Genomic DNA, 121,896 nt, shown 5'->3' with positions numbered 1-121,896 from the left:
TGTGAGGTGGCGCGTATAAACGATCCTTTACTGATAATCAGAACGAGTTGCCCATGTAGTGGCAGTCATAAGCGTACCACACGTGATGGGGCTGGGGGCAATTGTCCCCCTAGTGCTGGAACAAATTCTCAATTCCGGGTAAAACAATAGAGATATTCAGCAAAATGTTCTAACCTGATACCTTTTTTGCCATGTATTTTTTCATCATTCTACCCGCTAATTTAATTGTAATCCATTTAAATATGCATAGTTATTTGTTTACATCCCTATAGCTATTTGGCAGTAATACTAATATGAATAAATGTTGTTATCCAGAATGGGGTATTTTCGATTAATTCGGGCAAAAACCAGTCTGAAAAATGGGAACCTAAACGCCTATGGCAGAAATGGCGGGTTACATCTCTAATGGTCTTTAATCCTATGTTCAACCCCATATAATCGAAATAAAAATGTGTTGAGTGCATTATTAAGTAACACTCTTTTTTTCTTTCTATATAACCGTATTTCTTTCTTTCGTTTCCATGTTAGTGTTGGAATGGAGAGGGAGCGACTTGTCCTGACTGAAAAATAACTTTATGCTTGTTCAGTGGGAAAAAAACACACAAGTTAAGGAGAAGATGTTTCATGAATTTTTCTAAATTGAAAACCATTACAACCTCCACCACACATTGATTTATACTCCAGACTCGTAAATCTATATGTTGAAGTACATGAAAGAAAACTGATAAGAATATAGGTCACTGGTTATGACATTCAACAACCAAGAAGTAAATGAAAACTAGATCGATGGTGGCAAGTTATATCTATGATTTCATAAAAGAAGAAAACAACAGAAGTCTATTTTATTTACAACAAACATGCGTCATACTATAGTTTTGTGGATGTACCTCTTAATTTTGACACCAAGTATATCAGGTAAGTAATTTCATATTTAACACAGCAACATAAATCTACGTCTATATATTTACTGCTACCCAAATAGACAGTGGAATGCACTTTCTAAGTGTACGACGGTACACCACAGTCTTGTGGAAGTAAAGTTTGTAAAGTTTGTTTTATTTAACGACACAACTAGAGCACATTGATTTTTTTTTATCTTATCATCGGCTATTGGACGTCAAATATATGGTCATTCTGAACTGTTTTTTAGAAGAAACCCGCTGTCGCCACATAGGCTACTCTTTTATGATAGGGTGTCAAACTAAGGTAAATACAAGCATGAACTGATGAATAATATCAGTATAAAAATTCAACAGTTAAATTAAAACACGGTGTAAAAAACTGTAAATACAAATATCACTGACAATTAAAATTAAAATTTAGAATAAAATTCAGTGTCACGAAGAAATTGCAACAAACATCACATTTTTTCTACCAAATATTTTCCAACAGATGGTTGCACTGCACCAGACTGAACCGGCCTCGGTGGCGTCGTGGTTAGGCCATCGGTCTACAGGCTGGTAGGTACTGGGTTCGGATGACAGTCGAGGCATGGGATTTTTAATCCTGATACCGACTCCAAACCCTGAGTGAGTGCTCCGCAAGGCTCAGTGGGTAGGTGTAAACCACTTGCACCGACCAGTGATCCATAACTGGTTCAACAAAGGCCATGGTTTGTGCTATCCTGCCTGAGGGAAGCACAAATAAAAGATCCCTTGCTGCCTGTCGTAAAAGAGTAGCCTCTGTGGCGATAGCGGGTTTCCTCTAAAACAACAGTGTCAGAATGACCATATGTTTGACGTCCAATAGCCGATGGTAAGATAAAAATCAATGTGCTCTAGTGGCGTCGTTAAATAAAAGAATCTTTACTTTTTTTTAATTGTAACGACAAGTTACATGCTACTACCACTATATAATATAATAATTTACAATAGAGCTATTTATCGATTCAGTAGATACATAACAAATTCACAGTTTTTTTTTTTTTACTAATTCTCTTGGCAGGATCGAAGTCATAAATGTTTGGCGTTCATATGAAATGGCCGCAGATGAAACAATGTAGTGGACGTAGTGAAACGATTGATTGAATGGATTTTTAAAGGGACATTCCTGAGTTTTCTGCATTTTAAGATGTTTCCGAAAAATAAAATATTTCTACGATTAAACTTACATATTAAATATATTTTCTTGTTTAGAATATCAGTGTCTGTATATTCAATGTCTTTCTGGTCGTCTTACTATTTGTAAGAAACCCAAACTGGATTGTGTCTTCAAATAATTTCGTACGTACGAAAAAACATATTTTAGAAAATAAAATGAAATTTAACCTAGTACAAATAGTAAAACGATCAGAAACACGTTTAATACAAAGTCACTAATATTTTATGCCAAATTTTTTATTTGATATGTAATTACAATAGTTGGAAAGTCTCTGTTAGTCGATAACATCTTAAAAATTGCAGCAAACTCAGGAATGTCCCTTTAACGACCCCCAGCACAAAAAACCCCACATTGGCCACTGTGTCAAAGGAAAGTACATGAATATGATTATCAAATAAATGTTATTATATAATTATGTAGTTCATAGTGTAAAGAGCTGTAGGGAAAGTACAATACAATACTACTAATAATAATAAATAAGATAAGTATATTTTAAAACTGTATAGAAATCAAAATGTTTTATAAAGTATTAAATTATTTCTAGGTGGAATTTAAAAGATTCTAAAACATTACACTCCACCAAAATGTGGCGCACATTCAGGTTACACAAACAGTGTTCACAATGGGGAAGAGGATCCTTCTTTAAAAAAAAATGAACGAGTCAAATGTGTGTGGCTCATGCGCTACGTCATCCTTCCTGCATTGCCTGTAGCAGGAATGCCATTAAGCACTGTTTAGCGACAACCCAGCGCAAAAATACACATCGACTATTAGTTGTATAAATATTATTACCACCACTATTGAAATTAAAAACATTAAAAAAAAACTATTTAGAAAAACTGCATAAAATACAGTGTCCAAACCCATCATTACCTAATAAAAGCACTTGTGGTCTGTTTTTTAAATTACGTATCTTCAAATTTCGGTGGGCCCTTTTGACTATGTCTCATTCCAGCCGGTGCACCATAATTGGTACAATAAAAGCTGTGGTATGTACTATCCTGTCTATGAGATCCTGCATATAAAAGATCCCTTGTTTCTAATCGAAAAGTAGAAAGAAAGAAATATTTTATTTAACGACGCACTCAACACATTTTGTTTACGATTATATGGCGTCAGATACATGGTGAAGGACCACACAGATTTTGAGAGGAAACCTGCTGTCGCCACTACATGGGCTACTCTTTCCGATTGGCAGCAAGGGATCTTTTATTTGGGCTTCCCACAGGCAGGATAGCACAAACCATGGCCTTTGTTGAAGCAGTTATGGATCACTGGTCGGTACAAGTGGTTTACACCTACCCATTGAGCCTTGCGGAGCACTTACTCAGGGTTTGGAGTCGGTATCTGGATTAAAAATCCCATGCCTCGACTGAGATCTGAACCCAGTACCTACCAACCTGTAGACCGATGGCCTAACCACTACGCCACTGAGGCCGGTCGAAAATAGTAGCCCATGTAGCTGCAGGAGCGGGTTTCCTCTCTTATTATCAGTGTGGTCCTTAACCATATGTCTGGCGTCATATAACCACAATCTGAAATGTGGGTGCATCATTAAGTGAACTATTTATTTATTTTATTTTATTTTTTTCCTTTCTTTTTTTTCTGTACTGCAATAACTTTATACATCAACTTACAAATGTGTGCTTTACAGTTGACTAAATGCCTCATGTGGAAATCTCCCCACTCGACCCTTATCTCTACCCGTGCCTCATAAATCTATATGTCAATCTCCCCACTCGACCCTTGTCCGTACCTGTGCCTCATAAATCTATATGTCCATGTACATAAAAGAGAGCTAAGTGCACCGTAGAAACAAAAATAGTAGATAAGTTACATTACGGTATACCGGCATCGTGGTTAAGCCATCGGACATAAGGATGGTAGGTATTGGGTTCGCCACCCAGTACCAGCTTCAACCCAGAGCGAGTTTTAATGACTCAATGGGCATGTGTAAGACCACTGTACCGACTTCTCTGTCACTAACCATTAACAATTAACCAGTTTGTTTTGTTTAATGACACCACTAGAGCACATTATGTAATCATCGGCAACAACTAACCACTAACTCACTGTCCTGGACAGAGAGCCCAGATAGCTGAGGTATGTACCCAGGACAGCGTGCTTGAAACTGAATTGGCTATAAACACACAAAAAAGCTGAAATAAAATAAAATGTTACAATATTTTCTTTTTGAGTTAACGGCATAGTGGAAAAGAAAATTTTAGAGACATAAAGCTATGTACTCACTGGGCCTAGAAACAATTACTAAATAACACAAGTTTGAATCAGTGGTTTAGGAAATTATTTTCAATAAGCAGAGTGTTCGGGACAAGACAGAAGGGAGACCTTTATATGAAATGACCCAATACAAAAGTCGAAGCCAATGTTAAAGGTGAAAAAGCTGGTATATAATTATATTTTATGCAAAACCAAAGTTTTATCGTATACCTGTATGTGATGATATATATTTTACAGGTGAAGCAAATACAGCTGTTAATTGCATGGATGGTGGATATACTGGACAACGTACAACGTTAACCTGTACAATAACTGGAACTATAGTCTCTGGAATCCGTTGGTGGCGACCAAATGGTGGATCACAACAGGCGGTGGTAATGTGTAACACAGCTAACACGATATGTGAACCGTCTGGAGGTATAACTGGTTACAGTGCTGTTATTGACTCACGCTGGCAGATTACTCTCACCATAGAGTCTTTCAACACTGCAGTAGATGCTGGAGAGTGGATTTGTCGTGATGGAGAAGCAGGTGTTCCTTCTACATGTACCAAGACTTTATTAAGTAAGTTTAATATTTTAATATATACTCTACAGGTGAAATAACAGGTACTATAATCACTGGAATCATTTGGATGCAAACAAACGGTGGATCACCACAGGAGGTGGTAATGTGTAACACAGCTAACACGATATGTCTTCCGTCTGGAGGTTTGACTGGTTACAGTGCTGTTATTGACTCACGGACACAAATTACTCTCACGGTAGAATCTTTCAATACTTATGTAGATGCTGGAGAGTGGATTTGTCGTGATGGATCACGTAGTATTCGGTCGACGTGCACAAAAACAGTATTGTGTACTTAACCCTTTTCTATGTCTTTTTGTATAATATAGGAATCAATGTTTTTCTCCATACATTGGCGCATATGGTCAGTAGGTTTTAAAACGTATTGATACAATACAGATATTTACCAAAATCATTATAATAAAATTAAATTTTGGCAAGTATACATCAGTGATTCTTTGCAAAAACATATGCAAAAAACCCATCCCAAAACCCTCAAAACAACCACACACAAACACCCCCCCAAAAAAAACCCCACCCCAACAACAACAACAAAACAAAACAAAAAACAACAACAACAACAACAACAAAAGTAAGCCTGCTTGCATGTTTTATAAATCCTATGTTGAATATTGGAACACTGTGAATTTGCTTTGTACGAATCAGATGTTTAATGTTATATAAGTATTTTACAATTTTAAATTGCTAGGATATGTAATTATTTTGAACATCAATATTATTAAAATGATTATTCAGGATTCATATGTGCATTTTAATTGAGGATTGTCTGTTATTTCTTTTACGTTCATCGGAGAAGCCATTTTTACAAAAGTTTGTAAATGATTTTTTGTATGTTTATAGCTCGATGAACGTAAAAGAAATAACAGACAATACTTATAATTAAATTTCAAACATACTTACGAATAATAACACTAATAGTTTATATTTTATTTTGAATTATTTTTTGGTTCATAAATAATAACGCTCCGTAAGACAAACTACCAATATAGTAACATCATCCTATATAAAAGTTATTTTTTCGTTCATAGAGAACTATACACTTTACGGCAATCTGATTGGTCCAGAGGTTCTTACTTTTTTCCGTTCATATCTCGATGAACCGAAAACATTTAAGCCACGCCCACTACCCCCCCCCACTACCCCCCCCCCCGACTACCACTACTTTTGTGTAACAAGCCGGATTATTCAGGCAACCATATTTAGATATTTTGAAGAAAACACACGTGAAATATACAAAAGCAATGTTAGACACGTTCCCTTCATTCACTTTTGTAGATAATAAACTAAACACAATGGGACAATTGGTTCCAATATAATTAAATGATTCGTAAAAATGCACAGAGCAGCTAGAGGAAATGGCGTCGTCTATCAAAATTACGTCATTTACCAAATGATGTCATTTTTTTTTAATAATACAAATATAGTGAATGAATGTTTGCATTCTTACGCAACATAAGTATCAATGAAGTTTACACAAACAATACTAGTGGCATATTTAAAGCTAAACAAATTAAATGCAGTTATGTATTGTTAAAGTAGGCCTATGCATATAAATTTAATTGTAAAATTTAACCACAATTATTTTTTGGTTCATGCAAGTATGAAACGAAAAAAAAAGACGACGCGCACACTTTTGTATGACCCCATCACGGCCAATTATCACATGAACAAACTCGCGTTGCCACGGCATTTCACGTGCATTGCATGCAGCATGATTGGGCATGTAGTGAACGCATTTCACACCATTTTGTGTGTTTCTGCTATTGTATGTGTAACGAAAACAAAACCAGGATTAAAACCCAGACAAAAGTACCAATCAATGGCTTCCTCTCATAAATTGTTATTTTAAGTCCAATAAATATATTTTTCATTAATCACAACAAAATATTGAAAAATATCTATTTTGCGTTTTCATTGTGTGTCAGTATATATATATATATATATATATATATATATATATATGTGTGTGTGTATATATATATTTTAGATGGTCCAGATTCTGTTACATTTATTCCACCACTACCTGGGTCTATAACAGAAGGACAGAGTCTGACTGTGACGTGTGCTGCTAGTTGTAATCCACCATGTTCCTATTCCTGGACTCTGGGAAATCAGCATATCTCATCAACCTCTCAGTTAACACTGACAAACATCAACAGGAGTCAGACAGGGAATGTGTACACGTGTAATGTGACCAACTCTCTTATACCGAAATCTAAAACTAAACAGTTCACGCTGACAGTATACTGTGAGTATGGCATTTTAACTGACCTTAATGTTGATCATACATGAAGCAACATGTACAACATTAAATTCATAGTAGATACTATGTCTGCAAGTATTATGATGATTATTATAAAACACGTGTAGTGTAAAATCTTAACAAGGACTTATTAGTGTCTACACCTCTAATTAAAAGTGTAATAAAGGTTAACATTTTATATTGTTGTTAAAAATAAATAAGACACTATCATCATAGACAAGATATCTGAGTAGTTATTGCATATTTATATCCTCAAATCCTTGAAAAGAAGTAACCATTTACTATGATTATTATATGGTTAGCTCCAACAATAGGATCATTACTATCATATTTGTTCTCGACTATCCCATTGCTATTCTATCTACTCTCTACCTTTTATTACTATATATTAAAACATATTAATTATGTTAAATATTTTATGCCATTGGACATTGTTATTGTTTTATATATATGATTATGAATATTGTCTGATGTCCATCTTGTTTAGGAGAGCACTTATATAGGCTCTGCCTGTTGTGCAATCCTTTTGATTCTTTTTTGATCAATAAAATATCTCAAAACAAAAACTATGATTATTCTGTTTCATATTTTCAGAAGTATTAATAGGACAAATATCGGCAGTAGTAATACATAAATCAATTAGAACATACATGTTTTAAAAATAGTTCACTATTCTTTTAATTTATATCTAGATGGTCCAGACAGTGTCCAGCTAAACTCGAGCTCTCCACTAACAATCCAGGAAGGTGACGAAGTAGCTGTGTCATGTGAACCAACTAACTGTTCTCCATCCTGTTCTTTCACGTGGAAGTTTAAATCTCAGATAAAGTCAACCAGTTCTATTATCTCCTTAAAAAACACACAGAGGTCAGCAGCTGGTGACTACACGTGTACTACGGTCAACACAAATACACGAAAATCAGCAGACAAGACCATTTCACTGGCTGTACAGTGTGAGTGAAATATCTTCTATCTCGTCAGTTTAAAAAAAAATGTATCATTATTATTATTATTATGTTTTGTTTTGTAAATTAGGTATATAACATTATGTGGGTAGAAATTCATATCTAGTGTGATACTTTGAATCAAAAACTTCCTCTTAATCCATTTTTGTCATTTTAAATAGCATATATAATTAATATAATTTGCATGCAATGTCAGTGTTTATATGGTAATATAAAAAATTGTGTATATACTTATATTTTATAATGTTTGTAATATATATCCCGTAATTAATTAAATCATTGTCATTTACTTGTAATAATTGTATTTTATTATGTTTGTAATATGTTTCTTCTGACTAATTAGATCATTATCACTTAGAGCTAACAGACAAAATCTTCTGTAATTAATTTAATCATTTAAGTTTAAAGGGACATTCCTGAGTTTGCTGCATTGTAAGATGTTTCCGACTAATAAAATATTTCTACGATTAAACTTGCATATTAAATATACTTTCTTGTCTAGACTGTCAGTGTCTGTATATTTAATGTGTGTCTGGTCGTTTTAATATTTGTAAGACGCCCAAAATGGATTTTGTCTTCAAATAATTTCGTACGTACGAAAAATTTGTTTCTTTTAGGAAATACAATGAAATTTAACCTAGTACAAATATTAGAACGATCAGAAACACGTTTAATATACAGCCACTAATATTTTATGCAGAAAAATATATTTGATATGTAATTACATTAGTTAAAAAGTATCTGTTAGTCGATAACATCTTAAAACTGCAGGAAACTCAGGAATGTCCCTTTAATAATGAATTACATGCAGCTTCTTTACTCCAGGTGTTTAATGGGAAGACAGCGTATTAATGAATGACTCATTGATTAAATCACAATCATCATATTTTTTGTTTTGCACAAACACTTAACAATATCAATAGCACATGCATTCTTGCTCAGCATCTATCCTTTGTTGTAAACTTACATGCTTTGGTCTACTGTATAGGCAAAGTCACACGATACGAGCGCATCGTACGAGAATAGTTTTGAGAACAGCCGTTTGTTACAAGACAACATTACTATTTAATTAGTTGCTATGCAACCAGCTATTCTCGTACAAGGCATTCGTATCGTGTGACGTCGCCTTTAGTTGATACTCTGCCTTGGTGTTTCTGTTCAGCGTCTAGTTATGTAAGTCTTAGAATAGATATTTAAGGTTCTTGGCGTCAGTGTGGATATGACTTAAATAACTAATTAAGATATAAAAAATATTACATACAATTTAAAAATAATATGATTAAATGTATCATCGTTTAGTCTGTTAATTAAATTACTGTATTTTAAAAATGAAGTTTTCAGTTCTTTTAGGATATGTTACATACAATTTAAAAATAATATGATTAAATGTATCATCGTGTAGTCTGTTAATTAAATTACTGTTTTATAAAACGTTTTTAATTCTTTTAGGCTGTTTTAGCTTTTTTGTTTTATATGTTGGTAATGGATTGTATGAGAACGTGAATAAAATGCGTATGTACGCTGATTGTACTTTAGCTCGTTTAGATTGTTTGAGGATTTTATAGATACATTTTGCAATGATATAACAAAAGTGTCATTTTCTCGTACCATTTTCACCATTTTGTTACAAACTTAATGCTTTTTTAATATATTTTACAGCAAACCGATCTTCAATCACTTTTGTGACCTTGAACTCGCAGTTAACAAAGGTTACGGTTGATGAACTGACTCCTATGACATGTGATGTTGACAGTAATCCAGGATATGACATCAAACTGTTGAACATCTCATAGACTCTGCATGAAGTGACAAACTTTGAACAGGCTGAGTACACGTGAATTGGATTGGATAACATATTAACGTGCCTATATCTAAGGTTCAAGCACGTCTCTCCCGGGCACGATATCTGACTTCGTCATTGACTGGGTCCTTGACAGAAGGTTAGGGGAGGGGGTAGACAGAGTTTGAAATGGGCAGAATTTTGAAAATAGCAATCAGTAAAAAAGTGTAGTATGGGTCGACCCCGTTTCCTATTTTTTCTTAGAGTAGGGTGGTCAATCTTCCAGTGCTGCTAGGACAATCATTTATTGTGTACAATGTAAATAAACCCAGATTGTTGAATAGCCGAGTCGAGAATGCACTAGAACCCATTGTTATTTTTATACAGACTTTACTAACGACAAGTTGCATGCTACTACCACTATATAATATTATAATTTACAATAGATTCAGTAGATCCACAACAAATACACAGGTTTTTATTTATTTTTTTATTTTTATTTTTATTTTATTTTTACTAATTCTCTTGGCAGGATCGGAGACATAAATGTTTGGCGTTCCTATGAAATGGCCGCAGATGAAACAATATAGTGGACGTAGTGAAACGGATGACTGAATGGATTTTTAACGACCCCCAGCACAAAAATACACATAGGCCATTGTGTATCAAAGGCAAGTACATGAATATGATTATCAAATAAAAGTTATTATATAATTATGTAGTTCATAATGTAAAGAGCTGTAGGAAAAGTACAATACAATAAAAATAAAAATACAAACAAAATACGATAAGTATATTTTAAAACTGTATAGAAATCAAAATATTTTATAAAGTATTAAATTATTTCTGGGTGGAATTAAAAAGATTCTAAAACATTACACACCACCAAAATGTGGCGCACATTCAGGTTACACAAACAGTGTTCACATTGGGGAGGAGGATCCTTCTTTAAAAAAAATAACGAGTCAAATTGTGGCTCATGTTAGCAAGCCACAAGTCTACGTCATCCTTCCTGAATTGCCTGTAGCAGGACTGCCATTAATGACTGTTTAGCGACAACCCAGCACAAAAATACACATCGACTATTAGTTGTATAAATATTACCACCATCATTAAAACTAAAAACATTATAAAAAAAACTATTTAGAAAAACTGCATAAAATGCAGTGTCCAAACCCATTATTACCTAATAAAAACACATGTGGTCTGTTTTTTAAATTACGTATCTTCAAATTTCGGTGGGCCCTTTTGACTATGTCTCATTCCAGCCGGTGCACCATAATTGGTACAATAAAAGCTGTGGTATGTACTATCTTGTGTATGAGATCCTGCATATAAAAGATCCCTTGTTTCTAATAAAAAAAATATAGTAGCCCATGTAGCCGCAGGAGCGGGTTTCATCTCTCATTATCAGTGTGGTCCTTAACCATATGTCCGACGTCATATAACCACAAACTGAAATATGAGTGCATCATTAAGTGAACTATTTCTTTTTTTCTTTCTTTTTTTCTTTCTTTTTCTTTCTTTCTTTTCTTTTTTTTCCTTCTTCGTTTTCCGTGTCTGATTAAAAAATAACTTTATTCGTCAACTTAGAAATTTGTGCTTTACAGTTGACTAAATGCCCCATTTGTAGCTTGTGAAGACATTCTTTAAATTTTTTCTATGTGGAAATCTCCCCACTCGACCCGTATCTGTACCCGTGCCTCATAAATCTATATGTCAATCTCCCCACTCGACCCTTATCTCTACCCGTGCCTCATAAATCTATATGTCCATGTACATAAAAGAGAGCTAAGTTATACAGCTACCTTTATGTACGGCTTCATTGAAGTGTTGTAAGAAACTAGGTCAGTGGTTATTGCAATGGCGATCACAAACAAGGAAGTAAGGGAGGATCGGACGGGTGGTGTTAACAGAAGAAAACAGTAACGGCCTAGATATTTTATTGAAAACAAATATGCGTCATACTATATATTTGTGGATATATATCTTAATTCTGACTTCATGTGTATCAAGTAAGTAATTTAGTAGCACTATGATACAAACTAAATTTGCATGTTTACTGTTACCCCGAGTGACACTAAGTGCACTGTAGAAAGTAAAGTTTGTTTTATTTAACGACGCAACTAGAACACATTGATTTTGAATCTTATCATCGGCTATTGGACGTCAAACATATGGTCGTTATGACACTGTTTTTTAAGAGGAAACCCGCTGCCGCCACATAGGCTACTCTTTTACGATATGCAGCAAGGGATCTGTTATTTGCTCTTACCACAGGCAGGATAGCACAAACCAGGGCCTTTGTTGAACCAGTTATGGATCACTGGTCGGTGCAAGTGGTTTACACCTACCCACTGAGCCTTGTGGAGCACTCACTCAGGGTTTGGAGTCGGTATCTGGATTAAAAACCCCATGCCTCGACTGGGATCTGAACCCAGTACCTACCAGCCTGTAGTCCGATGGTTTAACCACTGTGCACCATAGAAACAAAAATAGTAGATAAGTAGATAAGCTTACATTACGGTATACCAGCATATCGGGGGTGTCGTGGTTAAGCCATCGGACATAAGGATGGTAGGTATTGGGTTCACCACCCAGTGCCAGCTCCAACCCAGAGCGTGTTTTAATAACTCAATGGGCATGTGTAAGATCACTGCACCGACTTCTCTGTCACTAACCAATAACAATTAACCAGTTTGTTTTGTTTAACATTTTGACTTCTATACAAAGTTTTAAGGTTTACTTACCTCGATTTTATGTATTATACTTTTCCCCACAGCTCCTTACACTGTGGTTTTACATAAATATATATAAATAATATTTTCATATACTTACCATTTGTGACACCCAATAGCCGATGTGTATTTTTGTGCTGGGGTGTCGTTAAACATTCATTCATTCATTCATTTATTCAGTCATTGTTTAATGACACCACTAAAGCACATTGATTAATTAATCATCGGCAACAACTAACCACTAACTCACTGTCCTGGACAGACAGCCCAGATAGCCGAGGTGTGTACCCAGGACAGAGTGCTCGAAACTTAATTGGATATAAATACAAACATAAGTTGAAATAAAATGTTACAATATTTTCGTTTTGAGTTAACGGCGTAGTGAAAAAGAATCTAAATTTTAGAGACATAAAGCTATGTACATACATCACTGGGGCTAGGAATAATTACTAAATCACACAAGTCTGTATCAATGGTTTAGGAAATTATTTTCAATAAACAGAGTGTTCGGGACAAGGCAAAAGGGAGACCTTTATATGAAATGGCCTAATACAAAAGTCGAGCGCCAATGTTAAAGGTGAAAAAGCTGATATATAATATATTTTATGCAAAACCAAAGTTTTATCGTATACCTGTATGTGATGATATATATTTTACAGGTGAATCAAATACAGCTGTTGATTGCATGGATGGTGGATATCCTGGACAAAGTACAAAGTTAACCTGTACAATAACTGGAACTATAGTCTCTGGAATCATTTGGTTGCGACCAAATGGTGGATCACCACAAGAGGTGGTAGTGTGTAACACAGCTAACACGATTTGTGAACCGTCTGGAGGTATAACTGGTTACAGTGCTGTTATTGACTCGCGCTCGCAGATTACTCTCACCGTAGAGTCTTTCAACACTGCAGTAGATGCTGGAGAATGGATTTGTCGTGATGGACCAGTAGGTGTTCCTTCTACATGTACCAAGACTTTATTAAGTAAGTTTAATATTTTAATATATACTTTACAGGTGAAATAACAGGTACTATAATCACTGGAATCACTTGGATGCAACCAAACGGTGGATCATTACTGGAGATGGTAGTGTGTAACACAGCAACACGACATGTCTTCTGTCTGGATGTTTGACTGGTTACAGTGCTGTTATTGACTTACTTGCTCAGATTACTCTCACCGTAGAATCATTCAACACTGCTGTAGATGCCGGAGAATGGAATTGTCGTGATGGACTTCGTGGTATTCGGCCGACGTGCACCAAAACAGTATTTTGTACCCTTTTCTATGTCTTTTTGTATTATACAGGAATTAATGTTTTTCTCCATACATTGGCGCAGATGGTCAGTACATTTTCAAACGTACAGGTATAATAAAGTTAAATTTTGGCAGGTATACATCAGTGATTATTTGTAAACACATGCAAAAAACAACAACAAAACAAACAAACACAAAACAAACAAAACAACTCGCACACAAGTACGCACATTTGTTTATTTTATTTTATCTATTTATTGCTTTTAATAATTGTTTTCTATAAATAAGCCTGCTTCCTTGTTAAATCGTATTATGAATATTGGAACACTGTGTGAATTTGCTTTGTACGAATCAGATGTTTAATGTTATAAAAGTATTTTACAATTTAAAATTGCTAGGATATGTAATTATTTTGAACATCAATATTATTAAAATAAATATTCAGAATGCAAATGTGCATTTCAATTAAGGATTGTTTGTTATTTCTTTTACGTTCATCGGGGTATAAAGAACAACAACAAAAAAGCATCCGCAAACTGTGTGAATCGGCGAAGCCATTCTTACAAAAGTTTGCAAATGATTTTTTCATATTCATACCTCTATGAACGTAAAAGAAATAACAGACAATACTTATAATTAAATTTCAAACAACACTAAAAGTTTATATTGTATTTTGAAATACATTTTGGTTGTTAAACTAACACTCAGTAAGACAAATTACCAATATAAAGTGACGTCATCAGATATGAACGTTATTAAATTTTCTTTGCATCTATACACTTTACGGCAATCTGATTGGTCCAAATATGACTATTTGTTTTCGTTCATTTAAGAATTGACTGCAATGATTTTTGGTTCATGCAAGTATGAACCGAAAAAAACGATGTGCATACTGTATGACTCCGCGCAAGGGGGCATTACAAAAGTGTGCACATCGTTTTTTCGGTTCATGCTTGCATGAACCAAAAAATAATTGCGGTCAAATCTTATAATTAAATTTATATGCATACTTTAACAATACATAACTGAATTTATTTTGTTTAGATTAGCTTTAAATACGCCTGTAGTATTGTTTGTGTAAACTTCATTGATACGTATGTCGCGTAAGAATGCAAACTTTCATTCACTATTATGTGAATAAGGTAAAAAAAAATTGTAAATTTGAATAAGTGATGACATTTCCTCTAGCTGTTTTGTGCATATTTAGTTATGTATTGTTAAAGAATGCATATAAATGTAATTATAAGATTTGATCATAATTATCTTTTGGTTCATGCAAGAATGAACTGAAAAAAACGATGTGCATACTGTATGACTCCGCGCAAGGGGGCATTACAAAAGTGTGCACATCGTTTTTTCGGTTCATGCTTGCATGAACCAAAAAATAATTGCGGTCAAATCTTATAATTAAATTTATATGCATACTTTAACAATACATAACTGAATTTATTTTGTTTAGATTAGCTTTAAATACGCCTGTAGTATTGTTTGTGTAAACTTCATTGATACGTATGTCGCGTAAGAATGCAAACTTTCATTCACTATTATGTGAATAAGGTAAAAAAAAATTGTAAATTTGAATAAGTGATGACATTTCCTCTAGCTGTTTTGTGCATATTTAGTTATGTATTGTTAAAGTATGCATATAAATGTAATTATAAGATTTGATCATAATTATCTTTTGGTTCATGCAAGAATGAACCGAAAAAACCCCGACGTGCACACTTTTGTATATATATTCAACTACGCGGAGTCGTACAGTGTGCACATCGTTTTTTCGGTTCATACTTGCATCAACCAAAACATAACTGCGGTCAATTCTCACATGAACAAACTCGCGTTGCTACGGCTGGACCAATGGGGTGACGTTAAATTGTAATGAATGTACATGGTGCAATACATTTTGTATTAGTCTAGATGGTCAAGAATCTTTAAAGGGACATTCCTGAGTTTGCTGCAATTTTTAAGATGTTATCGACTAACAGAGACTTTTTCACGATTGTAATTACATATTAATTATATTTTTCTGCATAAAATATTAGCGGCTGTATATTAAACGTGTTTGTGATTGTTCTAATATTTTGTATTAGATTAAATTTCATTTTATTTCCTAATTTTTTATTTTTTTTCCGTACGTACGAAATTACTGAAGACAAAATCCAGTTTGGGCTTCTTACAAATATTAAGACGACGAGAAACGCATTAAATATACAGAAACTGATATTCTAAGCAAGAAAATATAGTCAGAAACATCTTACAATGCGGCAAACTCAGGAATGCCCCTTTTAGACATAGACGCGTGGTGCGTTTTGCATTTGTTTAGACGGGTCAGGTCCAGTAACTCATGTATAATATATATATATCTATCTATATATATAAAAATTTTTTATTATTATTATTTTTTTTTTTTAGACGGTCCGGATTCTGTTACATTCAATCCACCACCACCTCGGTATGTAACAGAAGGACACAGTCTGACTGTGATGTGTGCTGCTAGTTGCAATCCACCTTGTTCCTATTCCTGGACTCTGGAAAATCGGCTGATCTCATCAACTTCTCAGTTAACACTGACAAACATCAACAGGAGTCAGACAGGGAATGTGTACACGTGTAATGTGACCAACTCTCTTATACCGAAATCTAAAACTAAACAGTTCACACTGACAGTATACTGTGAGTATGGCATTTTAAGTGTTATCAATGTATTATGTTGATCACACGTAAAGTGCCAAATCTACAACATTAAATACATATCTGAACCTAATTCTATAAGTGGTGCATGGTGTATTACGAAACATGTAATGTAAAATCTAAATTAAAATGTACTAATCACAGTGTATAAACATTATTGTTGAAATGTCATTATGGGCTAAAAATATACTTTTAACAATACCACTTCTTGAGAGAAAAAAAACAATAAAAATTAATATAAACTTTCACATTGTTAATAGTAATAAACATCAAACAATCTAACAGTATCTTAGTAGTTATTATATATATATATATATATATATATATATATATATATATATATATATATATATATATATATATATATATATATATCTTAGTAGTTGTTTTATATTTATACCCACCAATCCCTAAGTAGAAATAATTATTTACTATGATTATCATGTTTAATATGCTTGAGTAATGTTCATGTGAGAACTACTAGCAATAATAATATAGAAACCTTTGTTTAGGACAGACTTACTTTTTGAGATTTCTAGTTATATTTTAGATGGCCCAGACAGTGTCCAGCTAAACTCGAGCTCTCCACTGACGATCCAGGAAGATAACAATGTAGCTGTGTCATGTGAAGCGACTGACTGTTCTCCATCCTGTTCTTTCACGTGGAAGTTTAACTCTCGGATAAAGTCAACTAGATCTGTGTTGTCCTTAATTAACATACAGATATCATCAGCTGGTGACTACACGTGTACTGCTGTGAACACAAACGCAATGAAAGCAGCAGACAAGATAATTACTCTAGATGTTCAATGTGAGTAAAATCATTTTCTGTTTCATCTCGTTTTTTGTTTTGTTTTGTTTTGTTTTGTTTTGTTTGTTGTTGTTTTTTTTGTGTTTTTTTGTTGTTGTTGTTTTTTTTTGGGTGGGGGGAGGGGGGTTGAGGAAGGTCGGGGCTTAGTTTGTTTTGATTTTTTTTAGTTCATTCTATTGTAAATTACGTATATAACATGTGGGTAGACATTCATATCATGTAAGCGGCAAGACATTAAAATATATTCCAAAACAATTCCAGTGACATGAATAAAATTGTCCAGGTCAATTTTCTTTTGTCATTTAACTAGCATACATGTACATGTTTCATTCTATATAACATAACTTTCCTACAAAATTAATGTATATGTTATTACAGACCAATCTTCCATCACTTCTCTGACCATGAACTCGCTGTCTACCAAGGTTACAGTTGATGAGCTAACTCCTATGACTCTGAGATGTGATGTTACCAGTAATCCAAGATCTGACATCAAACTGTTGAACAACTCACAGACTCTGCATGAAGTGACAAACTCTAAACAGGTTGAGTACACGTGGAACGAGGCTGGATGTCTGGATACAGGACACTACACGTGTGAAGCGGGAAACAAGATCCAGTCATCTGTCAGAGAAAGTTTGCAGCTTGTTGTTAGATGTGAGTTTGTTAATTGTGGTCCAAATACATACACCAGATCCGTGTCATATTATTGATTGTATGAGACGATTAACAATCATGTTATTTGAATGATACAAAAAGTCAGCTACTGATTATATAAGTCATTGGATATTTTACGTATGTAAGTAGATGGTTATGGATTTATGGTATAATAATGTTCAAAAGTGCAAACTGAGCATAGAAACATTCTATTCTAAAATATCACCGTCTAACTTTGGGTCATCAATTTTAATAAATCTGCTGCATTTCATGAACGATTTACATCCAATAGCCGATATGTATTTCTATGCTGGGTGTCGTTAAAGTCGTTAAACATTAATTCATTCATTCATTCCACGAATGATTTGATATCTCCAAGCATAACAATCCTAATCCTGAACTGGTATACATGTGTAGACAACATGGTAATTATAACGAATCTTTTATCTGTTGGACACCATGTATTAAGAAACAAATTAACACTCAAATGTTTTATAATATATAATATTGTGATGTCCTGTTACTCACTAATTTAAATATGTTTTACTGAACTAATAAACAATATCAATATTCACTGAAATATTTCAGGTTCACCACGACTAGATCATCGAGTTCCATTCAAGGACAGATTTGTTACAGCTGTGGGTGGCGATGTAACACTCACAATATCCGTGATTGCAAATCCTACACCCACATTTACCTGGTATAGACCGAGTGATGGGAAGAAAATGATTCTTACATTTGGAAGTTCAAGTACAACTGATGTATCTGCTGCTGTTGGAAATCTCACACTAACAAATGTTCAACAGGGAGATTTTGGAATCTATGTAGTTGTTGTGTCTAATGGATCTCCACAACCAGATTTGGTGGTGAACATTACACTTGTTGAAGAAGGTATCATACCAGCATTTTATTTATATACATGTACTTACGCATTATATAAGGTAAAAGGAATACATACTAGTTTTAAAGATATGCTTGTATTACTCTTTGTCAGTAGTTTACAGATAACAGATTTTATACAATACCCGAAAAACATAAATGATATATGTTCAGAAGTGCATTTTAAGGAAGATCTTCTAATGGCTATGCATGTTTACTGAACTTGTACCCAGTTTGGAATAAGACAGAAGTCACCTAAATAATTCAGTATTATTTAGAAATATGTGGACACGATATGTAACACTAAATATGGAAATAATGGTTTTGATGAGGTATAGAATATGTGACCTCATGAAGAATATTAAAATATTTGAGTATATGTTTAAAAACCATCAGCAAATGAACTGTTCCTTTATATGTTTTATTTTGCCCCATTGGTTAGATAACCCTTTAAATAGCTAGTGAATACCCAATATACATACTATTTGTCTTCTGCGTTTTCGTCTACTTTAAATATAAAACCAATCGATTCTGCTGTATAGGTCCTCCAAGTATTCCTTCCAACGTTATTGTATGGAGTGACGTTCCATCTACATTCTCTGTGGCTTGGACGGAGGAATTCAATGGAGGATTACCTCAGACATTCCTAATACAGTATCAAGCAGACGAAATGTTAGAATGGAAAAACACCACCAAAATATTCAAAGAAACAGGTTTGAAGAAAAACCATGGAGCTTCGATATCAAATCTTCAGCCAAGGACGAGATATCTTGTGCGAGTTTTGGCTTATAACAGAGAAGGATACAAAGGATTTACACCCGAGCAGGAGGTTCTAACAGACGGTAATAACAACAATGTCATCGTTTTTATAAATTTATATTCTATATGATGTTTAAGACGTGATTGAGATTACACGTGGTAACGTGTAATGATCATCTCAATATTGGATATCATCTATTCACAACTGAAGCAAAGATCTCTCTGTTGCTGGATAATGGAATATTTGTCAATAGTTTCCAAGATTTCCTGAGGCTTAAGTTTACAATCAGTCGTTTCTGATTTGTTTGGTTTGAAAACTAAACAAAAACAACAGCTGATGTGCTGTGAAAGTAATATGCTAGTTTGTAGAGTACATATGAATTAATGTGGTCATCAAATCTGTAATAAATATCAATACCGTTTTGCACATGTGAAACTAAAGATGTATATGTTAGGACGGTGGACATGATATATTTACAGATTTGAAACTATCAATATAAAAACACAGACTGGCAAGGCATTCTTATGTATTTACGCTCAACAATGCACATTCCTACTCGAGACAGCGAAGAATGCTGTTGTGTTCAGCGGACGAGGTTTCTCTCTACCCCCCCCCCCCCCCCCCCCCCCCCCCCCCCCGACTCTTGGGGCTGTGTTGCGCGAGCTTGGCCCTTTGGCCAAGTTTCGCGTTGAACACAATGGGAGTTCAGCTATTGTTACCTTGTAGTATGGTGACAATAGACCGACGAGAATAAGCAGTAGGAGGAGAAGGCGTCCCAAGGCGGCTCAGGGGGGACCAAACCTGGCGGCGTGTTCGAAACCCTAGTGGTATATGGGCACGTTAAACTAGTTATCTATCTATCAACAATGCAAATTTCAGAGATCACTATTCAATTCTAAAACGTTTTTTAACTAATAAGCAACTGTCACTAATCAAAATTTTGAAAACCAAATAATTATTAAAATATTTTATATTGTTTTAAGTTTACCTCCACAACTACACATTGTTTACATACATGTTCAATTCCAGGAAGTGTTATCCTGTCTGTGGGATGGTGCATATAAAAGATCCCTTGCTGTTAATTGAAAAGAGTAGCCCATGAAGTGGCAACAGCGGGTTTCCTCTCACAATATATGTGTGGTCCTTAACCATATGTCCGACGCCATATAACCATGAATAAAATGTGTTGAATGCGTCGTTAAATAAAACATTTCCTTCTTTCCTTCTAATTCCAGCAAATACAACTGAGAAAGACAATTTACTTGGAACAGGCATTGGTATTGGGATAGGAATAACGGTGGCGATATGTCTTTGTATTGGTGGAATCGTATTCACTTACTGGTGGATGAGAAAAGGTGAGACGTATTTTTAATTTCTGTTGTACGTATGTTGTCAGTTTGGTAGGTTTTTGTCTATATATCTTCTTATTGATGTGTTCTTATTGGATCTAGCATCGACAATCTAATAGCTTGTTACCACTGACATAAGCAGGATTTTATATTGAGGGTACAACCAAACAACACCCCTCCCAAGAAAGTCCTGGTAGGATTGTAAGACATGCCAATATATAATGGATACAAAAAGACCCCCATGATAGCCCAGGGTACGTGAATGCTTTTTTCCATGCATAATTATAATTAATCCTTTGCTTCAATTCCTTTTGACTACATTGGAAAATTAATGCCTTTGCGGAAATAAGATAAGCCATAATATTCTGTTTACTTTTACATTATGTGAACATCCTATTACTTCCTATTTGAATTTTTTATCTCCTTGTTTTTCATTTTAGCTAAAGCCAAACCGGAACACACATACGCCAAAAGGTAATGTGTTATAGTATATACAGCCGCATTTGAAGTTCTCTCCATAAAGGTTCTAACAGTAATAAAACTGTATACAAACTAACATATATACACATATATCCTTGCTGATAATGGGATACTTACTCCAAAGCTATATTCTGTACACATACCTCTCATGATCGGTATATCATACATATCGTATGCACAATAATGCATATAATAATACATAAAGGCAACAAGTAGTATCAAACACAAGTATTATGATATTTTTTTTTTCAATTAAGAAAAAATATTCCTTGAACCCATTAAATGAAAGTAACTGAACCCTGTGTTCTAACTGTGAAATGGAAAACAGTCGGCGATGATTATTTAATATTTGTTTTACTTAGATTCTGTAACAATCGGTGATTATTTAATATTTGTTTTACTTAGATTCTGTTGTATTTAATTATAGGCAGCCTAATACAGGAGTACAAGAGACTGCTCTCTATGAAGACCTTGAACAAACTCGAGGTTTGTACAGAAAGTTATCTCTGTTGTAAACTCAAAGGCCATGGTTTGTGCTATGCTTGCCGTGTGGAAAGGCTGCAAATATCCATTAACCGGCCTTGGTGGCGCAGTGGTAAAAAGCCATCGGACTACTGGCTGGTGAGGTACAGGGTTCGCAGCCCGGTAAACCGGCTCCAACCCAGATCCGAGTTCTTAAGGGCTCAATGGGTAGGCCTGTGGGAAGGCCACTAAGACCCTTTCTCTATCATTAACCACTATCCACTGACAGCAACTAACAACTCAGAAACCTTACTGACGTCCTTGGACAGAAAGCCCAGATAGGGCTGAGTTGTGTGCCCAAAACAAAGCGTGTATTTAATTATAGGAACCTAATAGGATTGGATATAAGACCTTGAAAAACTAGGTTTGTGCTGCAAGTTATCTCTGTTGTGAACTAATCGTTTTGTCTGGTGATAATTTCAGTACAGTTTGCGATGTCAAAATGCTGATTGCATAGTGTAGTACTTTTGGTGTCAATATACTAATTAATGTGGTCATCTTTCCAGCACTTGTGATGTAAATATGATGATGTACTGCGATGATCTTCCAGTATTTGTGATGTTAATATACACAGTTTAATATGGTGATCTTTTTAAAACTTGTGGTGTCAATATACTGATTGCGTAATTTACAACCTGTCTATCCAAACTAACTTAAGTATAAACAACAGTTTTTGTTGTAAAGTATTGTATTTATCTGTACAGGTGACGGATCGAGTACTCAGGCCAATGTATCCAGTAATTATTCGTCACTGGAAGCCAGGAGAGACGCACCATACGATGTGCTCAGAGTTTATGACAATACATCTGAGGTCAAAGGTAAGATTAATATTTAATTGCTAAAGTGTTAATGTTTTATTTATAGTTGTGTGTTCATTTAGTGTCTAATTTATTGTTGGAGGGTCACTAAACAATTCTTGCTTTTGAGATGTCTATTCATTCCGTCAATGCTTTATTCACTAAATAAGAAAGCAGTATGTTAATAACTATTAAAACACAGTTTGTAAATCTACATACATGTTCAGCAAGTCGTCTTTTCGAGTAAAAGTATAAAACATAAATATTAAAAGTGGATGGTTTTAGACAAAGTCTTTTGGTTTTAAAACAAATATGACAAGCTAAATGAAGATAAAGCAAACGTTTGTGTATTATTGTGTTGTTGTTTTTATTGTTGTGGTTGTTATGTTTTTCTTTGTGTTTCATGTGTTTTATGAGTCTGATATTCGAATAATATTGGAGCATTTTTCTTAATTTTATTGGCTCCGCAAGGCTCAATGGGTAGGTGTAAACCACTTGCACCGACCAGTGATCCATAACTGGTCCAACAAATGCCATGGTTTGTGCTATCCTGCCCGTGGGAAGCGCAAATAAAAGATCCCTTGCTGCTAATCGGAAAGAGTAGCCCATGTAGTGGCGACAACGGGTTTCCTCTCAAAATCTGTGTGGTCCTTAACCATATGTCTGACGCCATATAACCGTAAATAAAATGTGTTGAGTGCGTCGTTAAATAAAACATTTCTCTTTTTTTTCATTTTATTGTTGTTATTTATGTATTATTCCTTATTTTCAGAATGACCGTCATACAGTTTGAAGATGTAACACATACTAGAACTGACCTGACGCTTGCCTCTGTAACCATCATCATCATCGTCACCATCGTCGGCATCATCACCACCATCACCATCATCACCATCATTATCCTCACCATCACCATCATCACCACGACCATCATCATCACCATCACCATCACCATCACCATCAGCAGCACCATCAGACGCAGCAGCATTTAACAGACATGCATGCTTGTGATGAAGCTCCCATTATAAAGACATTGTATAAAATATTTGACTTCATCATCACCATCATCATCACCATCACCATCACCATCACCATCACCATCATCACCATCACCATCACCATCATCACCAGCACCATCAGCATCATCAGCATCATCAGCATCAGCATCATCACCATCATCAGCATCAGCAGCATCATTTAACATACATGAATGCTTGTGTTGAAGCTCCCATTATAAAGACATTGTATAAAATATTTAACTTCATCATCACTATCGTCATCATCAACGCCATCATCATCATCGTCATCGTCATCATCATCAACACCATTATTATTTAGCGCTGTTATGCTCTTGTTGAACTCGGCGCCATGTTAATTTTGTACAGCCTGCTCGAATTCTCAAAGAGTAGCAAGAACCGACTTCTCACATCGCCAGTGATTTATAATGTACTTGAGGAAAACCCCACGCATTGTGTAGGCCTACTGACGGGATTCAAACCTACTGGACTGGTTTGTGTGACATTAGACAGCCAGTGATTTGTAATGTACTTGAGGAAAACCCCACGCATTGTGTAGGCCTACTGACGGGATTCAAACCTACTGGACTGGTTTGTGTGACATTAAAGAGCCAATGATTTTAACCTTGTTATTAATTATGTGTTACACACACATTTACACCAATCACTGAGGAAAACGTATAAATCACAATGGCAGCTGGCTTCACTGATGCATTCAGTTCATTGTCCAGCCAGTGCACCACGACTGGTACATCAAAGTCCGTGGTATGTGCTATCCTGTCTATGGGATGGTACATATAAAATATGCCTTGCTGCCAATCGAAACGAGTAGCCCATGAAGTGGCGGCAGCGGGTTTCCTCCTTCAATATCTGACGCCATATAACCGTAAATAAAATGTGTTGAGTGTATTGTTAAATAAAACATTTCCTTCATTCCTTCAATTTGTTTGCATTACCATAGTTTGACACCCAATAGCCGATGTATTTTTCGTGCTGGGGTGTCGTTAAACATTCATTCATTCATTCATTCATTCTTTCATTTCATTGTTACTGTTTATCCTTCATTAATACAGGTATGTTCGTAACTATACAATATTGTTATTCTTTCATGTATAGATGTCCGACTGTAACATGATAGATCAAAGCAAAACAGGTGTATTCACCTGTGATCTTAAGCGTAATAAAATGATGTAATTGTTTCATTTTCTCATTCGTCTGTTGTTTCTTCAAATAAAACCCTCGAGAGAGCTGTTACTCACTAAGATCCGGGGGTGGGTGGGTGGTGGTGGTGGTGGTGGTGGGGGTGACAACATTTTCACAGTTTTATTTGAAAATGGCGAATACAGCTCACTTTCTGTATCTCGTTTTTAACACAAAAAAACCCGGCCTCGGTGGCGCAGTGGTTAAGCCATCGGACTACAGGCTGGTAGGTACTGGGTTCGGATCCCAGTCGAGGCATGGGATTTTTAATCCAGATACCGAGTCCAAACCCTGAGTGAGTGCTCCGCAACGCTCAATGGGTAGGTGTAACCACTTGCACCGACCAGTGATCCATAACTGGTTCAACAAAGGCCATGGTATGTGCTATCCTGCCTGTGGGAAGCGCAAATAAAAGATTGCTGCCTATCGTAAAAGAGTAGCCTATGTGGCGACAGCGGGTTTCCTCTAAAAAAAACCAGTGTCAGAATGACCATATGTTTGACGTCCAATAGCCGATGATAAGATTAAAAATCAATGTGCTCTAGTGGCGTCGTTAAATAAACCAAATTTAATTTTAACAAAATGCACGTTAATAAAGTCTTCAAAAAGAATAAAACAATCGTTATGGTGAAAGAAAAAAAGAAATGTTTTATTTAACGACGCACTCAACACATTTTATTTACGGTTAGATGGCGTCAGACATGGTTAAGTACCACACAGATTTTGAGAGGAAACCCGCTGTCGCCACTATATGGGCTACTCTTCCGATTAGCAGCAAGGGATCTTTTATTTGCGCTTCCCACAGGCAGGATAGCACAAACCATGGCCTTTGTTGAACCAGTTATGGATCACTGGTTGGTGCAAGTGGTTTACACCTACCCATTGAGCGTTGCGGAGCACTCACTCAGGGTTTGGAGTCGGTATCTGGATTAAAAATCCCATGCCTCGACTGGGATCCGAACCCAGTACCTACCAGCCTGTAGACCGATGGCCAACCACGACGCCACCGAGGCCGGTCGTTATGGTGAGACCACTGAAATAATGTACGGAGTGCTGTTCCTCATTGTTATACAGAGGTGGCAACATTCTGATGGTCTGACTGAAAAATAACTTTATGCATGAAGTAAAAGAAATAGTATTACGTATTACGTTATTTTACAGTTGACTAAATGCCTCATTTATAACTTGTTAAATTAGAACAAAAAGAGAAGAAATTGCCCGATGTTTTCTAAAATGAGAAGCTCGACTACCCCCCCCCCCCCGCCACACAGACACACACACACACATACCACGCACATCCCCCCCCCCCCCACCCCCCCCCACACACACACCACCCCACACACACACTGATATCTACCCGTGTCTCAGTATACAAAGGAGAGCTGAGCTATACTTGTATCTTTGTGTACGACTTTGTGGAAGTGTATAATAAGAATATAGGTCAGTGGTTATGGAATTCAACAAGGCAGTAAATACAGACCTGGTGATCTTTGCGCTAATATCGCTTCGTGGACTGGGGCCTTGATCTGTTTGTGACAAGTGTACATGGTTTTACAACAGAAAAACAACATATTATTTCAGTTACAAGTATGCGTCATACTGTATTTTTGTGGATGTGTATTTTAATTCTGCCGTCGAGTGTATCAGGTAAGTAAGTTCGTATTTAACACAGCAACACAAAACAACCATTTAATCTGTATAGTTACTGCTACCCTAAGTGTACGGACGGTAGGAAAGTAGACGCATTTACCTTTTAATATTTTCTTTGAAATTGACAGTAAAATTCGAGTAGTATCTAAATGAAAATCAGGGCCAGATCTAGTGGGGGCGCGAAGAGCAATGAAATAACGTAAATGTACTCTTTTTGCTGCTTTTTTTTACTGAAAAGTGTATGTTTTTCTTTCTGTACAATATCCTATATTACCCTACCCTATTTTGGGGTTGTCACTGCCATCCCCTAGTTATTGTAGTCTAAGTCCGGCCCTGGCGGTGTGGTGATATTTACGGCGTGAAAGTCTGAGAGAAGGTGTGTGTATTTTGGGCAGTCAATACTGGTATAATATGTATCGGTTGAGGTGGTTGTGACACAGGATCGAACCACGTCGGTTGATTTATTCAGCTGGTTGTGGTTTTTCTCGTTCCAACCAGTGCACCACAACTGGACAAAGGCAATGGTATGTGTTTTCCTGTCTGTGCGCAAGGGCATATAAAAGATCCCATGCTGCATTACGTGTCAGAATTACTAAATGTTTGACACCCAATAGCCAACGATTAATTAATCAATGTGTTCTAGTGGTGTCGTTAAACAAAACAAACTTTATATAATCCAATAGTCAATTATTAATTAATCAATGTGTTCTAGCGATGTCGTTAAACAAAACAAACTTTATACTAAATAGGGTTGCAACGATATACCGGTGTACCGCGATACGTCATCAACTCGATAAAAACTGCAATACACTTTTCCATACACATTATTCTTTCCTTGTACCTGTATCACAATAAATAAACATGAAAGTACTAAAAGTTCATAGAAAGTCAAACCTCCTGAAAGAAAAAACCCTGTAACTTTATTTTTTAAAATCTATGTGACGGTACATGCTCACAAGGGAGATTTAAAAATAATGTTTTTAATGGCGATATTAATTGTTTTATGTAGGCCGTGTTAACTCGAGTCACCCAAGCCCTCACTTTATTGCCATTGGTGGGCAGGGGAAGGCTAGTGAACCTTTATGTAATGTTTTGTCTAATCGTAGACACCTAAATCAGGTCGCAAGCTACTGGGTCCAAATACACATTTTCCCTAAATACCTGATGCCGAGTGCGGTTGATTATTCACGAGTCCAGTCGTGACATTAAGCTTACACGTTGGTAACCGGTAGCAACGCTACACGAAGAAAGACACTTTTATCTATGTCACCGCAAGAAATTACAGCGCAGGTTCGTTTGTCAAAGGGACGTCGGGTTTCTTCGTGTAGCGTTGGTACTGATTAAAAGAGGAGACGTTACTCCTAAGGTTAGACCTGGAATGCACTATAATGGAGGTCGATCTGTCACGGCAAAAGCTTCAATACCAATGTCACAAGACCCATTGGTATGGTGGAAAGAACACTCGTGGCAGTTTCCCCTCCTTACGCAGTTAGCCAGGAAACTGTTATGCATTCCGGCAACATCGGTGCAATATGGACGGATATTCAGTACGACTGGGGACATACTTACAGCACAGAGGGCGGCACTGAAACCAGAGGCAGTAGACATGCTGGTTTTCTTAAAGAATAATATGGACTAGCATGTTAATTCTAACAAATAAACAAAGCTCATTAAAATGTGTATGTCCTCTGCTGTCATATGAAAAAGAAACATAAATATTAAATAATATTAACTGTATCGCGATGCGTATTGTAATATGGGTTTGCTGTATTGCAATATATCGCGATACGGTTATGGCCGTATCGTTGCACCCCTATTACTAAATGATGCTAACATTCACATATAAAACACATCATTACGTTTTAATCCCATACCAAGTCTCGTAACATGTTTACTACACCTGTCTATGTAAAGAAAAATGTTTTTGAACAAAATATCATCAAATTGTATAGATGGCGTCATAACCTAGTGGGGGGGGGGGGGGGTGGGGTGGGGTGGGGGGCTGCATGGCGTCATAACCTAGTTTTCCGTGATCACGTGACCTTGGTAGGAGACAATGAGCTTGGTGCAGGTGTGTGACCTTGGTAGGAAACAATGGCCTTTGTGTAGGCGACAATGGCACAATGGCCTTTGTGTAGGAGACAATGGCCTTGGTGCAGGTGTGCGATTATGGTGTATTCAATTCAATTTATTGCATATTACCAAACAAACTGGTGTCAGCAAACAAATAAAAGCAAAGAAACATACAGCACCGTTAACAACAACAACAATTAATAATAACAATATTAATGTACAGGCGTTGGTGTTGGTTTTGGCTTCATTGTATAACGTCTATTGTGTTGTTGTTTTTTGTATTCACAGTGGACATACACGTGGATGTTTTTTTCACAGTGTTTTATTCTAGACACCCAAAATAATAGCCGTTAAAATATTTCTCGTGGGGAAGGACTGTAACTGTTTGCTGACTGTTTGGTTTAAAGTGAGGCTTTCATGTCGCCAGAGTAGCAAGGGATCTTTTATATACACAATCTCATACCCCTTATGGGGCCAGTATTTCATAATTAAATACAAACTTTTGTGTGTGTGTATGTGTGTGTGTGTGTGTGAAACACTCCAGCCCATTGCTTTGAAGAAAGAACGCGTGACTGCAACTCAACGCTCCAACCTAATCTGTGCTCTTTTAACTGCCAACCAGTGTATTATGTCTGGTATATCAAAAGTTGTGGTATGTGTTGTCCTGTACACACAACTCTTGCTACTATAAAGTAGCGACAGAAACATTCAATCACAAATCTAGTTATAGAGTAGAATACACAAAAAAAACCCGCAATGGTTTAGAGAGAGAGAGAGAGAGAGAGAGAGAGAGAGAGAGAGAGAGAGAGAGAGAGAGAGAGAGAGAGAGAGAGAGAGACGATATGCCACACGTAATTAATCCATTAGTGTAAGTCGGCGACACGCGCGCCACCATGGGTTTAACAAGTAGTATGTGTTGATCAAAGAGAAATAACTGCATTTTTAAACAGAAAATTTATCTAGAGTACTAGCCTTCTTACAGGGCTTTTTAATTACCAAATGGGTAAATACAGTAATCGATCTAGGATCGATCCCCGTCGGGTATATCAAAGGCCGTGGTATGTACTGTCCTGTACACACAGCTCTTGCTACTATAAAGTAGCGGTAGAAATATCCCATCACAAATCTAGTCATAGAGTAAAACACACAAAAAACAAACGCAATGGTCTGGTTTTTCATTTTTTTTATTTCTAAAGTACAATCGCTGGTCTCTCTAGAGACGATTACACATGCAATGGACACACATTGGGTTACATCGAGAGGCCTTAAGGGCGACATGTGAATAATATGAGTATATTTCTCTTCATCTTTGTGTTCATCATCAGTATCATCATCATCGGTATCGTCGTCGTCTTGTTCATCCAAATATTCGTCTATCCAGGAACGATGTTGATTTAATTTAAAACGAATCTGTGGTTTCACAGCTCTGTCTGGATTCACAAACTGTAGAATTTTCCTGGTGTTGGAACCTTTGTCAAAGTAATGCATATATGTCAGAAAGCGAGAGTACGTGTCTTTAAATAACTTCCATTGCAATGTCTTCATGTTTCTTTCGATGGCATCTTGGGACATGTTTTTTTCTTCCTAGCGTTTCCTCTTGCTTTCGAAATAGTCACGATTGATGTCAAATTCACGCTCGATCATCAGACGTACGCCTTCGTTTTCCAGATCGGACGACGGCTCTTCATTTTCCTCCTCGCACGTTTTCACGTGTCGCTGCAAGTCACTCCCGTCTTTTAAGACCAGACCACACGTATCGCAAGACTGCATTCTCTTGAATTTTTTCAGATAAGGCTCTACCTCATCTTCTTCTTCTTCGTCTTCACTTTCGTAGGCGGGTATGCCTGGTAGTTTTCTCTTGAATGCGTTTCTTTGCATGATTTGCTCGTAGAGCTCCTTCTCCGACGGTGGTTGAAACTCTTCTGAGACATTTGCCGTTACACTCGTGCTTATATACCATCCGGACGGCCCCGTCTCTAAACCATTAGGTCGAAGGCGCCAATGGCCGGGCGTGGTCGGTTTCAAATCCACCAAAATATGTCCGTAGGGCCTGTGGGTAGCTTCCTCAAACCGCTGCATGAAATGACGAGTATTTCCAGGATACATCTGCTGTGCCAAGGTTAGGACTTGCTACTTGTCGATGGGGTTGTTGAACAGTGCCAGGTAATGGCAGTTTCTTCTCTGTGTCGGGTCCTTGCTGTTATAGAGGTTCTGGTTGATGGCAATCACAGAGAGGTGTAACAATCTTAGGAGCTGCTGCTGCTGCAGCGGAGCAGGAGCTATAGGAGCCCTAGGAGCCGGAGCCGGAGCCCTAGGAGCCGGAGCCCTAGGAGCCGCAGCAGGAGCTATAGGAGCCAGATGAGCAGGAGCTATAAGAGCCATAAGAGCCAGAGGAGCCAGAGTCTGCTCTCATCGTTTCTGTTCCACCCCACTCTGTTCACGTTTCCGTTTCTGCTCGGCCTTGGCTTGCTCTACCACCTGCTGCGTTGGGGAGACCATGACGACTTTGGGTGCCGGGGGCTTATTCTGTTCCTCTTTTTCTTTCTTCCACATAGGGTCGTAGAGTTCTAGACATCGATCTACACTGTACATGATCTGACTCTTTCCACCACGTTGAATTTCGAAGTGAGGCTGAAGTTTGCCTTCTGCTTGCAACTTGTAGAAACGGGTCCACTTGTCCACGTCGGGAACGTACAACTTGTACTGGTCTGACATGTTATTTCTCTGATGGTTCTACCTCAAATGACGATGTTACCCATCACCCTTTTATTTATACTCTCTACAATTTCACGCTTGCACACAAAGATTAAATTTTGTGTGGTACGTATGACCCATCCCCCCATCCCGAAGAATAGCTCGTGCACGGCTCAGGGCCACTCTCGGAACCACACTCAGGGCCTCACACAGGGCCACACTCAGGGCCTCAGGGCCACAGGTCCACACACACACACACACACACACACACACACACACACACACACACACACACACACACACACACACACACACACACACACACACACACACACACACACACACACACACACACACACACACACAGGGTCATCCTTAAATTAATAACACACAAAACGTGTTATTCACCAGTTTATTTTACAACACGAAAAGTATCACACTCATGCAATACGTATTTAATGTCTAAACACATTGTTAATTTTAAGGACATCTCGGGGACAGTCTGTAATGTTCCATCACTGGATCGTCCATCTTCTGCAATCTGTAGGTACGTAGTCCACAACAGTAACAAACGACGGCATCGTGGTCTCCCATGTAGAAGAAGCCGGCCTTGGCGAGTTCCCTCGGTATGTGACTCATCTGGAGGGGCCACCGACCAAATGTGTAGAGTCGTCTGTAGAATCCTCTCATTTGGGTACTATGGCAGAAACAAGTCATGTCTCGAAAGGCCATCCCATTCGTTATCGGCGTCGTTGGCATCATCAGAGTCCGTTTTATATTCTCGAGCAGCATCCGTCTGATCCATAGGTTCTTCATCCACGATTTCATGGGTATCCATGGGTTCTTCATCCACGATTTCACCGGGTTCACGAGCAGCGTCCATTTGATCCATGAAATGTTCTTCTGGTTCGGTAGCTACTCTTTTGGATTTGATCGTGTGTTTTGCGGAACATTTACATACCAAGACATCGTCCTCGTCGCTACTGCTGCTGCTACTGTTGCTGTCCATTCTAGAATATCCCGATGCCATCTCTGGAGCGCACGTCTTTCACTCTACAACGGTCGAATGACGAATGACGAACACTTCTAAATCTAAGGTTTATAGACACAATGTTCGAACTCGTCCTGGGTTTTTCCCATGACGTCACCGAGAATGTCTGGACAGTCTAAATTTACCCATTTAAACGACCCTGTAAAGGCTTGTACTCTAGGGAAATACTCGTGTTTAAAATGCAGTTAAAAGAGCATAGGTTAGGTTGGAGCGTTGAGTTGCAGTCACGCGTTCTTTCTTCAAAGCAATGGGCTAGAGTGTTTCACACACACACACACACACACACACACACACACACACACACACACACACACACACACACACGTTTGTGTTTAATTATGAAATACTGGCCCCATAAGGGGTATCACATTGTGTATATAAAAGATCCCTTGCTACTCATAGAAAAAATGTAGCGGGTTTCCTCTCTAAAACTGTCCAAATTATGTTTTTCATCCAATAACCGATGATTAATAAATCAATGTCCTCTAGTGATGTCGCTAAACACAAACAAACGTTGACGGTCAGTGTGCATACCATAACAGATTTATTCTGCTGGTTAAGACGGGCACGCGTCGGTATGTCTTTTGCAGTTCACCTGGTTTTAATTTAATGGTAATTTGTAAAGAAACTTGTTAAACAATTTAGTCTCAGGGTGTTTTTGGTAAAACAATAAAAGTTCTTTGAATTGGTAGGGTTTAATACGTTAATATATACACTTTAATTTTATTCATTATTTAGTTACATGCTAATGCAGCGATGCCCCTTTGACGCAAATAGAAGATATACTGCAGACAATTTAGTGCATGCAATTTTTCTTTACGTTAATATATACACTTTAATTTTATTCATTATTTAGTTATATGCTAATGCATCGATGCCCCTTTGACGCAAAAAAAAAAAAAATATATATATATATATATATATACTATAGATAATTTAGTGCATGCAATTTCTCTTTCTACAAGAGTTGTCACTATGGTGCATACTAGTAAACGTTTTAACATCTTTGGTTGTTTTCTTCTTTGTCCCAACCAGTAACCCACGACTTGTATATCAAACGCAGTGGTATGTACTCTCTTGTCTGTTGGGGGTAACTACTCAAAGTTGCTAATATTATATATATTTTTTTTTTTTACAGGTATTAGTGATACATAACTACAGCATAATCTATCCCAAGTATAAACGTCGAGTAATTACAACAAGAATCTGGAAATTGTACTGTGTTGCCACATGGCTACCCTTTTGGGATTTTACAGTAATATAAATTATTTGAACATATTTTACTTGTGATTGATGTTTTTAGCATTCTGAATGGAATGCAAAACACATACCCATTGTCTTTCTCTTTGTCTAGCGGTCTCTCAGTCAAGTCACACATGGGCGTGCGCACACTTTTACACGCACGTCCACACACGTATGCACGCATATATTTATATCAACATGCAAAAACATAAAGACATTTAAATAAGGTGCCTATACTATAAACTGCAAAGCAGTAATCTAGTAATAGTTATACCCACACTTTACGAGGTGTATCGGTGAATATCCCTACAGTTTCGGTTGTGGGGCCTTCGGGGAAAGGTGTAGGTTATCGGTGAATACACCTCCACTTTTAACAAAAGAAACCATGACAACGAGACCAAGTCAAATTATGTACTAATTTTCGATAGGTATGAAACTGTTAGTTGTTATTGGTCTTACATATATGTGCTCATATTACATGTGTGTAGTCTTGGTAATAAAGGTTGAACACATAGTTGGTGTAAATTGTTTTATTTTGTGATTATTTCTTGCAGGTGCATCACTGGATCTTTCTGGCTCTTCGTCGTATACAGTGTTTAATCAGTCATTTACTTTGACCTGTACAGTATCACAAGCTGCTGATCTAAGTGATAAAATAGTATTTTATTGGAGTACAACACCCGATGCATTTGCTTCCCTGTCCCAGAAAATGGACTCATGCACTGCGTTTAATGTTGCACCATCAGGTTACTCTGCATCCTGTGGACGTGGAACAGACAGAAACTTGTCCACCACTAAGAAGTATACTCTGGAGATCAAGAGAGCCACGGAACGTGATGCTACAGGCTGGTGGTGTGGATTGAATATAGTTAGAACACGTAGTAATGCCATCAGCCTACAGTTCAGCAGTAAGTCAGAGTCTTAATCTCAACCACATTGATATCATCTACTACTCAATTGCCCATTATATGCTGATATAATGTTAGAACTACTCACCCACTGTAAAACACTACTTTTTAATTGTGATGACTGCCCAATATACAGAGATTGTGTTTTATCCTCTATTGGCCAATTATGATGACCGATTAAGACAAAGTCAAAAAGTATACTAGCAGCTTGTGACTTTTGACGTCAAGTACTTGTAACGTTATATGAATAGATACATTAAAAGATCGTTCATTTGACATCATACAATGTAGTTGAAATAACAAAATTAATAGGTTTTCCCCTTAAATTTTATGGATTGCAGAATAAAAATAATAGAGTCAAACCTGTCTTAAGCGGCAACACAAGGGAGTAGATAAAAGTGGCCGCTTAAGACAGGTGGTCGTTGATTACAGGTTGCAACAAATAGTCTTTAACACATTTGTGTTTTAGCTTCTGCACTGCTAATTAACGGATGTGTGCTTCACAGTTTACTATAAATAAACTTTTGACATGTCGTCTCCTTCAGCAAAAACTGCAACTGGAATGTATTAAATTAAACGTTCTCAACAAGTTTGTTTTCTCTTTCCATTTAATTATTTAATTTCTACTTCATGCGGTGTATTATCATAGTACCTGAACCTACAAATGTCAAGCGTAGCCTGCCCAGAGGCATTTAGATGCACTCCATAGTCATACTTTCTTAACTGATACACAGTAGAGATGTCGGGACGGAACGGGCACTTGAGTTAGCCCCACTAGCCCTGATTCCACTCCATAGTCATACTTTCTTAATTGATACACATTTGAGATGTCGGGACTGAATGGGCACTTGTATTCCTGAAGGTGTGAAGATCGGTTATTTGCTGCACCTTATCGCTGTTGTTAAAAGGGACGTTCCCGAGTTTGCTGTATTGTAAGATGTTTTTGACTAATAAAATATTTCTACGATTAAACTTACATATTAAATATATTTTCTTGTTTAGAATATCAGCATCTGTATATTCAATGTGTTTCTGGTCGTCTCTATATTTGTAAGAAGCCCAAACTGGATTTTGTCTTCAAATAATTTCGTACGAATTAAAATGAAATTTAACCTAGTACAAATATTAGAACATCAGAAACACGTTTAATATAGAGCTAGTAATATTTTATGCAGAAAAATATATTTGAGATGTAATTACAATCGTTAAAAAGTCTCCGTTAGTCCATAACATCTTAAAAATTGCAGCTAACTCAGGAGTGTCCGTTTAAATATCCCTTTTATGTAATAGTAAACATTTACTGTGGCCGCTTAATACAGATATTTTAGCGATTTGGGATCTGATTTGGGTGGCCGCGTTAGACAGGTAACCGCTTATTACAGGTGCATTTACGTTATAAATCGTTAAGGCAGGTGACCGCTAAGACAGGTTTGACTGTACCTATATTCCTACCCACAGGGTTTTCTTACTATGGTGTTTACTACAAAATATTTCTTTATGAGGTGGCTAATTTCTAAATTGCGCATACAAATAGTGTGGTGGGTTTTTATTTTGCTTTTTGTTTGTTTTGTTATTTGCAAAACAATCTTACTTTGAAATTATTTACAAAAACCCCCAACAAACAACAACAACATCAATGTTCATGGAGGCTGGGAAGGACTATAGTTAATCATGCAGGATCTTGGCTTTATCCTATATCTTTATCCTTTATCTTTATCTTAACAGCATAGACTAAAGCCAATGTCATACTTCATGAACTTGTTATTCTCTGTTCATCTTGTCCTGTCCCAATGTGTGCACCTTAGCTGCCAAAACGTACCATAGTATGTTTAAAGATTAAAGGCATACTGTCACGGATTTAAGGACCTTATTTCTCTAAAAATGATAATAAATAAAAATTACATTAATTATTGGAAACCAAATCTAGCTATCGCATCACCTTAAAGGTCCACAATCATGGCACATTATTAATACACAGTATATAAAAAAAAAAACCACACATAAAAAATACATTATTAAACATATAAAACAAAAATACCACCCCAATTATTAATAAAGCGACTTTTTGTAAAACGCTCGGGGGAAAAAAACCGACCCAGTCGATTTGACCCGCATCTGACCTGTGACGTCACATCAGGTGAATTCCACTCATTCATTAGTGGGTTAGCATGGCGACAGCATGTAATGATTCTTCGGAAAATAGCTCATTCTTATCGGACGTTATTTGGGACATTTCGGACTTGTCGCATTTATCTATTTATTCTAATGCTACCTCGAGTGGTGAGGAGCAAGGAGAAAATCCGTTAGGGGTACTTCCTTATCAGTTTGAACCGTAGTATACCGACGATGATCCGTCAAGCCAAATGCGGTCCGCCTGTTTGCAGCACAGAGCCCGGACGTCGCCCGGTGACAAAAACAAACCCCGAATGTTAATGTCGTGGTGTACATTGTTCATGTTTGACATAAAGATACACCTCAACACGATGCATTTATATATGTTAAAAAAATTAATGTAGGAAAAATATTTTTTAGAAAAAATACTAAATAATATTAACTGATAACTGGATAGCATTTAAATAATTAATGCATTGCAATTATTATTAAAAACAACAAATACACGTACATACATTAAATATGTTTTTTAAAAAAACATCATTAAATATATTAACCAAGGCGCATTCATCGTCAGTCTAATCATTACTCGGTTACAGACATCTACGATTGGTACGTTTCGTTTACAAAATATGAAAATAGAAGATTTTATTGTTCGAAGTTAATCATTTAATTGGTTAACTAAAGGCTTATTTGCAAAAGCAATACATGTCTACAGATTTCGCAGACATCGGTAGCTCGAACAGCATGTGACACAGTCGGCTCATTACGAGATCAAGGAATCTAAGTGGTTGTGTGTGGAATGGAATGGAATGGAAACTTGTTTAACGTGCCCCTATCCACAGAGGTTCAGGCACGCCCACCGCGGATTTAGCCTCTGACTTCGCCAGTGACTAATTCCGGAGCAGGACGGGGGGGGGGGGGTTGAGTTTGAAGTGGGCGGAATTTGGAATGAAACCATTTAGTAAAGTCCAGCGAGAGCGCGGACCAAATAGCAGACACCAAGTGATAGCCGTGCTGTGATTGGCTGAAGTTTGATTCCTTGGCAAAACCTGTCAGATAGCTAAGTCTAGTGAGAATAACTGCATCCAAAAAATGTCTGGACCCTATAGTTAAGCCACGAATTGGTTAAGACTGCTCGGCCGAAAAGGTTTTATGGTGATTTTGAGCACTTGATCGGGCGCCAAAGTAAAATGCGTCAGACTATTTATAAAAAAATAAACATAAAATTTTTGAACTCGATCAAAAAGTTTAAAGTCCAACTAGCCCAAAAAAGGAGGTTGTTACCTGTCCTAGCAAAGGTTGGCGTCTACGGTGATCCGATGAAGTCGGTGGTGTCAAGATGCGGGAGGTACGGCCGGTAGGCGGAGGTCGCTAAACCCCTGGCGATGGATCGATAATCTGCCCCCGCGACGGTTTTCAGGACGCGATGTAATGTCGGGTTGTCCATCTCCGAGAGTAGCATTCCTTGGTTGTATCTTCCGTCCCGGCGGATGGTAAGGCATACTGCGTGGTGTCCCTCCTGCATTTTGACTCGATGGACGGCGAAGTCCCCTTCATCGTTGCTGGCTGGAAGTGGTTGGTAGGCCTGATTTGATTTGATTTGAGACGGCTGGCCTGCAGTGACCACTGCTCCACTGGTTGTATAACTGATTCCGGCGGTTGTGAGGGGCGACGTGGCTTGTCTGGAGTGTCACCCGGAGGAGTGGTCGCCTTTCTCTTCACAACAACCGTCTTCCGGGCCTGCGTCTCTACGGGTGTCGCCTGTAAAATCGGCGACACAACCGGAAGCGCTGAAGTAGAGGCCGGTGGAGTAGGTCTGTTGTCCGGTGTGTCACAGATGGCTGTGTCGAACACGTTCAACTCGTCCTGTTCGTTTGAAGAGATTCCAACAGTTGAGGCCGGGGCCACTTCCGTCTTCGTCTTCTTACTCCGGTGAGCGGCGTTGGGCGGTCCAGCAGACGGCTCCCCCCTGCGCCGCCGCTGGCGCATGTCTCCTCTTCCTCCACCTTCCTTTCTTCGCAATCCTGTCTCCGTACACCAAGGTCACGGTTGCCCGTGACCCGGTGTACGAGACGCGGTATTCTATTAGCGTCTCATAAGTCGCAATTAATCCCCCCAGGTGGGGGTGTGGAGGGTGGTGGGGATGGGGGTGGGGGTGGGGATGGGGGGGGGGTAATTGCACAGCGCATTCGACCACGACCGGTTGGTTCGGCTGCATAATGAAACTGTTGTGTGAGGTACTGCCAATGTGATAATCTGTGATTATTTAATGTCGTTGTAAAGAGGTGTTTTGAGACGTCGGATGCACGTTTGTTCCTAATTTGCTCTGTCAGTGTCGGAAGGTGTGAATTCCGTTGTAATGAACAGAATAACACTGATGTACGTTTGTTCCCGACAATTTGTGGTCAGATTGTATAAATGTCGCAGTAACGACGGTGGTTGTAACGAGGTCTGACTGTCACTGTATATGTTAAAACAATAAATGTAGGAAAAATATTTTTTTAGAAAAAATATGTTTACATAACCGCTGTACATAACAATATCACGAACATCGCCCGAAGACAAAAACAGATAGTTTTTGTCTTCTGGCGATGTTCGGGATATCGTTATGTACAGCCCGAACATGAAAAATGCGATTTTATTTTCCAAAAAATATTTTTCATACATTTATTTGTTTAACATATATAAATGCATCGTGGTGAGGTGTATCTTTGTGCCAAATATGAACAATGTACATCTCGGCATTAACATTCGGACTTTGTTTTTGTCTCCGGGCGACGTTCGGGCTCCGGGCTGCAAATAGGCTGAACAGGGGGGATACAGGCTTGAAACAGACAAGTTCTTTAACACAAGTTTTGGTGCCATTCCCATCGACCATCTTAGATAATTGTCGTAATCCACAGGTGTGAAGTGGTCACTACAAATCGAATCCCATCTTGACGGTCCTTTCCAATACGCACGTGTTCGGTTTAAGAACTGCTTCCGTGCAGACAATGTCGGTTTGTCTTTCGGAAAAAATATGCAAACTTCTTTTCCGTTTAACTGTAGCTTTTGTACATCCATACACCGAACAATGGTTCACCATGTTTCACATTTGAAAGATATCTTCAAAATAATATTCCAAACATACAATTCAATTCAATAGAATAATATTTTCGCGTTTTAAAAATACACGTGTTCCACTTCCATGTAAAATGTCTGAAAGGCTGCGAATCGCCTTTCATTGTTGTGCTTGTTGTCGCGTCACGGGGTCACGTGACTGAACTCTCGGAGTTCAGAGGCTTTTTGGCAAGCGATGGGGAAAACGCGACTTTTTATTGCGAATATATTAAAAACGGGTACATTTTTTTATATTTTTTTTTATTGTAAAATATATACGTAGATGCCAAACAATAGTGAATTACGTTTTTGATAAATGTAGACCTTTAACTGAACCATGATGGAGTGAAATCCATGTCATCCCTCTCGGCAATTTTAGTTTTTGAATTATGGACCATTGCCATAATTCAATTATTTGTTTTACAAAATGTCAATAATAAATGAAATATGGTGGTTATGAAGATGGTTGAATAAAGTACATTTAGGGACAAATCAAATTATTTTTTCAGGTAATACTTTGTTAGACCATTAAATAGGTCAGTGGTCTGTGACAATATGCCTTTAACAATCCTTATAAGTTACATACATGAGATGATTCATGCATAACATTAAACTGTATATACGTTATTGTTTTATTTGTGCTGTCATTGTTTTATCTGTACCATGTGGGGTTTTTCGATACTTTTAGTTAATGGCGCTGTACAGAGTGGCCCTGCGCGTGCTGTAACCTCACCGTGGTGCAGGGGTGTAACATTCTCTATGAGAATGGCCAATACAGCACAAGTTGAAGTTTAGAGTAAAAGTCAGTATCTTATTTGTGATATTTGTATTTGTATTTTTTTACAGTTCTTTACACTGTTTTTATTTATATCTTGAATTTTTCTGTTGATGTTGATCATCACCATTGTTTCCATTACCATAGTTTGACACCCAATAGCCGATGTATTTTTCGTGCTGGGGTGTCGTTAAACATTCATTCATTCCTGTACAGAGTGAGTCATTATACATTTATTACCTTTTATTGATTGTATGTATTGCATTTTCTTCTGTGTAATGTATCTATACGCTGGATATAAGTAGATATACATGTAGACATAAAATGTCTGTTATCAGCTGATAAGATTGATGTAAAACAATTATACCTTAAATGCATGAAAGTAATGTATAATCACTACATTGGATGACCGTTACATTACCCACTGCTAACAACGTAAAAAAAGAGAGCTATATCATACGTTTCAAATTGCCGTGTTGTTTTGTAGTATTATCTCCAAATACACTTTATTCTAAATAATCAGGTAATAGAAAATATTACGTATCTCGAAAACTGGGGTAAAATACAAAAATTAATTACTGTTCATATCTAAGTATTGTCCCTTTATTGAACGATAACATCTGATACTGTATGGCGTGCTATTATATAGTATTGTTTATTGTTCAGGAGGTCCAGACACTGTTACATTCAATCTGTCATTACCTGGGTCTGTAACAGAAGAACAGAGTCTGACTGTGACGTGTGCTGCTAGTTGTAATCCCACATGTGACTATTCCTGGACCCTGGGAAATCAGCTGATCTCATCAACCTCTCGGTTATCACTGACAAACATCAACAGGAGTCAGACAGGGAATGTGTACACGTGTAATGTGACCAACTCTCTTATACCGAAATCTAAAACTAAACAGTTCACACTGACAGTATACTGTGAGTATGATATTTTAAGTGTTATAAATGTATTATTTTAATCACACATGAAGCGACAAATCTACCAAATTTGAATATAATCCTATAAGTAATGCATGAAATAACTGTAATGTAAAATCTAAATTATGACTTACTAGTGGATACACGAAACAATTGAGGCGTACTCAATGGGCTGTAACTGAACCTTTAGCAACGCAACTATGTTGAAAAATAAACATACAAATTAATTTAAGTCATTAAGGAAAATCAAATTATAACGCCATGGGCAAGATATCTGAGCAATTCTTTTATATTTATATCCCCAAATCCTCAGCTATGTACAGTGGTTATTCTGTTAGAAATGTTCGTGTGGGAAATATCCACAATCAATACACAAACCTTCGTTTAGAACAGACATACATTTTGAATGTGCCAGTTATATCCTAGATGGTCCAGACAGTGTCCAGCTGAACTCGAGCTCTCCACTGATAATCCAGGAAGATGACGATCTAGTTGTGTCATGTGAAGCAACTAATTGTTCTCCATCCTGTTCTTTCACGTGGAGGTTTAAATCGGAGATGAAATCAACCAGTGCCGTGCTGTCCTTAAAGAACATACAGAGGTCATCAGCTGGTGACTACACGTGTACTGCTAGAAACAAAAACACTCAGAAATCATTAGACGAGACCATTACTCTGGATGTGCAATGTGAGTAAATTAATTTTCTATTCCATTTTATTTTAGAAGTTTTTTTTTGGTTTTTTGGTCGGTTGAGAGGGATCGTTTTGTGCAAGGATTTAACTTGATAGAGCATTTGCCTAAAATGCTTGGGTCATTGGATAATAATTATTTGGTTTCCCGTCTCAACCAGTATCCCATGACAAGTATATTAAAATGTTGTGGTATTTCGTGGTGTGTTGTGCCCTAAATGTTGGAAAGAACAAAAAAATCTATTGATGCTAATGGAAAAATATAGCGGATGTATGTCAAAAATATTAAATGTTTATCCTACAATAGCCAGTTATTAATAAACCAATGTGCTGTAGTCTAAATTGTGTCATTAAGCAAAGACAACTTAAAGCTGCCATCTCTGGTTTCAGTCTTATAAAATCAAGTTCTACGTTCAAATACAAGCATAACTGCACTTTTAATTCACTCGCGAGTGATTGGATTAACTGTTCTAAATGCTTAAATAATAAAAATATTCCAGGGACTGCCGCTTTAAAAGTCCTGTTGCATATTAAGTAAATAACATCATTTAGGTAGAAATTCATATCATGTTGTGAGGAAGAAATGTTTTTATTTAACGACGCCATTTACGGTTATATTGCATCAGACACACACATTTTGAGTGGAAACCCGCTGTCGCCACTACATGGGGTACTCTTTCCGATTAGCAGCAAGGATCCGAACCCAGTACCTACCAGCCTATAGACCGACGGCCTAACCACGACGTCACCGAGGCCGGTATCACGTTGTGGGAAGCTTTGAATGAAGAATTTAAGATATCTTTCAAACTAACTCAGTTGAAAAGAATGAAATCAAAGGGAAACCTCGTCTTGATCAAGGTGTTGTCATTAAAACTGCATACCTCTTTAGTTTTAATTAACATAACTTTTATGTAAAATGTTTGTATATTTTATAATAGACCGATCTTCCATCTCTTCTCTGACCTTGAATTCGCAGTCTACAAAGCTTACAATTGAAGAGTTGACTCCTATGACTCTGAGATGTAACGTTGATAGTAATCCAGGATCTGACATCAAACTGGTTAATAAGTCACAGACTTTGCGTGAAGTGACAAACTCTAAACAGGCTGAGTACATGTGGAACGAGGCTGGGTGTCTGGATACAGGACACTACACGTGTGAAGCGGGAAACAACATCAAGTCATCTGTCAGTGAAAGTGTGCAGCTTGTTGTTAAATGTGAGTCTGTTTCTTTTGTTCAAAACCTAAATCATTTATATCATTGTGATTGTATATGATGATTACCGGTCAGGTCACTCCAATGATATAACAGATTAAGTACTTATTATATAAATCTGCAGACAAATGTCTTATGTGTGCTATTTGTGCTATTCAACAGTCGAACATAGAAATATCTGCTTCTTAAAGATAACTGTCTAACTTAGGTTAATCAGTTTTGATCAATCCTTTTTATTTAGTGAATGATTTAGCATCTCTAAACATATCATCCCTGAACTAGTATACATTTGTAGACGGACATGGTAGTTAAAACTAATATATTATCTGTTGGAAATTATGTATTAAGAAACAATATTTAAAAAATAATATATAATATTGTGATGTCCTGGTTACTCACTAATTTAAATATCTTTTAGTGAACTAACAAACAATATCAATATTCCCTGAACTATTTCAGGTTCACCACGACTAGATCATCGAGTTCCATTCAAGGACAGATTTGGCACAGCTGTGGGTGACGATGTAACACTATCAATATCCGTGATTGCAAATCCTACACCCACATTTACCTGGTACAGACTGAGTGATGGGAAGAAAATGATTCTTACTTCTGGAAGTTCAACTACAACTGATGTATCTGCTGTTAGCAATCGCACACTGATAAATGTTCAGCAGAGAGATTTTGGAATCTACCAAGTTGTTGTGTCTAATAGATCTCCACAAGCAGATTTGGTGGTGAACATTACACTTGTTGAAGAAGGTAACGTACCAGCTGTTTTATTTATATAGATAAAAATTATATAATATATAAGGAATATATAATATATTTTAAAGATGTATATGTTGTAATACACTGTATTGAAACGTACATTTTAAGTAAATGGTATCTAATGACCATGAACTTGTATCCAGTTTTGAATAAGGCACAATATACCTGAATATATAGTAAAATATGTCAGTAGGTTTTATTGAGAAATTTGGTTTAGATTGATTTTTAAACGATAGCCAATACACACAAGATTTCATAGATCTCCTCTTTCATCTAATTTACATATAAAACCAATACTTTCTGCTGTGTAGGTCCTCCAAGTATTCCCTCCAACGTCATTGTATGGAGTGACGTTTCATCTTTAATCACTGTGGCTTGGACAGAGGAATTCAATGGAGGATTACCTCAGACATTCCTAGTTCAGTATCGAGCAGATACAGCACCAAAGTGGACAAACCTTACTAGAATGCTAGAAGAAACAGGTTTGAAGACGAACCACGGAAGTTCAATATTGAATCTGCAGTCAAGGACAAGATATCGTGTCCGGGTTTTGTCTTACAACAAACTGGGACACAAAGGATTCACACACGAGCAGGAGGTTCTAACTGGTGGTAATTAATTCATTGTCATCATTTTTATAATTTCATGTTTGATGTTTAAAACGTAATAGAGATTAGACATATTTACATGTAATGATAATTTCAATAGTGGACATATTTTATTCAGAGAGGTTAAATAAATGTCATTCTGTTATTGCATAATTCTATTCCAGAATATGTGTCACCAGTTCTGCAGACGATCATGATTTTTAATACAATGAAAGCAATGTACTAGCTTAGAGAGTACATTTGTATTAACATGGTCAACAAATTGCATAATACCAACAATGTATGGAACATGTAAAATAAACCTAAGGGAGTATATTTAGGATATTGGAAAAAACAATATAGAACTTGTTTAGGATTACTTCAGATGTACAATTCTGAAATGCTAAATTATAGTTGGTACTCAATTTTCAACTGACCAGCAACTATCAATAAAAAAGTTTGGAAAACCAAATGTTTCCCCGAGCTTTAACAATTAAAATATATAATATCATATCAAATTTACCTGCACAAGTCTGCGTTGTTTATGTTCAGATTCTGCACCTACTATACAGAAAGACAATTTACTTGGAGCTGGGATTGGTATTGGGATAGGAATAATGGTGGGAATAGTTCTTCTTGTTGGTGGACTAATACTTACATTCTGGTTGATGAGAAAAGGTAGGACCTACTTTTGTTTTATTTTGTACAAATTTTGTTTGTTTGGTCTATGCACAATTATAAGTTATCCTTTTCTTTAAATACCTTTTAACTACAGTGCAATATATAACTATTCGTATAATGTGGAATAACATAAATGCCTTTGTGGAAATAACATATAATAACATATCTTCACTTCATTCTTGCATTATATGAAAAATAGTATTACCAGTTCCTGTTTAAATTATCTGTTTGTTTATTTTTCATTATAGCTAAAGCCAAACCAGAGCACCCTAAAAGGTAATATGCTATATTATAGAGAGGTAAGCATCAAGATAATAAGGTCTATCTGTAAGGGTAATTAATAGTGAATTCGTGACGAGTGTTTTTTAATGTCAAATATCAACCGAGGTATGAAACTTATCTACATGCTTAAAATAGGTTATATCAAGCACATATATCACTGGTGATCAGTGAACACGTGCTCAACATATACACAATAAATACACATACTCATACATCAACGCATGACGTAGCACCAAACGCAAGTGTTATTCTATGCATTTTTACTCTCTTTTTTTTTTTAAATATTGCATCAAAATCATTTAATAAAAATAATTTATTTATTCGAACAATACACATTTTTGTTTAACTGTCAATAATTATTTATTTGAATTAGATTCAGTCATATTTACTTCCAGACAGCCTATATCTGGAATACAAGAGACTTCTCTCTATGAAGACATGGAACAAACTACAGGTTTGTACATCAACTTATCTTTGTTGTGAACTAATTGTTTTGTGTGGTAATTTTTGCACTAATTGTGGTACACATAATAATATTGAATTATTAGTGTCGAACCTGTCTAGCCACACTAATATAAGTCTAACGATCAGTGTTTGGTATAAAATATTATAATTATCTATACATGTGACAGATCGAGTACTCCGGCCAATGTATCCAGTAATTATTCCTCACTGGCTAGCCACACTAATATAAGTCTAATGATCAGTGTTAGGTATAAAATATTATAATTATCTATACAGGTGACAGATCGAGTACTCAGACCAATGTATCCAGTAATTATGCCTCACTGGCTAGCCACACTAATATAAGTCTAACGATCAGTGTTTGGTATAAAATATTATTATTATCTATACAGGTGACAGATCGAGTACTCCGGCCAACGTATCCAGTAATTATTCCTCACTGGAAGCCAGGATAGACGCACCATACGACGTTCTCGGAGTTTATGACAATACACCGGAGATCAAAGGTAAGATTAATACAAACGTATTGTTGTTTTGGGTTTTGTAAAACATGCTTTTGTGTTGATTTATTTATTAGGTCACTAAACAATTAATGGTTTCTGGATGAACATTTATACAGTATTAGGAGAGCATAGTAGTTGGTTACAAGTGCCTGCTTAACAATGCCAAAAGTAACTACTGAACACTCCGACTAAGCCCACAGCCAAAAGCTGATGGGGATTGACAGGTGTGTGACGCGGAGAGCCACAAGATAAAAACACCTGTCGCGGTTGGAGAGACAAGGGCTGAGATGTGGAGGTGGACAGATCAAGAAGAAAGGAGATGGAATTAAAAGGAATTGGGGCAGTGGGATAAAAAAAAACCCAAAACAACCTCCCTCTCTCTCTCTCTCTCTCTCTCTCTCTCGGTCTCTCTCTCTCTCTCTCTCTCTCTCTCTCTCTCTCTCTCTCTCTCTCTCTCTCTCTCTCTCTCTCTCTCTCTCTCTCTGTGCGTGTGTATGTGTGTGTTTACTGTAAATGCTTCATTCACCAAATAAGCAACTAGCAAAGAAAGAACTGTTTTATTTAACGACGCACTCAACACATTTTATTTACGGTTATATGGCGTCAGACATATGGTTAAGGACCACACATATTTTGAGAGGAAACCCGCTGTCGCCTTTATATGGGCTACTCTTTCCAATTAGCAGCAAGGGATCTTTTATTTGCGCTTCCCACAGACAGGATAGCACAAACCATGGCCTTTTTTGAACCAGTTATGGATCACTGGTCGGTGCAAGTGGTTTACACCTACCCATTGAGCCTTGCGGAGCACTCACTCAGGGTTTGGAGTCGGTATCTGGATTAAAAATCCCATGTCTCGACTGGGATCCGAACCCAGTACCTACCAGCCTATAGACCGATGGCCTAACCACGACGCCACCGAGGCCGGTAAGCAAATAGCATGTTAGTAACCAAAATCAATTTGTAAAGTTACATGCATGTTAAGCAAGTATACGTTTTCAGTAGAATTATAAAATTATTTAAACTTGTTAGCCAAATAATCGAATATTTTGGAGCATACGTCTTCTGCTTCTTCTAATTGTTGGTGATGTTATTTATGTGTTATGCTTAATTTTCAGAATGACCACCATATATTTGAAGTATTGAAAACATTATAGAATTGAGGCTTCTGTCTGTATCCTATTACAGCCAAGGGTGGGAATTGGTGAACTGTAAAAAAGAGGAAATCTAGAGGGGTCCCGAAAATTCTTGAAAACCTAGGTGAAATCTGTGCCATCTGACACATTTTGGAGGAAAGGACGATTAAAATGCGAGGTAACTCAATGTTCCATGAGAGGAAAACAGCTGATCAGAGGAGAATTCCCACCCGTGTGCAGCATATTTTACTTCATCATCGTTGACAAAATCACCATCATCACCATCATCATCATAATTTAAGACAGATATGCATGCTTGTGTAGAGTGTCACATTATATAGACTTTGTATAACATACTTTACTTCATTGTCTTTCTCCTTTTCTTCATCATTATCATAATAATCATAATCAACGTCGTCATCATCATTTAGCACTGACATGTTGAACTTCACATCCTGTAGATGTGCTATAGCGTGCTTTGATTCAAGAACAGACTTATTATATCACAAGTGAAGTATTATTTAAAGGCATATTGTCACAGACCACTGACCTATTTAATGGTGTAACAAAGTATTACCTGAACAAAAATAATTTGATTTGTCCCTAAATGTACTTTATTGAACCATCTTCATAACCACCATACTCCATTTATTAATGATATTTTGTAAAAATAATTGAATTATGGCAATGGTCCATAATTCAAAAAATAAAATTGCCAAGAGGGTTTACTTGGATTTCACTCCATCATGGTTCAGTTACGGTGATGCGATAGCTAGATTTGGTTTCCAACAATTAATGTAATTTTTATTTATTATCAATTTTTTGGAGAAATAAGGTCCTTAAATCCTTGACAGTATGCCTTTAAGGAAAATCCCACGAATTGCATACTGACGAGATGCAAACCTCCTTGACTGCTCTCCATGACATTTGATAGTCAACGGCGTTAACCTAGCGTTAAGCTGCATCCTAACCGGATGCGTGCGATGCGACAGATTGATGTAAAGTCTGTTTTATTTAACGACGCCACTAGAGCACATTGATTTTTTTTTTATCTTATCATCGGCTATTGGACGTCACACATATAGTCATTCTGACACTGTTTTTTTTTTAGAGGAAACCCGCTGTCGCCACATAGGCTACTCTTTTACGATAGCAGCAAGGGATCTTTTAGTTGCGCTTCCCACAGGCAGGATAGCATAAACCATGACCTTTGTTGAACCAGTTATGGATCATTGGTCAGTGCAAGTGGTCTACACCTACCCACTGAGCCTTGCGGAGCACTCACTCAGGGTTTGGAGTCGGTATCTGGATTAAAAATCCCAAGCCTCGACTGGGATCCGAACCCAGTACCTACCAGCCTGTAGTCCGATGGCTTAACCGCCTAACCACCGAGGCCGGTCGACAGATTGATGCAGTCGAGCAAGCAACAGAATACGGATAGGAATTGTTTTCTATATTTTGTCGCGCGAAACGAGTGACAAACATACATATTCTGTGTAATAAAATGATGTACATGTTTCAGTTTTACGTTCGTCTGTTGTCCCAGGGTTGAAAGTATTCTCAGGCCTTTTTGTTTTAGGGTTGGGTTTTTTTTTTTTTATAGGGGGCGGGCTTTTTTGTTTTGCTTACTTGCTTGTTTATTTGTGTGCGTGTGTGTGTCTTCCATAAGACATGTCATTGTATATGTGTATCCCCTAATATTCACATAGTTACATTACACCATTTACATAAAATATGTACATTCTGCATGAAAATTAACCAGTATGTACACATGTAAAATACATATTCATTATTTGAAATCTACCACAGTATTATAGTATTGTACAGTCACGTGGGAAGCAGGGAGGGGAGGGGGTCAAAAGAGATTTATGTCGCATATTTTCTTATTTTATTTTAAATTCATGGGCCATAGCTCGGTCAAAAATGGGTAATTTGCAATGAAAGTCAAACTTGATCTGCAACAGTATATTATAAAGCTATACACAAAATTCCAGCTCAATATCTCAAGACATTCTAAAAAAAAACCAACATATCTGGAAAACTATATGTGGGACAGACGGATGGACTGACAGACAGATATACAGAAGGGCGGAGATGAAAGCTATAGTATCCTACGCTTGGTACGGTAGGGGACTAATAATACATTTGCTAATTTCTCTTCCAAATCCCATGGATAAAATAAAACAAATAAATAAGATGCATTATTTTTTTATTTAGCAAAATAAACATGAAAAAAATAAAAAGAGAAATATTAGAACAAGAATATAACAATGGTGGCCTTGAATGTTAAACATTAACAATTTTAGGATAGCTTTAAAGTCTACTTGGATAAGGAGACTATATACATCAAACTCTAATTGGGTGCATGTGTACATCAGTTTCAAGCCATTACAGGAATAACAACTGTACATTTTGTGACACGGTGATCACTTTATTAAAAAAAAAAAAAAAAAAAAAAAAAAAAAATTAAAAAAAGAGAAAAGAATAACTTTTGGACACATGCATTACAAAGTTGGCAAACTATTTAACAAAAACAAACTAATAAAACTATTGAAGAAGTATATAGAATCAATATTTGAAACAATAGTAATAATATAAGAAAAGATAATAAACCAATGGTATATAAAATTATTAAAAAAAAGTACAATATTTATACAAGATTCACTGGATAGATATGGCCAATTTATGAAGTATGAAATATTTAAGAAAAATATAATATTATTTTTTTTTTTTAGAATAAGGTGCATTAATAAAAATTGTTCATTCAGAGCATTACCAATATCCAAAACCAAACCTTTACTCCGTTAAACACCATTTTTCCACTGAAATTCAAAATATGTTTTCATACTGAACGGTTTCTAACAGTACGAACCAATATGTGTTGTTTTAAGATGGATCGGTACATAAAATATTTCGTTCACACTTCGCATTTAAAAGGTTATTCGCAAGTATGAACTTTCAAATGTTTTCTTAAGTCGGAAAGATATGTAAAACATTTTTTGCACACTTCGCATTTGAAAGGTTTTTCACCAGTATGAACCAACATATGTCGTTTTAGGTGGGAACTCCGTAAAAAACATTTTGTGCACACTTCACATTTAAAAGGGTTTTCGCCAATATGACCCAGCATATGTTGCTTCAAGATGAAACGCTGTGAAAAACATTTTGTGCACACTTCACATTTGAAAGGTTTCTCACCAGTATGAATCAACATATGTTGTTTTAAGCTGACACTCCGTGTAAAACATTTTGTGCACACTTCACATTTGAAAGGTTTCTCACCAGTATGAATCAACATATGCTGCTTTAAGCTGGAACTATGTAAAAAACATTTTTTGCACACTTCACATTTGAAAGGTTTCTCACCAGTATGAATCACCATATGTTGTTTTAAGTGGGCATTATGTGTAAAACATTTTTTGCACACTTCACATTTGAAAGGTTTCTCCCCAGTATGAACTTCCATATGTTTTCTTATGTCGGAACTGTATGTAAAACATTTTGTGCACACTTCATATTTGAATGGTTTTCCACCAGTATGAACCAACATATGTTGTTTGAAGTTGGAACTATTTGCAAAACATTTTGTGCACACTTCACATTTGAAAGGTCCATCGCCAGTATGAACCAACATGTGTTGTTTCAAAGTGCAATGCTGTAAAAAACATTTTGTGCACACTTCACATTTGAAGGGTTTTTCGCCAGTATGAATCAACATATGTTCTTTCAAGCTGAAACGCCGTAAAAAACTTTCTGTGCACACTTCACATTTGAAAGGTTTCACACCAGTATGAATAAACATATGATGTTTTAACCGTGAACTCCGTGCAAAACATTTTGTGCACACATCACATCTGAAGGGTTTCTCACCAGTGTGAATCGATATATGTTGTTTCAACTGGGACATAGTTATAAAACTCTTTTCACACCAGTCACATTTGAATAGTTTTTCACCAGTATGAATCAACATATGTTTTTTTAAGTAAGACCCCAAAGCAAAACCCTTCGAACACGCCAAACATTTGAAAATGATTCCTCCAGTATGGATCTGCATGTGTGTTTTAATGTTACCCTTGGTTGAGAAATCCTTTAAGCACATTCCACACTTGTAAGGTTTTTCACCGGTGTGGATGCGCATGTGTATTTCTCGATGAGACTTGGATTTACAACTCAGTAAGCAGATTTCACATTTGAAATGTGATTGATAAACGGATGACATGTTGGTATTCAGATGAAGATCTTCATTTAACGTTTCGCATGCACGTCTCCAACTTATGCCCAATAAACATAAGAATGTATTGTTTCCTCGAGAGAACTTCTTTCCAATCAGAAGTAAATAAATGTATGATGTACCTCGAAAGCGGTAGTATGAATACTGCTAGCACTGAAATAGAAAATAACAAATGAATCAATAAAACAGAAACTAAGGCTTGTACACATTGGTATTGGTGACATATTCCACGTCATACACCTTCAGTCTGACAGGTGTACACTTGCTTTGGTTGCAGTTTTCACGTCAATCACCTTCAGTCTAACAAGTGTATATTCCCCTTACACCCTCGCGCGCGCACACACACACACACACACACACACACACACCACGATAGGAGCACTTCACGGAAATAACCGATCTTTAATGAGCTGGAGCCTCATTTATCAAACAACTTAAGCTTTGATAGGGGTACAACGATACGGTCAAAACCGTATTGCGATATAAGAAACAATGAATGAATGAATGTATGTTTAACGACACCCCAGCACGAAAAATACATCGGCTATTGGGTGTCAAACTATGGTAAATGCAAAAACAATGTGATGATCAACATCAATATAAAAATTCAACAGTTAAATTAAAACACAGTGTAAAGAACTGTGCAAAAGTACAAATATCACAGGTAGATAATACGTAAACTTTACAATAAAAGTCCGTATTACGTGGGAACTGTAAAATAAGTTCTGGATGGATTCGAAAGGATTCCATCAATTTCGTGGTCCAAATATATCTTTTTGAGTTTCTATATATAAGAAACCGTACTGCGATATGGATTGCAATAAGTTGATATTATTTAAATTTAATATTTGGGGGGGGGGGGGGGGGGGGGGTCGACAAAGGAAACAGAAGGCACAAACTTTTTAATGATCGTTATTAGTTTCAGCTGTCGGGTTAAATGTTTTAGGCCATATTTTTCTTCAAGAAAATCAGCATATCTACTATTTCAGGATTGAGTGCGGCCCTCGGTGCTGTTAAAATGTCCCCAGCTGTACTGAATACACGTTCTGATGGTACCAATGTTGCTGGAATACACAACCGTTTCCTTGGGAACTGGGAGAGAATGGGAAACTAGCTTAAATGATTAAATAAACCACGACATTTATTAGTAGCATAATGTTCTTCTTTTATATTTTTATTTTTTTAACACAATACTAGTCTACTAGAACTCTGGTGTGACGATGTCAACCTATTTATAGATGGTCACATTCAGAAATCCTTACTATCGGGCTTTTCCGTTGCTGCTCGCCTGAATCAGTAAAGCTTTGTTTATAGTTAAATATTGTTCACCTCAAAGCTTGTTTTTCAACTTTATTGACTTAAAATGTTAATTTAAATTTTTTCAAGTTTAATTTTTTTAACATGCATTGAGATGAATGTATGAATACTACATGTATCATTGACACTAAATAAGTTTATGGTAGGCAAGACATTTAATTCTATAGAATTCGTGTTTGCAATTTGCAATGTAGCATATAATATTATATTTCCATTAATATATCATATTTTGCCTTTTATTGTGTTTTTTTATGATTATCTGCTTCAAACTGGAATTCAAAATACGAACCCCAGTCAGTAAAGATGTTGTAGTTTTTGGACAGTTTCTTCTTTCTGTTCATCATTAATTGATTGGCCAAACTGTCAACAATGTATATAAATTGTTGATGGACGACAATAGCAAGAATCTCAACAATACAATTGATTTGAATTCTTCCAACCCAAGTTTTATCTTCAACATGAATCTTTACCAATTACATATGCGTGTATCTGTGTGCATGTGTAAACTATATATTAATAAAGCAAATATTTTGGTAAATAACATTTTGTATGTGGTGCATACGTATCTACTTGTGGGTGGTGGTGATTACAATAATGGTGTTTATTACTGTTATTATTATTATTATTATCAAAATTATTATTATGCCATCATCATTATCATCTTGTAAAAAAAAAAAAACCCAATATTAATTAAATTATTTTTATTTATTTATTGTTTGTTTGTGCGTTCGTGCGTGTGTGTGTGTGTGTAATGTAACACAGATGGAGTTTTATATTAACATGGAACTTTTTATTACAATTATTTTACGTGTGCACTACATATAATAACCCAGCTGTCTATCGGAAACCGTTGTATTTATAATGCTACAATAGTAATTATAGTACAGTGTTGGTTTTTCCTTATTTATTTTCAGTAGTAGAAGTATACAGAATTATTATTTAAGTTTTTGGAAATACATAAATTTATTTGGGGATAGGGCTTAATTCATGGACATTTTTATGTTGTTCCCTTTGACTCTAAAGGTTTGTTTTTATTGTTTTCCTGATTTGTTCTTTTTATGGAAGCGTGTGTTTAATGTCTGTACGTTTACGATATAGGCATGTGCATGTAAGCGTCTGTATTGCAGGGTAATTGTTAATTTCATTTTATGTAGTGTTCTGTGTAGTATATTATGCAAATCCAAATATTACTGGTTACGTAGAGTACTATATTTTACAGCTTTATTTAAAAATGGCTAGAGGATTTACTTGTTGTTCAGTGAACTGCTGGGGACTGGGGGATATAAAGAAAAGAAAGGATGTCTTTAATTTTTTTAGATCAAAACGTTTCTCTATCTACTTTCTTCAAGACACACATTTTACGCTAGAAAAGAGATTCTTATACACGCAGAATGGGGATTTGAATGTTTTTTAAATTCTAATAACGGTCAGTCTCGTGGAGTTGCAATACTCTTAAATAACAATCTCGATTACAAAGTACATATCATGTTTCAAGACACAACATGGAATTTACTAATATTGGACTTAACTATTTGCAATAAACGCTTAACATTAGTGAATGTATATGGTCCCAATTCTAATAATCCTGATTTTTACAGGTTAATTTCCCAACATATTAAGTTATTTACTAATGAACACTATGTACTGGGTGGGGAATGGAATCTTGTTCTAAACCCAGATATCGATACATATAATTATGTAAATATTAATATTACGAAAGCCCGCGATGAAGTACTGAAGCTGATAGGTAACTTAGACTTAATAATTCTTCCCTTCTTTTTTTTTTTCCATTTTCCCTCTCCTATTTCCCCCCCCCTTCCCTCCCCCCCCCCCCCTCTCCCCTTCCCCCCCCCCCCCTCCCCCCTCTTCCTCCTTTTCCTTTTCTTCTCCCCCAGATACTCTCTGGAGAGACCATAACCCTGAATTGCAAAATTTTACTTGGAGGAGAAACACCCCATTAAAACAAGCCCGATTAGATTTTTTCTTGATATCAGACTGGCTGTAGTCTGATGTGACATATTCAAAAATACACTGTGGGTATAGAACCGACCATTCCATGATTACTGTTACTTTCGAATTCAGTGAAAAGGAACACCGTAATAGCTATTGGAAATTTAATAACTCGTTATTACAAAATAAAACGTATATAGCGACAATTAAAAAGATTATCTCCGATGTTAAATCACAATATGCAGCTTTAGTGTATAACATGGATGCTATAGAAAATATTTCATTAGAGGAAATCGATTTTCAAATTAAAGATAAACTATTTTTAGAAATTTTACTTATGGAAATTAGAGGAAAGACCATTTCTTATTCATCATATTTAAAACAAAAGAAGAATATAATAAACAAGAAGAGCAGTTAATCAAAGAAATAGAGAATTTAGAAAATAGTAATTGTCAAGATTTTGATACTATAAATTCTAAAAAGAAAGAACTATTGCGTCAAAAAAGAAAAAAAAGAAAGAAAAAAAGAAAGAAATGGAAGGTGTTTACATCAGATCAAGAGCTAAATGGATATCTGATGGTGAAAGAATCACTAGCTACTTTTGTAATTTAGAAAATAGAAATTTTATTAGTAAATCCATGTCCCAAATTGAAAAACAAGTTATAATAAATACAGATAAAAAACATATTATGGAAGAAACAAAACTTTTATCAGAACCTATATTCATCCAAAGAAGATACGATAGTTGATACGGATTTAAATGATTTACTCTCAGATCATGATTCAAATAAACTTAGTAAAGAAAAAGTTGATTCCTAGGAAGGTTTTCTAACTTATGACGAACTATCCAACGCTCTTAAATATAGTAGTAATAATAAAAGTCCAGGGTCTGACAGCTTTACTACGGAATTCTTTAAATTTTTCTGAAAAGACATAGGTTATTTCGTCCTTAGATCTCTTAATTTTGCATTTATTAATGGGGAATTATCGGTTACGCAGAAACTAGGAGTGATAACTTGTATACCAAAAGGTGATAAACCGAAACGCTTTCTTACGAACTAGCGACCAATTTCTCTTCTAAATGTTACCTATAAATTAGCATCTGCTTGTATATCTGAAAGATTAAAATGGGTACTCCATTTCCTTATTAACGAAGATCAAACAGGTTTTATGTCAAATCGATACATTGGAGACAATATTAGAATCGTGTATGACCTGTTATACTATACCGAAATTCATAATGTCCCTGGAATGTTATTACGAATAGATTTTGAAAAAGCATTTGATTCAATCTCATGGTCATTTATACATAAGACTCTTGCTTTTTTGAATTAGGGGAACATATTAAACGATGGGAGTCTGTTTTTTATAAAATAAAATATTAAATCGAGTGTTATCTTTAACGGAAATCTGTCTTCTTCTTTTCAAATATATAGAGGGTGCAGGCAAGGAGATCCATTGTCCCCATACATATTTCTTCTCTGTGTAGAAGTTCTTGCAGGTCTCATACGAAAAAAATAAAATATTAAAGGTATTACAGTAGGTAACAAAGAATATATTATTTCACAGTATGCTAATGACAGATTTTATACTTGATGGCAGCAGAATTTTTTTTGAAGAAACTATTAATACATTTAACACGTTTGCTGAATTATCTGGATTAAAAATTAATTATGATAAATCTGAAGTGATATGGATTGGTTCTCTTAGAAATAGCCCTGTAAGCTACTTACAAAATCTCAATCTAAAATGGAACCCTACTTCGTTTAAAGTACTCGGAATTGTTTTTAGTACTGACCTCAGTAAAATGGTCAAGCTTAATTATGAGTCGAAATTGTTTGAAATTAAACAAATCATAAATACATGGATGAAAAGACTATTAACACCGTTAAAGGGACACACCCTAGTTACGGCTAGTTGTTAACCATTACGGCGTTGTTTTTCGCTATTAAACCCATTTTTTTCTCAAATAAAATTGCACTTTACTTACCGTTTATTATTTAGAATATACATTTCCATTCACCTGAAGTGTTTTTTGGTAATCCTGGTAATCCTGGTGTTTGTAATACCAGAAAATGCATTTTTCGTATTTCTGAAAAACATACGCACGTTTGAGAAAAAACCGTTGAGCAGACAAGGTCTAATCTATTTTTAGACGGGATATTTCCATTTCAATGTCAGACGTTGGTATACCACGTGACCGTTATAATTTTGGTTCAGTTTGTTTTCTCGTGCACGGTTCGCGCAATCAACATCCGATTTGTTGTTGTTCATTTGTGAGATTTTTCTTCACAGTTCGTGAACATTTTCAGTAACAATAAAGTTCAGACAAGTAAGTATCTCAATACAAAACGTTACAAACCCTTAAAACCAATAATTTTGCTAAGTCCTACGATATCTGGAGTGGGGATACAACCAGGACGGAACAGTTGGAACATGTCCAGGAGAGGTGAAAAGAACGCACCCCAAGTCTGTGAAATTTGTCGTGACGTAGGCATTGTTGTGCTTCGAGCGACATCTACCGGTGACATCAGAATACAAACTTTCAAAATTATTTCAAGCAATTGGGACATGGGGATTCCCATGGTATTTATCGATATAAAACCTGCTTTTTCACTCCATTTGATAAAAACGTGATCTAAGTGTGTTACAGGTTTGTAGATTAACCAAATTATAATTTATTTTCGCTGGATGGAACTAGGGCGTGCGGCTTTAAGTAAAATAGCTGTAATAAAGGCACTTTTAATATCTAAAATTAGCTATTTATTATTAACATTACCAAATCCGTCTGAATCATTTCAGAAAGAATTAAACAGTATACTGTTAAAGTTCGTATGGAACAAAAAACCAGACAAAATAAAAAGAACAGCTCTGTACAAACCTGTTAAAGGGTGTGTGTGTGTGTGTGTGTGTGTGTGTCTTGGAATGATAGATATATTTAGCTATGTTAAAGCTTTGAAGATTACATGGATACGAAAACTAGAGACAAAAGATCCTAAATGGAAACCAATTCTATTTGTATGTCGTATTCTAGCTTTATTTGGAAATTATTTTCCAAAGCTATGCATTAAAAATATAAATAATTTATTTTGGAAAGATTGTATTAGTGCTTTTTATGATTTCTCTGTAGCCATTAAAGTAACGTTTGTAGACCTTATCAGAACCAGGTTTTTTTTACAATTCCCATATAAAAATAAACAAGAAAACGTTGTTTAAACGGAAGTGGTTAGAAAAGGGTATTTCTCAGATTTGCGAATTTGTTAATGATAAAGGTGAATTTTATAAATTAATATCATTTAATGAACTATACGAATTAAATGTGTGTTTCTTAGAATACTACAGAGTCATTAATTCACTCAGGTCATATTTAAATAACCTGAAAACGACACGACTAGAGACAAACGCATCTTTAGATGACTCGCCTGTTCAACGTAAACCCTGCTCTGTCCTGAAAGGCCCCAAATTATGTTATTATACATTAATGTTTTCTGATAATCGAAATACCACTATGGCAAAATGGCAATGTCATTTCACCATGAAGCTTAACTGGTCTACTATTTATCTAAAACCATTTATAACCACGCAGGAAACAAAGTTAAGATGGTTCCAATATAGAATAGTACACAGAATATTGACTACTAACACATTTGCCTATAATTTGAAACTTGTTGATAGTGAAGCGTGCAGCTTTTGTCATAAAAGTAAAGAATCTATAATACATCTCTTTTGGGAATGTGATATTGTTCAAGAATTCTGGAATACATTTTTAAATTGGTTATTGCCATCTTGTAATCATATAAGTAACCTAAAACTCTCTCTTGAACTTGTTATATTCGGACATAAGAAGAACATTAGGACAGACACCGTCTTTGATCTCTTATTACTTTCAGCAAAATATTTTATATATCGATGTAAAGTCCAAAAGATACAAATAGACATTACACATTTTAAATGTGAAATTAAACAAAAGTACATTGTAGAAAAACATATACACTTCAGTAACAACAGCATCAATAAATTCTTTACTAAGTGGTCCATGTACCTTTCTCTCTTTGAAAACATATCTTGATAATTCAAATATTCAGTTATTTACTTACTTATAATTATGTTACACCTTCCTTTCCCCCACCACCAACAGTTCATACGTTAAAACATGAAATGTTAGTAAAATAGGATAGCAGAACTTTGCAAGACTGCACAGGAAATTAATATTTTTAAAATTACCATGTATATCTATATATATGAAATATAAAGGGTTTTTTTTAACAGTAACTACGTTTACATACATGTGTATGTGAGTTAGTGAGTGTGTGTATGTGTGTGAATGTGTGAAGTCTTTTTTGCTGTTTTGTTTCTTCTTTTTATTATTATTTTTTTAATTATTATTATTATTTATTTATTTATTTATACTTATTATCTTGATTCCCGTATTTAATCCCTCTTCTGTAACCTAGACTGACAGAAACCATAACAGTTTTTTTATTATTACATTTATAAACCATTGTGGTATTATTTGTCTTGTTTTGTTTACATTTGTATAGTTTACATATATTAATATGAAAGTTTACTTAAAATCTAATAATTATGTCATGTTACTGGTGCTGTCCACGACTCATGTTTTGTCCTCAGCATGAGTTGTCTGTCATGCAAATGAGGGACTGGAATAAATATTTTAAAAAAAAGAAAAAAACATTACATCCTTCACTGGAGGAATGTTGGTTTATATATATTCTAATTCATGTTTCGATACCTGTATCTGCCAAGGAATAAACTTAAGATTTTAGAAGCACATTGTATTTGAACAATTCTTTAACCATAATATTGATTGTATGTGTGCACCAGTTTGGATTCAGACAATGGAACATTTGGTCATACAATATTATTTAATTTGGTGGATTATCAATAATTCAGTGTAGTCAAAACACAGAAGCATGGACTTAATTGATAATTTTTTAATTTTTTTATCTATACAAATCCATATTAAATATTCGAACATACTCCCCCTCCCCCGACCAACCAGTTTCTATGGTGAGAGCAGAAATATTGAAAATAAAAGTAATTTCTTATAGGTACATGTGCATTATCTAGTCAGTTTTGCCCATTTCTCAATATAGAGAGATTCAATACATTTTTAATATTTACTCGGTGTAACCCACCATCTTGAATGTCATGTACTTTCTTCCATGTCAAGACTGTATGAACGAGCTCAATAGAGCTGGGCGATAATGTAATTTGAGGTTCTGTATCGGTACTGGGTTTATAATGGGTGATCGCAATGTGTTGGCTACCGATTTGTTTTTCGGGCTACCAAATGTCTAAACTCAGTAGTCTGCCGGGCTACTAGATCTTTGTAGCACATCCACCTACTCCACAATCAACAAGATGCATAAAAACATCTAAACCACCCACCTAAAACATGTTTAAATAAAATAAAAACAATTTTTGCTTTTTTCTCTCTTTTTAATTTATTAAAATTATGGGACTACCAATTATTTACTGAAGGCTACCAGATTTTATAACCTGGTAGCCTGGTGAGCTACCACGAAAAACGTTAAGGTCAAGGCATGTGATTGGTTGGTGAAACTGATTATAATCCACCCTATTCCCGACAGTACTGCAAAACCAACCCTACATGTTTTTAGGTTATCACATTTGGTAGTTTCGTAATATAGTCTACAAGAGGAAAGCCACTACATCTTTCGATTAGTATCAAGGGGATATTTTTTATACACCATTCCACAGACAGGTTAGGACACACTACAGCCTTTAATATATCAGTCATGGTGAACTGGCTGGAACGAGAAATAGCCTGATTATTAAATGTATGACACCCAAAGACCCATATGTTTTGGCTTATAAAGATTTTAAATAACAATAATAATAATAAAAATGTTTAACACCCAATAGTTGATGATTAATAAATAAATGTACTCTAGTGGTGTCGTTAAACAAACACTAAACTGGTCGTATATCAGCCATGTGCAACTCGGATCCATTGTTGCCGTCTATTCATCTTAGAATCCGTGTTGATTTTTATTCTACCCAGTCCGAATCAGTGTTTCATTTCTGATATCAGTATAACCCGAAAGGTAATATCAGTTTGTGTATAAAATAACAAACCCACTAATGCGTACATATGATCATACATTTTTCAGTATACTCACCTGATACTGAATCGTTGGTTTCTGTTTATAATCGCACAATAGAACAAATTATATTAATAAAATGAATTCACCAACAGAAAAATAATCTGGGTCAACACAAAGCAAACGGAAATAGACACACTAATATGAGCCGCTGTTCGGACCATACTCAATGCGGACCGCTATTATCATGGCAGAGGATGTGCTGGGGACAACTATCCCTCTGGGGGTGATGGTGGGGTGGGGGTGGAGCAAATTTACTCAGTCCGTTAAAAAACGATTATGTGTGTGTGTGTGTGGGGGGGGGGGTGTTGTTTAGGTTTTTTTGGGGGGAAGGGATATTATACCTCTTTCGCATTCCACTGCGAATGTGCAAGTTGCGGGGTAACTCGAGGACGCTATCCGTAGACTCACGGCAGATCTCGCCAAAATAGCCCTACTAATAGACTACTTTCTCATTCCTAATGCGCATGCATGCGAAGAGTAACGTTCCTTGACCAAATAGTCTTTATCACGGCTAATAACAAAATGGGGGCGTGACAGACAGGTTGTTATGGGCCAATCTAATTAAAATTAGCTCCACTATTACATGTGAATCTAACAGCAGCCAGTTGGAGCTCATGTCCACCAATCAAAACCTTACTTGCAGAATCATGCCAGTGATTTAAAAATAATTTGAAAACATTCCGAATTATCCTGAGGGTATACGACATGTTTCGTGTGAATTACGAATGCCTTAAAACATGTTTTATTTTATAAAATAAATAATTTATAATGTAAAACTGAAGACTGGTTTAGTTTTTATTATTATAAATTAATTAATAATTTTTAATGTAAACTTGAAGACTGATAACTCATCCCGTACGTATTGGTATGGTTCGCTGTACTGCGGCCACTAAAATAGACTCGCCGGATATTTTTAGAATTTGTATGCTCCCAAATAACGTTATAAAAGGCGAAGTGTGATTGGTCAATATTTAAATTACTATTTACAGACGAAATGCTACCTGGACATTGGATACTACGCAGTGTTGTTAGCAATCTGATTAAAATTAGTTCTAATGGTCTAAATAAGGCATTCGTAATTCACATGAAACATATCGTAATGTTTAATTCGGAATGTTTTCAAATTATTTTCAAATCACTGGCATGATTCTGCATGTAAGGTTTTGATTGGTGGACATGAGCTCCAACTGGCTGCTGTTAGATCCACATGTAATAGTGGAGCTAATTTTAATTAGATTGGTTATGGGCGACTTGAGTAGCTTCGCAGGAGATGTTAAACTGTGGCATCTAACATGTACATATTTCGAATAAGATGCTATAATGGCCGAGAAAAACGGTCCGCTGAAATTTACAACAGTACAACAACTTGGAAAAAGTCTGCGATATAAACGTTGCTCTACCATATATAGACAAGTCGTTTTTATAGATCAAATTTAATTCACTATTACTAATAGAGGAGTGATATCAAATTTAATTCAGTATTACTAATAGAGGAGTGATATCTGGAAAATACTGTGGGCGATCAATGTTGGGTGTAATGGGTGTATTTGAGAGAGAATATATATATATATATATATATATATATATATATATATATATATATATATATATATATCAGAATGTGTTTTGTTGCATTTTTCTTAGTGTCTATCTAATTGGTAAAAATATAAATATAGGGAAGTATATAGAATACTAGACCGCCCTGTGTAGGAACGTCCTGTACAGAGACGTCATCACTATATATATTATAAATTGCCCCCCCCCCCCCCCCCAAATTCTGGCAAAACAGTGGGAAAACAGTGGGGAAAATTCGGGCAGTTTTTATCTGGGTAAAATTTTGGGCAAATCAACCCCTCCAGCCCCCCTAAATCAAAGAGTCCCCATACACCCATGGGTATACGACATGTTTCGTGTGAATTACGAATGCCTTATTTAGACCAGTAGAACCAATTTTAATCAGATTGCTAACAGCACTGCGTAGACTCCCATGTCCAGGTAACATTTCGTCTGTAAATAATAATTTAAATATCGTTATCTGGGAGCATACAAATTCTAAAAATACAGGGCGAGTCTATTTTAGTGGCCGCAGTACAACGAACCATACCAATACGTACGGGATGGGTTATCAGTCTTCAATTTTACATTACAAATTATTTATTTATTTAACAAAATAATAATAATAATAATTTTAAAAAATCAGTCTTCATTTTTACATTACAAATTATTTATTTTATAAAATAAAACATGTTTTAAGGCATTCGTAATTCACACGAAACATGTCTATACCCTCAGGATAATTCGGAATATTTTCAAACTACAAAATGTGCCGAACAGACCCTCGTGTTTGCAGTAACACTAAAATCATCGTAGCCTCCCATTGCTCTTGTCCCCCAATTTGCAGGTAGGGCTATTTTGGCGAGATCTTGCGAGAATTCGCAGTTTGCGTCCTCGAGTGACCCCGCAACGGGCACATGCGCAGTGGAATGTGAAAGATGTCTGTTGGGGGGCATAAATAATGGAAGGCCACGCAATAGAAATGTAAAGTAGCTTGATTATTAACTATTCTCTCAGTAGGAAGCCGAAAGTTCTGTCAGCATCCAACACATACTTATTGGAGATGTTTGTGAATTATTATCACAACAACGCCCGAGAAACCATCGGATCGGATTCGTACACAGTAAATATTGGATATGGGTGGAAATTATATTAATGTATGTGCCTCTCGGTTGCCATCGACCAGAGACTGGCAGAAATGTAATTGTATTGCATATACATATACTTATATTCGAAGCAAGAATATTCAATATGTAGCCTCAGACACATGTAAATTTTACTCATAACTAGCCGACAACTTGATAATATGGCTACAAACTCAGGATGGTCGCTTTATTATAAACTCAAGATGGGTTTTTTATGCGCAGTCAAAAAGTACTTCGTTTGAATGTTGGAAGCAAACATAATTAATTACTATGCCTCGGACGACGGACAATCAACCAAATTAAACGCGCCAAGCCTGAATTGAAGCCGAAATAATTAAAAAGGTGAAAGAAAAATAAGAATAACTAATAAATAAATAATTTTTAAACTTAAAGGGACAGACCCTAGTTTCAGCCCATGCAAATTAACACTAATTTAGTTAATCTATAAACCTGTAACACATTTGGATAAAGCTACAATTGAGTGAAACATGAGTCTATGACTTTGAAATGGTGAAATACCCTCTAAAATAGACTAAAACTCGACTCCACAACTGTTACCTCTCAGACGCACGTGTGTTTTTAAAAATATGAGAAATGCATTTTGTAATATTAAAAACACCAGGATGACCAAAAACACTTCGAGAATGTACAGAAATGGATAATCTAAACAATAAAATCTAAGTAAAGTATGATTCCGGTTATCCAAACACGGCTCTAATAGTAAACACTATACCTTAGTGTTTAAAAATTAGGGTATGTTCCTTTATTAAATACCAGATATTTCAAATGACTGATATTAATGATGGCGAAGAGTAAATAAAGAAAGAATGTCATTATGAAACAAAGAAAGAAATTCAATCTAATAATAAATAAATACATGTAAATAAAAACATAATTTTAAACTTCGTAAATGCCAGATATTTCAAATAAAGTTGTATGTGACTAATATAAGAGATAGTCAAACGTAAATAAAAGAAACAAAGAAATATAATAAATAAATAAATAAATAAATATTTTTCACATTTGATAACTTTATAAATTAACCAAGGTCAAGTCAACACGTTTATTGGCATTTAAGCAAACGGTGACACTCCAGAATTGACGTATGCATCAACAGTCGTCAAATAAAAACATATCAGTAGCAACTCTACTTTGAAAGTTGTCCAACGTTAAAACCCCCAAACAAACGCAGAGGCGGATCCAGGGTGGGCCCCAGGGGCCCGCCCCCCCCCCCCCCTAAATTTGCGACATTTATATATTTTATTATATATTAATTTTAATCTTTTTAATGATCCCCCTCCAAACCTCCCCCAACGTTCTCCTTGGCATTTCGCCTCATGTCATTGCCTCCCCCCCCCCATGGATTTTCTGGATCCTCCATTGAAACGTCATGCTAGTTGTTTTTGTTTTTTTTAATGTAAGGATATCTGACGTCATTCGCATTCAAAACGACACCACATCACATATTCAAGGCATACTGTCACGGCCCCTGCACGTGCTGTAACCTCACCGTGGTGCAGGGGTGTAACATTCTCTTTGAGAATGGCCAATACAGCACAAATTGAAATTTTGAGTAAAATTCAGTATCTGCATTTGCATTTTTGGACAGTTCTTTACACTGTGTTTTTTTATGTTGATCATCATTTGTTTGCATTACCATAGTTTGACACCCAATAGCCGATGTATTTTTTCGTGCTGGGGTGTCGTTAAACATTCATTCATTCATTACTGTCACGGATTTAAGGACCGTATCTCTCTTAAACTGGATAATAAATAAAAATTACATTAATTGTTGGAAACCAAAGCTAGCCATCGCATCACCGTAACTGAACCATGATGGAGTGAAATCCACGTCATTCCTCTCGGCAATTTTAGTTTTTGAATTATGGACTATTGCCATAATTCAATTATTTTTACAAAATGTCATTAATAAATGGAACATGGTGGTTATGAAGATGGTTGAATAACGTACGTTTAGGGAGAAATCAAATTATTTTTGTTCAGGTAATGCCTTTCATACGTCATTTGAATATCAATCGATGGCTGACTGGTATATATACTGTTTACAAAAATACGTTGTATTAAGTTTGAGAATATATGATAAAGAGATTATTACCCTCGTGTGTTTCGATATCATCAATATCATATATCAGGAATATTAAAACATAATGTATTATGCTCGGCAGGGCTTGAATAATAAAATGTTCATTACTAATATATGATATTGACGATTCCGAAACACACGAGGGTAATAACATCTATATATGATTTTAAACTTCATAACAACCAGATATTTCAAATGAAGTTGTACGTTTCATATAAATGATAGTGAAAAGTAAATACAAGAAAACAAAACAAAAATAAAATAAAATAAAATAAAATAAAATAAAATAAAATAAAATAAATAAATATATTTAAAACTTCGTAAATACAAGATATTTCAAATGAAGTTGTATGTGCCTGATATATATGATAGTGAAAAGTAAATAAGTTAAATAAATAAATAAATAAAATAAATACAATGTAAATAAATAAATAAATAAATAATAAATACAAGATATTTCAAATGAAGTTGTATGTGCCTGATATATATGATAGTGAAAAGTAAATAAGTTAAATAAATAAAATAAATAATACAATGTAAATAAATAAATAAATAAATAAAGACTCGTAGCAATGATTAGTAGTTATATGATTGTCGTTTTTAATGAAACGATAAGGGACAAATAGAATTGTGATAAAGGTCTAAGTGAGGTAGGGATTTTGTTGTTTTTTTAGGGGGAAGGGGAGGCATATTTTATTAAATTTTAAATACTAATACATGTGGAGAATTAAATATCACTAGAAATTCTTGTGAATTATAACTATAATTCTATTTGTTAAAAGTAACAAATACATTCCCATTAAGTTCATTTTATTGTATGAATATTTGAATTTTGCGTTGTTAAAACCCTTGACAGTCGGCTCAAGAGACTTCGTCTAAGTTAATCTGTCACTGCTTCTGGTCTTAAACCATTATGATGTAAACTTTAGTAGACCGTTTTTTTGCAGCCATTATACCATCTGATACCAAACATGTATGTTAGTCGCCAGAGATTGCCATCTCCTACGAAACTACTCTCGACACTAATTATAATGACCAACATGTATGTTAGTCGTACGAAACTACTCTCGACACTAATGACAACGGTCGATCATGCCCACCCCCACCCCCCAAGTTGTAAATAGCCTGGATACAGTCTAATTCGGCCAGGGACGACTCTCTTCGCGCTCGTGCGCAATAGGAATGCCTAAACAAAACGGTATTCATCATTCAGTGACTGTCAAAACATCTACGGTCAAATTTAAGAAGTTTTTTTCTTACACGCAGGTGTTCAAGTATTGTACACATGTAAATGTATGTAGTACACGCGTGTACGTCTAAAAGTCGTTTTGTTGAAAAAGGCAGTTTATTGCAAAACGGCACTTTAGTGGAAATGCAGTATATCTGAAAATTTCAAACGTCCATTGATCAACAATTTTATGAATAGATATGCTTTATTCAGTTGAGCCCAGAGATTATGAGTAGGTTGGAATCGAAAATTAGAATTTTTTTAATTTTTTTTTATTGCAATGTGGCACTTTATTGCAAAGCGACACTTTGAAAAAATGCATTAGCAATAAACTCAAATAATTTTTTGTTGTAATTTTTTGTTTGTTTCCCATGTCTAGTTAAACACATTCAGTGATTTTGAGATGAGAAGAAAGTCGTTTTCTGTTGAAAAGGGCAGTTTATTGCAAAACGGCACATTAATTGAAATGCAGTCAGTATATCTGAAAATTTCAAAAGTCCATCGATCAACAATTTTATTAATAGATATGACAAATTTGGTTTGGTGGTATTCAACTGAGCCTAGAGATCATGTTAAGAGTAGGTTGGAATCGGACATTTGAATTTTTTTTTTTATTGCAATTCGGCACTTTATTGCAAAATGACACTTTGAAAAAATGCATTAGCGTGTCGTTTTGCAATAAACTCAAATAATTAAAAAAAAATTGTAATTTATTATTGATAAAAGTTGGAATGGGAAATTGTTCCCCACCTCCGGTTAAAGACATAGAATGATTTTGAGATGATAAGAAAGTCGTATTCTGTTGAACATGGCAGTTTATTGCAAAACGGCACTTAGTACGAATGCAGTATATCTGAAAATTTCAAAAGTCCATTGATCAACAATTTTGTGAAAAGCTATGACAAATTTGGTTTGGTGGTATTCAGTTGTGCCCAGAGATCATGCTAGAGTAGGTTGGAATCGGAAATTTGAAAAAAATGTTTTATTGCAATTCGGCACTTTATTGCAAAACGACACTCTACATGGCTCTCCCACATCCCTGAACAGTACATTGTATGTTTTAGATCAGTATGCCAACATGTCTGGCGTAAGAATAAATTATTCAAAGACAAATATTGAAGTAAGACATTTTCCAACGAGGTCTTTCATCATTCTAAATGGAAGCTTGAATGGGGTGTTGAAAATTTCAATCTCTTGGGTGTTCATTTCTCGGTTAATATTGATCAAATGGTCACTGATAACTTTGAGCCAATGATAACGGAAATTAAAAATACAATACAAAAAACTGGTCAAGCAGGAAATTAACATTATTGGGTCGAATTCATTCATTTTTTTTTTTTTTATAATTCCAAAAAAAAAAAACCCAAGCATTATGAGAGTACTGCTAAAGCAACACATGTCCCCTACAGAACACAACAATTTTTTTTTATCCCCTAAGTTTAAGGGACATACCTTTGTAAAAAGTAGGTAAATCGCAATGCAAGATAAACTTCATCAGTTACAGTACATGATAAAGGAAGTATTAAAAAAAAATCATCTCAGTATCTTCAGGCATTGTGAAACAAAAGTCCGGAAAACTAATTTTTAAATCTTCTAAGTTCATGGGCCATAGCTCGGTCAAAAATAGGTAATTTGCAATGAAAGTCAAACTTGATCTGCAACAGTATATTACAAAGCTATACACAAACATGCAGCTCAATATCTCAAGACATTCTAAAAAAACACACATTGAAAACTATACGTGGGACTGACAGACAGATTGGCAGAAGGACGGAAATGAAACCTATAGTATCCTCCTCTTGGTACAGTAGGGGACTAATAACGCATTTGTTAATTGCTGTTCCAAATTCCACGGAAAAAATAATAAAATAAATAAATAAGATGCTTTATTATTTTATTTAGCAAAATAAACATGAAACAATACAAAGAGAAATATTAGAACAAGAATATAACAATGGTGGCCTTAAATATTAAACATTAACAATTTTAGGATAGCTTTAAAGTCTACTTGGATAAGGAGACTATATACATCAAACTCTAATTGGGTACATCAGTTTCAAGCCATTACAGGAATAACAACTGTACATTTTATAAGACACGGTGATCACTTTATTCAAATTCAAAAGACAAAAAAATAATAACTTTTGGAAACATGTATTACAAAGTTGGCAATCTATTTAACAAAAACAAACTTATAAAACTATTGAAGAAGTATACAGAATCAATATTTGAAACAATAGTAATATAAGAAAATATAATAAACCAATGGTATATAAAATTATATAAAACAGGTATAATATTTATACAATATTTACTGGATGAATATGAGCAATTTATGAAGTATGAAATATTTAAAGAAAAATATAACATTAATTCATTTTTTTTAGAATAAGGTGCATTAATAAAAATTAGTGAAATTGTTCATTCACAGCGTTACCAGTATGAACCAACATATGTCGTTTTAAGTTGGAACTCCGTAAAAAACATTTTGTGCACACTTCACATTTGAAAGGGTTTTCGCCAATATGACCCAACATATGTTGTTTCAAGATGAAACGCTGTGAAAAACATTTTGTGCACACTTCACATTTGAAAGGTTTCTCACCAGTATGAATTAATATATGTTGTTTTAAGCTGACACTCCGTGCAAAACATTTTTTGCACACTTCACATTTGAAAGGTTTCTCACCAGTATGAATCAACAATGTTGTTTGAAGTGGGAACTCTGTAAAAAACATTTTGTGCACACTTCACATTTGAAAGGTTTCTCACCAGTATGAATTAATATATGTTGTTTTAAGCTGACACTCCGTGCAAAACATTTTTTGCACACTTCACATTTGAAAGGTTTCTCACCAGTATGAATCAACAATGTTGTTTGAAGTGGGAACTCTGTAAAAAAACATTTTGTTCTCACTTCACATTTAAAAGGTTTCTCACCGGTATGAATCAACATATGTTGTTTTAAGTGGGCACTATGTGTAAAACATTTTTTGCACACTTCACATTTGAAAGGTTTCTCTCCAGTATAAAAATTAGTGAAATTGTTCATTCACAGCGTTACCAGTATGAACCAACATATGTCGTTTTAAGTTGGAACTCCGTAAAAAACATTTTGTGCACACTTCACATTTGAAAGGGTTTTCGCCAATATGACCCAACATATGTTGTTTCAAGATGAAACGCTGTGAAAAACATTTTGTGCACACTTCACATTTGAAAGGTTTCTCACCAGTATGAATTAATATATGTTGTTTTAAGCTGACACTCCGTGCAAAACATTTTTTGCACACTTCACATTTGAAAGGTTTCTCACCAGTATGAATCAACATATGTTGTTTGAAGTGGGAACTCTGTAAAAAACATTTTGTGCACACTTCACATTTGAAAGGTTTCTCACCAGTATGAATTAATATATGTTGTTTTAAGCTGACACTCCGTGCAAAACATTTTTTGCACACTTCACATTTGAAAGGTTTCTCACCAGTATGAATCAACAATGTTGTTTGAAGTGGGAACTCTGTAAAAAAACATTTTGTTCTCACTTCACATTTAAAAGGTTTCTCACCGGTATGAATCAACATATGTTGTTTTAAGTGGGCACTATGTGTAAAACATTTTTTGCACACTTCACATTTGAAAGGTTTCTCTCCAGTATAAAAATTAGTGAAATTGTTCATTCACAGCGTTACCAGTATGAACCAACATATGTCGTTTTAAGTTGGAACTCCGTAAAAAACATTTTGTGCACACTTCACATTTGAAAGGGTTTTTCGCCAATATGACCCAACATATGTTGTTTCAAGATGAAACGCCGTGAAAAACTTTGTGTGCACACTTCACATTTAAAAGGTTTCTCACCAGTATGAATAATATATGTTGTTTTAAGCTGACACTCCGGGCAAAACATTTTTTGCACACTTCACATTTGAAAGGTTTCTTCACCAGTGTGAATCAATATATGTTGTTTGAAGTGGGAACTCTGTAAAAAACATTTTGTGCACACTTCACATTTGAAAGGTTTTTCACCAGTATGAATCAACATATGTTTTTTTAAGTGGGCACCCCGTAAAAAATTTTTTCGAACACCAAACATTTGAAAGGTTTCTCTCCAGTATGGATTGCATATGTTTTCTTATGTTACCCTTGGTATGAGAAATCATTTTAAGCACACTTCACATTTGTAAGGTTTTTCACCAGTATGTGGGTGCATATGTGTATTTCTCGATGAGACTTGGATTTACAAAGTACATTTTGTGCAGACTTCACATTTGAAAGGTTTTCCACCAGTATGAAGACATATGTTTGTTTCAATGTGAAGATCTTCAAAAAACATTTTTGCACACTTCACGTTTGAAGGGTTATTCCCAGTATGAATCATGACATATGATGTTTCCAAGCTGAGAGACGCTTCGTAAAAAACTTTGGAAGCACTCTCCACATTTAAATGTTTCTCGAAAGCGGTAGAATGAACATATGTTGCTAGCACGTGAAATCCGGGCAAAACATTTTGTGAACTTCAATCTGAAAGGTTTCTAACCAGTGTACACATTGGTATGTTGTTTCAACTGGGACATAGTTATAAAACTCTTTTCACACCAGTCACATTTAACATGGTTTGTATATATGCTTTTTTAAGTAAGACCCCACGTCAATCACCTTCGAAACGCCAAACAGGTGTATATTCCCCTTACACATACACCCTCATGAAAATGCGCGCGCTCACACACACACACACATGTGTACAAACACACGTACAGTGACACACTTGGTTGACACACCACGATAGGAGCACATTCCACATTTGTAAGGTTTTTCACCGAGCTGGGTGCTCATTTGTATTTCTCGATAAGACTTGGATTTACAACTCAGTACAGACTTCACATTTGAAATTGCGATATACGGATGAATGTTTGTATGCAGATGAAGATCTTCGTTTAACGCACGCACGTCTCCAAGTTAGCCCAGTAAAAAAAGTATTGTTTCCTCGAGAGAACTTCTTTCAAATCTAAGGTAAATAAGCGTATGATGTACTCGAAAGCGGTAGTATGAACACTGCTAGCACTGAATATAAAAATTCAACAGAATCAATAAAACAGAAACTAAGGTGTGTACACATTGTAAAAATGACATATTCCACGTCATACACCTTCAGTCTAACAGGTGTATACTTCTTTGGTTGCAGTTTTCACGTCAATCACCTTCAATCTAACAGGTGTATATTCCCCTTACATTATTACACCCTAATATGCGCGGCGCGCGCGCACGGGGGGGGGACACACTGTGGCAATGAAAGCAGAAGGCATAAACTTTTTAATGATCGTAATTAGTTTCAGCTGTCAGGTTAAATGTTTTAAGCCATTATTCTTCTTCGAGCAAAATCAGCATATCTACTACTTCAGGATTGAGTGCGGCCCTCTGTGCTGTTACAATGTCCCCCGCTGTACTGAATACACGTTCTGATGGTACCGATGTTGCTGGACTACACAACCATGTCCTTGCTAACTGGGAGAGAACAGGAAACTGCCCTAAATAATTAAATAAACCACGATATTTATTATTAGCATAATGTTCTTCTTGGATATTTTTATTTTTTAACACAATACTAGTCTACTAGAACTCCGATGTGACGATGTCAACCTATTTACATGTATAGCCTCTATTAGAAATTCGAAAAACAAATTAGGCAGAGTTACGTCCCCTAACCACTCTCTACTTCTGGCGCGTTCCGGTTTGAACAAACATGGACGATCATGATATAAATTCCTGGATCAGCGATGAAAATGTGCCTCCAAAAAAGATTACAAAGGTTAGGTTGCAGGAATATTTACGAAAAAGGGAGCTTCCAACAACGGGAACAAAACCACAGCTGGAAAAAAAATAGTCACAGTTGTTTGTGAATCCCTGGCTGAGATTTATGCATGCCAATCCCGGACATTAAAAATGTCCCCACCTATGCTTTAAAAATAAAGAATGATACAGGTAAAAATTAAGTTGATGAAATTGCGTTTTGTTATAACTGATCATGTGTTAAATATAGGAGATGAATCTAGCGAGCTGTCACACACCCTGATTGTTTTGGTTTTCTTGCACGGAATTTTTTTTTTTTGCGTCAAAGCTGCAATCTCGCCTCACATTAATTATCATAATTTCATTTAAACGTACAAACACACCTGCAGTTTTAATGAATTGTGTGTGACAGTAACACCGCTGTAATAGATAATAGAAACATTATGTTTATAGTGCGGCATGTATGGACACACACACAGCCAAAAAGTGTAGGGAGGGGGCCACTTTTATATTTATATATAAAGCAAACTATCGGTGAATATATATATATATATATATATATATATATATATATATATATATACACACACACACACATATATACACACACGCACCATGGAATGCTTAATGGTTGTGCATAACGTTAATAATTGCAGGTAGATAGTCGATCGTAACTATTAAATTACACATGAAATTGTGTCCGTTACACTATGTCCGTCTGACAGTGACACTGGTGTCGCTGTTCCGATTTGTTTGCGAGTCAAACAGTAGAAACCTTATCGTTAGGCGAGGAAGTGAATTTCTGTATCGTTAGTTTCATTATTAACTACTGCATAGGTCGTAGTTAATAATGCAGCTAGTGGTACAGAAAATCGCAGCTAGTCATTTAGTCAAATTAATGCACTTCCATTCGTACACAGTGATATATACACAAACACATGCATATAACTTGCAAATTTACTATTAAAACTTTATTAAGGTGCCGTTTTAACGTGTTCGTAAGTATTTTTGTTGAGCACAAAACATATTGTACATTTTCTTTTCTGTAAAAGAAGGAGATTGTACACAATCTGACGAACAATAATAGTAATAGAAAACTTTATTAACGTCAAAAAATAAAAGAACAAGTCGACAACTACTCCACAATTCAGTAGTAACAAAGGGCCTTTGTTGCAAGCGACTGAAGCGTAACGCGCCGGAAATAATTTGGTAGCTAATTGGGACCGCTTAGCACGATAAAAAACAAGGGCAGATAAGTATGTTTCTAATAGAGGCTATAGATTGTCACATTCAGAAATCCTTACTATTTGGCTTTTCCGTTGCTCCTCGCCTGAATCCGTAAAGCTTTGCTTATGCGAATGTTCACCTCACAGCTTGTGTTTCAACTTTATTAATTTAAAATGCTTATTTACTTTTGTTGTTGTTGTTGTTAACATGCATTGAGATGAATGTCTACAAATACAACTACATGTATCATTGACACTAAATAAGTTTATGGTAGGCAAGACATTTAATTCTGTAGAATTCGTGTTTGCAATTTGCAATGTAGCATATAGTATTCCATTAAAGGGACATTCCCGAGTTTGCTGCACTTTTTAAGATGTTATCGACTAACAGACTTTTTAACGATTGTAATTACATATCAAATATATTTTTCTGCATAAAATATTAGTGGCTGTATATTAAACATGTTTATAGTCTTTCTAATATTTGTACTAGGTTAAATTTCATTTTATTTCCTAAAGTATATTTTGTTCGTACGTACGAAATTATTTGGAGACAAAATCCAATTTGGGCTTTTTACAAATATTAAGACGACTAGAAACACATTGAATACACAGACACTGATATTCTAAAACAAGAAAATATATTTAATACGTAAGTTTAATCGTAGAAATATTTTATTTGTCGAAAACATCTGACAATGCAGCAAATTCGGGAATGTCCCTTTAATATATCATATTTTGCCTTTTATTGGTATTTTTATGATCATCTGCTTCAAACTGGAATTCAAAATATGAACCCCAATCAGTAAAGATGTTATAGTTTTTGGACAGATTCTTCTTTCTGTTCATCATTAACTGATTGGCCAAACTGTCAACAATGTATATAAATTGTTCATGGACGTCAATAGCAAAAATCTCAACAATACAACTGATTTGAATTCTTCCAACCCAAGTTTTATCTTCAACATGAATCTTTACCAATTACATCCTTCACTGGAGGTATGTTGGTTTATATATATTCTAATTCATGTTTGGATACCTGTATCTACCAAGGAATAACTTAAGATTTTAGCAGCACATTGTATTTGAACAATTCTTTGACACAATATTTATTGTATGTGTACACCAGTTTTGATTCAGAAAATGGAACATTTGGTTATACAATATTATTTAATTCAGTGGATTATCAATAATTCAGTTTAGTCAAGATACAGAAGCATAGAATTAATTGATAATAGTTTATTTTTGTATCTATACAAATCAATATTAAATATTTGGACATACTCCCCCTCCCCCGACCAACCAGTTTCTCTGTTTCTGATTCTTGATGGTGACAGCAGAAATATTGAAAATAAAAGTAATTTCTTATAGGTACATGTGCATTATCTGGTCAGTTTTGCCCATTTCTCAATATAGAGAGATTCAATACATTTTAAATCTCTACTCAGTGTAACCCACCATCTTGATGGCACGTCCTGGCTCAATGACACATACTGGCTCAAACTTTGAGGTGGTTACTTTAATCATTTAATACAACCAGTCATCATTATACCTTCTATTTATACTTGGAACATCGAAAAGGAAAAAATTAAAAAAAGATTTTTATTTCTGAAAACTAATTTTTAAATAAAACTAACTTTTATATGTCAAATCAGCCAGGACGTGACACTATATATTTTGAGAAATAATTTAATATACTAATTATGATATGAAAAAAGGCAAAGTAGCATTTTCATATGCAGTATATTGTAGATATGATGTCCTGATACCTAATTTTTAAATTTGGCATAACAGTAATGAAATACTACCAAAAAACTTCAAGTTAACATAAAAACCCTATATAATAATAATAATAATAATAATAATAATTGAAAAAAAAACTCACCCTTGAATTAAGAAAGAAATGTTTTATTTAACGACACACTCAACACATTTTATTTACGGTTATATGGCATCAGACATATGGTTAGGGACCACACAGATTTTGAGAGGAAACCTGCTGTCGCCACTACATGGGCTACTCTTTCTGATTAGCAGCAAGGGATCTTTTATTTGCACTTCCCACAGGCAGCATAGCACAAACCATAGCCTTTGTTGAACCAGTTATGGATCACTGGTCGGTGCAAGTGGTTTACACCTACCCATTGAGCTTCGCGGAGTCGGTATCTGGATTAAAAATCCTATGCCTCGACTGGGATCCGAAGACACCAAAGATGCCCTTTTTACCAGCATATAGAGGCTAGATCAAAGTAGCCCAGTGGTACAGCGCTCGCTCGATACGCGGTCGGTCTAGGATCAGTGGACCCATTGGTCTATTTCTCGGTTCAGCCAGTGCATCACGACTGGTATATCAAAGGCCGTGGTATGTGCTATCCTGTCTATGGGATGGTGCATATAAAAGATCCCTTGCTGCTAATCAAAAAGAGTAGCCCATGAAGTGGCAAGAGCAGGTTTCCTCCCTCAATATCTGTGTGGCCCTTAACCATATGTCCAACACCATATAACCGTAAATAAAATGTGTTGAGTGCGTCGTTAAATAAAACATTTCCTATTCTTCCCTTTCTCAGAACCTATCAACACAATTTGCATGTCAAGGCTGTATGAACGAGCTCATTAGAGCTGGGTGATAATGAAATTTGAGGTTCGGTATCGGTATCAGGTTTATAATGGGTGATCGCAATGTGTTGGCTACTGATTTATTGTTCGGGCTATCAAATGTGTAAACTCAGTAGTCTGCCAGGCTACTAGATCTTTGTAGCACATCCACCTACTCTGCAAATCAACAAGACACATAAAAATATCTAAAGCACCCACCTAAAACATGTTTAAATAAAATAAAAAAAACAAACATATTTTGCTTTTTGTATCTCTTTATAATTTATTAAAATTATGGGACTACCAATTATTTACTGAAGGCTACCAGATTTTATAGCCACTAATAACGTTACGGTCAAGGCATGTGATTGGTTGGTGAAACTGATCATTCCCGACAGTACTGCAAAACCAACCCTACATATTTTTGTTATCGGGCTATTTCTCGTTCCAGCCAATTCACCACAACTGATATATCAAAGGCTGTGGTGTGTGCTAACCTGTCTGTGGAATGGTGCATAAAAAGATCACCTTGATACTAATCGATAAATGTAGCGGGTTTCCTCTTGTAGACTATATTACAAAACTATCAAATGTTTGACACCCATATGTTTGGGGTAATAAAGATTTTAAATAATAATAATAATAATAATTAAAATGTTTAAAGGAGGGGACAATTAAGGCATTTGGCCTCACCGTCTGGTATACATAGTCAATGATATATAATGCACATTATTGCTTAATATCAACAAGTATAATCGTATAGTTAATTAATAAAACGCTTAAATGTGACGCTATTATATATAACGGGCGCAGCCATTTTGTTCCATCCCAGTGAATACGCCCTCTGGCGAGCTGGTTATGTAATACCTAACGTGTCATGTCAGGAATTAAGTCTTCGAACTGAAGAAACAAAACATACCTGATTTTTGTGGATGCATCGCAATGTTCTGTAATAATATCCATCCCAGTAAGGCAGCACCAAGTATATATTATTTTTCAATACAAAATTAACCACCATTGTCAAAGTGTTGAAATAACTATCTTATGTTTTGTACATAAATTATCCCACGTACTGAAATATTAATCGGAGTGTTTTCTTGGTTAATTGGTCTTTTCTTTCCGTGGCCTGTACCTGTGGTTCCTGATTGGCAAGTCATTTATGTTGTTTTACAAGTCAGGTTGATGAAAGCGAAGCGCCTTGTCACAAATTAGAGCATTTGTTTACACTGTGCATAGAGACGTTGGACGGAACTGACATCACTTTGCCCCAAGCTATACCACCGGACGTCACAAAAACGAAACAGCTACCCAGTTAGCAGGAATAATCACGTTTTTTTTTATTAACTCTAAAATTACGCATTTCTTATTTCTTAAAGTGTCAGTATGTGTTGGTCGTCCGGGTATGCATCTTTCCAACACATACGGCTCATATTTGAGTTTACCCTCCCTTTAACACCCAATAGTCGATGATTAATTACTCAATAAATAAATAAATGTGCTCTAGTGTTAAACAAAACAAACTAAATTGGCCTTGATCTTAACGTTTTTTAGTGGTAGCCCACCGGTCTACCAGGTTATAAAATCTGGTAGCCCTCAGTAAAAATTGGTAACTCCATAATTATCATATATCAGCCATGTGTAACTCGGATCCAGTGTTGCTATCTATTCATCTTAGAATCCGTGTTGATTTTTATTCTAACTCAGTCCGAATCAGTGTTTCATTTCTTGTATCAGTATACAAGTATAGCCCGAAAGGTAAATCAGTTCGTGTATAAAATAACAATAACACTAATGCGTACATTTTTCAGTATACTCACCCTGATACTGAATCGTTGGTTTGTGTTTATAATCGCACAATAGAACAAATTATATTAATAAAATGAATTCACCAACAGAAAAATAAATCTGCGTCAACATAAAGAAAGCGGAAATAGACACACTAATATGAGCCGCTGTTCGGACCATATTCAATGCGGACCGCTATTATCATGGGACATGATGTGTTGGGGACAACTATCCCTCTGGGGAGTGGAGCAAATTTACCCAGTCCGTTAAAAAACAATTGTGTGTGTGTGTGTGTGGGGGGGGGGGGGGGGTATTATACCTTTCGCATTCCACTGTGCATGTACAAGTTGCGGCGTAACTCGCCAAAATGGCCCTACTTACAAATTTGGGGTTGGGGAATAAATAATGGGAGGCCACGCAATATATATATATATATATATATATATATATATATATATATATATATATATATATATATATATATATATATATATATATATATATATTCTCGGAACCGGCGTAACGTCACACGGCCTAGTTACCGATCATCCGGGTCTTTGGGGGGGGGGGGGGGGGTGAAGCAAAGCCTTAGTGATTACTGTTTTACATAGAATAAAGTTATCATATTAACTTTTTGCATGCCTTGCATATTGTCATTTATTTTTTGTAGCTAACACATAGTTGCAGCATGTCTTATGAGTATTATAGCAGCTTGGGTTGTCATATAATAGAAGCGAACAACGGGAATACAGGACCGTACCCTTTTTTTTTTTATATATCTCCAGTAATAGCATAGAAATGTTTAATCTTTATAGTATGTTAAAAATTATTTATAAATTTTAGTGCCCCCCCCCCCCCCCCCATGGATTTTGGTCAGGGTACGGCCATGGAATATGAATTAGTAGAGTCTATATTTATTACCGACATGTTTCCGTATAGCTTATATTGTCGATGGGACCTGACTAGATGCAGAACAATTTTTGTTATAAATTTTAACAACTTTGAAATGATAAGATAATTATTAATATTATAATAATTATGATGTGGGCTACAAAATATATAATTTGTATGTATAATAATAAAAATTTATATGCATGATTCAAGATAATTATTTTTATGATTTAACATAATTATTTTATTTCCAAATAGAATGTTGTTACTTTACAACTTTAAATTACAGTATTATTATTGTCATTCTTATTATATAGATGTATTGGCAACAGTGAAAATGTTCCCCTGAATACATTCTTTTATTTAAAAAAACAACAACCCAGTTTCTTGAATTAATGAAATGATTGGGTTCTTACAGATTGTGAAAATATCTCATGATGTTGGCCTTCCTTACCGGTTGAATGCAGGTGAAAAGAAAATACCAATAATAAAATATAGCCAACCTCAGACCTAAGGGGAGTTATATCTCTCTCTAGCTACCCATCACTCCCCTGAGATTAGTTCAAGGAGAATAATATATAGCTCCCTATGGCATGTGAATATTAATATTTTAAATTGCCCCCCATAATCTAAGTTAGGGTAGCAATTAATAACTCCCATATTATTTTCATGTCACGGTCTACAACCTACTAAAACATAGTGTTACCTCGTCGAATAAACATATAACTGTTTTAATAATAGGGTTTAACATGGTATATTTATTAATAAAACACAAAAACTTACCTGAGTAAATAATGATTAACAAACACACACACACACACACAGATATACACACATATATATATATATATATATATATATATATATATATATATATATATATATATATATATATATATATTAGTGTTGTTTTATACCTAGTCAGTGGATATTGCAGATTTTGTCTTGGGCTGTACTGGAATTGTTATTGCAATTAAATTTAAGTAATATGTACAAACTAAGATACAGGTGGAGAAAGGAGATGGGGCAAATATCATGACTGTTAGTAAACTGATCTGCATCAATATGCCTTCTGCTACACATATTTAACCTAAGTTGCTTTTAACCTGGGTTAAATTACCTCTTGTATTGATGCACTTATGTAGCATATTAAAGGAAAATGTATGAATGAGATGGTTAAATGCCATATTATTCTCCATGTGAAACGGTGTTTTTAGAAAGGAAAACAAATACCAAATATGGCGATGACCATTCATTTTATTGCACATAATTGCTGAAAGAGATTGTGTGCACACATGCATGCACACACGCACACACACACAATCCGAAGAACTGCAGAATACCATAAAACGACATGTAGATTCAAAAAGGTAAGTCCTTTAACTTGAACAGAAGCAAAATCTACAAATGTGCCACAAGCACCAAATTACATTGATTTATAATGGAGTAAATAAAAAAAACCCCCAGAAACATATATATATATATATATATATATATATATATATTGTACACATGTATGCGTATGTATGTATGTATGTATCCGAGATACAAGTATACCTTTATTGTTTAATACATTATACATTTGGGCTATTACACGTCCGCAGGTACAATAATATTGTACCAGCGGACATGTAATAGCCCAAATGTATTATCTGGAGTGGGGTAGGGGGGCAAAATCTTGAGTAGTAGGGACAACCTTGTTAGGGGGAGAAGCCATATCTATATATAAAGTAGTTGAAAACCTATATGTTCGTACTGCAGGCCTGCTACAGACACATTTGCACACACACACACACACAAAATAAATAAAGTTTAAAAAAAGTGTATAATAAATTATTATTATTGTGTGTGTGTAATTTAACTCTACATACTTTTTATTTTAAAAATAAAAATAAATAAATAGATGTAGTAGCCGAAGATGGCAAAATAAATACAAGTATAGAGAATGTCTTGATTGACCTAAAATTAGATTAAATGAAAAATGAAGACCACACAAATTTGATAATAAAAAGAGTATACTCTATTCAAGAATTGGATGCATCCGGTTTTTTCGTGTTTTTTTCATGAAAGTAGATGGAATTGTGTATTTTATTTACAGTATAATGTGGAAATGTTATCAATGCACATGCTTTAACCATTTTGGTTGCTATTAACGTCGGTTATTGTTGACAAGCAACCACATTAAACTGACCGTAGTCGCATTCTGCGTGGGGGAAGCCATGGCGTTGCATCAGGTTTGTCACGTTTTAGTGCCTCTATCCAGAAGCGGCGTCTGGTCTCTTCTTTTCGAAATTTGTAAAACGAAATTTTTTTTAACATCAAGTTATGGTTTATGCAGCCAACTGCACAACATGTTTTAGGCATCTTGGCCGTTAACTGATTGAAATGATCGACTGAAATTGACTAAATTCACTACTAAACCATACGTAACTAAGGAGAAGCTTCACCGCGTCACGTGATAAACAATGGCGGATAGGGCCGAAGTACCCGTATGTTATATATATACATACAGGGCCGTAGCTGGGATTTTTTGTTTGGGGGGTGGGGGTGGGGGTGGGGGTAGGTGGGGGCAACTGAGTAGTTAATGGTCTAAAACTCCTTTTCTTTAAGTTTCTATAATGCTTTCCGAATTTTTGCTGGGGGGGGGGGGGGGGGGGGCAACTGCCCCCCTTGCCCCCCTGCTAGCTACGACACTGATATATATACCAAACGATTTATAATTTTAACAACACTAATAACCCTCCGCCTGTTACCGATCACGGTCGGACTGCAGGTGCTCCCTTGCACCTGACAGTTCAAGCGCCCCCCCCCCCCCCCATCCCCACCCCTTCTTGGACGGAAGAACCGGCTGAGGCAGACACCTGCGCCCAGGACAGGCGTGCGCTACAACAGCTTGCTCTGAATGTGCACGTAAAACTCTCTGGCCTGACCTAACAGCGATACGGTGCAACAAATAACCGATCTTCACACCTTCAGGAATACTAGCGCCTATTCAGCCACGACATCTCTACTGTGTATCAATTGTATGAAAGTATGACTCTGGCATGCATCTAATTGCCTCTTGACAGGCTACACTTGACATTTGTAGATTCACTTACTATGACAATACACCGCATGAAGAAGGAATTAAATAATTAAATGAAAAAAGAAAAGAAAATTGTTGAGAACGGTTAATTTAATACATTCTATTTGCATTATTTCTGAAGGACCGGCCTCGGTGGCGTCGTGGCAGGCCATCGGTCTACAGGCTGGTAGGTACTGGGTTCGGATCCCAGTCGAGGCATGGGATTTTTAATCCAGATACCGACTCCAAACCCCGAGTGAGTGCTCCGCAAGGCTCATTGGGTACCACTTGCACCGACCAGTGATCCATAACTGGTTCAACAAAGGCCATGGTTTGTGCTATCCTGCCTGTGGGAAGCGCAAATAAAAGACCTTGCTGCTAATCGGAAGAGTAGCCCATGTAGTGGCGACAGCGGGTTTCCTCTCAAAATCTGTGTGGTCCTTAACAGTTGCCTTTTTTTCATATCCGACCCCAGTACCTACCAGCCTGTTGACCGATGACCTAACGACGACGCCACCGAGGCCGGTGTGATGGCAGTTGAAGTAAACGGTGCATTTCCAGTCAGAGGACACTTGACTTATGGTTGATCTTTATTTTAGGTAGAAGTTGTAGGTAGATGGGGGAGTGGCACTCCTCCTCCACCCGAAGATCCAGTGGTAAATATCGTTTGGCGAGGAGTGCCCAGCGAAGGAGTCCAGGGGGACACCAGAAGACACCGAGAAGGAGGAGGAGGAGGCGTCGTCACCCCGGTCGGAGTCTCCTCTACGGGATATCCCACCGTTCTCGGCAGTGTTGCTACGAGAACGGAGGCCAGGTTCTTCTTCTACTTTTTCTACCCGGGGAAGGGGAAGGGGGATCTTGGGGATGATGGAACGGGGGAGTTTATTCCCCTCTTTCCCGTTCCTTCCGTCGTCGTCATCAGAGGATGACAGCAATGACGATGAGATGAATATATCGGAAGAAGGGGTGTCTTTACTGGCACGGCCTTAACCCAGCACTGGGGGAAGTCCGGTGCCGACTCCGCCCGAGCCTTTCCGGCTACCGCCGGGACTGTCCAGGCCTGGTCAGTCCAGGCTTCCGCCGGGACTGTCTTTGCCCAGGTTTCCACCCGGGTTTAGCCACTCCCCCCCCCCCCCCCCCCATCCCACCCCCGGCTCGTTCCGTCCCTGTCTTTACTGGAGTCGTCTGGGCCTGCACCATCCAAGGAAGCTGGTCTTCGGCCCGGATCAGTCAACCTTGGGGGGAAAAGGAGGGGGTCGGTAAGTAAAAAGGGACCGGGGCGGGGGGGGGGGGGGGGGGGGGGGAGAGAGAACAAATCTAGGGACTCTAAGTGTCCAGTGCCTGGATGCGATACATGCACCAGTAAACTCCGGGCGCATGCTCTGGCAGTCCACATCCCGAAAATGTTTGGGATGGTGGATCCCAAGACCCCGAATTTGGCCGCTGTGAAAGAACTGGCGAGGAAGGTGGGCAGCCCGTCGGCCACTCCTCGTCAGCTGGCACATGAGCTGGGACTACTTATTCCCAGTATGGTGGGCCCATCAGAGATGGATGTGCCCGCTTTAAGGCAGATGGCTCGATTCCTGCACGAGCCATCTGAGCAGTTCGCGCTGCATGCAGTCTTGAGCGTGTCAGCGCTCATACATTGGAGAGCTTTGCTACATGCGGTCACTCTGTTATCTCTGAGTGACCGCATGTGGTTTGTCAATTGGTCAGCCCCGGGGGTGGAGGTTTCCCGGCATGATTGCATCCTGGCTGGGGCCGAGAGTTTGGGAAACGGTGCCCCGGGAGATTTGGTGATCACTGTGAGTAAGGAGGATAGGCCAAAGGAAGGCAGTTCTCCGATGGCGTCAGGTGGAGCAAAGCCCGGTAAAAAGTGGGCGGCTACTCCTGAGCCATCAGTCTCGGGGAGGGATATTTTAACGGGGTTGGATGTCCATTTCCATCCAAGACCCTGCGCCTGGTTTATGAAACTGTGTTTTGTGGCTAGTTTTGTGAGAGGGAGCTGGAGCCACGACCGTCTAGCGGCTGGTCTCCTTCTCCTTCAGGAGCAGTGCCCCACCCGTCGCAGCTGCTGCATTTGGCCTCTTTTGATGGGGGGGGGGGGGGGGGGGCGGCGGCAGGCAGTGCATGACGCCCATAGGCTTTTCCCAGATACCTATTTTGGAATATCCGGGAAAGTGTTTGCAATGGATAGGGAACAGCGCCAAGTGATGGCGCTTATCCCCGCCGATCGCCTCCTGCTGGAGACGATTGTCCCTCACTCTGGAACGAAGGGGCAAGGCCCTAGCTGTCCCAGTTACCTCGGCGAGGTGGCCGTCGAGGTGGCCAGGGTCCGCCAGACATCCCTGGAATCGGTGCTGAAGAGCACTGCTTCCAATGCCCAAAAACTATACAGGATTATCAATTTTTAGGTGGACCATTATTGGTCTTAAAATGGACATTACAAGTCAGGTTTGTATGGAACGGGTTGATACCCGGTACTGGCTGGGAACACCCTTCCATATCATTCATAATTAAACATTTTAGTAAGGTTATCTCTATCTAGTTAATTACTGTTTTTAATTATTCTTACTTGGTGGGAAATATTCACTGGTGGTAAATTTTAATGGTGATTTCACCAATACAAGAATTATGTTTAAACTTAGAAAATGTATTTTATATGGCTAATCTTAATGTTTTATTTCAGGTCTAACAATATTATTCATTTAAATGTTTTTCAGATGAATGGTTGGTGTTCAGCATCCACTTGGGGAATAGTTAATTGGGTATGGGAGACCTGTGGGTAAGTAACAATAGAAGATGTCCCATGGAAGGGGGTTGGATTTGGGGTAACTGGGAAAACCCCCAATTTTAAGGGGTTTCTTCTCAGGTAAGTATGTGATAATGCGAAGAGAAAACAGGAAAGGAATTATATTTTTCCTGGCTGATGCGGACCCTTTCCATCCTTTTTGTGAGGGGGAGGGAAGGTATCAGCCAAGAAAAATCCTGTTTGATCTTGTGTCCCTTGGGGAGAGGGTCCCAAATTATTTCGTAGGGGAATAATAGTTAATTTTCAATTGACTATTGATAAGTTGGGGACTAGCCAATTGATTTAAAATCCTTTTTATTAAATAGTTAGTTAGGAGGCCCACATCATATAGGGTAATATATGATGGAACAGTTTTTTGATAGGTATGTAATATAGTGTGAAATAGTTGCCTTGGTTGACGTTTTCATAAAAGACAGAGTTTGAAGTTATTTAACTGTTTAACCTTTTAACTGTTTAATCTTTAAGTGTTTAACTTTTCAAGTTTTATTTAAGGAATAGTTCTTAGTGCACAGTATTTAATATTCTTGGATGTGACTTTAATTGTGCCGTAGTGCACAATATTTAATACTTCTGCATGTGACTTTAACTGTGCCGTAGTGCACAATATTTAATACTTCTGGATGTGACTTTAACTGTGCCGTAGTGCACAATATTTAATACTTCTGGATGTGACTTTAACTGTGCCGTAGTGCACAATATTTAATACTTCTGGATGTGACTTTAACTGCCGTAGTGCACAATATTTAATACTTCTGGATGTGACTTTAACTGTGCCGTAGTGCACAATATTTAATACTTCTGGATGTGACTTTAACTGTGCCGTAGTGCACAATATTTAATACTTCTGGATGTGACTTTAACTGTGCCGTAGTGCACAATATTTAATACTTCTGGATGTGACTTTAACTGTGCCGTAGTGCACAATATTTAATACTTCTGGATGTGACTTTAACTGTGCCGTAGTGCACAGTATTTAATACTTCTGGATGTGACTTTAAGTGTGCCGTAGTGCACAATATTTAATACTTCTGGATGTGACTTTAACTGTGCCGTAGTGCACACTATTTAATATTCTTGGATGTGACTTTAATTGTGCCGTAGTGCACAATATTTAATACTTCTGGATGTGACTTTAACTGTGCCGTAGGGCATGATTTTTAATATTCCTGGAGATAACTTTTGACTGCTTTTCTGGATGCCACCACCAGATAAGCCAGTGCAGTCTGCCGGTGTGACTTGACTGTTTCTCTTGGGGGAAGTTTTAATTGAAACAGATATGGAACCATGGATGCCACCACCAGATAAGCCAGTGCAGTCTGCCGGTGTGACTTGACTGTTTCTCTTGGGGGAAGTTTTAATTGAAACAGATATGGAACCATGGATGCCACCACCAGATAAGCCAGTGCAGTCTGCCGGTGTGACTTGACTGTTTCTCTTGGGGGAAGTTTTAATTGAAACAGATATGGAACCATGGATGCCACCACCAGATACGCCAGTGCAGTCTGCCGGTGTGACTTGACTGTTTCTCTTGGGGGAAGTTTTAATTGAAACAGATATGGAACCATGGATGCCACCACCAGATAAGCCAGTGCAGTCTGCCGGTGTGACTTGACTGTTTCTCTTGCGGGAAGTTTTAATTGAAACAGATATGGAACCATGGATGCTTCAAAACAGCCTGTTGTTTTGAACAAGATGGGTGGTCTATGGGAATGTTTGGCAACGCTCTGTTTTCTCTGCCCAACAGGCTGGCCGGGATTGCTGCTCGTTGACTGATCGGGACGTCCCCAAGTGTGTTTCCCCATCCGCCTCGTTCTCCCGGTCCCTATGTTTTCGGTTCTGTGCTCTCTTTCGGTTGTTTCTCTCTCGTTTCTGTTGTTGACTGGTATAATTATCCACGAGCTCTTGCTTAATCCGCCAATAAGGATCAAGTCTCTGAGTGTTGTCTGTCCGTCTGTCATGATGACTCCTCTTGGCACTTCGTTCACTAGAACTGCTCCGTCTCCTCTTGGGTGTATGTGCATCCAACATGCCCACATTTTAAATTCAGATAGATTCCAGGATAAATGAATCAAATCAAATCAAGTAACCATTAACATGCCATATCTCATTCTATATTTACACCTAAACAGGCTATTGCAATTTGATTTTAGTTGATTCATTTTACTATTTCTCATCTCTGAATGCTTCAGGATGGCGTACTGGAAATAACTAACTGCTCAAGGTTTTTTGGTCAGGAGTCCATAACGTAGGTGGAGCATCACCCTCGTACGGTAATAACCTGTCAACATGGACAACCTTGTATAAACTGTTGGGACCATTTTGTATACGATAAGTGATGTCATCAATTTCTTTGGTGAGTGAGATTCTCCCAAATGAATTGTCTCTCCTTGGAGGGCATCTATCAAAGGAGTCAGTCCTTCGTGCGAGACCAAGCACGCTGCTGAACAATTGTGACACTAGACCAATTAGATTTTGGTCCGAACTCACCATTGGAGGTGGTGCTGATTGCGGGTACCTGGGGCCTAATTCACAAAGCTTTCTTAGGCTCTGCTAGACAACAAAGCATCCTCTTTGCAAGTCTTTTAGCATTGCACTGCGATATCGCAAAGTTGCGAGAGTTTAGTGAATTAGGCCCCTGGTCTGTCCAGTATATGGGTAATTGTAATTACTATGCGAGGACTTGGGCTGATTCTCAGGATACACGTCAGTATCTCTGGGCACGTAACCCTCACTGTGTCACCTGGAAGGTAAGTAGTCACCGACCATAGAGTCAGGATATTCTGGCCTTGTTGGTTTCTGCGCGACATTCGCTATACTACCTACTGAACTAGCAGCAGGTGAATGGGCCAGAAGCTGTGGTTGGCTTTCATTATTGTTCATGAGCTCAGACAATTCATGTCTGGATGGTTGACGGTAAACATCTGAACACAAAGCACTAGTGTATTGGTACTCACTAGGAACAGACTCCCAACATGTGGGAAGCTTGGCGAGAACGTAAATTTCCAGCCGGACCATCAAAATGATCCACTCTCCTAGATAGGGAATTACTAACTGAATAATTTTCCATTTTATTTCATTTTAATTCTAAAGTTAAGATTTATGAGTTATTAAAAACAATCCCACAGCTGTCACCATTAAACTGTGACGTGTTGGGGGGTGGGGGTGGGGGTGGGTGGGTGGGGGGGGGGGGTATGAGGAGGTTCTAAATATCTTCAAGTAGCCTTTTGGGTTTCTCTCCCCGTCAAACCACCCAACAGCACAATTTACCAATAATTCTAAGTGAATAGAATAACATTTATTAGTTATCACAATTAATATATTTCTACAGTAGAATTATAAAGTAACTGGTAGACTATTGTCTGAACCAAATTGTTAACAACTACAAAAAAATTACTCTCCTACCATTAATTGCCGTTAGATTTCCTCCAAAGTTTGTCCAGACACAAATCGAAAAAAAACCCCACTACAAATATACAGATTCCACACAAGAGACTGCAACGATGTCGCCTATATTGTCTTTGCTGAGATTGCATAGGGAAAAATACATGCAGTTTTCTGCCGTCTGCCATGTTGCTTGTTTATGGAATACTCTTCAAGAGGGGTGAAAGCCTCCAAAGTATGTGACACAATTAATATGAAATCGATGATCTCTAGTGGTATTAAAATAATAATAATAATATTTTTTTTTAATAATATGACGTCATCACGTTTGCTTTTATATCATAACATGTTATGACGTTGTTCGATTAAGTCCTATCCTTTCACCCGTCTTGAAGAATATTCCATAAAAAGTCAAAATGGCAACTGATACAAAATTGCATGGTTTTTTCGCTATGCGCTCTCAGCGAAGTCGATATTGATGACATGGTTAGCATCTGGTATGTGGAATCTGTGTCATTGTAATGGTTTTTTCAAGATTTGTGTCTGGACAAACTTTGGAGGAAATCTAACGGCAATTAAAGGTAGGAGAGTAATGTTTCGTAGTTGTTAACACTTTGGTTTGGACAATAGTATAAAAACGTAGTCTAGGGAAAAATTAAAATAAACCACTGAAGGCCTAAATTGTAAATACTAATAATTGATTTCCTCAGGTCTCGCCTGGATAAGGTATAGTTTTCTTACTAAAACCAATGCTTACATTTCAGTGAAGTGATACACGGCCCAGCCGGTAAGAACAGCTGTTTTCTATTTACTTTCCAAACCGTCAACACTCAAGTTAGTGACGTCATTCCAGGTTGACGTCATACGTCTTTCTGAAGCTGACGTCATAATATTCCCCGCCGTAAATAACATTTTTAACGTACATTACAAATATATATATATATATATATATATATAGAGAGAGAGAGAGAGAGAGAGAGAGAGAGAGAGAGAGAGAGAGAGAGAGAGAGAGAGAGAGAGAGAGAGAGAGAGAGAGAGAGAAAGAGAGAGAGAGAGAGAGGATTCATCACGAGTATTTTTTTTAATATGGAAAATATCAACCGAGTCTATGTTAATTGGTAGGCCCCTATTTGTTGAGGCTCTGCCGAGACAAATACCGATTGACTAGAAAACACGAGTAGCGAATTCTATTTATCCTATAACACTTCTAAAATAACATTTTAATTAATTGTTTAGTAAATCACAGTACTAAAGTCGCCGCCATCGATAATATGACGTCATCACGATTAGCGCAGATTAGTTTGACGTCACGCATTTTAAACATCTTTGAACACGTTATGCTCAGGTACACGGGTCATGTTGGCTTGTAAGCAAATGACCCATCCACGGCGACACAGTGCAATCAAAGTATGTGATATTCTTCAGATCACATACTATAAGAATTTGATAACTTTGCAAATTAGATGTAAATTAGTCGAGGTCTTGGCACTAGGTTTATTGACATTTAAGCAAACGTACTTGGGTGACACTCCAAGCTTGACGTAGGCTATGCATTCATAGTCATCAAATAAAAACATTTCAATGGCAATTTGACACTGAAAGCTGTCCAGCGTTCAGAAAACAAAAAACGTTAGGCATAACTTTATTTTAATGTAAGGACATCCAAAATGACGTCATTTGAGTTTGAAGTCATTTCCATTCAAAAATACACTGCGCCACATATTCTTACGTCATTTAAATATCTAGTAATGGCGGACTGGAATTAAAGTTGCGTGTACAGTTTACAAAAACACGTTGTATTAAGCTTGAGCTTATATGATAAAGAGATTATTACCCTCGTGTATTTCGGTATCGTCAATATCATATATTAGGAATAAAAATAATGTATTATGCTCGCCAGAGGCACATGACCAAAATAGAGCAAAGACACATGACCCGTATGTTCATTAAAACACTTGGGGCCGAATTTACGAAGTCTGTTAATTCTTAAAACACAGGTGTTTAAGCATTGTAAATGTATGTAGTTACACGCGTGTTAGTCATAAACAGGCTTTGTAAATTCGGACCTTGTAGTTTTCTTAATTTATGGAGATCATGGCCAAAACGTATGGCAAAGTGTCGTCTGCGTATGCATGTGTATGTTTACATTTGCATAGGACAGAAAATGTGAGGTCACACATCAATAATTTTTCTATGGAAGTTAATAAGGGCACTAAAATTTAAAAAACGTAAAATAGGATGTAGATCAGTTCTGAGTTTTACATTAAAAATATCACTATTTCTACCAGGTATAGTCAGTACTACATTTTGATAAATATTAAATGAATATCCAAATACAAAATAAAAATCCCTAAAGCTATTTAAAACACCCCAAAAGAGATTTGTTCCTCCTAATTTTGCAAGCAATATTTTAAACTACATGCAACAATCTGCTGACTGCTAATCTAAAAAACAACAAAAAAACCACACAAAAAAAACAATGCTGGAGATAATTCAACCAAGCAAAATACACTTTGTTCTTATAACATTTTGTGCTTTTGTACTTGAAAATACCAAGATTCTTTGTTCAGTAAGCGGGCAAAACACGTATGCGCTTTTCATTACATAAATTCGGTAGCCCGTCGGTGGGCCCATTAAGCTATTTCTCGCTCCAACCAGTGCTCCTCGACTCGTGTATCAAAGGCCGTGGCATGTACTATCCTGTCTATGGGATGGTGCATATAAAAGATCCCTTGTTATTTATGAAAATTGTTTTTAGCGGATTTTCTGAGACTATACATGTCAAAATTACCAAATATTTGACAGCCAATAGCCGATGATAAATAAATAAATCCGCTCTAGTTGTCTGAAATAAAAACAAAGTTTTTAAAAATTATGTAGATTTGTTTGCATTGGCGGTTCACGTAACAATTAAACAGTTTGTTCAACTAATAATTATAATATAATTGTAAAGTGATTTTAAAATATACCAATGCAATTACTGAGCAACGCGAATCATGAGGGACCCATGCTTTATTTTTGCTAAGGATCACATATATATTTTACCGTCGAAGAAGTTAGATCTTAATCCAAGTTTTACCAAGATATTACTGATCATCGTTCGAGAATGTGAAAACGAGTTGGTGAACCAGGCCAGGTCAGGTCAGGTCAGTTCAGATCAAGTCAGATGAAGTCAGGTCAGGTCAGCTCAGGTCATAGGTTCTAACGTGCACATTCAGAACAAGCTGTTGTAGCACTCGCCTGTCAGGCGCGCAGGTGTCGCCTTTCGCCGGCTCCTCCGTCCAGGACAGGAAGATGTTTGGGATGGGTGGGGTTCGCCCGCGCTGGAACGTGCATGGGAGTACAATCAGCCGGACCAGGTAGTGGGCTAGGGTTGATAAACCATACAACGTTGATGAATATGACAGTTATGGTGGAGGGTGAGTAAACGTCTGGCGTAGGATTAGCTATTTTGGGGGAAAATCCCAGTCTTCATGTCATGATTAGAGGAACAATAATAGTTTTTTGTTACAGGGATGACATACAGGATCTCTATGTTCCGCCATACACAGGTGCTCTAGATCCTGGTTTCATCCTCATGGACGTCAATGCATATCCATAACATGCTAGGGTCGTTAATGACTATCATCAACCGGAAACCACAGAGCGAATGGAGTGGCCAGTTCGGTCACCGGACCTCAGTCCAATTGAACATGTGCAGTATGTGCTACAGGTAGCCATTTTACACCACTGCAGGACCAGGAAGTTGCATTTTTTGGAGGAATTGGAACAATCTTCCAAAAAGCATGTTCCAAGACTGGTTACGGACATAAGACAATGATGTTTGGGTGTTATTCTGGCAACAGGATTTTACACACGATGTTGACATCGTTGTTCATCGGACGAAGACGTTCCATTGTTGTTCTTTATTTGCAATAACATTGACGTATCGTCGACGAAAATAGGTACCAGAACAAAAACAACAAAAACAAAACAAAAAACAACCCCAAACCCACTCTACATTGATACAAGACATTAATGGTGTAGTGGACGTAAAAACAAATTCTATGGAATTGTGAAGGTGAGTGTGTCTTGTTCAGGACAAACGCCTTCAGGACTACAGCTATTCCGAAAGTCATAGACAAGAACCAAATACTAGTACCAAAGCGATTTAAAAATCTACGTAATTAAATTATGTGGCACAGGCAGCCCATTACTTGGGTGAGGGTTGTTGATCAAGGCCATATATCTTGTAAATGTTGAGACAAATTAATGTGTCAATAAGGCTGTTGTATGATCACATTAACAACAATCGACGGTGCACTGTCTATTATGCAGATGCTCATCGGTTGCTGCATGAAATCCTTCATGAATTTGTATGTGGTAATTTTATGGTCAAAAGGCCCAAAGGGCCAAACTGCAATATAATACAATCAAGCACTATCCTCGAGTTGATTAAGACATTGTACACAGACTATTTATAGTATATAAAGCCGGCCTGGAAGTGAATATTTTGCTGACCGTAAAGAATGACTTACTATCTATACCAATGCCCATTGTTGAAAAAAAAGACTTACTACCTATACTAATGCCCATTGTTGAAACAAACTCAAGATTCAAATGAGCCTGAGAAATTACTCAGGAAGTCAGTCTTGATTGTTGACGGACAGGCATTGGTTCAAAGTCCAAAACACAAAGGCAACAAAATGTTTGAGAAATATGTTAACATGTTGTATTTGATCGCTTCATGTCTCTGTTAATCAAACTAAATGCACAAATTAGATATATACAAACTCGTAAGAAGGATGCTAATGCCTCATACTGAACAGAAAGCAATGTAAAATTAACTAATTTCTTCTTTGAAACTTTTTTTAAAGAACGTTGCATTGAATTGAAAATGGGTGTGTGGTTTCACCGAGGACGATGCAGTGTAGAGTAGTAACATTGCGTTGAATGTTGAATAACCAAAGACCAAACTCGGGAAATTTGATACCAGAATAGTAGTTAATGCAATTCATCTTCAAAACTATCTGACTAAATATTGCTTTACATATTAGTAATACACTGATATCTTGTAAAGTTTGGCTTTTTCACATTTCAAATATCCATGTAAAAATTGGACAATTACTGAAAAAACCCCATTCCTATAAATATAATATTGCAAAACAGACCTCTTAGTACCAGAATATTGAGTATGGTTGCTTTTTATGCTCCGAGATGCAATATTATTATTTCATATTTCAAGGGAAATTAACCGATTCTGAAAAATGGTGGTTACCGAGAACAAATAGGAATGCTTTACACGATTAATTTGTAAAGTGTATAATCTAACAGTAGACAGCGAAGACAAAGTTACGAAATGTTCTACCCTGAAAGATCCAAAAACGGTGTGTTCGCAGATCAGCCTGCTTGTGTCATGTCATTACCATACACAGAAAACATGTACCCCTCTAGACCTTGCATCACTTTCAGCAGTGGATGGACTCGTATGTATTAATAACCTGTGAATGCCATCTAATTTGGTTCCAGTTTGTGTTAAAGTATTCGAAAGGTTGCTGCTGTTGTTAAATAATCCTTTCACTAAATACCCATACATGTTAAAATACAATATTTGATGTGATAAATACAAAATACAGTAATGTATTATTAAATAGACTACGTTTTTGGACGATTTATTTCCACCCATTGTCAATAGTTATGATATGGCGTCCATTTTGAATAATACCACATATATGTTGAACTCATTTGTGTTGTATGCTGCAATACATTCTTGCATTTATGGCAGCAAATAATGCCCTTCATAAGACGTGAATGTCGATTTTATAACAAATGGCCACCATTTTGTTTTCGTCCATCTTGTTTTTCAACCTTTTGACACAAAACTAAATTTTCTAATTTTCAACATATATGTTAATTTCAAAACATTACTAGAAAGATCGTTACACACGTTTTTATTAGGCAATTTTCCGTTATTTTGTTTTCGGCCATTTCGAACTATAAAACTTAATTTCTCAGGTGGCTAAAATATTTTTTGGGGGGATTCAGTATACCAAAATTAGGTTAAAAATCTATGTTGGACCAAATCTTTGAAAAATGCCCGTACATGTGACATTTCTGGAAAATGGGACCTGACTATCGGATCTTCCAGTAGAGTGTGTTTTGCCAGAGAACTTCAAGGCATGTGACCAGAACATGTTATCCCAAAGTCTGACGTCTGTGGGTTAAGGACTCATATTTATAAGACACGTACTAAACACCTACTCATCTAGTAATATATAGTTATCATGGCATGCCCGTTATGACATCCTGCAATACCCGAGGCAACAATTAAAATACATTGAGTTTTTGTATTGCTCATAAAATGTTATTATTCTTTGACAATAACTGGAGTGATTTACAGGTCGCCAACTAAGTAGATACCATGTTAATGCATATATGGGAAACGTCAGATTACCAATTAACTAATTCTTAATGTACATGAGGTACAGGGCCGGGGCCGCCACCAAAATGGAAGAAAAATAAAAATACCTCGCTTCGCCAAAGCTTAGGCGACAGTGAAAACAAAGCTAAGGTTCGCATCGGATGTACAGGAAAATCCTGAGGTAACCTGTCTCTGATAAATTATAATGTAGTCTGGCTTACGCCATCCCATTTGTGACATTGAACCATTTTGGTTTTAGGGTCGCAAAACCTCGTAGTTGTGATAACTTCATTACATGCGCACAACTGTAACCACAACGTGAATAGGATAGCTTTTTGCTGTTACAGGCTATTATTCTTTAAACACAGAGTGTCTCGCCGGCCCCATAGCGACAGGACGTTCATTAAATATTTAGTTACTCACTTGTCCTGACTGTGACGTCAGTGTCACGTCCACTGTACACCAGTTTAACTAAAACAGTTTGCGTTCGCATTTACATAAACTGTATTAATAGTTATACCTGGTTCACTAAACCACACGCCGAAGTGTCTTAGCTATATCGGTATAGTCAATCAATCAATCAATCAATCAATTAATAAGTTTATTATACCCTTGGATAAAACGTACAAGATACATTGCATACAATAGTGTTAAGTAAAATATGGTAACAAACTACATTTAAACATTTTAGTAAATATAAAACATGGAAATGTATATAAGAATTAATTATTAATTAATTATTAATTAATAATAATGTTAGTGGTAGTAGTGGTAATGTTAATAATATAGTAGTGGTAGTAGAGGAGGAAACAAGAACGTTTTACGTCTTTGCATTGCAACATAAATAAATTTTGATATATCTAATACAATTTTCTTTGATTTTAATGAATAAATCTACAAACTTGTAATAGGAAGGCCAAGCACAATAATATTTCTTCAAGAATCGTGGGGTTGGATGGGGTAGGGTGGGGTGGGGTGGGTGAGAAGAATGGTAGGCGTTGTCTTCCGGACACATGGTGATTCCACTCGCTTCATGCTTTGCCTTTATGAGATTACAATGAAAGTTTTCTGACAGAAATGGCCGATTATACCTGATCGTAAAACGTTCCGTATCCGTAGTTACTGTGACTCCTGTTTCATACAGTACTGTCAAAAGTGCATTAACACAATACAATCATTGAACATTGCCATGGTTATTTGTGTTTTTGTTAGGCAATAGACTCACCGCTGAGATAACAAAATAAATGAAAAAAGAAAATAAAAACAAACAAACAACAACAAAACAATAAAATAAAGTGAAAACTAAAAACAACAACAAAAAACGGCAACAAAAAACAAACAACAACAAAAACAAACCCAACAACCAACAACAAGAAACCACACTAATAGGACGAGAAAGAGAAAGTGTAGTAGTATTAATAATAAGATATGTGTTGCTAATCACTCGATTATAATCAATCCAAATCGTTACTGCCAAAATTATGTCATATGACCGGGCAGCCATATTTAATTTGTGTGATGTGCTCGTTTGACTGAATTTAATTTGTGTGATGTGCTCGTTTGACTGAATTTAATTTGTGTGATGTGCTCGTTTGACTGAAATGACGTCAGATTTTCTCTAAATTCTCTCTAAAATCCTGATGAATATCATACAGGAGGCAACTATTCAGTTCTGTTTATAAGATATCGGAGAAATATTAATAAACAAAACAATTTACAAATATGGAGATTTTCACAAACAAAAGATTGCACAACAGTAACGGATAATAACAGTAAAAATACATAAAGAGTTCTGTTAAATTTTTCTGATTAACGTCATCATTATAGTCATATTCATCTCTTCCGCTTGTTTTCTGAAGCGATGTACAGCACACGTGTCATGAATATGTCCTACTGAACATATATCAGGATAGACCCGAACTGATTTCGGTAAACTAAAATAAAATTAGTATTAAAATTTTTAAAATTATTATTGTTTTTAATCGAGTAATCTTTAATTAAGCACATAACAGTCTGTAACTAAATCGGCAATCGTTTAATAAACGCTAAATCTATAGGTCGTCCAACAGTTTATTATGAAAGTCTCTAAACCTCTAAGGGTATCATGCAGGCGCGGATCCAGGAAGTTTTGAAGCGCAGGTTGTCACCATACCTGTAACACAATTATAGTGAAATAATTCCATTTTATAATTACTGTTTTGTAATAGGCGTCTTGATTGGTTAAAATGCTATCACGTGATCTAAAAAAAAAAACCCGTCCATTCTTCCAGGCGCAGATCCAGGAAGTTTTGAAGTGCAGGATGTCACCATACGTGTAACACAATTACAGTGAAATAATTCCATTTTACAATTACTGTTTTGTAATAGGCGTCTTGATTGGTTAAAATGCTATCACGTGATTTAAAAAAACCAAAACAACGTTCATTCTTCCATGAACGTGAAAACTGCACTTTTTCAATTACAATCAAACCAAATCTGTAGTGCCAAAATGATGACATATGACCGGGCCTCCATATTTAATTTGTGTGATGTGCTCGTTTGACTGAAATGACGTCTGATTTTCTCTAAATTCTCTCTAAAATCCTGATGAATATTCAGTTCTGTTTATAAGATATCGAAGAAATATTCAGAACAAATTGTTTTACTAATATGGAGATTTTCGCAAACGAAAGCTTGCACAACAGTAACTGATAATAACAGTAAAAGTACATAAATAGTCATGTTAAATATTTCTGATTAACGTCATCATTATAGTGATATTCATCTTTTCCGTTTGTCTTCTGAGGCGATGTACAGCACACGTGTCATGAATATGTCTTAGTCTGTGTAAACTGAAAGAAAGATAATCACAGAATTACGAATGATGATGGAAATAGTGATATGTTTTTGTCAATAATGATTCTAACGATGACAGTAATGTCAGTATAACAAAACCAAACAAACAAACAACAATATCAACAAGAAAACAAAACAAGAAACGACAAAGCAACAACAACAAAACCCCACCACACAAACAAACAAAACGAAACATTAGTAACATGTAAAACTAATTGAGCGAAGCTGGAAATAGGTTAGGAACTAGAGCCCTTATTTTTGAAACCATCTTAGCGCTGCGATATCGTAAAATCGTATGTTATAATGATGTCATAGCCTACGACGATTTTACAATATCTTTGAAGTAAGATAGCTTCGAAAATATGTAGCCTGTTAATTATTACTTAATCGAGATGAGGACAACCTTTTTAAGACTAGCAGTAGCTCTGATAATCCCGGCCTTCTATGTGCAGTAAGATGGGAACATACTCTAATAATTGTATCATAATTGTCACAATTATTTGTGTTCAGTAATGGCGTGTTCAGTTTGCCGAGCGCTCAAGAATATTTAACTGGAACCATCGTCTTCTATCACATCACATTGATTTAACGTTAGGCGCAAAAGACCAGTCTAGCAAACGACCGCGATCGCTGGCCCTACTGAATATATATCAGGATAGACCCGAACTGATTTCGGTAAAATAAAATAAAATTTGTAATTAAATTTTAAAAATTATTATTGTTTTTAATCGAGTAATCTTTAATTAAGCACATAACAGTCTGTAACTATATAGGCAATCGTTTGATAAACGCTAAATCTATAGGTCGTCCAACAGTTTATTAAGAGAGTCTCTAAACCTCTAAGGGTATCATGCAGGCGCGGATCCAGGAAGTTTTGGAGTGCAGGGTGTCACCATACATGTAACACAATTACAGTGAAATAGTGTGTGACTACAAAACAATTAACGTTCTTGTAATACGACGAACACCAGTTTGTTAAACCAGTTATGGATCACTGGTCGGTGCAAGTGTTTGACACCTACCCATTGAGCCTTGCGGAGCACTCACTAAGTGTTTGACGTCGGTACCTGGATTAAAAATCCCATGCCTCGACTGGGATCCGAACCCAGTACCTACCAGCCTGTAGACCGATGACCTAACCACGACGCCACCGAGGCCGGTTAACTGCTGAGAAAGGAGAGCCATATTGAGATGTGTGTCTAGTATGACTTCATCATGTAACATAAAATAGTCTTCAAAACATGAGTTGCCATTGTCTATTAGTTCTGTAGCATTAGACAAAGAACCAAGCAAAAGTGTTGCATGCAACTACTTAAATAGAAGTTGTATACTAGTAATAACGGTGAATGCATTTTAAAATAAGTGCAACAAATTTAGTTTTTTCGTCGTGAGCAGAGGGGTCCGGACCCCCTCAACCCCAATGAATCCGTACATAATGGGATACTTGCCATTTTAAAATTGCATGGTTCATATGAATTTTATGGATTTTGTTTTATTCTAATGGAGAAGATTGTGGTCGGATTGGTTTTTCTCGAGGAAAAGTTAAAACTTAAAATGTGTTTCATTTAACGAAACCACTAGAGCACATTGATTTATTAGTCATTTCCTATTTCATGTCAAGCATTATTAATTCTGACATATATTCTTAGAGAGGAAACCAGCTATATTTTCTAATAGTAGCAAGGGATGTTTTATATGGACCATGCCACATATAGGATAACACATACCACGGCCTTTGATACACCAGTACTGGCTGGCATGAGAAATAGCTCAATGGGCTCACCGACGGGAATCGATCCTAGACTGACCTCACATCTGTCGAGCGCTGTACCACTGGGCTACGTACCAGCCAGTTCTCGAGGAAGACTGACTTATATACTCAACAAAATGAATTAAAGACCAGCAGATATTTTTGGAATTTTTCTTTAAATATGTTTAGAACCCCCCCCCCCCCCCCCCCCCCCCCCCCCCCCCCCCACACACACACAGACAAACACACAAAAAACTGCGTCTAAAGTGATGTGAGGTATTTACGTTGTGATATGTGATTTAAACAACAATTTAGAGCGAACACAATGACAAGTATCGTTATGAACCAATGTGTAACCAATATATCCTAGCTGAATGTTTTTGGTTTCTTTTTATAAATACACAAAAACAATTCCCACCATATGCATGGTTTTTTGTTTTTTAGAGTATTATTACAGATTTATAAAATAAAAATAACTTAATTGGAATGAGTAGTATGTGAATCTTGCTACATTCCGCATCAAATGGTATTTAACTAAATTATAATTAGATTAGTATTCACGCGGATTTCTAGTGACGTTTAATTCTCCAGATGTATCAGTACTTAATTTAAAAATTTAATCAAATATGCCTTATTAGTGTCATAATACTCTAAAAAACAATAAAACAACAAAATCCCTACCTCACAGCTCTATTTTTTGCTTATCGTTTCATTACAAAAGACAGTCATATAACTACTAATTAAATGCTACATTTTTATTTATTTATTTTTATTTACTTTTCACTATCATTTATATCAGACACATACAATTTCATTTGAAATATCTGGTATTTACGAAGTTTTAAATATATTGTTTTATTTTATTTTATTATATTATATTTTATTTTATTATATTTTATTATTTTATTGATAATGTTCTTGTATTTACTATTCACAATCATTTATATGAGACACATATAACTTCATAACTATATATATATAATGTCAATAAACGTAGCGCCGATAGGCTGATTAATGTACCGTTATCAAATTCAGAAAGTATGTGATCTGAAAAATATTATTTATTTATTTAATTTTTTACTTTATTTTATTTATTTATTTATTTACATTTCACTATCACTTATATCAGTCACATATAGCTTCATTTGGAATATCTGCTATTTATAAAGTTTAAACTTATCTTTTAATTTACATGTATTTATTTATTTATTATTCAGTTTATTTTCTATGTTTCTTTGTTTGTTTGTTTCATTCTTTATTTATTTACTCTTCACCATCATATTAGTCATATACAACTTCATTTGAAATATCTGGTAATTACTAAGTTTAAATAAATGTATTTATTTGGCCTAACTCTGTCACCGTTTTAATTATTTTGGCTTAAATTCAGGCTTAGCCTTTTTACTTTTGTTGACTGTTCGTCGTCCGAGGCATATTACTTAATATAGTGTAGTATATAGCTGTGATATATAGTGGTAAAATAATGCAAACTGAGATACTAACATGCCCTTTTGGCCAGGTGACGTCACAATCCAAAATGACCGCCAATTAACTATTTCTTACACTGTTTGTAGTTAAAAGTGCAAGCTATATAATATTAGCTCCAATAACAATATAATTACTATTTATGTGTTTATGGTATATATTAAAATAACTATTTTGGAAAAAAATGAATATACTTAACAAAAGAAGAAATGTGTCTAATCACAAATACCATGTATAAGCCTAGAGGTCAAGGCACAAATATCAATAAAACTTGGCACAGATGTTGTGTATAATTATGGGGTCAATTTAAAATCAGGACATACAAAATTGATATCCCCCCTGGTGGCCGCTATTTTGAATTTCAAAATGGTCGCCAGTAGCTTGAATTTGTATTGAAACTCTGATTCTAAGGCACATAAAACCATTATACCAAAACGGTTAAAACATGTGCATGTAAAAAGAAAGTAATATATATGTTCATCATATTCGCCCAAAAATATGGATATAATGAACAACAGAAGAAACGTGTCTAATTACAAATGCCCTGTATATAATCATCACCATGTTAATTATAATATGATATAAATTAAAACAAACCGCCCCCAAAAACCCCATTAGTGTTCTTCTATTTCACATCAGAACATAAAACAACACAATTCATTGTCATTTTCACCAAAACAAAATTGGAGATGATCATCTGGACATTTGGAAGTGTCTCTTATGTGTACAGGGAGACAATGACGATAGCTGAAGTGGTCTAATTCAAATGACCTGAGTATCAATGTCTCCAATGACTCTGCATACATATTAAAAGACTCGAAGAAGGGGATATTACAAATTCTGTATAAAATTTGGGTCCATTACGGAGTTTCTTCGATCCATATCGGTCCTTTTCGGCCCCTTCCGGTGTTTCGTAGGTCCATTTCGCTCCCTTTCGGTCTCTCGTCGGACCGGAAGGTGATTACCAGTAGAATCGACACAAACATCAACCCATTTATCATTAAGCCAAGAAAAGTGGACCAATATATGAACATGAGGATCATTATCCACCCTCACCAAAATACGAATGTCTTCTGAATTGTTAGATTATCAGTGTAACATGTTTTCTTCTTAAAGCGACACAACTGTGATTTGATGAACTATATTGGTTCTGGTAACGCATACTGCATGAATAAAGCTTTGCACAGTTTCGTTTGTAGCAATATTTCTAATAGCTGCATTGGATAACACACGTCCATCCATGAAATCACTTTTTGATTTGCCGTATGCCCTTGATGATTAATTATGGACATTTCCACTGTATTTGTTTTCATAAAGCGATACTGGGATATGAATGCCCGTGTCATTATATGAACGTTTGTGTCTTGGGTTACCACAAAACCTGGCACTGTTTAATAGTTAGATCAAGAATCATATTCACCAATGATAGCAATGTACAGGGGATGCTACTGGCAGTCTGTTCCTCACTTTCCTCGCTGAATGAATGACTTGACAGACATATTATTTCCAAACTATTACAGCAAGTTAGCAATGTGTATTACTTCAAAAGAATAAAGTCTCTAAATCACATCATCATGTAAACATCAACATTTCCATGTCGAGTTTTGTGGTATGAACTATTTAACAGCAATTGTTGCTTTATGGAATTGTCTGTTAACTTATTATATAAACAAAGTTTTTAGTGTTCAGACACTAGGCCATTAAGCTACAAAAGAAGTATCGCAGCTAATTCCCCATGTAACAATATCAAGTGCAGTACTTGGGTACAAGGCAAATGAATTATTACTTTCAGTATTGTGTGCTGACTACATGTATAACTGATGATTATCTGTTTTAAACAATTAAGTAATTCTTGTCACCAAATTGTCATGTGCCACTTTTGCCAATTATTGAATAGGTTTACTTTAATAAATGTAGTAGTATGAGACAAACTGATGTATCCTACTGGTCTAGCAACGTAACCACATGCACATACACTTTTATAATATAATTAGTCGCTAGCAACACACACACGCACGCACGCACATATTTAGTTGGATACTTATTTTCGTTGTGTTCTTAAATTTCTTAATGCAAAAGTCCACGGATTACACGACAATCTGACTACCACAAACAAACATGATTTTACAGTATGCATAAACCTCAATTTGAAATACTTTGACATCTTGTTATATACATGTAAACACACTTTCAACACCTAAACAGGTGACTTAGTTGAATATAATTTCAACATGATGCATCTTCCTGTAATTTTATGTTGGTAAATATGAATACAAATATTGACATGCATTAGCAGATATATAGCTTGTAAAATATGTATATAGGCTTTGGAACCACGGTGATATCTGCTTTAGATTTCGAAACTTTCATTGAAGACGTTTATGTTTGGCTGCCATCATCAAATCCAATATCGCGAACATATTACATACTTTTGATATGCAGTAGCGGATTTGCAACTCATTAAAACACGAGAAACGTTTTTGGAATCATGATGATTCTATGTGCCTTAGAATCCGAGATTTTCAGTACAAATTTTAACCGGTGGCGGCCGTTTTGAAATTCAAAATGGCGGCGACAGGGGGAGATATTAATATCTGTTTGTAAATTGACACCACTAAGAAATAGAAGATTTGTGTTAAGTTTCATATCGGGTCTGATTCAAATAATTTGTAGTAGCTCAAATATACATGCACAGAGATATCAATACATACAAGCAAACATATACATACATTTTATAAACAAATTGTTAACTCGGTGAATAATGTTTTGCTTTCAATGGGTCATTCGTTTACAGCCAACAAGACTTGTATTCCTGAGCGTAATGCTTTGGTGAAATTTTGCTGAAGCGCGTGACGTCATATTACCGGTGAGGCGACTTCAGGACTTTGATTTACTAAATATCGAATTAAAATGTTATTTTAGAAGTGTTATAGGGTAAATAGCATTCGCTACTCGTGATTTTTAAAATATAAAATATTAACCTGATCACAGCCTCGACAAATACCGATTAGGTTGATATTTGCGATGTTTAAAAATACTCGTGATGAAACCTCTATATACTAGACAACAAAATGGTTGCACACACCTGGTCTTGGGTTTCTCCTACCTGGACTGTAACGTAAGATCCTTCCTCCTCGTCGTATCTGTATGGAAAATAAATATAGTAAACAAATGCACAGGGGCCGTCGAACTGGGTGGGGGTGGAGATGGTTATTATTGTGCTCGCATTGATTGAATGATTTCAACTTATTTTTCAAGCACGCTGTCCTGGGCACACACCTCAGCTATATGGGCTGACTGTTTGTTAGTGGTTAGTGAGAGAGAAGAGGGTGTACTGGCATTACAACTACCCATTGAACCCTTAAGAACTCGCTCTGGATTGGAACCGGTGCTGGGCTGCGAACCCTGTACCTACCAGCCTGTAGTCCGATGGCGTAACCACTGCGCCACCGAGGCCGGTTTTGATTAAGATATATATCCCTGAAGAGGACGTGACGGAAAACACCTTGATGTAACATTCTACCCTTGCATCCTGATTTTTTTCAGATATGCGTACGGACGTCACTGCATGTTCTCTCGACCTGCAGCCAAGCCGGCTGAAGCGGACCGACCTGCCTGCGAAGCCAGCGGCGAACCCACACGCCATCGTGGTGGACTCGCCAGCCAGCCCCGAGATGGATGTTCCTGCGACTCCAGTGGTACCACCCGTTTCACGGAAGGTAGTACCACCAGACGAGTCCACCTGAACTGCGGCCGTTGGAAAGCGGAAGGCCGTCACTCACTTGAGTAACCATCCATCCAGGGAAAGGCCTCCACCCCAACAGCGGAATGCGACGCATACACCTGACCGCTGGATCCTACAGAAATCCAAGTTACGGTGGCGATACCACGACTACCTCATAGCTGACATGGAGGACAAGTCATCAATCAACTGGTCAACATTTTCCAAATCTTGTCGCCCATGATCTCACCAAGACTCCGTAGCCAGCAACTTCACTGCCAACCTCCCTTCCAACCTCATTCGCCTCCGTGAGTATGGATATAGTCAGACTTTAAATTTTTCGGCCGCCATTTCAAAAACTTTGTTTATTTAAAAAAAAAAAAAATTAGTTTGTCACCCTTTGTTTTTGGCAGTCCGTCTAAATTGCTCCAATCACCTTCAACTTTGGATGAGCAGTCTAATTTTTTATTTGAACTTAATTTTGACCAGATATTGTTATTTTCAACTTTGCTAATTTTTTCAAAATTCCACCCACCTCAAACTTACCCTCCCCCTCCTGTCCGGGAATTGGTCACTGACAAAGTCAAAGGCTATGTCCGGGACGGGCGTGCCTGAAACTCTGTGGATATGGGCACGTTAATAGAGTTCCCGTTCCATGGCGTAATGATGGCTCACAACGTTCTAGTCGCTAATTGCGTAAGATGTGTTTGCTTAATTGACGTATCTGGTAATTAGGACTCCCATCACTGGTGTTAGATCAGATTATGATACATCAATTTAAACTGTGAGCCGCGATGAATACAACTATCTAAACAGTAATTATTAATAACTAAAGGTAAACATGCATTTAAAGGATAACCCTTGTGCAAAGCCCATATAAGCAACGATTTACCCGATTAACTAATTAGTATAACTTAATTGCAACTCCCAACTGATTTCCGTTTGATAAATTACTCTACAGTGGGGACTGGCATAAAGTACATATAAAAATATATTAAGAAAATTAACTAGGAAGTTATAGAATTTAACCAAAATCGAATACCGGTATTCATAAACTCATATATATATATATATATATATATATATATATATATATATATATATATATATAGTGATATTGTTTTCACACGCCATGAGTTGGCATAAACATTGTAAATGGTCTATTTATTATATACATCTTTCCTAGTTTTGACAATATCTTTCGGTGTTTTTTTTGTTTTTTGTTTTTTTTGTTAATGGCTTTTGCTGATTGCATCCAAAACACGTAACGTGATGATATATTTCTTCCAGTTGAACTTTTGCTGAACATTTACTTGACCATGGATTTTAAAAAGAAATACGAATAAAAAGTATCTTTATTTAATTATTAAATTAATGATTACTTAATAATACTGGTGTGCAAACATACGTGACAAAATTATCCTGCCCCCCAAAAACAGGATATGTGTGTATGTATGTCTGTATGCATGTGTACTAAAGTAGCTTGCCTGTCATACCATTTTTACGAAACTCGTGAACTGTTCACGAGTTTCATAAAAATGGTATGAATGGCAAGCTCATTTAGTATTCTGTATTTATTATATATTAGCTAGCATATATATCCAGCGTAATCAAAGTATGTGACATTTTTCAGATCACATATTTTCAGAATTTGATAACAAATTAGATGTAAATTAATTGAGGTCATGGCACTACGTTTATTGGCAATTAAGCAAACGTACTACGGTGACACTCCATAATTGACGAATGCATCCATAGCCATCAAAATAGTCATAGTCACCGAAACACACGAGGGTAATGATCGCTTTATCATGTAATCTCAAGCTGCATACAACGTGTTTTGTAAACTTCATATGGAACTGTAATTCCAGTTGCGAATTATTTGATATTTAAATGATGTAAGAACATAAGCGTACGAAATGGGGGGGGGGGGGGGGGGGGGGTAACTGTCCCCGTAGTGCTGGAGCAAACGCTCAAATTCGGAAAAATATTATACAGATATTTGTGGAAAATATGCTACCTTGTTACCATCAGTCTGCCCTCAAAATTAGTTGTAATCTATGTAACTATCCATAGTGATTCGTTTGCATGCGTGCGTGTGCATGTGCGTGTGTGCGTTTGTCTTTCTCATTTCAGTTAATTGTTCCATACCATTATTGTTGCTTCTTCGAGAGACTAAAATACCAACAACAAGAAGCAGAATCAAGATGATTAATCCGGATACACTGCCTATAGCCACTGGCAACATATCCAGTTTATTAGGCACAGTCGCTGTCGACACGTTCAATCTATCAGATGCTTCTGAAATTAAATAGAATCACCTTAAACTGACAGCGGAGCAAATATATTATCGCAGCCAGCAGTGATCACTAAAGTTGTTTAAAACATAGCATATTTTTCTTGCTGTCAAGGATATTTGTTTAACACTAACAACTGAAATTATAAATTTTATGTTGTTATTTGCATACAGAAGAATCAGTAATTATATATTTATAAAAATATGACATGTCAAATAGTGACCTATTGCAATCAGTTGTGTGGTAGCTCTTTCGTCAAGACAATTGTTAAGTCAATTGTTTGCAAACGTTACGTAAACAATAAATAATTTTGAATGTTAATAACTGACTTTATTTGAAAATTAATTGTCTTTCCTTTTTACAATGATGGCAACACAATCCACATTATTTAAACATAACACATTAATAATACTTAATACTTAATTATCGTGATAATTCATGTTTCTAATCAGCTAAGTATTGAAATGATTTAAAATAAATTTGATTACCCAGATTATTTATATTTTCAAAATCGTATCACTAGACAAAACAACACCAAACGGACGTTTGTCAATATTATAATGTGTCCACGTGTCTCTCTTCCGGGTGTTTCCCAATTACTTGAATGAATATAACAGTGTGTTACACCATCTGTTAGCTTCCTAATGACTACAATAAAATTACTTGAATGAATATAACAGTGTGTTACACCATCTGTTAGCTTCCTAATGACTACAATAAAATTACTTGAATGAATATAACAGTGTGTTACACCATCTGTTAGCTTCCTAATGACTACAATAAAATTACTTGAATGAATATAACAGTGTGTTACACCATCTGTTAGCTTCCTAATGACTACAATAAAATTACTTGAATGAATATAACAGTGTCTTACACCATCTGTTAGCTTCCTAATGACTACAATAAAATTACTTGAATGAATATAACAGTGTGTTACTCCATCTGTTAGCTTCTTAATGACTACAATAAAATTACTTGAATGGATATAACAGTGTGTTACTCCATCTGTTAGCTTCCTAATGACTACAATAAAATTACTTGAATGAATATAACAGTGTGTTACACCATCTGTTAGCTGCCTAATGACTACAATAAAATTACTTGGATGGGTAAGTAAACGTTTAAAAGGAAATCTATTTTCACATACTGCTAGTAACGTGTACTAATTACCTGCTGTCAAAATTTCCTGTTCCTCTGTGAAGTCTTTGTATCCATATTTGTTAAAGGCCAAAACTCGCACCAGATATCTTGTCTTTGGATGTAGATCTAGTATCCAGATAGTGTGCTTTGTGTCGATGCCTCTTTCAGAAACTATTTCAGTAAAATTCGTCCACTGCGATGTTGCATTTCCTCCGTATTGTACTAGAAACATCTGTGCTGATCCACCATTGAATTCCTCTACCCAAGTTATAGACACAACAGTTGGACTGATGCAGTGTGTGCTGACGTTAGAGGGAATACTCGGCGTACCTCAGAAATGACATATAGTGCATTCGTTTAGTAAGGAAAAGTAATTGAAAAGCGGTATCACTGATCGAGGTATATATTGATATGTTTTCTAACGCATTTTTGAAATATGGTTATCAGTAGCGTAAGATTTGTTTGTGACACTCCTGTTTTCATAGAATAAGTATGGATGACATAATAGTTACTGGAGTCATAGCCCCATTTCTGAACAGTACAAAGATAAAGGATTGTTTTAACAAAGTCTTGCAGGGGCAAAGTGTAAAACCCAAAGTGTTTTAATTATTATTATTTTTTAATTTAACCTTTTGACAAAATTAATTACTCTTATCATTACTGTATGAGTTTCGTAACCGTAACCCTAAATTTACCCCAGTTTCTTTCTGGTGGAGGCCTTCAATATCCCCTGTTGACTGTGGTTGCATCCAATTCCATAGTTATATAGCCAAAACAATTTTTGTTCTGGCAGAAACAGTCGTGATAACATATGCTCAAAAATCAAAGAATTTTTTATCATTACTCTCTGCCAATTGATGAAAAGGTGTGAATTACATTGCAATAAGGTACCAAACCAAATAACATCTGGCTGGGTAAAAGTTCGAGGTGTACGCAACTTTTGATTGAGAAGTCCTGTGATTGGTGATAAATGAGTGTGTTGATTGCAAAAGATAATAGTTTCATCTGGGTAAACAAAATGCAAGTTTATTTCATCTAGTACCACTGTGTCAAGTAGCCTTGTGCTTCAAACATGTATGGGGTACCTTTAAAAAAGTACTCAAATTTTGTGCAGAACTATGGTAGCCATATACGCTACCCGTTTCTCAGAAATCAGCAGCTTGACCACCAATTGTTTTGTGATTCACTTTAAGTGTGAGGGGTGGTAGTATTTATATCCGTAACGTTTATGGACTGCAGGTATGAGTTTTAGCCATATATGTTACTATTGTCGTCTATGGGATTTGATTTAGTAGTATACATTCTTATGGCTGTTACACATTTAGAAGTCATTGTATGTTGTAAAACTGATGAAGTACCTTACGCATCAACGACCTTGGGGGCACCTACTGTCCAATTCGTAAAATTATAGAACATAAGAACATAAAAAAGACACACAACTAATTAAAATATGTTTCTAGTAATAGTGTAGTGGTACATTTCAGATAATTAAAGAAAGAAAGAAAACAGATTTAAAGGTGCACACAGTAGCTTACAAACATTTGGTTGTCGACGATTGCCAAAACATTAAGTAGGGTTTCCTCTAGCCTTACCCCACATATCAGTGACTCGAGCTATTTAGAAATATAACAGTTCGAATCATAATGATATGCATACATTTTATGCAGTGTTCAAATATATAACCTTTATTAAAGGCACTCGGTCTAGTTTGCAAAATATTTCACATAAAATTAATTTTCAACTACCACAACCACTACGACGCCCAGAAATATGTTGATTTTAACAAAATTGATAATTTAAGCGAATGCAAATTGACAGTAAGCCCTCCAGTTTACTTACTGTGGACTATTAGCAAGAATTTGTTACTTCTAGATGTATCTGAGCCAATATTCTTTGCTGTACATGTATATGTACTACCCGTTTGACTCATGTTGATGTTTGACAGTGTTAACACAGGTCTGGAAGTGAAGTGTGGACTCCCCGGTGCCCAGGAATAGGAACAAGGTGGGTGGCATTCAGCAAGACAGGTGATATTCAGACTCTCTCCTTCTACAACTAATCCAGGTGTGGGTGGACTGAATGTAACGGAGTCCGGGCCAACTGAAATAAAGGTAAATAACAATGTCATTGGCAAACAACAATAACAACAAAAGCTACAAATTAAAAAAACACAAATTCTAAAACCAAAACAGACAACACCCCCACCAAAACCCTATCCTCCGACCAAAACAAAAACTCATCCCCTCCCCCCAAAAACAACAACAACAACAGCAAATAAACACCACCAATAAACCAACCCCCCCCCAAAAAAAAACAACCCAAAAAACCCCCCAAAAACCCACCCACAAAAACACTCTGGTCATACATTGATAGAAGGAAAGAAGTGTTTTATTTTATAGCGCACTCAACACGTTTTAATTACAGTTATATGCAGTCGGATATATGGTTAAGGACTACAGACGTAATTATTTTTAAAATCCGCTGCCGCCATTCCATGGGGTACTATTTTCAATTAATTAGCAGGAAGGAGTCTTTTATATCCCACAGACAGGATAGAATATGCCACGGCTTTTGTTACACCAGTTGTGGAGCATTGGCTGGAACAAGAAATAGCCCCAATGGGTAAAGGGATAGCGAACATCAAAACTATATTTCATAAACTCGGACTAAATTGTATATGGGACACTTAGAACGTTCTTATCATGAACTGTTTAACGATAAAAGATCAACGTGTTTAAAGACATTTTGTATTAGTCGGTTCAGTGTTCTTAAATTCATACAACTGTTTAATTGTTGGAAAACTATGAAACTAAGACCTACTTGTAGTGAAAATCGTGTGTATTTTGGGTTCATTTGTCAAAGCACAAATTGAAAATAGAAAATTTCATGGGTAAACATTTAAAGACGTCATGGTGCAAATGTCCTTAATTACCTGCTGTCAAAATCTTATGTTCCTCTGTGTAGTCTTTATATCCATATTTGTTAAAAGCCAGAACTCGCACCAGATATCCTGTCTTTGGATGTAGATCTGGTATCAGAATAGTGTGCTTTATGCCCATGCCTCTTTCAGAAACTATTTCAGTAAAATTCGTCCACTGCGATGTTGCATATCCTCGGTATTGTACCAGAAACATCTGTGCTGCCCCACCATTGAATTCCTCCACCCAAGTTACAGACACAGCAGTTGGACTGATGCTGCGTGTGCTGATGTTAGAGGGAATACCCGGCGTACCTCAGAAAGAAGACATAATGCATTCGTTTAGTAAGGGAAATTAAACGAATGATGTTATCACTGATCAAGGTATATTTAGATATTTGTTTTTACGCCTGTTTGAAATATGGTTATCAATACCGTAAGATTTGTTTGTGACACTCCTGTTTTCATAGAATGAGTCTGAATGACATAGTGGTGACTGGAGTCATAGCCCCATTTCTGGACAGTACAAAGATAAAGGATTGTTTTGACAGTCTTGCAGGGGCCAAAGTGTAAAACCCAATTTTAAAAAAATATTGTTATTTGTTTTTAAGTTAACCTTTTGACAAAATTAATTACTCTTATCATTACTGTATGAGTTTCGTTACCTTAACCCTAAATTTAACCCATTTTCTTTCTGGGGGAGGCCTACCATATCCCCTTTTGACTGTGGTTGTATTCAATTCCATAGTGCCATAGCCAAAACAATGTTTTTCTCTGGAAGAAACAGTCGTAATAACATATGCTCAAAGATCATTACTCCCTGCCATGTGATGAAAACGTGTGAATTACACTGCAATAAGGTTCTGTTTCAGACATCATTTCAGTGAACATATACTGTTATTAGTTTGTTCCGGTTTTGTCCTTGTTTTTTTTTTTATTATACCAAAAGACACTCTTTAACATATGACACAATTTGGTGTTTGCCTAAGTTGTTCCAATTAGGATGGGACATCATCGGCAGTTGGGACAGTATAGTAGTACTAAACCAAATAACTTCCGGCTGGGTCAAAGTTCGAGGTGCACCCAACTTTTGATAGAGAAGTCCTGTGATTGGTGAAAAACGAGTGTGTTGATTGCAAAAGATAATAGTTGCATCTGGGTGAAAAAAATGCAAGTTTATTTCATCTAGTACTAGTGTGTCAAGTAGCCTTGTGCTTCAAACATGTATGGGGTACCTGTAAAAAAAGTACTCGAATTTTGTGCAGAACTATGGTAGTCTTTATCTCAGAAATGAGCAGCTTGACACCCAATTGTTTTCTGATTCACTTTAAGATAATTAAATAAAGAAAGAAAACAAATTTAAAGGTGCACACAGTAGCTTACAAACATTTGGTTGTTGGAGATTGCCAAAGCATTAAGTAAAGTTTCCTCTAGCCTTACCCCACATATCAATGACACGAGCTATTTAGAAATATAAGAGTTCGAATCATAATGATATGCATACATTTTATGCAGATTTCAAATATATAACTCTTTATTAAAGTCACTCGGTCTAGTTTGCAAGATATTTCACATAAAATTAATTTTGAACTACTACAACCACTACGACGTCCAGAAATATGTTGGTTTTGACAAAATTTATAATTTAAGAGAATGCAAATTAACAGTAAGCCCTCCAATTTACTTACTGTGGACTATTAGCAAGAATGTGTTACTTCTAGATGTATCTGAGCCAATATTCTTTGCTGTACATGTATATGTACTACCCGTTTGACTCATGTTGATGTTTGACAGTGTTAACACAGGTCTGGAAGTGAAGTGTGGACTCCCCGGTGCCCAGGAATAGGAACAAGGTGGGTGGCATTCAGCAAGACAGGTGATATTCAGACTCTCTCCTTCTATAACTAATCCAGGTGTGGGTGGACTGAATGTAACCGAGTCCGGACCAACTAAAATAAAGGTAAATAAAAATGTCATTGGCAAATAACAATAACAACCAAAGCTACAACAAAATATATAAATCTAAAACCAAAACAAACAACACCCCCACCAAAACCCTATCCCCCCACAAAAACCCCATCCCCCCAAAAACAACAACAACAACAAACAAACACCACCAATAAATCAGCAACATCCTACCAAAAAAAGCCACAAAAATCCCCACCACGAAAACATCTATAGTATCCACAGTCTAATGATAAACATGGTGCAGGTTGTTTTCCCTCGTTGGTCACTAACTAAGGATTCAACATAACAGGATATCCCTCACCATGCTGGATATTTTACGTGGTTATTCACACTCTGGTCATACATTGATAGAAAGAAAGAAGTGTTTTATTTTATAGCGCACTCAACACGTTTTAATTACAATTATATGGAGTCGGATATATGGTTAAGGACTACAGACATAATTGTTTTTAAAATCCGCTGCCGCCATTCCATGGGGTACTCTTTTCAATTAATTAGCAACAAGGAGTCTTTTATATACCCACAGACAGGATAGTATATGCCACGGCTTTTGTTACACCAGTGGTTGTGGAGCATTGGCTGGAACGAGAAATAGCCCCAATGGGTAAAAGGATAGCGAACATCAAAAGTATATTTTATAAACTCGGAATAAATTGTAAATGGGACACTTAGAACGTTCTTATTATGAACTGTTTAACGATAAAAGATCAACGTGTTTAAAGACATTTTGTATTAGTCGGTTCAGTGTTCTTAAATTCAAACAACTGTTTAATTGTTGGAAAACTATGAAACTAAGACCTACTTGTAGTGAAAATCGTGTGTATTTTTTATTCATTTGTCAAAGCACAAATTGAAAATAGAAAATTTCATGGGTAAACATTTAAAGGCGTCATGGTGCAAATGTCCTAATTACCTGCTGTCAAAATCTTATGTTCCTCTGTGTAGTCTTTGTATCCATATTTGTTAAAAGCCAGAACTCGCACCAGATATCTTGTCGTTGGATGTAGATCTAGTATCAGAATAGTGTGCTTTATGCCCATGCCTCTTTCAGAAACTATTTCAGTAAAATTCGTCCACTGCGATGTTGCATATCCTCGGTATTGTACCAGAAACATCTGTGCTGCTCCACCATTGAATTCCTCCACCCAAGTTACAGACACAGTAGTTGGACTGATGCTGCGTGTGCTGATATTAGAGGGAATACCCGGCGTACCTTAGAAAGAAGACATAATGCATTCGTTTAGTAAGGGAAATTAAACGAAAAATGTTATCACTGATCGAGGTATATTTAGATATTTGTTTTTACGCCTGTTTGAAATATGGTTATCAATACCGTAAGATTTCTTTGTGACACTTCTGTTTTCATAGAATGAGTCTGAATGACATAATAGTGACTGGAGTCATAGCACCATTTCTGGACAGTACAAAGATAAAGGATTGTTTTGACAGTCTTGCAGGGGCCAAAGTGTAAAACCCAATTTTTAAAAAAATATTGTTATTTGTTTTTAAGTTAACCTTTTGACAAAATTAATTACTCTTATCATTACACTATGAGTTTCGTAACCTTAACCCTAAATTTAACCCATTTTCTTTCTGGGGAGGCCTTCCATATCCCCTGTTGACTGTGGTTGTATTCAATTCCATAGTGCCATAGCCAAAACAATGTTTTTGTCTCGAAGAAACAGTCGTGGTAACATATGCTCAAAGATCATTACTCCCTGCCATGTGATGGAAACGTGTGAATTACATTGCAATAAGGTTCTGTTTCAGACATCATTTCAGTGAACATATACTGTTATTAGTTTGTTGCTGTTTTGTTCTTGTTTTGTTTTTTTATTATACCAAAACACACTCTTTAACATATGACACAATTTGGTGTTTTCCAAAGTTGTTCCAATTAGGATGGGACATCATCGGCAGTTGGGACAGTATAGTAGTACTAAACCAAATAACTTCCAGCTGGGTCAAAGTTCGAGGTGCACCAAACTTTTGATAGAGAAGTCCTGTGATTGGTGATAAACGAGTGTGTTGATTGCAAAAGATAATAGTTGCATCTAGGTAAACAAAATGTACTACTGTGTCAAGTAGCCTTGTGCTTCAAACCTGTATGGGGTACCTGTAAAAAAAGTTCTCGAATTTTATGCAGAACTATGGTAGTCATAGACGCTACCCTTAATCTCAGAAATGAGCAGCTTGACACCCAACTGTTTTCTGATTCACTTTAAGATAATTAAATAAAGAAAGAAAATAAATTTAAAGGTGCACACAGTAGCTTACAAACATTTGGTTGTCGGAGATTGCCAACGCATTAAGTAGAGTTTCCTCTAGCCTTACCCCACATGTCACTGACACGAGCTATTTAGAAATATAAGAGTTCGAATCATAATGATATGCATACATTTTATGCAGTTTTCAAATATATAACTCTTTATTAAAGTCACTCGGTCTAGTTTGCAACATGTTTGACATAAAATTAATTTTCAACTACCACAACCACTACGACGTCCACAAATATGTTGGTTTTAACAAAATTGATAATTTAAGAGAATGCAAATTAACAGTAAGCCCTCCAATTTACTTACTGTGGACTATTAGCAAGAATTTGTTACTTCTAGATGCATCTGAGGCAATATTCTTTGCTGTACATGTATATGTACTACCCGTTTGACTCATGTTGATGTTTGACAGTGTTAACACAGGTCTGGAAGTGAAGTGTGGACTCCCTGGTGACCAGGAATAGGAACAAGGTGGGTGGCATTCAGCAAGACAGGTGATATTCAGACTCTCTCCTTCTACAACTAATCCAGGTGTGGGTGGACTGAATGTAACCGAGTCCGGGCCAACTGAAATAAAGGTAAATAAAAATGTCATTGGCAAATAACAATAACAACCAAACATACAAAAAATAAAATAAAATCTAAAACCAAAACAAACAACACCCCCACCAAACCCTATCCTCCCACCAAAACCCCATCCCCCAAAAAACAACAACAACAACAACAAGCAAACACCACCAATAAATCAACAACATGCTACCAAAACCCCCCACAAAAATCCCCACCACAAAAACATCTATAATATCCACAGTCTAATGATAAAGAATAGGGGTAACTTCGGACTTTGGTAACTTCGGCCTGGTAACTTCGGCCCCGAGTAATCTCGGCCCCAGGTAATCTCGGACCCCATTGTCTTAGTGAAGAGGAATTAAGATGACATTTTCCTACTGGTTTCGACGGCGCAGTGCCTAAGCAAACGTCGGTCTTACATGGATGACAGGTACAGGGTTCGCATCCTGGTACCAGCTCCAGCCCAGAGTGAGTTCTTAAGGGCACAAGTGTGGTTGAACCTTAATATAAGCACGAAAATAGTTGAAATGAAATACGTTTATTCATTTTATGGCATATGCAGTTGCTTACATCAATAAACTAACACAATTTGTGATAAAATCAAATATTATATAAACGATTAAGCACTATTTTTATGGATTCATTTTTATTAATCAGTAATCTAGGCATACAGTTTATAAAAGTAAACTGAAAGTTCACACTTGTCAGATAATTGTAGACAACACGTCTCATTCTACTGGACTGGTCCATTTAATTTGGAACATGAACGTAGAAGCTGCAGCGCACTACGTGAGCCTTCCACATATTCTTCCCAGTACTTAAATATTTTTCTTTGAAGATCCCGGTATTTTTTTTCTTGGTGACGTTTCAGTTTTGACTCGCTCACCATTAGAACTTGCAAGGGTACCAATCTGGCCTCTTCGAACAGCAGCGTAATCAGCATATAAAATGGCATGTGTGGGCGACCACGTTTATTTAGTCTGTTGTGCCACCCCTCGACATCATTATTTGTACGGCTACTGAGTCCGTAGATGCTCCAAGATGAGGGTGGCCAAACAGCGCTCGTGATCCAGGTATTGCTGACATATTCAAACAAGGCTTTTAGTCTGTCTGTAGTTGCCTCCATCTGCAGTTGCCGGAACAAGGCTGGGATGTGATTCCCTGGGATGAAGCACAGAACCATCACCTTCCTTAACAATTTGAAGGTTCCGTCGTCGGTTTGATAGGCTTGTTGGAGACCAACTTGCTGTATATGTCGGAATACAGCCTGGGTGAAGTGGAATGCACAGCCTTTCACTTCTACAGTTGGCATTACTGTTGCCATAGCCCTCCAAGTGGCTTCTTCGTAATCAATGACGACACGGTGAACCTGGGGTGGTGATGGTAGTATGTCTAAGATGGCACGAAATACAGATATATAGTCATGCTTCGAACGACGTGACATCATACATACCACAAGCGGTATTTGTTTCGTGCAGTCGTCTTGTTTAACAAACGCATGGACACTGAAGATTTGCGTGAAAGGTTTCCTAATAAGTTTGAACGTGGCGTCCATATACCAAGTCTTGGCGTTTCCTAAAATTTGCAGTTGTTCGTCAGTGGCGAACATAAGATGTCACGCGTTATCAATGGCGATATCTTTTCGTATGAAGCCATTTGGTATGTGATCATACTTTAATATGAAACCCAAATCTTCAGGATCCTTGGGTCTGCGTTTTTGCCGATGGTTGTTAGCGTTTCTGACAATGTAATTAATATGATGAAGCGCAGGACATGGATCTGTATCAGGTAGGGAGTCACGAAGAAAGTGTTCAACTATGGACCCTGCTGACTTGAACGGGTTATCCGTGGCCTAAACCTTGGCAGTGCAAGCAATGGAAGCCGAAATGTCTGCGCCTGGCTGTGGCGGGTGAACATGTTCCCGAAGACCTGGTCTAAACTCTCCTCCAAACTGACGAACTGTAGCATAACAATACGTAATCTTATTGCGGACCGAGCAGCGCCATGTGGTTGAGGTGCGGTTTTGTTTCTTCACTGTATATGAATAGCCCTGATTGTCAAACAGTTTGTCTTTACCGCGAACTGATGTTTCATGCACAATTTTGTAACTGACCTCTACATTGGCAACTGATACATCTAATGGAGCTGGATCCATTAAAGATGTTTCGTGGTAACTTGGTGGCAATGGGTCAGGTACATGTATATCATCTTGGTCTGAGAGGGTTGGATCAAACACTAACGAGTCGTTGATACTGGGGTGATTCGATAGAGGAGAAGAGTGAGAGGACCCCATGAGTGACGTTGGAGATCTTGGCGGTGTCGGTGGTTCCGTGATTGGCAAGCTGCTGTGTCCATTTGTTAACTGAAAAAGAGAGGAAAAATACACATAAATATTTGATACATACAAAATAATAAAGTACCTACATGTATATCAAAAACTGTTTTTCCTCAGTCCTAACCTTAAAATATGGTTATGTAGACAATCTCCATATTTAAAATGTATATCTTTAGACAGTCTTCCTCCTTTACGAAACACCATAATCTTAGTTTTCTCGATATTAACTTGAAGTTTCCAACGTATGTAGTAGGCATGAAGAGTATTTATACATAATTGTAAATCAGTTTTACTTTCAGCCATTAAAGTATATGAGTATCATGTGAAAAAGAAATGAGTTACCAATATATATATTTAAAAATCGACATCTATAAGATGTTTCAAGAGAAAAGAAAAAGCGACAGAAATATTATATAGGTATATACACTCACCATGGAATCATCAGATCGCGCCTGACAGGTATCGCATGTCCATTGGATATCAACACTTTCTTTAACAGCTTGACGGTAAACCTGCCGCGAGATACCCGTATTACATGTACGGTGTTGCCATAGATGACATTCGTCACATTGGATAACTTCTTGTCGTGGACGAAGAGTATTATAACATGATAAACATGGATCTGGAACGTCAAGAGCAGCCTGTGCCATGTTTATGGATATTGGTACATGTATATGCACCCGTATAAAAGTTAAGGTATATAATATATAATTGACGCGAGGCCATGTTTAATTGAGAAGATTTCATTGAGTAAGATCTGTGTTTTTGCGGGCCTTGTTTCGAGAATTGATTAATCGGCTATTATTACATTGATGTTGGTGCCGCTCCGTCGGCTGAGGTTGCTTTGAACAGCATCTTGTATGTGGCCTCTCCTTGTGAACATTATTCTAATAGTGGGGTCATTTGATTGGTAATTAGTAACGATGAACGTCCAGTTAGAAGGGAACGGGGTATGAGCAGAATAAATGTTTAAAAGTTAATAAACAAAATATATACATCAAAATGTACAATGAATATATAATAATGTTTAATTAAATAACAAACACTTCTTAAAATAATAATATCAGGTTGTTTAACAACAAACTTTCGTTTACGTAAAACCCAGATATAACTTGTTTTCGTTAATACAGAGGCCGACAATGGGGTCCGAGATTACCTGGGGCCGAGATTACTCGGGGCCGAAGTTACCATACCGAAGTTACCAAAGTCCGAAGTTACCACGTTCCATGATAAACATGGTGCAGGTTGTTTTCCGTCGTTGGTCACTTACTAGTGATTCAGAATAACAGGACATCCCTCACCATGCTGGATATTTTACCTGGTTATTCACACTCTGGTCATACATTGATAGAAAGAAAGAAGTGTTTTATTTTATAGCGCACTCAACACGTTTTAATTACAATTATATGGAGTCAGATATATGGTTAAGGACTACATACATAATTATTTTTAAAATTCGCTGCCGCCATTCCATGGAGTACTCTTTTCAATTAATTAGCAAGAAGGAGTCTTTTATATACCCACAGACAGGACAGTATATGCCACGGCTTTTGTTACACCAGTTGTGGAGCATTGGCTGGAACGAGAAATAGCCCAATGGGTAAAGGGATAGCGAACATCAAAAGTATATTTTATAAACTCGGACTAAATTGTAAATGGACACTTAAAACGTTCTTATTGTGAACTGTTTAAGGATGAAAGATCATCATGTTTAAAGACCTTTTGTATTATTCGGTCCAGTGTTCTTAAATCCAAACAACTGTTTAATTGTTGGAAAACTATGAAAACTAAGACCTATTTGTAGTGAAAATCGTGTGTATTTTTTATTCATTTCCCAAAGCACAAATTGAAAATAGACAATTTCATGGGTAAACATTTAAAGGCGTCATGGTGCAAATGTCCTAATTACCTGCTGTCAAAATCTCATGTTCCTCTGTGTAGTCTTTGTATCCATATTTGTTAAAAGCGAGAACTCGCACCAGATATCTTGTCTTTGGATGTAGATCTGGTATCAGAATAGTGTGCTTTATGCCCATGCCTCTTTCAGAAACTATTTCAGTAAAATTCGTCCACTGCGATGTTGCATATCCTCGGTATTGTACCAGAAACATCTGTGCTGCTCCACCATTGAATTCCTCCACCCAAGTTACAGAAACAGCAGTTGGACTGATGCTGCGTGTGCTGATGTTAGAGGGAGTACCCGGCGTACCTCAGAAAGAAGACATAATGCATTCGTTTAGTAAGGGAAATTAAACGAAAAATGTTATCACTGATCGAGGTATATTTAGATATTTGTTTTTACGCCTGTTTGAAATATGGTTATCAATACCATAAGATTTATTTGTGACACTCCTGTTTTCACAGAATGAGTCTGAATGACATAATAGTGACTGGAGTCATAGCCCCATTTCTGGACAGTACAAAGATAAAGGATTGTTTTGACAGTCTTGCAGGGGCCAAAGTGTAAAACCCAATTTTTAAAAAAATATTGTTATTTGTTTTTAAGTTAACCTTTTGACAAAATTAATTACTCTTATCATTACTGTATGAGTTTCGTAACCTTAACCCTAAATTTAACCCATTTTCTTTCTGGGGAGGCCTTCCATATCCCCTGTTGACTGTGGTTGTATTCAATTCCATAGTGCCATAGCCAAAACAATGTTTTTGTCTGCTCAAAGATCATTACTCCCTGCCATGTGATGAAAACGTGTGAATTACATTGCAATAAGGTTCTGTTTCAGACATCATTTCAGTGAACATATACTGTTATTAGTTTGTTGCTGTTTTGTTCTTGTTTTGTTTTTTTATTATACCAAAACACACTATTTAACATATGACACAATTTGGTGTTTTCCCAAGTTGTTCCAATTAGGATGGGCCATCATCGGCAGTTGGGACAGTATAGTAGTTCTAAACCAAATAACTTCCGGCTGGGTCAAAGTTCGAGGTGCACCCAACTTTTGATAGAGAAGTCCTGTGATTGGTGATAAACGAGTGTGTTGATTGCAAAAGATA

At 36.4% G+C, this 121,896-nt stretch overlaps 6 protein-coding genes across 8 annotated transcripts in view; 4 read left to right on the top strand and 2 right to left on the bottom strand.

Moving 5' to 3' along the window:
* Positions 1 to 534: 534 nt before the first annotated feature.
* Positions 535 to 9,949, top strand: LOC121386876 (pregnancy-specific beta-1-glycoprotein 3-like). The gene is made up of 5 exons (XM_041517910.1): positions 535 to 915; positions 4,579 to 4,905; positions 6,916 to 7,176; positions 7,884 to 8,144; positions 9,816 to 9,949. The coding sequence occupies exons 1-5, from the start codon at positions 858 to 860 to the stop codon at positions 9,947 to 9,949; spliced, it is 1,041 nt and encodes a 346-aa protein (XP_041373844.1). The 5' UTR covers positions 535 to 857.
* A 56-nt stretch (positions 9,950 to 10,005) lies between these two features.
* Positions 10,006 to 24,747, top strand: LOC121386875 (hemicentin-1-like). 2 transcript variants are annotated; one of them, XM_041517907.1, is made up of 12 exons: positions 10,006 to 10,607; positions 13,334 to 13,660; positions 16,347 to 16,607; positions 17,176 to 17,436; positions 17,815 to 18,093; positions 18,682 to 18,987; positions 19,518 to 19,817; positions 20,971 to 21,090; positions 21,525 to 21,558; positions 21,992 to 22,050; positions 22,791 to 22,904; positions 23,656 to 24,747. In XM_041517907.1, the coding sequence occupies exons 1-12, from the start codon at positions 10,544 to 10,546 to the stop codon at positions 23,658 to 23,660; spliced, it is 2,130 nt and encodes a 709-aa protein (XP_041373841.1). In that variant the 5' UTR covers positions 10,006 to 10,543; the 3' UTR covers positions 23,661 to 24,747. The 2 variants fall into 2 exon arrangements, with proteins under 2 accessions (XP_041373841.1, XP_041373842.1); XM_041517908.1 differs by lacking the exon at positions 10,006 to 10,607 and adding an exon at positions 11,807 to 11,951.
* Positions 24,748 to 39,051: 14,304 nt separating this feature from the next.
* On the top strand, positions 39,052 to 42,328 carry LOC121385826 (carcinoembryonic antigen-related cell adhesion molecule 1-like). Its single transcript, XM_041516615.1, has 4 exons — positions 39,052 to 39,064; positions 39,736 to 39,831; positions 41,373 to 41,633; positions 42,060 to 42,328. Exons 1-4 carry the CDS (start codon positions 39,052 to 39,054, stop codon positions 42,326 to 42,328), a joined length of 639 nt encoding a protein of 212 aa, XP_041372549.1.
* Positions 42,329 to 43,360: 1,032 nt separating this feature from the next.
* Positions 43,361 to 48,323, top strand: LOC121386834 (contactin-2-like). Its single transcript, XM_041517847.1, has 8 exons — positions 43,361 to 43,539; positions 43,997 to 44,299; positions 44,620 to 44,919; positions 45,448 to 45,573; positions 45,825 to 45,852; positions 46,254 to 46,312; positions 46,716 to 46,829; positions 47,945 to 48,323. Exons 1-8 carry the CDS (start codon positions 43,437 to 43,439, stop codon positions 47,947 to 47,949), a joined length of 1,038 nt encoding a protein of 345 aa, XP_041373781.1. The 5' UTR covers positions 43,361 to 43,436; the 3' UTR covers positions 47,950 to 48,323.
* A 1,778-nt stretch (positions 48,324 to 50,101) lies between these two features.
* Positions 50,102 to 61,736, bottom strand: LOC121386452 (zinc finger protein 28-like). The gene is made up of 2 exons (XM_041517351.1): positions 61,625 to 61,736; positions 50,102 to 52,346 (listed from the first exon to the last, which is right to left on the bottom strand). The coding sequence occupies exon 2, from the start codon at positions 52,179 to 52,181 to the stop codon at positions 50,901 to 50,903; it is 1,281 nt and encodes a 426-aa protein (XP_041373285.1). The 5' UTR covers positions 52,182 to 52,346; positions 61,625 to 61,736; the 3' UTR covers positions 50,102 to 50,900.
* A 34,435-nt stretch (positions 61,737 to 96,171) lies between these two features.
* Positions 96,172 to 121,896, bottom strand: part of LOC121386208 (Down syndrome cell adhesion molecule-like protein 1) — a 152,633-nt gene continuing 126,908 nt past the window's right edge. Inside the window, exons 13-22 of one of the 2 annotated variants that reach the window (XM_041517037.1) lie at positions 120,791 to 121,090; positions 116,283 to 116,543; positions 114,614 to 114,913; positions 113,421 to 113,681; positions 111,748 to 112,047; positions 110,655 to 110,915; positions 108,846 to 109,145; positions 107,527 to 107,676; positions 104,740 to 104,797; positions 96,172 to 98,415 (exon numbers count right to left, since the gene is read on the bottom strand). In XM_041517037.1, coding sequence (XP_041372971.1) covers positions 104,757 to 104,797; positions 107,527 to 107,676; positions 108,846 to 109,145; positions 110,655 to 110,915; positions 111,748 to 112,047; positions 113,421 to 113,681; positions 114,614 to 114,913; positions 116,283 to 116,543; positions 120,791 to 121,090 — 2,174 coding nt within the window. In that variant the 3' untranslated portion in view covers positions 96,172 to 98,415; positions 104,740 to 104,756. The remainder of the gene's footprint in view (positions 98,416 to 104,739; positions 104,798 to 107,526; positions 107,677 to 108,845; positions 109,146 to 110,654; positions 110,916 to 111,747; positions 112,048 to 113,420; positions 113,682 to 114,613; positions 114,914 to 116,282; positions 116,544 to 120,790; positions 121,091 to 121,896) is intronic. The other variant, XM_041517038.1, reaches the window with a different exon arrangement.

Source organism: Gigantopelta aegis, chromosome 12 (genome assembly GCF_016097555.1).
Source record: "Gigantopelta aegis isolate Gae_Host chromosome 12, Gae_host_genome, whole genome shotgun sequence".
Taxonomy (NCBI): Eukaryota; Metazoa; Mollusca; class Gastropoda; order Neomphalida; family Peltospiridae; genus Gigantopelta; species Gigantopelta aegis.
This window is presented reverse-complemented; position numbering and strand designations above follow the sequence as displayed.

Excerpts from the sequence above, each read along its gene's own strand:
- LOC121386452 (XM_041517351.1), bottom strand. The coding sequence starts at position 52,181 with ATGTCATCCGTTTATCAATCACATTTCAAATGTGAAATCTGCTTACTG.
- LOC121386834 (XM_041517847.1), top strand. The coding sequence starts at position 43,437 with ATGTGGAACGAGGCTGGGTGTCTGGATACAGGACACTACACGTGTGAA. Across the intron at positions 45,574-45,824 it reads ATTCTGGTTGATGAGAAAAG|CTAAAGCCAAACCAGAGCAC; the intron begins GTAGGACCTACT and ends TTTTCATTATAG. Across the intron at positions 45,853-46,253 it reads AAACCAGAGCACCCTAAAAG|ACAGCCTATATCTGGAATAC; the intron begins GTAATATGCTAT and ends ATTTACTTCCAG.
- LOC121386875 (XM_041517907.1), top strand. The coding sequence starts at position 10,544 with ATGACTGAATGGATTTTTAACGACCCCCAGCACAAAAATACACATAGG. Across the intron at positions 16,608-17,175 it reads GTTCACACTGACAGTATACT|ATGGCCCAGACAGTGTCCAG; the intron begins GTGAGTATGGCA and ends GTTATATTTTAG. Across the intron at positions 18,094-18,681 it reads TTTGCAGCTTGTTGTTAGAT|GTTCACCACGACTAGATCAT; the intron begins GTGAGTTTGTTA and ends GAAATATTTCAG.
- LOC121386876 (XM_041517910.1), top strand. The coding sequence starts at position 858 with ATGCGTCATACTATAGTTTTGTGGATGTACCTCTTAATTTTGACACCA. Across the intron at positions 916-4,578 it reads TTTGACACCAAGTATATCAG|GTGAAGCAAATACAGCTGTT; the intron begins GTAAGTAATTTC and ends TATATTTTACAG. Across the intron at positions 4,906-6,915 it reads ATGTACCAAGACTTTATTAA|ATGGTCCAGATTCTGTTACA; the intron begins GTAAGTTTAATA and ends TATATATTTTAG.
- LOC121385826 (XM_041516615.1), top strand. Across the intron at positions 39,832-41,372 it reads CTTCCGTGCAGACAATGTCG|GAGGTCCAGACACTGTTACA; the intron begins GTTTGTCTTTCG and ends TTTATTGTTCAG. Across the intron at positions 41,634-42,059 it reads GTTCACACTGACAGTATACT|ATGGTCCAGACAGTGTCCAG; the intron begins GTGAGTATGATA and ends GTTATATCCTAG.